Genomic DNA, 144,179 nt, shown 5'->3' on the forward strand with positions numbered 1-144,179 from the left:
GTCTGATTTTGGCTTTTGAATATTACCACTCTGATAATGAGATCAGTTCAGAAAAGAAACCAAAAAGAGATGACTCTTTAAGCCTAAGCAGAGCTGGCCTCAGTCACCCTGTCCACATTTTCCGTTTTTGAGATCTCTGCCTGTCTCCGCCAGCCCCAAACCTCTTAGGGCAGGAGACCTCCCATGTGAGCCACCACTCACGGCCTACCCTGGCTTCAATGATAAAGCTTGGACAGCTTTATTGATGGAGAGAGAAAAGGGAAGAGAATGATAAAACCATCTTACGACAAAAAGGATCTAAGAAAAAGTTCCTGGAGTGAGAAATCCACTTTCCCTAGGCTTGTTCAATGAAAGCATACTAGAATATTTTGAAGAAAAACACAATTTACCAGATAGAGAACATTCGTTTTTGTTACCTTTTAGAAAAACAACTCACAGAGTTCACTGCCTCCGAATGGCGAATAACAGCAATGGTGCTATAGAAATTGTATCGTATTGAAAGAAAATCAAATACTCCTCCCTGTGGGTCTCCGAGGTTATTGTCTCTTCAGTATCACTTTCCATATCATTTGGAACTCTCTGCTGTTTTTATTGAGAAACCAATGCCTCCACGCTCAGTATATCTGGTCGGGATGGCGCTGAGTTTGTGCCCCTCCCTGAGGCATGGCTGAAAAGATGAACACAACACACAGCATCGTTGTATTATCTTGGGCTCTTCGCTGGAACTGTTTCAAAGGAGGTTTTTTTAGTACATTGGGAACCTAAGGGCTAAAATCTTCTCAGGCATTTTGTAAAATACTGCTTGAGCAAACGGCCAACATGGAAAGAAGAAAGAACTAAGAGAAAGGAAGTGAGCCCCTAGGCTCTGCCATGACAAAAATAGTCTCAGATCTGGACTTCTCAACTGTGTGATCCAAAATGATTCTTTTCTTGAAAAGAATGTTTTGCCTGACAAGTAGGCTTTCTACTACTAAACTCAAAAGTCCTGACTAATATGATCACCTTGCATTTTCCCACTAGTTCCAATCAAATTCCGATTAAATATTTTTAATTTTATGAGGCCTAAGCACAAATTGGTTAATTACTCTTTGAAACCAATGACACATAATACATTTTATTCTCATGCTGAATTCAATAATGACATGTTTGTAATGTGAAATATATTTTTAAATTGCTTGGAAGATTCTGCTCTCTTTATATTTGAGACTAAGAAGCATAGTTTTCATGCTTTGGGTTCTTAATATTTTCCTGAGTTTTCCAACATGCTTCTGATTTTCAGAACATTATGTCCTTTCCTCAAGGTAATTACATTTGAAATAATCCATGGGGCTATCAAGGTAACAGTCTTATTCATTTGATAATTATTCTGTAGAAATCATTGTATAGTTTTCTTCTTTTTTTGAGTTTGTAAAATAATAACCTATGACTTTTCTTTAAAAAAAAAAAAAACACTCAAATTATTTTCAAATATTTTTAAATTGGCAAAATAAAAAAAGACTTTTGCCAAACAAGTGTTGTTTGTGTGTGTTTTTGATGGAAACCTAATCCATATGTTTCTCATTTCATTCACAATTAGCTGACAAAAATGTTGTTTTGCAAGAGTTTGATACCTATTATTTTAAAGAGTAGGCTCGAATAATTTCCTCTTATCTACAGAATGTTAAAAGAAAATTTCTTTCAGTATAATTTGATTTCTTGATTATTTAATTCTCTTTGTGGGTCCAAGTGGCACATTGTCAACAGAATAATCACAGTTTAAGAAATATTTCTAAAATGCTAACTCGTTAAAATTATGGTAACGATGGTAGAAAAGAAATAAAGGAAGACTGCATGATGTAGGTCAGAGAGAGGAAAATAATGAGCAAATGGATAATAGAAAGGTAACAGCCAAATGACTCAGCCCTGAGTCAATCTTCTAAACAACTACATGCTGTAAAACTTGGTGCAAATCAGTTTCAAATGTAAGACATGGAACACAAAGCCTTCCTAAGGGTATGGCATAGTGTGATAGACGGCAAGTCCTAGATCTCTAAAGAGATGCTCGATCCATCCATAGCCGGTCCCTGATCTGCTACTTTGCTTCCCTCCTTCCATCCACTCCGTCGTGTAACATTTTTGAGCCCTGCAACAGGATCCAAGTGAGTTGGAGCTGCCAACTTCTCCTAGCATGGGACAAAAATCACACTTTGTGTTCAAAATTATTGACCATGCATTCGATCTCTTCCTTTTATGCCACTTTCTTTTCTGCCATTTAGATGTGAAAATTCAAGAAAGACAGTTGTCAAATGACATAGTCACTCAGTGTCAGATATTCATGGCAATTGGACCTAATTTTCCACTTGATGAGCGAGAATGTGCACCATTTGAAAAAGAATATATTCTTCATGATTTGTCTCCACTCTGAAAATAAAATAGCATTATCACCAATACTTAACAGTTATCAACCATTCCCATATGTCAGTCTTTCTCATTGGAGTTTGGCACACATCATTGCTAGTCCTCCAAATAATGGGAAAATTACATCTTGTTAAGTACATTTTACAGAGAAAAAAAAAATTTCAACAGGATCACCCTCCCCACAAGTTCCTACTGGTTAGTATCTTAGAAGTATCGTCTCTAGGAATCTTTCACACTTTCCAAACATTTCTGAACTACTTGCTATAAGTAAGACTTCCTAATACAGAATTAATAAATGTGTTTATATTACAAAGGAGTGTATGTAAGTATATATAGAGATAGTGTCTTTCTATATAGATATATATGTATATGTATGTATATGTATATAGCAGGTTCAGATCACTGTAATAAAGCAAATATCACAAAAAGGAAGTCATATGACTGTTTTGGTTTCTCGGTGCATATAAAAGTTATGTTTACTCTATACTGTAGTCTGTTAAGAGTGAGATAAAGCATTGTGTCTAATTAAACAATGTGCACATCTTAATTACAAAATACCTTATTGCTAAAAAACGCTAATCATCATCTGGACCTTCAGCGAGTTGCAACCTTTTCAATAATGGAGAGTTTAAAATACTGCGAGAATGACCAAAATGTGACACAGAGACAGGAAGCAAATGCTATTGGAAAAAATGTGCCAATAGACATGCTCAATTATGGGGGATTTCCACAAACCTTCAATTTATTAAAAAAACAAAGTATCTGAGAATCACAGTAAAGTGAGGTGCTATAAAATAAGGCACATTTGCATACATATCTAAAATACATAATGTATACGTGTAATGAAGATTAAATATACACCGTATCTGCCAGTGTTCCAACCATCTTGTAGCTCTGTCACCTAGAACACAAATCTCCAAGCATGCTATCGGACTTCAGGCTCCTGTGAAATATTTTTAAGGTCTGGGCCTGGAATTAACCCACAGTTTGGTAGCCAGAATAATGAGCCATTGGAAAGACAATGTTAGAACCCCTCCAGGTCCCACAAGTCAGACTCAGGTATATGATGTGGTATCTGATATGATAACATTGTCTAATATGTGGTATATGATATGATAAAATGGTCTCTCCAACAGTTCATTATTTTGGTCACCAAACTATTGTATTCTCCCCATGGGATGAACACATTTGCCGGCTCCCAAAGGAGTCAGTTCTATATAGTCCTGCCTAGTCTATGTATGTTTCTAAAGACCAAGATCATCAGGATTGTGTTTGGTCTCTCATGGGTCTGGACAGGGCTCCTGGTGGTCCAATGCCTATCAATTAAATGACAAGTAATTTGTTCACACATACCTGATACAGGGAGAGGATGCTCACAATAAACAGAAGGGAAAATCAGAAAGGAGAAAAATGGAAGAGATAGTGTAGTCATTGGTTGATAGAAACACTGAAATCTCACAGGGTAGCGATTATGAAAGCACTTTACTCTGGGATTGGGGAGAGTCCTCCTTTCTCTGGGAGGCAACTCTTTTATCCATGTGCTCCTAGATGCCAGGTTCTGGGAAACGATTCCCTTCCCATAAATCTGCATCGGAAATGAGAGTTCTTTAGGAGATGCCTGCCTGTGGATTATGGAAACTCAAGTCTTATAGTAGATGTTAAAAAGTCAGGTCTCTTTGGCAACATATTCCATCAAAATCTTAGTAGGCTTCAGCTCTACTAAATTCTGGTCAGTTCCCTATGCCGAAAATCATACCATAGTTCGTTTCTTGATTTAAATCTCAGGAGTAATTTCTTTTTTTTTTAGGGCCGCTCTCGTGGCATATGGAAGTTCTGGGGCTAGAGGTCAAATTGGAGCTGTAGCTGCTGGCCTACACCACAGCTCATAGCTCAAGGAAATGCTGGATCCTTAACCCACTGACGGAGGCCAGGAATTGAACCTGCAACCTCATAGATATTTATTGGATTTGTTATCACTGAGCCACAATGGGAACTCCTGTCAAGAATAATTTCTTGGGATTTCTTTTTGTCATCACTATCTCTCAACTGGATGGTGTTTACTAAAGACTATTTGGTACAATATATAAAAAGGCAACACCCTTAAGTTTTCTTTTCCTCAGTTTCTTTATTCAGTTAAGAGTTTTATTCAGAACCACATCTTTAGTCTGTTCTTTTCTCCACAGGAATTTATCCAACAATGACTATAATGTGATAACATAAAACTTCTTATAAGCCTATTTCTTATTGTTAGAAACCTAATGCTTTAACGGGTAAAGTCTCTGCATTGCCCCTATTTTTTTAATCTTTATGTCCATAAACCCACCAATTCTGAACTTATCTTTGCCTTGTAATAGTTTATCAAATGTCATCAAATGTATTATTTTATTTACCCATCTTTCCTAATTTTATAAGCTTCCTCCCAAGCAACTGCATATCTTGATATCACTAATATTTTCTTACTGTAAAATAGTGATCACCAGCTTTCTAGCTTCTAATACCTGAGTCTTCACCACTTGCCCTTATCCTTTCACTATAGCCGCATATTTTCAGTTTTGTTTTATACTTTCTGTACTAGTCAGGACAGGTGCCAAGACCAGCTCAGTAGGTGAGGGCTGAAGAACGGGTGCTGTGAAACTTAAGGAAAAAAGTTAACATAAAACAAGACACAGAGACATTTATCTTAATTAAGGGTGGGAACCAGGGGACTCAAGGTCTCAGGGACTGGACGGAGAGTGCCGCCTCAAGAAACCACACTGCTTTTATTGTGCTCTTTAGGATTACATCAAGTGAGGAGGGGGCTATAGGTGCAGGACATAGGGGTTTTTTTTATTATTTTAAAAGTCACATAGCTGGTTAAGCTTTTATTCTGACATTTAGGCATTTAACAATCATTAGCATTGAGGAAGCTTGGCATCAGCTATCTATGCATAGCATCTAGAGAATCACCACTGTGCTTCTGCAGACTATGTGCCCATCTGCAGCAACCCCACACGTGCCTAGGTTTGCACCTTGGTTCTCCTTGCTAATGTATATCCTGCTAACAACCCCTCATAAGCCCCTTGGGGCCATGAGGCTCATCTTCCTCTTATTCTTAAGAGAATATATCATGCTGTGCAAATGGCGTGCCTATTTGCACAAGTTGGGTATGCCTAGACCAATGCATTATGTCCTCATTCAGCTGAACACATGAATAACTTATGCCTTTTGGTCTTTGTTCTTAAGCTTAAGTCATTTACCAGCACTGCGACTGTTTTTCAAGTGGGAAGATGGGGTAAAGTAAAGCAGGACAAGACGGAGTTTTCAGCATAGAAAATAGAAGCAAAGAGGCTAAGAAAATATCGTAGAACCATGTGTCCTGACAGACAGGATAGACTACATTGCAATGAAAAATATTTTTAAACAACTCACTGGTTTTTTGTAATAAAGGCTTATTTCTGATTCCTATCAAAGTCCAGTATGGTGTTGCGGATCTCTGAGCTCCTCTTCTTCAAGCAGTGACTCGGGAATCAGGTTGCTTCCACCGTCTAGCAATACAATTTGGTGCAAATATCCTCCAAAGTCACTATGGTATGGGAAAAAAGAATGAAAGCATCATCTGAATTTTTTTTTTAGTGCCATCTCCCACACACCATTGGTCAGAACTTGGTCCCAAGACACCAATATATATTCAAGGGATTCTTCCTGTGTCCAGGAAGAGGAAGTAGGATGATGAATATATAGTGCTCTTTGCCATGGGACTGAGACTGTCTAATGAAAAGCCATGTTACTTGATCTCTTTATTTGACACTCACTTCAGATTCTTTGAAGGTTAAAATAAGAAACACTGCGCCACATAAAATTCCCCTGTGCTATCTACTGCCATATTACATTCATTTATTTTCACTGTGAAACAACCACTACCAGAAAGTTCTAGAGAGGATTCTATTTTCTTTGAAAATGTTATACAAATTCACCTGGGTGTGGGAAATCTGGAGTTGGAGAAAAATGCATCAGCAGAATTCATTTTGCTATCTCTCACCTCTTTTATTCCACCTACCATCCCCAAGCTATGTCTCTTCTTTCTATCTCTTTCCATTTCTTAATGGTTAAAAACACAATGTTTCTGGTTTTAGGAATCACCATGTGGGAAGTATCCAGTGCGCTAAAAATATTTTTCATGACGTGGTACATACGAAAAAATTTAATATAATGTGATGCACTCAATCATATTACATTCATCCTGTACAGGTCATATCAGATTTACATTTCTTTAGACATGCTTTGGCATGCATTCTAAAGTGGTCCTGACCTATGATAGAATGGTAAGATGTGGAGAAGAGCAAAGAACATTGCCAAGTTTCCGCCTTAGATAATTGTTACTTGATTGAAACAAAGACAAAATTAAAAGTTATCATGAGAACAAGGTCTGAATGTTTATGAACTTTAAAATGAATGAACTCATCAGCCTTAATGAAATAGACCATTTGTGACAGTCTATATCTACCTATGAGTGCTTTATAAAAATGTGTATATCTATACCTAGGGGACAAACTATACTCTTTTGTATGTATTTAGTCATAACCAAATATTCTTAACCCAAGGTATTAATATAATAGTCTTCTCTCTTAATTGTAACCTTAAAGTTGAAAATGACATTGATCTCCACTAAACAGATATAAATGTACTGAATAATTTATATTAGAAACTGCATTGATTTCAATCCAAGTGAATGCAGAGCAGGTCATTAACAAAAATGTTTTTTAATATAGAGATAAATAAATAAAAACAATTATACAATCAATTTTATATAACAGAAAAGGTACATATTTCTTCAATTCAAACATAGCATATTTACTTGGAGGATAAGAATTTATATTAAAATGAAATGATACAGTCAAAAGAGTTAAATTAAACTGCTATGCGGAGGATTGAGTTTAGCTACTGCTATTTAATATTATTTTATCTTCATGTTCTAAGAAAAAAAGGAACAAAAAAAATTTGAATTAATTTGTTTTGGCTTTCTTTCCTATTCTTCCATTCTTGACCTTTCATTAGAGATAATTTCCATTATCAAAAATGAACTCTACCAACTGTTCTTTTCCATTTAACTTGAAATAAATTTGTTTCATATGACTTCAAGCCTCCAGAATGAACCCTCTCCATAAGTCCTACAATTATTCAATAAGCAGTAGTTTAAAAAAAAAACAAACTAGTCATTTAGATTTCCTGGGAAATGTTTTATCTCAAGGGCCATTTTAAACATTGGAAGAGACCATATACATTATAGGCAATACCTTACTTTTAATTGATGTGTGTATGTGTTTAAGGACGGAAATGGCAAAATGAGCATTTCACATGCCCTCCTGTGGCTGAACTCTGAAGACTACTGGATGTCAGAAACAAGTATTAAAATGTAAAGAAGGAATATTACTCAGCCATTAAAAGGAAAGAAATAATGGCATCTGCAGCAACATGGATGGACCTAGAAATTATCATACTAAGTGAAGTTGTCAGACAGTGAGACACAAACATCAAATGCTACCACTTACATGTGGAATTTAATAAAAGAATACAATGAACTTCTTTGCAGAACAGATACTAACTCACAGACTTTCCAAATGAGACAGGTTGGGGAGTGGGAGGATGCGCTGGGGTTTTGGGTTGGAAATGCTATAAAATTTGGTTGTGATGATTGTTGTACAACTATAAATGTAACTAAGTAATAAAAAATGCTATAAAAAAGAAAATATATGTGCTAGAATAAAACTCAATCCTATCAATAAATTCCCAAAAAGAAGTGAGGTAATACTTGTGAAAAGCAAAGAAAATCAAGGTAAATAAAGACACACACTCAGAAACACACACACACACATACACACACGAAAAGATGGCAAAGAGATCATAATACATGCATAAACATGATAAAAGTAAGTGAATTAAACACACTACTGAGTGACCAAGAGAAAGTCATAGAATCCAGTATATGATGTTGTACTCTTTTATGAAACTTTTTTTTTATGGCTTCACCCATGGCATATGAAAGTTTTCCAGCAAGGGATTGAATTTGAGCCACAGCTGTGACCTATGCTGCACATGTGGCAATGCCAGATCCTTAACCCACTGTGCCAGGAGGGCCTTGTACCTATGCCTCAGCAGGAAACTGATCTGCTGCAGTCAGATTCTTAACCCACTGCACCACAGAGGGAACTCCTATATGAAACTTTTTAATGGAGTGCAAATAATATGCTTTTGCTGGATAGGCATATTTGTAGGACATGTTCAAAAACACAAATGGGAAAGATACCCACCAATTCAAAAAAGACCAATTACATCCAAGCAAAGGAAGAAAGAGAAATTATTTACAGTATTTCGTTTTGCTTAATAATGTTAACTTTTAATAATATTAGCGATACATACATGAATATTTATTGTATTTTTCTCTATGCTTTTCTTTGTGTTTTTGAATTTTCTGCAATCAAAAAAAATTGACTGTGTAAGTGAGAAAATAGGCTAAACTTATCTAGCTCTTATAGCCTCTCAGTGTCTCTGCATCACCTAAAGGTCATAATTTCTTCATTTTGGTTCTGTCTCCCCCTTAGTAGGTGGTATTTGTCCTCATCTTCAAAGATGGCCTCCCACCAGTAGGAAAGAGCAAAGAAAAAATAGTGTAAGAAGCTATCTTTTAAAGACATGACACTTCAATTTCACACATCATTTCTGTTTATAAGCCCTCGGCCAGAATGTAGTCATATAATCACACCAACATGCAAAAAAGGGTGGTAAATATAGTCTTAGGATGATTGAACATGTGTCCTGTTTAATATTTTGGGGTTCTGTTACTAATAGGAAACAGGGAAGCATGACGACTGCCAAACCATAAGAACACATAAGCATATAGAATCATTAATAATGCACTGTTTTTGGAAGTGGGGACTATTAATCACTGATTATTCTTTTCTTTTTTTCTTGAAAGAAGTACAGTGTCACACTGCTAAGTCAGTATATTTTGGCAAAATAGCAATTTAATAAGAGGACTTTTTGCTTCACGCACACACACACACACAGTTTTAGGTTTAATAAGAAGAAAAAAAATAGCTTTTGAAGGGCTTGGGGGATAGGCATGAATACTTCTATCAAGATATTTCATGTTTTAAAACAGAGCAACATAGGTGTTCCTATTGTAGCTCAGCAAGTTAAGAACCCAACTAGTATCCATGAGGATGCAAGTTCAATCCCTGGCCTCTCTCAGTGTGTTAAGGATCTGGCGTTGCCCCAGCTGTGGTGTACGCTGCAGATGAAGCTCAGATCTGTCTTTGCTCTGACTATGGTGTAGGCCAGCAGCTTCAGCTAGGATTCAACCCCTAGCCTAGGAATTTCTGTATGCTGTAGATGTGGCCCTAAAAAAAAAGGAAAACAAAAAACAAAAAAAAACAAAAAAACCCAAAGCAACATATATTCCTGAGCACTATACTATACTGCATGACAAAGAGTGGGACTAGAGGTAGAGTAATTGGTTAAATTCTTCTCCTTAGTTTAAATAAAAGAAGTGCTCCATAGCATAAATAGGCATCTGGAAGGAACTGAAGTAGAAAGACAAGGGAGTTCCCTGGTGGCCTAGTGGCTAAGGATTTAGCATTGTCATAATTACGGCTCAAATCACTGCTGTGACACAGGTTTGATTCCCAGCCCAGGAACTTCCACATGCAGTGGACACAGCCAGGAGTGGGGTGAGGGGTATGGGAAAGTAGAAAGGCAAACTAGTATCATTAAGAGGAATGATATTGAAAGTGTCAAGATCAGACTATTTAAGCTACTTTATTAAACAGGTAAACTACCTTTCCAAATTATCTGAGCTGGGCAGAGTGTTATAGTTTGTTATATTATAGTCACTCTTTAAAAACCTGTCTCTAGATCTTATGCATATATAATGGTGCTCTGATTTCAAGCATCTAGACACAGGGAAAATTCTTATTTTCCTTCTCTAATAAATATCTATTACTCATAAGGAATAAGATACAATTACAAATTATTTTTCAGTCCTTGTATCCATAACTTGATGATAAAATATGACTACCTTGTGAAAGCTATGGGTACCATATTAAAAATTTGATAATATGTTTTAAAATTTTAATTACTTATAGACATTGTCCGTCCTCAAGAAACAATGTCAAAAGCAGAAAATCCACAAAAGACACCGGAGAGCCCTGAAGTTTTTCAAAGAAGCCAAGTTCTGCAATTTCTTGTTAAAGTTTTGTGAGGTGAAGTTGGCTGAACACAGATATTTTCCAGAGATGGGGAGTTGGCAGATATGATGCACATTGGCATTTGACTAATGAAAAAATAAACTGGTTCAAGTGATTGGAAAGTATGCAATGCGTTTGTGTATTACTATCTGCTAATGATGCAAAGTAGTATAATTGGAAGCTGCAAATAACTTGCTTCAATTGCACGTGTTACATTATCATAGCTGCTGAATTTAGAGAGCTTCCCCCTACTTTAAAATACGAACATTATAAGAAGATGGAATTTAAAAAATAAAGTGGAAAGGTCAATGGATATTAAAGACTCTAAATGTTAAACTCCACATAATTATAACACAACATTTCTTTCCAAGAATCCTGTGGAAAGAAATGAAAAAAATTATTTATCTTCTTTGTATCCAAAAAGTCATTTTAGGTACAGGCTAAATTTCTATGCATTTATTTTATAATTTTTATTTTGTTTTATTTTATTTTTTTATGGCCCTACTCACCGCTTGTGGAAGTTTCTGGGCCTGGGATTGGGAGCTGCAGCCGTGACTTATACCACCCCTGCAGCACTTTGGGATTGTTTAACCCACAGCAATGGGTGGGAATCAAATCCACACCCTCACAGCCACCCAAGCCACTGTAGTCAGATTCTTAACCCACTGTGCCACACAGAAGAGGAACTCCAAATCTTCTATGCTTTAGTCAATACTGTGGAGTCCTTTGTAGTCATTCAAACACAATTATGCAAAATTGTTATGATAGTAACTTTGAAAGTTATTTAGTGAGAATATAGAAAAAAAATTTAGTTGTTTTGGAAAAAAGGCGTATTGTATCTTGGAAAACTGATGACAACTTCAGGCACATTTTAAAATGTCCTGAAAATGCAAAGATATGTTTCTATTTGCCAACAGAGGCAGAATACATATAACAGATTTCTTTTATTTTGGAAAAAAAATTTTTTTTTGTCTTCTTAAGGCCGGACCTGTGGCATACGGAGTTTCCTAGTTTAGGGGCTGAAGCAGAGCTGTAGCCGCCGACCTAGGCCGCAGCCACAGTAATACAGGATCCAAGCCTCATCTGTGACCTACACCACAGCTCACGGCAATGCCAGATCCTTAACCCACTGAGCGAGGCCATGGGTCGAACCTATGTCCTCATGAGTACTAGTCAGATTTGTTTTTGCTGAACCAAGATGGGAACTCCTATTTTGAAAATTTTTAATGTCATATATATGTCATCTATATAATGATACATACATATATTTATGAATATGTATTATATATATACATTATTATTAATCAGGAAATGCATTCCCTAAAAAAATACAGTTGACGTTTGGTTCCCATCCATCCTCAGAATTAGCTAGGCCTGACTGTATAAACATTACTTTGTTTTTCGAAAGCTTTATTATTATAGTAATAAAGTCTGCCCTTTTCTCCAGTGGATTGATACTGGCTCTATGAAGCATGAGAATTACCCTTAAATAACATGCTTGTGAGTTCAAATAAATTACAGGATAATGAGACTTAGTTAACCATGGTTTTCCTCTCTAGAAAATACAAATCATGGAGGGTAAATGGCTTAGTATTACTCTACAAATACCTCCCAGCTTTAGGAGAAAAGAGATAAGCATACATTTATTAAATGTGAACCTCATTCCAGTCTTTTAGACAAGGGAGAAAATACGATCAAAGATTTAAGTGGACAGCACGACAAATCCACAGGATTGAAAATGTACTGTAACCAAGAAAGTTACAAAGCCACTATGTGTAAAAAGTCCAGTGGGTTCAATGACTCTTCAAGTATTTTCAGAGATTTTATCGCCTAAGCTCATTATACTGATATGAAAAATAGGAGAAGAACGCTTGGCCCTTCTTTCTGGAGCTCATACCAAAGTCTGGAGTAGAGGGGTCTACCACTGACCACAGATGGAAAAATTCAAGTTTCTTTGTCTCAAAGTTAGGTAGAACTACAAAGTTTAACTAATCTCACTGCATTTCAGAATTAATATTCTCTGAATGCAAGTGTTCTAGACATGACTACTTCTGCTAAGAACAGATGTAAAGGCAAATTTAAACATGTGAAAACATTAGGAAAATCTGGCTCTAGGCAATAAAAAAATTAACAAGTCTCATTTTAGGGAGTAAATTTTTGGAGAGTAAGGCTCTAAGGGAGCAAACATATTTCCTATTGTGATATGAACACATAAGAATGTTCTAATATAGTTTTTATTAATTTATTATATTTCTGTCCTTTATCTCCACCTGGCACCAGCTTTGTAAGTTTATGTGAAAAGAAAAGAAAGGAAAAGAAAAGAAAGGAAAAGAAAAGAAAAGAAAAGAAAAGAAAAGAAAAGAAAAGAAAAGAAAAGAAAAGAAAAGAAAAGGAAAAAGAAAAGAAATAGACCTGCCACAGCTTGCCCTGGCATAGTTACTATTTCCATGTGTTTTGATTTCCCAAATATGTAAATTCAAACCTAGTTTTCAAACTGATTCAACAGTGATGGGTGCTTGTGTTTCTGTAACTATTTAGTAAAAATATTGCGTTTCTTATATTTAAGTCTCATTTAAAATGAAACTCAAACTCTTAAATCTTTGACCTTATTTTTAGCAATAAGCACACACAAAAACCTTCATGAAGCCAATAATAATTTGGCAATTTTATTTCTGAGGAGCCACAGAAATATTAGTTTTGATAACAGGATTTAAATTTTACATTACCAAGTGTTTTTAGTGCCCATGCAAAAATATGTGACTTCCAAACTTTGCATTTAGGATTCTAAGATTAACTTCTTTATAACTGCTGTTGTAATATTAATCGAAGAAGAAAGGGAAGAAAATTTATGAATACAGCAACACCCAAGTTCAGGTCAGTTTGGATTGCAGACAAGTCTATTTACATTTGGCTTCATCACAAGAAATTTTTTTTTTTTTTCATTTTAGGTCCACACCTGTGGCATATGGAAGTTCCCAGGCTAGGGGGCAAATCAAAGCTGCAGCTGCCAACCTACCCCACAGCCACCACAATGCCAGATCTAAGCCTCATCTGTGACCTAAGTGCAGCTCGAGGCAATGCTGGATCCTTAACCCACTGAGTGAGGCCAGGGATCAAACCTGCATCCTCACAGATATTAATTGGGTTTTTTGTTTTGGTTTTTTTGTCTTTTGTCTTTTTAGGGCCGCACCCGCGGCATGTGCAGGTTCCCAGGCTAATCAGAGTTACAGCTGCCAGCCTACACCACAGTCACAGAAATGCCAGATCTGAGCTGCATCTGTGACCTACAGCACAGCTCACGGCAACACTGGATCCTTAACCCAATGAGCTAGGCCAGGGATCGAACCTACAACCTCATGGTTCCTAATCAAATTTGTTTCTGCTGCACCATAACAGGAACTCCACTAATTGGGTTCTTAACCCATTGAGCCACAAGGGGAATTCTATGATAAACATTTTACTCAAGATTTTCAAAGTTCTAATTGGTTAAAAAAAGAAAATGATTCTCAGTGACCTCATGGTGCTTATAAATATCAAACATATTAAAAATATACCACTAGATTCATATACCTCACATTACACTGGTCTGAATTATTATTACCAGTCTTCTTGTTGTGTCTAAATTAATGAACAGATGTTAATATAAGCTCTTATGAAAGATAAGTTTTTGCAATAATATTTTACTCTTTAAAATTTACCTCTAGGATAAAATATGGGTAGTAAAGACTTTCCTGTATACTTATCTATACTTTTGGTACCAGGCCAATAATGCAAGATATGCTTCCAAAAGGGTCTGTTGCTGCACAAACTCTTCACACTGAGAAATCTACATTTCCAAAGAATATTTGATAGTAAAATGAAAAGGCAAACATGACAAACACAATCATAAGAGCAATTCTAAGAGAGGAGGTAGTGATGCTTAATCAGGGAACATGATTTAGCTAGGGTCAGCAGTACCTTGGTGTGATGTGCATGTTCCAAGATGTAACACTCAGCTTCAACTCTGTGACTCTTTTCTTTTCTTTCTCCCTTTTTATAGCTGCACCTGAGGCATATAGATGTTCCTGAGCTATGGGTCCTATCAGACCTGCAGCTGAGGCCTACACTAGAGCCACGGAAACAGGAGCTCTGAGCCACATCCGTAACACACATAGTATGATCCAACAACACTGGATCCTCAATCCACTCAGCGAGGCCAGGGATCAAACCTGCATCCTCATGGACACTATGTCAAGTTGTTAACCCACTGAGCCACAATACGAACTTCATGAATGACTCTGTTTTTGGATGATACAAGATTTTATCCTGCTTTATCCTCTCTTGGATTCCTTTCTTTGTCTTCTTTAGGGATGGCTCTTTCTCAAAGTGTCATTTTGATGTTGGACTTCTTTATTTCTTTCCGGAGCCCAATTTGACATTTCAAATCTCCTGTCTGGTGTTCAGACCTATCTAGTCAGCTCCCTACTAGACAACTTCACTTTCTGAAAACAAAAAATCATTCATCATTCAAAATTGCAAAAATGAATACGTTCGTTATAGAGAAACAGAATGATGGGGGATGATGGGACTTCTTAAGATAGGGTGATAAAGAAATATATCTTTGAGTGGGCCACCAGATCCAGAAGTCAAAGCTGGTAAGTTACTCGTATGGCTCACACTCATGGGAAAATCAGATGCAGAGAAAAGAGCATGAGCAAAATCCTTATGGGAAGAGAGGACATGTTACATCTGAGCCTAGAGAACAAAGAGTGGTTTGAATTGAAAAGGTAGACAAGAGCCAAGATCAGGAAAGACTTTATATAACATAAGTCATTTGATTTTTATTCTAACAGCAGTAGAAAGACATTAAAGGAGTTAAAGAATAAAGTGTGACAATGCTGGGTTCATTCATTCATTCATTCATTCATTCAAAAGATATTTGTTACATGCCTACTGTGTGACTGGCACTGTGCCAAGTGCTGGAAATAAGATGTAAAGGAACAAACCATTCTTACTCTCCAGAAACTTATACTATTTAGTGAAGACTGGACTATTAATCAAATATGAGTATATGGACACAAACTGATGTTTGCGCTGAAGGAAAACCGTGTAACTAACTCATTAATGAAAGAACCAGTAATATGGTAATGATGGCTTAACAATCCTTTGAGGAACAGGAACTTAAATAGTTCATTAGCAAGGAAATATTGAGGCTTTTTTTAAATTTTTCTTTTAAATGAGACTTTTTTTAGTGTTCTCTAGGGCAATAAAATTTAGTGTTTGGGAATGGTCACATTTCTGTACTCAAGATGAGGTAAACTTAGTTAATATCTTCTATGTATCATTCATTATTTCAGAATTAGAAATGAACATATATTAACTTTGTAATTAGAGTATTTTATAAGAATTATAAACAAGTATTTCAAATAATTTGCAAAAAGGAATACGTAGTTACTAAATTGGCTAATTGTTTTGTTGGTATTGTGCCTAAGAAATACTGAGATTATAAAAGGAGGCCTAGGAAACCAAGAAGAATCAGAGAAAACCTGAAGAATATAAATATACAAGCAGTAATTCATCTGCCATTGGTGAAGAAGACTACTGAAGATAAAAAGTTAGGGCAGAATCTTAAGGTCTGATTTTTCTCTATAGGTTTTTGATTCTAAGGAAAAGAAAGATCATAAGGCATAATGTTCTGGGATATATCAGGCTCCACAACTGATATTGCATATTGTAAACTATAGGGGAAATAAAGTAATATAATAGGGATCAGATGGGTCCATTGCTAAGCAGCTTATATTTTGGGTACAGATTTTGTACTGCTTGTGTTTGGTTCTAAAGTCCCTATAGAAAGAATCTTGCAGAAAAGTAGCCCTCTTTAAATCCAGGTCAGTTGATGCTAAACCAGACCAATGCATAGATCCCTTAATAAAATTCCTGTGTCAAGTCATCCAATAAGAATATATGATTGACTCAACACCTTATAGAAAATATTTAAAGAAAAGAGTCTGGAGAATTCCTGTCGTGGTGTAGCGGAAACAAATCTAACTAGTATCCATGAGGATACAGGTTCAATCCCTAGCCTTGCTCAGTGGGTTAAAGACCCTGTGTTACTGTGAACTGTGGTGTAGCTCGCAGAAGTGACTTGGATTTGGCATTGCTGTGGCTGTGGTGTAGGCTGGAGGCTGTAGCTCTGATTCAACCCCTAGCCTGAGAATTTCCATATGCCTTGGGTGTGGCCCTAAAAAAGACAAAAAATCAAAAATCAAAATCAAAAATAAACAGGCTAATCTCTAACATCAGTTTGATGTGGTGAATTTTAATCACTCCAAAAATTCCATTATTATTAGATTCCCATACCCTTAGGGAATGCCAGGTCCTTACAAATTTCATACTAATCATTTAATATTGGTCCATATTTAAAATTTTTATCTACTACTTGGAGGGAGAAGGGACCTTAATTTCCTAGGAATTGTCCCTCTAACACATGGGAGAGAAAAAACCACTAACAATAAAATCCTTAGCAAACCTGTTTCCCTTTTGGGCTTTGGAATGAGATTGAGCATGACTTTTCAGTATTATAAATTTTATCCATATTGGATTCCTTAGTAGTCTAACTATACTCTACAAGAGCAAATAAACAGAAAAACAAACTAACAAGAATGTTCTATTGGAGGAGTCAGCATGCCCGAAGAAGTGGTATTTTAATTTACTTTACAGAGTTGTTTTCATTGTAATACTCCTAAACAGGATGGAATTGGAGTTGGTGTCACTTCAGAAAAATACATATCTGACATGTAGCTAAGCTTCTGGATATTTGGACAAAATAGATATTATAAGAACACACTCTTATTGCTGAAAATGGATGACTGCCATCCTTTTCTAATAACAAATTTAAATCTGGAAACTTCTGCCTTATATTGTACTCAGTAGCCATCACGGCAGTTTGTGTGTGCATACAATTATGAAGCATGTCTCAATCAGGGCATTACTCTGATTTGAATGTTGCTATCTGCTGACTGTCATTTTTTAAGAGAACTGTCCTGCATGTGCAATGTATAGTATACAAAGTTTGAATGTGTGCCAATTAAAAAAGCTTCACGGATTCCATTACTTAAGAAGCCTTCAAGATCTTCATGGCACATAGGAGAAAAGATGAAAGTTCACTTTCTTGGAAAAATAAACACTCCCTCAATAAATAAACACAGACCTTTATAGCAGTACAAATTGTTTGTGAAAATGGTTTTACTTGAAAAGAAATAAAGTTATTGTCAGATTAAATAGTTGCTACTGTGTGTGTATGTAAATATATATATATATACACATATTTTTTAAAATCTCTACCAAGAAACGCAGGCTCAAATATTTTGACTATTTAAAGATCACATAGTATTGGTTAAATATTTTAAATATTTCTTACGGAGGACAAAAAGCACAAACCATAAAAGAAGACCACAACAAAACAAAATAAATTAGACACAATCAAAACTGAAGATTAATGCCCTCTGTAATATGATGTTACAAAATGAAAAGTCAAACCATAGATGGAGATAAAATATTTTAATGTTTTTCAAATATATCTGACAAAGCACTTGTATCCGTAATGTAAAAATGCCTTAAAAGTCAAAGATAAGGAAACAAACACTGTCTTTAAAAAACAGACAAAAAATGTTAAAAGACAATTCAAGAAATAATATACAAGAGGCAAATAAGCACATGAAAATATACTCAACATTTGTTGTTAGAAAAGCAAATTGAAACTTAAATGAGATAACAATAAAACTGTATCAAGGGGACTAAAATTTAAAAGTGACAGTATCAGGTATTAGTAAGGATGCAAAACAACTGGATTTCTCGTACGTTGCTGATGACAAGGGCGAAATGATACAGCCACTTAGGAAAAATAATTTGGTAGTTTCTTAAAAAGTTAAAAATATAGATATACAAAACATCTAATACAATCTTAGCTAGCTTGAACCTCTTGGGGTTTTACATAAAAATTAAAATCTGACTTGTTCTTGCAACGAGGCAGTAGCAACGAAGTCAGACTAACAAGATAAACTGGGAATATCGCTTGGCAATAAATATTGTAGAACTGCCATTTGCTTAGAAAATTATATGGTTTAATAATTCTCTCAGTATACTTTTGCCAAAGACTAATGGGGTTTATTTTATTTATTGGAATAAACAATAGTAGTTTTATTCCAAAGTCTATAACTAACTTCTGTATGATCTTTGCTAGGTTGCTTAATTCTTTGGCTGCGACTCTAAGATTCTAATATCTTTCTCATCTCTCTCATAGAGTAGTTGTAAAGATAAAATGACATAATAGTGCTTTGGAAATTGCAAAACAATGGTTAAATATAAACTATCATACCCAAACAAATATTAATTTTATCAATTTGATTTATATCATTGTTATGGATATTAAAAGGTCTAAAATGACTAAACCAGATTTCTGCCATTTGATATCATCAATCATTAGGTAATAAAAATCAATGATGAAATAGTTCAATCTGTAGAAATAAAAGAGGAATAGATATTACTCACATGATTATTAAAAATATTTGCTTTGACTTTATTTCAATCTGACTGAAATTGCTGTGTAGGATGAAATTGCAAAATTATTGACAATTTGTTTAATGAAATGCTTTAGGCCCTTTTGTGGTTTTTTTTTTAACTCTAGCATTTTTATTATATAAAACCCTCCTTTGATTGCAAGGCATAGTCGTCCTAATACTGATTTAAAGTGATTTAAAGTTCTGTAATATATACCACATGAAAAAACAGGATGTGTCAAAAACAAAATTCTTCTCCAAAGGTGATTGTTAGATGACTCTTTTTTGAAATCATGCTTAAATATTTATCCATATGTTTCAGAGAAAAATTTGGCACATACACTAAATCAGTGAGAGAGGGTCCCTTAATTTTAGGTAATCTTGATCTAGACTTTGTAGTTAGCCAATTATATTAAATTTTAATTAGTAACAATAGCAAGATATCCGCTTCCACATTTTAGGAAATCCAGAGACCTCCAAATGTTGAAATAACAAAACTGGAGATTGAATATGAAAATGTTCTCAGATTATAACAATGAATTCTAAGTGTTCCACTTATACTCAAATGGAAATTCTTCAGCTGCTGTTGGAGACTGATTTTTGTAAATTTTTCAACTCGAGAGTTTGGCAAAAAACCGAGGGCAAATTTACCATCTGCCTGTAAATTCAACGCTAACACATTAATATTTGCAGTAATGGATAGATACAGCGTAAAAACCTTCTCTAATTCCCAGCACATATTATGTCCTATAAGTATCTCTTTGAGTTGCCATTTCTTCTGAGTACACTCAGCTATGAACTTCAAAGACAGGAATAGTGTTTGATTCATCCTTATATCACCATCTCTAGAAAAGATCAATAATTTTTTTCATATTTCCAAGTGCAAAACATGGCGTCTACATCATTCTAAGCTTGAAGGTTCATCTCTGAATACCTGAAAAATATTATGGAATGTATATAAACACTACAAAATATTTATTAGTTCTGTTAATTCACTTATGATGTCAGGTAATCATCACTATCACATATGCATTCCAAGTTAAATTTTAATAATAAATGTAATGTCTCCATATTTTTTTCTTTTTACAGCCACACCTGCAGCATATGGAAGTTCCTGGACTAGGGGTCAAATTGGATCTGCAGTTGCAGGCCTACACAAGAGTCACAGCAACACCAGATCCAAGACTTATCTGCAATCTATGCTGCAGCTTGCAGCAACACATTATTCTTAATCCATTGAGCAAGGCTAGGGATTGAACCCACATCCTCATGGTCACTATGTCATGTTCTAATGCAAACGCCCATATTTTAAAAGTCAGTAAAAGTGCCTAGTGGGCAATATCGTTAAATGATTCTGAGAATCAGTTTGAGGAATTATTGCAGAAAGTAGAGGGAAAACAGGACAAAGCTCAAGTAGAAGGTTATCCAAAAGGTAAGGGAACAGAGATAGATTTTGAGAAATGCGATACTGATTTAGAAATAAAAGCGTGAAAAAGAGGGAATAATCTGAAATAACTGAAGGAATAAAATTTATGGATTAAAGGAGTTCCTGTTGTGGCTCAGTGGATTAAGAATTTGACTAGTATCCACGAGGATGAAGGTTCAATCCCTGGCCTCATTCAGTTGGTTAAAGGATCCAGCATTGCCATGAGCTGTGGTGTAATTCACAGACGCGGCTTGGATCTGGAGTTGCTGTGGCTGTGGCACAGGCCAGCAGCTGCAGCTCCAACTCAACCCCTAGCCCAGGAATTTCCATATGCTGCAGATGTGGTCCTAAAAGAAAAAAAAAAAAATAATGGATTAGAAACTACAAATTGATATACAAACATGCATATCACAGCAATGGCAACACAACTCAATCTAAAGGGTTTACTGTGTTCTGTGGAATTCCCACTGTGGTTCAGTATTAAGGACCCAATGTAGTCTCCGTACTCTCTGTGAGGATGCGGTTTCGACCCCTGGCCTCTCTCAGTGGGTTAAGGATCAGGCATTGCTGCAAGCTGTGGTGTAGGTCACAGATGTGGCTCAGATCTGGCATTCCTGTGGTTATAGCTTAGACTGGCAGCTGCAGCTCTGATTTGACCCCTGGTCCGGGAACATCCATATACCAAAGGCACAGCTGTAAAAATAAAATATAAAGGATTTACGGTATTCTATGCAAATGCTTATAAAATATTCCCTTTCTGAAATAATTCTCTGGTAAAAAATTAAATATGAGATAAATAGAAAAAGAATCCTGTGAAAATCTAGAGAGGAAATAGAAATTTTGTCCAAAGAAACAATATTCTTACTGGTATCAGCCATTTCCCTTCCAATGTGACATTTGAGAAGATATGTAAAAACCATTAAAGGATTTTTAAGAAATAGTTTTATATATGACTCTGCTAGAAGAATTCTATGTATTCACAGAACAGTTCCCTCTTTCCGTGTGCCAACTATATTTCCCAGACTTTCTTACAGTTAGATTGAGGCCATATGACTGAATTCTGGCCAGTAAGGGGGAGGCAGGGATTGGGGCTGGTGGAAGAAACTTATATAAGGCAATCCTGGCTCCTGCAAGCCTTCTACGGAATTGGTCAGTGGTCTGTTTTCTGCAGCGAATCGGTTCATAACACTGAGCTACTGATTGAAAGAGACTCAGAAGGCCTGAATCATTGCCAGGAGAAAAACAATCAGAGCTGCAATTGTGATGTGCTGTTCATAAGAAGAAACTTGCTGTGTCAGTTTCCTATTGTTACTGTAACAAATTGCCATAAATTTCGTGGTTTAGAAAAAAAAAACAACACACACACACATTATCTAACAGTTCTAGAGGTCGAAAGTCTAAATGGTTCTCATAGAACTAAAGTCAAGATGTTGGCCCATCTGGATTCTTTCTGAAGCCTTTAGGGGAAAATCCATTTTTTCCTTGCCTTTCCCCCAATCCCGTTTTTTTGTTTGTTTGTTTTTCATTTTGGTTTTTTTTTTTTTTTTTTTTTTTTGGACTGTGCCCATGACATATAAAAACTCCCAGGCCAGGGATTAAACCTGTACCATAGCAGTGACCTGGGCCACAGCAGTGACAATGCCAGATCTTGACCCTGTGAGCCACCAGGTAATCTTCCTTGGCCTTTCATCTTTCAAAAGCTGCCCACATGCCTTAGCTTACTTCGGCAGTGTCACTCCAGCCTCTACTTCTATCCACATATCTCTCTGACTCTGACTCACCCGCCTCCCTCTTAAAAGGATTCTACTAATTATATTAGGTCAACTAAAATATTTCAGGATAATCTTCCCATCTTGAGCCTTAATTAATCACATCTGCAGATTTCCTTTTGCCATGGTAACATATTCAAGAGGTTGGGGATTAGGATATGAATATCTTGGGGGGCCACTATTCTGCCTACTAAACTTGGATTTGTAACTCCTAGGATATAGGGGCATATCTGCTACTGCAGTATAACCTAGCCTGTTAGGATTAATCAACAAAACAAGAATTTCTCTAGCACAATATCAATGTGAAAATCTCCAACATACAGGTAATGGCTCAAATATGTCACACATGTTCTCTCTCTTTAAACTGTTGGAAATAAACACTTTCATTTGAGAAATACAAAAAATTTCCAATTCAAGACTGCAACCATGGTTTAAATGGACTCTGTCAGTCATGGACTTTAAATTTAAGAACATGTGTGCAGTGCCTCCACCAATTTTTACTCTTTGGCTTCTGTTTCATTCCCCAAACCAGGAACACGTTTGCTAGGATATATCCTTCCATTCATAGTTTACACTCAAATTTTTGTTTTGACAAGTATTAAAACAAACAAAAAAGCTGATGCTTTCTTTGTACTCTTTATTGCTAAACCTGGTTCAGTCTTTTACAAGGTTGGGATATAATTCTTGAAGAATTTCTAATGTAGTATGAAGCGTCCTTAAAAAACCGAAACTTGTACCATATGATCCAGCAATCCCACACTTGGGCATATATCCAGAAGAGACAAAAACTTAAAGTTAAGAAGATACATGCACCCTTAAGTTTGCAACAGTGCTATTGTAGCTGTGACATGGAAGCTAAGATAAGGAAGCAGCCTAAATGTCCTTTGACAGATGAATGGATAAAGAATATGTGGTATATGTGTGCGCGCGCACACACACACACACACACACACACACACACACACACACACACACACACACACACTGGAATACCACCCATCCATAAAAATAATAAAATACTGCCATTTGCAGCAACATGGATGGACCTAGAGCTTATCATACTAAGTGAAATAAGTCAGTCAAAGACAAATATTAAACAATATCACTTTTATGTGGAATCTAGAACTAATATAAAAGAAGTTATTTACAAAACAGAAATAGACTCAGGCATACAAAACAAGCCTGTGGTTACCAAAGGGAAAAGGGGGAATGGGAAGAATAAATTAGGAATATAGGATTAGGAGATACATACTACCATATATAAAATAAACAAGAATTTACTGTATAGCACAGAGAACTATAATCAAATCTTATAGTAACCTATAAAGGAAAATAATCTGAAAAAAATATATAAATATATAAGTGAATCACTTTGCTATACACTTGAAACAACATAATATTATAAATCAACTATACTTCAATAAACATAAAATATAGTATTTTTTTCTCACAGAATTACATGAAGTAACATAAAGACTATCTCCTTTATCAAAGAACCTGAATGATAATATTCTCCATGTCTAAATCCTATGGTAAAACTCTTGCTTCCTTGGGTTCTTGGCAGCTACCAGCTGTCCTGTTCTTAGATCCTTTCCACATATTTTCTTCTGTTAACTTATTAGTCAGAGCAGGTTGACTGCTTTAGCAAACCATTCCATTTTTTACTGGCTTAAAAAACAATATAAATTTTTTTGGAGTTTCCGTCGTGGTGCAGTGGTTAACAAGTCCGACTAGGAACCATGAGGTTGCCGGTTTGGTCCCTGCCCTTGCTCAGTGGGTTAACAATCTGGCATTGCTGTGAGCTGTGGTGTAGGTCGCAGATGCAGCTCGGATTCCGTGTTGCTGTGGCTCTGGCGTAGGCCGGCAGCTACAGCTCCGATTAGACCCCTAGCCTGGGAACCTCCATATGCCGCGGGAGCAGCCCAAAGAAATAGCAAAAAAAAAGACAAAAAAAAAAAAAATACATATATATAAATTTTTTTTGCTTGTTCATGTCATGATCCAAAGTAGGCTGGCACCACAGAAGGAGGTATTAGTCAGCTAAGTTTGACATAACAAGTACCATAGAATGGGTGCCTTAAACAACAAAAATAGATTATCTCAAAATTCTTAAGCTTAAAAGTCCAAGGTCAAGGTTGTGACTGACTCAATTTCCAGTGACAGCTGTCTTGCTGCCTTCTTGTTGTATCCTCATGCAGCAGAAAATTGGAAATATCTCTTTTTCTCTTCTTATAAGACCACCAATCTTACTGGATTGGAACCCACCCTTATGACCTCACTTAATCCCATTACCTCTTAAAAGCCCTATCTCCAAATACAGTCCCATTGAGAATTAAGACTTCAACCTATGAGTCTTGGAGGACAAAAATCATGCCGTAGAATTCTATCCCTGCCCTCCAAAATTCACGTCTTTATCACGTGAAAAATAGATTCTTTCCAACATAACATCCCCCAAAGTCTTAACTGCTTCCAGCATCAGTTATAAAGTCTGAAATAAGAAGTCTCATCTAAACATGACTTAAGTCAGATTTAGGTGAAACACAAGGTACAATTCATCCAGAGGCAAAATTCATCTTCAGCTATGAACACATGAAACCATTAAAGGTATATGTTTTCAAGTTCAAAGGTGGGACAGGCACAAGATAGACAGTCTTACTGTAAAAAGGAGAAATAGGAAAAAAGGAAGAGAGGCTAGGTCTCAAGCAAGTCCAAAACCTTTCAAGGTGAGTAGAGTTTGTCTTAAGTCTTAAAAACAACCCTCTTCTCTCGATGCTCTGCTCTCCCAATCCACTGAAGCAGTGGGATCCTACATTCAGAAACCACTAGGGCAGCAACACCTTATCCCAGGGCTCTGACCTCAAATTCCGTTGGGAAGCTCCACCAGCAAAATTTTTCAGGGTGGTCTCACTGCCAAGGATTCACTTGGAGGCCATCTGGCCTGTTGACACTTAAGTGATGACTCACCCTTTGAAACCTAGGAGACACCCTTGAAGACCTCTGAATCACCTTTGGGGTCATTCTTTCCTTTGCTTGAGGAAGAGCACACATTCACAGCCAAATCACTCTTTATTCCAATCTTGTAAGACCTAAGAAGTCCAATGGTCTTCTTTTATTTTGTCTCATTTTTTCTGTCCATTTTAGCCCCAGCTGGCAGTGACCCTGCTGGCATAACCCCATCTCTGTTCCTGGCTTCCACCGACATGGCTGACTGGGTCCATGAGTCAGACCTGTAACCTCTTTATCAAATAGTTACTCAGTCACACCCTTAGTGTTCTCTTCAGAACAAGATTTCTCCTTTTTTGAACATGTATAAAGTGATGATTTTCTAAATCTTCAAGTTCTGATGCCTTTTGACTAGGAATTTCTTCCTCAATCCATCTCGCTCCACTCACATCTCATATCAATGAAGAAGATTCCCAGTGGTACCCTCAATACTTTGCTTAGAAATCTCCCCTGCTCTGCAACCAGTTTTATTGCTTACAAGTTCTACTTTCCACAAAACACTAGAACACAATTCAGCCATGTTCTTTACCAGTTGCATCAAGGATGGCCTTTCCTGGAATTTCCAGTAACCTGTTCCTCATTTTGTCTGAGACCACGCATGAATGGCCTTCAACATCCATATTTCTAATAACATGCTATTAACAGGGATCTTATGCACCTTCAACTCCAATCTACCCATGACCCAGTTCCAAAACACTCTTCTTTCTTTAGGCATTTTTTGTATTATTATTATTTTTTTAATAGTTATTTCCCCAATACAGTTTTTTTTTTTCTACTGTACAGCATGGTGACTCAGTTACACATACATGTACACATTCTATTTTCGCACATTATCATGCTCCATCATAAGTGACTAGACATAGTTTCCAGTGCTACACAGCGGGATCTCATTGCTAATCCATTCCAAGGGCAATAGTTTGTATCTATTAACCTCAAGTTCCCCAACCACCCCACTCCCTCCCCCTCCCCCTTGGCAACCACAGTCTATTCTCCAAATCCATGATTTTCTTTTCTGTGGAAAGGTTCATTTGTGCCATATATTAGATTCCAGATGTAAGTGATATCATATGGTATTTGCCTTTCTCTTTCTGACTTACTTCACTCAGTATGAGAGTCTCTATTTCCAAGCATGTTGCTGCAAATGACATTACGTCATTCTTTTTTATGGCTGAGTAGTGTTCCATTGTGTATATATACCACATCTTCCTAATCCAATCATCTGTTGATGGATATTTGGGTTGTTTCCATGTCTTGGCTATTGTGAATAGTGATGCAATGAACATGCGGGTGCATGTGTCTTTTTTTAAGGTAAGTTTTGTCCAGATATATGTCCAAAAGTGGGATTGCTGGGTCATATGGAAGTTCTATGTATAGATTTCTAAGGTATCTCCATACTGATCTCCATAGTGGTTGTACCAATTTACATTCCCACCAAAAGTGCAAGAGGGTTCCCTTTTCTCCACCCCCCCCAGCATTTTTATTTGTGGACTTATTAACGATGGCCATTCTGACTGGTGTGAAGTGGTATCTCATGGTAGTTTTGATTTGCATTTCTCTAATAATCAGGGATGTTGAGAATTGTTTCATGTGCTTGTTGGCCATCTGTACATCTTCCTTGGAAAAATGTCTATTCATGTCTTTTGCCCATTCTTCCATTGGTTGTTGGCTTTTTTGTGTTGAGTTGTATAAGTTGCTTGTATATTCTAGAGATTAAGCCCTTGTCAGTTGCGTCATTTGAAACTATTTTCTCCCATTCTGTGAATTGTCTTTTTGTTTTCTTTTTGGTTTCTGTTGCTGTGCAAAACTTGTCAGTTTGATTAGGTCCCATTGGTTTATTTTTGCTCTTATTTCTGTTGCTTTGGGAGACTGACCTGAGGAAATATTCACAAGGTTGATGTTAGAGAATGTTTTGCCTATGTTCTCTTCCAGAAGTTTGATGGTGTCTCATCTTATATTTAAGTCTCCTTAGGCATTTTTTAAATAGCGGCATCCCATTTCTTGTACCAAAACCAAGACTTGTCATCTTGGGCTGCCATAACAAGTACTATAGACTATGTAGTGGACTGGATGTTTGTGTTGTTTCAAAAGGCATATGTTGAAATTCCAACTTCCACTGTGTTGGTATAGGTGGTGGGGTGTTTGGGAAGTGATTAGACCTGAAGGATAAAGCCTTCATGAATTGGATTAGTGACTCTGTAAAAGGAATCCCAGAGAGTCTCTCACCCTCTTTCTGCCATGTCAGTATACAAGAAGTCTTCAACCCAGAGGAGGGTCCTCACCAGAACCCAACCATGCTGGCACCCTGATCTCAGATTCCCAGTCTCCAGAACCAGGAGATGTTAAGTTTCTGTTTTTTACAAGCCATCTGTTGTATAGCACTTTGTTATAGCACCCCAGACTATGTAAGATAGATTGAACAACAGAAATTTATTTTCTCATCATGCTGGAGGGTAGAAGTCCAAGACCAAGGTTCTAGCTGATTTGGGTTCTGATGGGAGATTGTTTTATAGTTTGCACATGGCCCCCTTCTCTCTGTGTCCTCTCCTAGACCAAAGCGAGAAAGAGATCTTCCTCCCTTCCTCTTCTAATAAAACCACAAATTCCATTGGATTAGAGTCCCATCTTCATTTAACCTTAATCGTTGCCTACAAGTTCTGTTTCCAAATACAATCACATTGAGGGTTAGGGCTTCAACATACAAATTTGAGGGGGTGCTACAATTCAGCCCATAGCAGGGTAGAAGGATTTACTTCATATGGTTAATCTAGATTCGGGCTCTTTTGCATCACTTTTTCAGACCTCAGATTTCTTTACCACATCTTAATTATTAGTTGCAGACAAGGGAAGGAAGGGCACTACAAGATGGCATGGAGTTCCATTGTGGCTCAGCGGTAATAAACCAGACTAGTATCCATGAGGAAGCAGGGTTGATCCCCAGCCTCTCTCAGTGGGTTAAGGATCCGGCATCACCATGAGCTGTGGTGTAGTTCACAGATACAGCTGGGATCTGGCATTGCTGTAGCTGTGGCGTAAACCAGCAGCTACAGCTCCAACTCGACCCACAGCCTGGGAACTTCCATATGCTTCAGGTGTAGCTCTAAAAAGAAACAAACAAACAAAAGAGACAAGATGGCTTGGAAAAATTTATATACTAACTGAAAATAGTCTATATCACTTATATCCACATTCCATTGGCCAGAGCCTTGTCTAATGGCCACACTTTGCCAGAAAATTCAGTTTAGACATTTACCCATGCAGAGAAAAGTAAATAGATATCGGCTAGCAGTTTCTGCCTCCATAACCCTTCTGAAAAATTTATGTTTAGGGATCTGCTTTTTAAAAAAGTACTAGGATTAAGAAATGAGTTCAGCAAGTTTTCAGAACTTAAATAAAATGTATCTCTTGGAGTTCGCATTGTGGCACAGCAGAAACGAATCTGACTAGGAACCATGAGGTTTTTCTGGGTTCAATCCCTGACCTCCCTCAGGGGGCTAAGGATCCGGTGTTGCTGTGGCTGTGGCGTAGGCCGGCAGCTATAGCTCCAATTCAACCCCTAACCTGGGAACCTCCATATACTGCAGGTGCGACCCTAAGACCAAAAAAAAAGACCCCCAAAAAATGTACCTCTCTATATATACGAGTAAGGGATAATAAAAAATGAAATTAAGAAAATTCTGCATAAAATGCCATAAAGTAAAAAATTTAGAAATGAATTTAACAAAAGATGCTCAAAATCAATATATAAAAATCAGTTGTATTTCTATACAGTAGGCATGAATGATCAAAATGAAATTGCAAAAATAATTTCAATTACAATAGCATCAAAAGAATAAAATAATTAAAAATAAATGTATCAAGGGAGTTGCCATCATGGCTCAGTGGAAACAAATCTGAGTAGCATTCATGAGGACACAAGATCGATTCCTGGCCTCACTCAGTGGGTTAAGGATTCCATGTTACCATGAGCTGTGGTGTAGGTCACAGATGTAGATTGGATATGGCATTGCTGTGGCTGTGGTGCAGGCCAGCAGCTATATCTCTGATTTGACCCTTAGCCTGGGAACATCCATATGCCGCTGGTTCAGCCCTAAAGGGACAAAAATAAAATAAATAAATAAATAAATAAAGGTAACAAAAGTGAAAATTGTACATTGTGAAAAGTAGTAAAGGGAAGGAAATTGAGAAAGATATAATTAAGTAGAAAGTCAACTTAATGTTCATTGATTGAAAATTATTTTTGAAAACTATGTTTTTAAATGGCCAGGAGTTCCCTTGTGGCACAGTGGGTTAAGAATCTGGCATTGTCATTTCAGCAGTTTGGGTCGATGCTGTGGTGTGGGTTCCATTCCTAGCCTAGGAACTTCCACATGCTGCAGGCATGGCCAAAAGATAAATAAATAACATAAAATACTTTCCAAATTGATCACCAGATTCAACACAATCTGTCAAAATTGGGCTTTACCATATGGACAAAGAATTTATACTCACCACTTAATTTAATTCTCTCAATCATCCTGTGAGGCAGTAATGGCATGTAATATTTTTATTTTCCACTTTAAAAAAAAGTTTCATAGTCATTTAATGATTTATTCAAAACCATCTGGTTAAATCTGGATGGCTTGAGAAAGAGGAAAGATTGCTTGCTGTATGGTCCTGTCCTTCTTCAGCTTTGCTGCGTTTTATGGGAAACACATCGGGACTTTTTTTTTTTTTTTTTTTTCTGGACCCCCTTGCCCTCCAGCATCCAGGTAGGATCTGCTCTAAAAAGCTGGAGCCAATGACTGGAGTGCAAGAGGAAGGAGGAGACAGGGTGTTTCCCCTTCTCTCTGTTCCTGCGCTGTCTCTGGTTGTAATTGGTTTCTCAGTGGCTCCCACGCCTGATCACAGCCTATCCATTAGGATTCCGGCAGCTGTGAGGCAGCCGTGCTTTCTGTACTCTGGGAAAGCCACCTGTTCTCATTGTCCTTCTAGTCCTACTGCAATAACTGCTTCCTGCTGTTGCAGGTTTCTGGGTGGCCTCACTCTAGGCTCTTCTAACAATTTCCTCATATCCATTAACCGATAGCGGGAGTTCCCGTAGTGGCGCGGTGGTTAACGAATGTGACTAGGAACTAGATTCATTAGAGACTGCAGGTTCGATCCCTGCCCTTGCTCAGTGGGTTAACGATCCGGCGTTGCCGTGAGCTATGGTGTAGGTTGCAGACTTGGCTCGGATCCCGCATTGCTGTGGCTCTGGCGTAGGCCGGTGGCTATGGCTCCAATTAGACCCCTAGCCTGGAAACCTCCATATGCCGCAGAAGGGGCCCTAGAAAAGGCAAATAGACCAAAAAAAAAAAAACCTCTAGTGGTTTACTTTTCCTGCCTAGATTCTACTTCTTTTTAAAGGACACCAACATTGCTTCTGTCTGTAAAAGTATTAATCCCAATCCAATTTTTCTGTCTCATGACATAACATGCTTCTCTTCTTTGCTTAAAGTTAGAAATAGCTATATTTTATTATTCATTATGTATTATTAACATAAACTATAGAGTTTATTATACCTATATTTGAGTTCCTAAAAGCATTTTCCATTGAATATCTTTGATGAAGATAAAGCAGTTAATGTAATTTTTTTAAATGGCCAGTGTAGTAATTAACTTCAAGGCGTTAATGTAATCCTCGTGTAGCTTTTCAAAATCTGTTTGACATTGAGCTACTTTTTCCCTGAACCTCGATTTAATGGGAATAATAATTACTAGGATTTAACATTCTTGTGAGGGACAAATGAGTTGATATGTGGGAAAGACGTAGTGTATTGTTTGGTTCATATGCACTAAATAAAGCAGTTATTTTAGGAGTTCTCCTGTGGAGCGGTGGGTTAAAGATCATTGCAGAAGCTCAGGTCACTGCTGTGGCATGGGTTCAATCCCTGGCCTGGGAATTTCTACATGCCACAGGAGCAGCCAAAAAAATAGTCACTTTAAGGTGTTATTTGAAAATTCAAATTAAGCAAAGATTATTGTGATTTACACAATAATAGATTTTAAACTATTTATTTTGAATTGTGAGGACTTCTAAATCATTTATAAATGTGTATATATTTTGTGTGTATATATATATATATATATAGCTGTGTAAATAGAAATATACACATATACCATTATGTAAATCAATTTAAATATATATATATATTTTTAAGATCTTCAGATTTTTTTTTTTTTTGGCTTTTTTAAGACCACACCCAAGGCATATGGAGGTTCCCAGGCTAGGGGTTAAATCAGAGCTGTAGCTGCCGGCCTACCCCACAGCCACAGCAATGCCAGATCTGATCCTCATCTGCAACCTATAATACCACTCACAGCAATGCCAGATCCTACTGAGTGAGGCCAGGGATCGAAACTGCATCCTCATGGATGCTAGTCAGTTTCATTTCCACTGAACCATGACAGGAACTCCAGATCTTTAGATTTTAAACTTTAGGAACTTAAGAAAAAAATAATATTTGAGAATTTTCTTTTTTAAAAAGAAATGCAAAATGTGTTCCTGAAAATATATATATATATTATACATACCAGTAAAAGATTTTATTACCTTGATTCTACATAAGAGAATGATGCTTAGGTCTTCAGCTATACGGAAAACTCTTTGGAAAATACAACATAAAATAGGTAACTTTCTTTTTATGTAAATCCTTTTGGAGATGAGCTCAACTATTGCATAAAAGTCCTGATTTGGTTATCTCTAAAATCCTTATTTATTTATCTGTTCCAGTATTGTGCCTTTAAGAATACTTTTAGGATCACCTGCAGAAATTTCTTATAAATAAGCAAATGCTGAAAACTGTCCCTTGAAGAAGGATATCTTTTTTCTAAGCTGAAGAGGAAGAAATGCCCCAAAACAAAAAGCAGAAACAAACAGAAGCTGGGGACAAATCTACAGGTAGAATTGGTCAGAAACAAATTTTCTTCTTCCTGACTCAAACACAAAAGAAAGTAAAAGTGATGAAGACAAGGATCTCAGTAATTATGAAAAATCATAGTAATTTCAGGAGCTATTACAAAAAGTAAGTTTCAAGTTCTGAATTATAAAAAAATTAACAGTCCATTGGGACCCTAAATTAATGAAAGATTGATTTATTCCAACTACAGCTGACTGCCATATTGCAAAAGCATACCCTTCTGACTCCATTCCAAGTATACACTAGTCTAAAATCAGATTTCAAAATTTAGCCAAAATGAACTCGAAAGAACATTATGTAAATATCACTTCTTATTTCAATTCCCTCAAATCTCTAGGCTCTGCAGCAGTAAAGGCTACATATGTGGGGTAAGCTTTTGAATATAAGTATATATAACACAAATATACACTGTAACAATAGCCATCCTTGATTTACCCTTTTATAATGTACCCACTCCATTTATGCAGAGCTATAATGGGGCTTTTTAAATCATCCAACAAGCTCCAAGGGTAGGAGTCTTTCTGTGGAATTCAAGATGTTAATATTTCCTTTCTAACCAAATTAACTCCACATGTTTTCTGCTGCAACTAATCTCTTTCCTGTGGAATTAGGCACGGTCTGACTCATTCTTTATTTTTTGAACATGACAATTTACTCCAGAGTATCCCGCATTTCACATAGCCTCGGGCTCCTGGTCATTGCTCTGTACCCAGCATTCTTGCTGATCTTTGTAGCAAAGGTGTGGAAATATGGGAGAAAATCCTTACACCACTAGTGTAAGGAGACTTGGCCAGTCATCTCATAAATGGCAAGCTTTAGATAGCATGTGAGGTGGGGGGAATAATTTCTTAGGTATTTGAAAAACTTTAGGATAGATAAAGTGCCCCAGACATCCATATTGGGGAATAATAGCAAGAATAAGAATTATATTACTTGATAATATTCTAAATGTCACACCTTGATCCCTACTCAGAATATTGCTAATCCTAATACAGTTAAGGTGGCTGATATAACCCCATATTGGACATGAGAAGACACAGCCACACAGCTAATAAGTAGTAGAGCAGAGATTCAAACCCAACTCTCATGGCTCTAAAGCCAATAGCTTTGAAATTCATCCTCTCCGTCATGTGCATTTCAGTGTCTTCATCAGAGGTGTGGTAGAGACCACCTTGACTATTTAGATCTGTGAGCCAAGCTCAGACTGATGAAGGGACAATTAAAGCCTCGAAGTCCACAGTCTGAACCACATTCTGGTTCTAAGGATGCCTGATACTGTGCTAATTTTCCTCCATCAGGCAATTCACTTAGAGAGTTTAGCTGAAGACCTATCTGACAGGGTCTCCTTATGTAGAGGGAAGGATAAACAGAAGGAAGAGAGAAAGGAGAGGGTGAGAGCTGAAGCATGAATACTTGAAGGGCAGAGTCCATATACTACTTCATGTTGCATTCATGACACCTAGCATTGTGTCTTGAACATAGTGGTAGTAGGTGTTTAATAATATGTAATAATTGAATAAATAGGTGAATAGATAGATGATAGATCAGATAGATAGATAGATAGATGATAGCCACTACCTAGCTAGAAATATAGATAGAAAGAAAGAAAAATAGAAATCATTTGTGGGGTTTTTTGGGGGTTCGTTTGCATAGTAAAATAATGCTCTATTATAATAAGTATTATTTGAATAGGTATAGGGAGAGTTTAGTTTAGTTCTGTCCCACCTCTCATTTCAGCTGTTATTTTAGGAAAGTTTCTTCACCTGTCTGGACTTGATTTCTCTCGTGTAGATAATAAAATGGTTAGGTTACTTAAGTTTTAAACTGTTTTCAGCAAACACCATCTGTAGATAAGCCGTTTTTCAGAAGACTTTTCATTGTAGGACCATGATCTGGTCATAGAATTTTCTGGTCATATGAAGATATCAATTACATTGTGTGTGTGACTGCAAATGTTTCAGTAGCCTGATGGAAGACAGCAGTAAAACATTCCAGGTCCTTAACATTTGTGAAGCAGCTATTGGTTTCTCGCTCCTTCTTGTTTCACTCCTTGATTAGCAAGGAGTCCAAAATAATAACTGATGTTCTAATATGTTACATATAAGGAGCCAGAGAGATTAAAAATATATATAAATATATATGCTTAATAGTATTTCTCGGTCAACTGGGAAAGTTAACGCTTGAAATTGAAGGGAGAACAGCTCACTGAGCAGCAAGGAGAAAGTGGTACCCCAGCCAAGGAAGCATCTTGACATAATGTCTCTGGGGGACATCACCCCTCTCATCACAGCTAATGAACGGAGGGTCAAGAAAGTAGAGGCAGATGAAGCTGAGTGTAGACCAGGCCCATGGCCAATCTAAGGTTTTATATTATCTTTTAGGTTATAAGCAATCACATGAAAACTTTTTGAGGGTTGACTATGTCCATGAGTCTGTCTCTGTTTTGTAGGTTCATTTGTGCCATATTTTGATTCCATATCATATATTTCTCTTTCTCTTTCTGACTTAGTATGAGATCCTCTAGTTGCATCCATGTTTCTGCAAATGACATCATGCTGTTCTTTTCACAGCTGAGCAGTATTCCATTGTGTACCACATCGTCTTGATCCATTCATCTCTCAGTGAACATTTAGATTGTTTCTAGCACAGGGAACTATATGCAGTCTCTTGGGATAGAACATGTAAGATAGTATGAGAAAAAGACTGTGTGTGTATATAAATAAATAAACATATATATATGTGTGTGTGTGACTGGGTCATTATGCTGTACAGCAGAAATTGACACGATGCTATAAATCAACTATATTCTAATAAAAAATAAAATAAAATTTAAAAAAGAATAAATGCAAAAAACAGCTTTTTTGAAGAAAAGAGACATGAGTATACAGGCATACCTAGGAGATACTGTAGATTCCAACCGTCACCATAAAGCAAATATCAAAATAAAGTGAATCACCTAGATTTTTTGATTTCCCAATATGTGTAGAAGTTATATTTACATGATACTATAGTCTGTTAAGCATGCAATGACATTAGGTATAGAAAGTTAACACACATACTTTAATTTAAAAACAATGCCATTGGAAAAACGGCACCCATGCTGGGTTGCCAAAAACTTTCAATTTGTAAAAAAAAAAACATTTTTGGCAAAGTGAAAAAATTAAAGCACAACAAAATTAGGCATGCTTGTATTTACATTTTGAAAAATCTATATGACAACCAGTGGTGGAGGGGGATGACTGTATGGAATTGAAAAAGAACTCAATTTTGGGACTGGATAAGGCAAGAGAGACTGAAGATGCAAACCGAGCCTGTGGTTTAGGGATATGGAAAATTAGTTTCACAAGACTGTGCCACATCCAACAGGATGCAAGTTTCTTGTCAGTTGCCCTCCACCAAATAATTTGGTATGTTTTATATTGATATAAATTTTGTGAAACAAAATCAAATGCCAGAAAAGCCAAAAATGTCAGCAAATAGTGACTAATGTGATTACACCAACGCTTTGAGAAAATATTTTTAAATAGCAGTCCCCCCTTTATCTGCGAGGATAACTTCCAAGATCCCTGGTGGATGTCTGAAACTACAGATCGTACCAAGCCTATATATCGTGTTGTTTTTGGTTTGTACATGCCTACAATCAAGTTTGAGTTATAAATTAGGCACAATAAGAGGTTAACAGGAGTTCCTGCTGTGGCACAGTGGGTTAAGGATCCAGTGTTATCTCTGGGCAGCACAGGTTCAATCTCCGGCCTGGTGCAATAGGTTAAGGATTGGGCCCAGGTCCCAGCTATGGTTCCCTGGCCTGGGAACCCCATATGCTATGAGTGTGCCCCCCAAAAAAGATATTAACAATATTAACAAATAATAAAATAATTATAATAAAAAATAAATGGTACAACTGTCAAGAGCCTAATCTCTAAAGTATACAAACAGCTTATACAACTCAACACAAAAAAGCCAACAACCCAATGGAAAGATGGGCAAAGGACCAGAAGAGACATTTCTCCAAGGAAGATATACAGATGGCCAACAAGCGCATGAAACAATGCTCAATATCCCTGATTATTAGAGAAATGCAAATCAAAACTACCATGAGATACCACTTCACACCAGTCAGAATGGCCATCATTAATAAGTCCACAAATAATAAGTACTGGAGGGCTCGTGGAGAAAAGGGAACCCTCTTGCACTTTTGGTGGGAATTTAAGCTGGTACAACCACCATGGAGATCAGTATGGAGATACCTTAGAAATCTATACATAGAACTACCATATGACCCAGTGATCCCACTCTTGGGCATATATCCAGACAAAACTTACCTTAAAAAAAACATACATGCACCTGCATGTTCATTGCATCACTATTCACAATAGCCAAGACATGGAAACAACCCAAATGTCCACTGATAGATGATTGGATCAGGAAGATCTGATATACATACACAATGGAATATTACCTGGCCATAAAAAAGAATGAAATAATGCCATTTGCAGCAACATGGATGGAACTAGAGACTCTCATACTGAGTGAAGTAAGTCAGAAAGAGAAAGACAAATATCATATATCACTTATATCTGGAATCTAATATATGACACAAATGAACCTTTCCACAGAAAAGAAAATCATGGACTTGGAGAAAAGACTTGCAGTTGCCAAGGGGGAATGGGAGGGAGTGGGAGGGACTGGGAGCTTGAGGTAAATAGATGCAGAATTTTGCCTGCGGAATGGATTAGCAATGGGATCCTGCTGTGTAGCACTGGGAATTCTGTCTAGTCAATTATGATGGAACACTTAATGTGCAAAGAAAAGAATGTGTACATGTATGTGTAACTGGGTCACCATGCTGTGCAGTAGAAAAAAATATGTATATAAAGAAATAAAAATAAAGGTAAAAAAATACATATACTGCAATAAAAATTATATGACTACCATCTCTCTCTCCCCCCCATATATATAATAAATTTAATGCCTTTTCCATCTTAAATAAGTACTTATTACACACCGTGGCCATAACTTTTGCAGTTTGAATTTCAATAACAAAACTAGCACAATTTTTTCCCTTCTTTACAATTTCATAGATAGATGATCCATTCTTACTACAGATCTTAGCAACCTTACCATATTAAATTGGGAACATTCAAATTTTCACTTAAAGGAAGTATTCTATGGCTTTTCATTTGCTTATCCAAATTGCAAACCTCCCTACTCTTGTGCTTTGAGGCAATTATTAAGTAAAATAAGCATTTCTTGAACATAAGTACTGTGAGATCAAGACAAGTGGATCTGATAACTAGGCAACTTTTCAGTGACCAAATAGCAGAATATACTGTACAAAGGGTTGATTCACATCTTGGGTGGAATGGAATAGGACAGTGCAAGAACTCATCACACTGCACAGAATGGCATGCAGTTTAAAACGTACAAATTGTTCATTTCTGGAATTTTGTATTTAATATTTTCAGGCCATGGTTGACCATGAGTAACTGAAACCAAGGAAGCAAAACTGCAGATAAGGGGACCTGCTGTATTGTTTTCTTGACGGCATGGAGTGTATGGTTGCAGATGTCTTTTGTTCTTTTTGTTTTTCTTTTTTCTTCTCTTTTTTTTTGCTTTTTAGGGCCACATTCGTAGCATATGGAAGTTAGCAGGTTAGGGGTCAAATCTGAGCTACAGCTGCTGTCCTACACCACAGCCACAGCAACTAGGAATTCCCAACCCACTAAGCGAGGCCAAGGATCCTCATGGATACTAGTTGTATTTGTTTCCACTAAGCCATGATGGGAACTCCACAGATGTCTTAGAATGAAATGGAATAGAACTCTGTATTGGCAAGATTCAGTGGAACTTATTAACAGACTCAGTGGAAAAATATTTTCTATATTGAATGACTAGAATTTTGTGTCATTCCTTATTTGTTGGCCCTTAATGTACCACAGCTGACCCTTGAGAAACATGGGGGTTAGGAGCAGTGACCCTCTGAACAGTCAAAAAGTTTGCCTATAACTCGATTCCCCCAAAACTTACATGCCAATAACCTGCTATTGATTAGAAGCCATACCAATAACATAAACAATTGATTAATACATGTCTCATGAATTATATACTGTATTTGTACAATAAAGGAAGCCAGAAGGGGGAAAATGCTATTAAGAAAATCATAAAGAAGAGAAAATAATTTACAGTACTCTACTGTAGTTATCAATAAGATAAATTTATGGTACCTGTTTACAAGATTAGGACTGAGAGTTTCCACTGTGGTACAGTGGGTTAAGAATCTGACTGCAGAGGAGTTCCCGTTGTGGCTCAGTGGAAATGAATCTGACCAGTACCCATGAGGACACAGGTTGGATACCTGTTCTCACTCAGTGGATTAAGGATCCCGAGTTGCTGTGAGCTGTGGTGCAGGTTGCAGATGTGGCTCAGATCTGGCATTGCTGTGGCTGTAATGTAAGCCAGTGGCTACAGCTCCGATTCGACCCCTGGCCTGGGAACCTCCATATGCTGCAAGTGTGACCCTTAAAAAAAAAAAAACTGATAACGGCTCAGCAGGTTAAGGATCTAACATTGTCTCTGTGAGGCCGCAGGTTCAATCCCTGGCCTTTCTCAACAGGTTAAAGATCTGACATTGCTGCAAGCCGTGGTCACAGATGCAGCTCAGATCCAGTGTTGCCATAGCTGTGGCATAGGCCACAACTGCAGCATCAGTTCAACCCCTAGCCCAGGAATTTCCATATGCTGCAGGTGTGGCCCTAAAAAGAAAAAAAAGAAAAAAAAAAAAAAGAATCTGACTGCAGTGGCTGGAGTTCTTGTAGAGGTGCGAGTTTGATCACTAGCCCAGTTCAGTGGTTTAAAGGCTCCAGTGTTGCCAGAGCTGCGGCAAAATTTGCAGCTATGGCTTGGATTCAATCCCCAGCCCAAGAAGTTTCATATGCAGTTGGTGCAGCCATAAAAGTTAAAAAAAAAAAAATGTAGGTCTGTCAGTACCAAAATCAATAGTGTTTTATATGCTACAAAATACTATAGATATTATACTAACACTAAACATTAAAAATGAAAAAAATAGGAGTTCCCTGGTGGCAGTGGGTTAAGGATCTGGAGTTGTCACTGTTGTGGCTCGAGTCACTGCTGTGGCTCAATTTCCATCTGTGGCTGGGAACTTCTATATGCCATAGGTGGGGCCAAAAAAAGGAAAAAACAATATAGAAAAGAAATTTGTATTTATTCACAGGTGTAACAATTCATTCATTGACAGCGAAGAAGTAGCAATACCATTTCTTCATGGTAGCGTAGCCCGTACACTAATGAATGAATCGCTATAACATTTTTATGGTATCCGGTATTATGGTCATATTCATCATATAATATTAGAAACATTGTTCTATTTTGTGAAAACCACTTACCTGTGATGACAGGCTGATAACATAGTGTCTCCAATCACCAGTGAGAAAGACATACTGTAATAGGCAAAATGCAATTCTTTAAAAGCCAAATCATAAAGCAGTATGAAAACTGGTACATTACTACTATTATATTAAATATTAATCACCTTTTGCCTGCATAAGGATAGGCCATCCACTTCAATACAAGCCTTGTGTACGATGTCCTACACAATGAATACTTAGGCAGTAATGTTTTGGACACAGCAATGTCTCAAACAGTCCTTGCTCTACAGTTAATTACCAGTTTTTCACATGAAGACACTCACCATGCACAACCAATAAGCTTATTAACCATATGGCATGGTGATTATTGACTCTTCATTAAATGGAAGTGGATCATCATAAAGGTCTTTATTCTCATTGTCTTCACATGGAGCAGGCTAAGGAGGAGGAAGAGAGGGTTGGTCCTGCTGTCTCATGGTGGGAAGGGGGGTGGGACAGAGGCAGAAGAAGTGGAGGAAGGGGGAGGGAAGGCAGGAGGGACAGGCACACTTGGCTTACATTTACAGAAATATATCACCATTTTGGTCTGACTTTTTTTCTAATTTCTCTTAAAGTATTTCTATATGGTAGCAATCCTTCTTCCAGTTTCAGTGACCATATCCTAGAAGGGTCCATGTCATAAATGAAGTCCAAAGCAGACTTGAATGCTCAGAACTCTTCTGCCAGGTAATTTGATGTCAACTTGTTTTCTTCACTCTTTCTTCTATTCTTCTACCTCATCATCTGGCACTGGTTCAGAAGCACTCGTCTCCCTCACGTGATCTGCTTATTCCTCTGATGTGGTGTCTATTAGCTCTTAAATTTCTCCAAGATACTTGAAACACTTCACCTCTCACTTTTTTTTTTTTTCCATATCCACAATCTCTCATGATTTCTTTGATTGCTTCTCTCCTAAATCCAGTGAAGTCATGCACAACATCTGGACATAGTATTTTCCCACAGGAATTTGTTGTTCCATGCTTAATGGGTTTCAAGTCTTTTTCTGTAACAACAATGGCATCCTCAATGGTGGAATTCTTCCAGACTTTCATGAGGTTCTATTGGCGTCCTTTCCTATAGCATTAACAATCCTTTCCATAGACTACCATGTGTAGTGAGTCATAAATCTCCCTATGACCCTCTGATCTAGAGGTTGAATTAGAGACCCCATGTTTGGGGGGCAAGTCGACCAGTTTGACGCCTCCGATGTTGAACTCATGGGGTTCTGGGTGGCCAAAGGCATTGCTCAATAGCAAAACACTTTAATAGGCAATCACTTACTGTCAAGATACTTCCTGACCTCAGAAACAAAGCATCAACAGAACCAATACAGAAAGGATGTTTTCATTGTCCAAGACTTCTTGTACAGCCAAAAGTCTGGTGGCAGCTGGTTATTTTTTCCTGTAAGGCTAAGGGCCTTGTAGCTTTATAGATAAGGGCAGTCCTGATCATAAATCCAATTGCATTTGCACAAAATTGTGGACTTTGTCTATATCTTAAACACTGATGCTCACTTCTCTTATTAATAAGTACCTTTTTTAGCATTTTTTTCCCAGAATATGGCACATTCATCTGCCTTAAAAATCTGTTCATGCAGGTATATTTATCCCTCAATGATTTTCGTAATGTCATGGGAACTCATTTGTTGCCTTTTCATCAATAGAAAAGATTCTTCTCCTATTAATCTTGATTTTTTTAAGCCAAATTACTTTCTAAAATTGTCAAATCATCCTTTGCTAGCATTGTATTCTCTAGTTTTAGATCCTTCGCCCTCCTTTTGCTCTAAGTTGTATTATAATGACTCTGCTTTTTCTCAAATCATATTAGCACCTATAGGTATGCCTTTCTCATAACAAACCTGCACCTACATAAGAGCTATATTTTGATACAACATAAAAAAATATTTGCAAAAGGTGCAAAATTTTTACACTGCTGGAGTAGCCAAAGCAACAGCTCCATGGATTTCTTTTTTTATATATAATGGTCCTTGTACTGGATTCATTTATCTTTAAATGGTGGACAACTCTAGCTGCAGATCTTAATCTATGACACATGCCAAAGAATTCAACTTTTTCTTTTAATGTCATGACTTTTCTTCTTGGGAGCACTTCCAGCATGGCTAGTGGTACTTCCTATGGGTCCCATGGTATTATTCAAGGTTTATGGTAGGTATTGCACTAAACATGATGAAAAATACACAAGAATCACAAGAGGTCAATTTTTACTGAGATGTGCAGTTTACTGGAGAGAGGAACTGTGCATGAAGCAATAGTTAGCATCACATGGTGTTTTGAACAGATACTGTGAACACCTGAGCTCATTGCAATTGCAACAGGAGTGGCTACAAAATTATTACAGTGATATAGTGTGTACTACAGTTAATTTTATGTATTTTTGATTTAATAGTGATATTAAATTTGTTTGCTTTTCTCTTGACTACAAATGATGTCATGCAGTTTGTAAGTTTGGAAAAATGTTTTATAATACATTTGTATATATTTTATGGTAGTATGTAAAATTAACTAATACCTGCACATATTTTATACATGTATGACATACCTTTTTCTTAACTCTTTTCAATATTTCAGGGCTATGTGGTTTATCTGTGAGTTTTTTCAAATTGTTGCAAATTTCTGAAAATTTTTCTAATGCATTCATTGAAAAAATCTGTATACAAGAGGATCCATACAATCCAAACTTATTGTTTCTCAGGGTCAACTGTACTTGTGCTTGACTTGGAAAGAAACAGATATTCAGCATATCATTACAGAAATTTGTGTTAATGTAAATATTCCAGTTAAATTTACCAAAGTATTGGATAAATTTTGTTCAAAATTATATGAAAGTATTTTTACTTCAAAATCAAAATTCTGTTACTTTCATGGAGTTCCTGCTGTGGTACAATGGGACATATATTTGACCCTTGACCCAGATGGGTTAAAGGATCCAGTGTTGCTGAAGCTGCAGCATAAGTGTAGTTGGAAAGTGTGGCTCAGATCTGATCCCTGGCCCAGGAATGCTATATGCCTCGGAGTGGCCAAAAACAGAAAAAAAATCTGTTGTTTTCCAATTTGTGCTTATGCATCATCCACTGGCACTCTCCCTCTCTCCTTCTCTCTTTCTTTATTAGGACCAAGATTTGCATTTCATCATCTTTCTGCCCATGGATCAGAATCTCCAAAACAGGCACCTAAATCATAATCTAGAGCCCACCTCCTAATACTCTTAGTGGTTATTCCAGCAGTTGCCATTAGGACTCCAAAGAACACAAGTAGCTTTTCTTTCATGAGCTACCTTATGATTATCTATATATCATCAGAGATATAAGAAAGAATAATACAAAATGAAAGAAAAGGCAGAAAAATAAAATATAAGAAAAGATCACAACTATCATGAAAAAAAAAATAGTAACTTGTGCCCCCCCCAAAAAAATTCCAATTCTCTATTTTATCTACAATGTGAACATTTTTGCAAATATGTGTTTTGATATATTTAATTGAACTGCACATAACGGTTTAGGAGGGACAATTCGGAATTTTTTTTTTTTTTGTCTTTTTGGGGCTGTACTCATGGCATGTGGAGGTTCCCAGGCTAAGAGTCGAATCAGAGCTACAGCTGCTGGCCTGTGCCACAGCCACAGCAACACCAGATCAGAGCCATGTCTGCAACCTACACCACAGCTCACAGCAACTCGGAATCCTTAACCCACTGAGTGAAGCCAGGAATACAACCTGCACTCCCATGGATGCTAGTCAGATTCATTTCCTCTGAGCCATGATGGAAACTCCAGCAGTTTGTTTTTGTTTTTGTTTTTTTTAATATAAAGTGGCAACCATGATTTCCCTAAATAGAGAATGCATTTGGAAAAAAAAAGTTCTAATACTAAAAAATGTGCTATGGTGTATAATTTATGTTACAAAATTTCTCATATTCTGAAATATTTCCAGTTTTGAGATGGAGCATGATTTAAAATATGTATAAATTTTAAAAGTATTTTATCAATAAATAATTTCCTATCTAGTTAATTTTCCTCCATTTTTTTGGCCACACTCGCAGCATGCAAAAGTTCCCAGGCCAGGGATCCAACCAAAGCTAAAGCTATGATGATGTGGAATCTTAACCATTAGGCCACCAGGGAACTCCTCCACTTTCTTCACAACCAAATCTTTTAATTTTATTCATGTAGCGCTTTGGGGTTAAATTTTCAGATGCTTTTGATGAACAATTTTCCCTCAAAGTACTCCTATTCGTCTACACATTTTTCAATCCTTATACCATTTTTTGAAATCTTCCATAAATTCCCTTTAGTCTGCTTTCCTCCTTTCACTAATGAAATTCACAGACTTTGAAAAGTCATTGCAGTTGGTATTAGAACAAACCGAAATAAAGTGATATCCCTTCCATTATTTCATCATATATTGACTCTAAAATTATGTCTTTATCTTTTACTATCATTTTACTGGAAAATGCTACAATGATTTGTTTTTTATTTCCTGTCACAGGTAGACCTCTGATGGCATAACCATATTTTAATGTCTTCCATCATTTAAAGTTGGTTATCTTCATCAGGTAGTATCAGGTTAATAGTTTTGAAGCCAAGATAATGGATGAGTTTGCTGAAAACACAACTTCTTTCTCTCATTCTGCTAGCCAAAATGTATTTCATGATCATAAACCTAGAACTCCAGACATCGACCTGATTCTGGGAAGGCAAAATGAATGAGACCTTGCGAGTCACTCAGAGGTGTGGTAAGTTACCTTATCCAAGCACGGGCCAAGTGGTACTATGTGATATCTCCTGGAGCATATAAGCCACATAAGCGAATGTGTCTCCCACAGGCTTGTCTCAATGGCTTGACTGTGGGCCCACTAAAGGGAAAAACAACATTCTCTCAAAACTGAACACTTATTTGCACTTCTGAAACGTTGTTTTATTTCCAGTAAGTGGTTATCAAAATTAACAAAAACCGGATGACTGTATTACTGACTGTTAAAGCTTGTATTTAATTTTTATTTACAATGACATAGACTATCATAATTTTGAATGTTACATATTACGTAGGCAACCTACTCATGATTAAATCTTTGGGTGAAATGTTGGGGATTTTTTCTTTGTGATCTGCCAATAATCACCCCACACTGAATAGACTTTTCACATAATGTAGCATGTTATTAAAGAACACAGAAAAGAATTATTGAAGCATCTCCTTATTTTGAGTTCATAAATAAAGTATACTATGGGTACCTCACTATCTGTATTAGATGATCTTAACCAGAGAGCTAGAAAAAGTTATTTATTAGACTTAATAACATCAAGTAAAATAAATATAAAAGATCATTAGATCAAGGAAAATAAATATAACACTATTTTTAAGTTTTTGTGCCTTTTTTTGAGAAAAAAATTTGTATTGTATTTTTTAGAAAAGTAACTTTTGACATAAGGTTAATAATATACCACACTTAAGGTTATATACTCTACCTTTTATTTTTTCCATTAATGTCGGCATCTGGTTAAAAATGAAAAATCAATATTATTTATAAGGACATCTAGAAAAGCTTAGAGATGGTCCAAAATTTCCAAATCTGTTTATAAGTCAGGGCTTACAAGAATGAATGAAATAATTTATAGGAGTTTTCATTATTCATACATCTGACATTCAATTAGGTATTAATATGACCCCTGGCTTAGTTGTCCTATAATTAAGGGTTTATCTCTTAGTAACAAACTGGATTCCAAAACCATCTTTTCTCAGGAGTTCCTGTCATGGCTCAGTGGAAATAAATCTGACTAGTATCCATGAGGATGCAGGTTCGATCCTCGGCCTTGCTCAGTGGGTTAAAGATCTGGTGTTGCTATGACCTGTGGTGTAGGTCACAGACGCAGATCAGATCCTGAGCAGCAGTGGTTGTGGCATAGGCCGGCAGTCAGAGCTCTGATTCAACCCCTAGCCTGGGAGCCTCCATATACAGCAGGTGCAGCTTTAAAAAGACAAAAAAAAAAAAAAAAAAAAAAAAAAAAAAAATCTTATCCCAACTTGTTCCCATCCAAAATATATTTAATGTGTCATTTGTACCTCATTATACCCAAGATGTTTTCTGAGCCAATTCTCTGGCTTGGAGAGGAATCTTTAACATATTCACACTAAGGTGTTAGTGATTGGAACACCGATAAGACATCAATTGAATGAAAAGAACCCTCAGCCACTGAGAAGTACTTTAGAATCGAAAGAATTTAAGGGGGAGGTGGTTTCCTGATGCCCTGGAGTTCCTATAATTAACTACCCCTCTGTAAATAAGAATATCTTTCTCTGGAGGCAAGGAAAATACAGTTTTGCTTTGGCATGTGTTTTTCTGTTCTCTTCCTGCTCCACTAGGAAAATGTATTCTATTCTAAGACCAGCTTATTTCTTTTTGCTATGTTTTCCAGCTCTAGAGAGATTTCAAATAGGAAATAGCTCCTCAGAGGAACAGAAATACCATCAATTCATGGAGTCATGCGTTTGAAAATGAAATTAATAGGCAAGCCTTCATCACATTGTAACTCTAGCAGAATGGGGCAAGATTATAGCTTTAATTACTTTGAATTCCAGGAGAAAAGGAACAGAAACAGAAGGAAGGAATGAAGGCAAAGAACAATCTTGGTTCAGTTATCCCTGGGTAAACAGTTTCTGTGGAATGGAACATGATCTCGCACGGGACACGGTGACCTGGACTCATTTGTGCTGTGTTCCATGGTGCCCAGAGGTGTGAACATTTGGTCCAAGGCAATTTGCAAAGAAGAGAGAAACAAAGGCTTGGGGCGAAGGGAGCAAACATCAGTAGGACTGATTGCAGATTGCACGTCATAAGCATTCAGTGAGCAAACTTTCAGTATATGCACAAACAATAGGTCTTAGGCATGGGTTGTCATGCTAACAACAGCTAAATGAATGTTCTTCCTGAACAACACAAAATTTCTTCTTTAGTGGCCAGAAACTTCAGAGCTAAATCTGTAGACCTAATTTCAGTAACTCTCTAGGAAATGATGACATGCTTACCCTTACACAGAGTTTTCCTGATATGTTCTTTTTACTTTTAACTCTATTTTCCATGGTCCTGAATTATTGTTTTCTTTTTTATTGTATTGCTGGTACTCTAATAAATTGCTTTAATCTCTTGTAGACTTGAAACAAAAATATTCACACATCCCAATCATTAACCAAATAAAAACATAGTAAAAACCATGTTTTTTTTCTGCTTCTTTATAATGACCCAGAATGGTTAAACTAAGACTTGGTTAAATTAACGATATTTTTGTAACATTAAAAAACAATCTTCTACATCCTATAGTTACTGCTCTCTGTGTTATTTCTTTCAGTTCTTGCTCACATGCAGCAAGGATTTGGAGCTGTGGGCCATCCAGCAGGGGCCTTTCCAGCTAGGAAATGCCACAGCAGTGCCTGGATAGAGGCAATGGTCTCTCTGGGTCAGAAGGAACCCAGTTTTAGGGACGTAGGCAGGCAGGCTCTCTGGGCAGAAGAGTGCAGTTCCAAGCTGAAGGAAATTCCCCTTAAAGCGACAGCATCATAAGTTGAATGTTACAGCTCTCCTAGAGTGCTCTAAGGGGCTGTTCCTGGTCTGTGTCTGTCAGAATGAAGACACTGCCACACAGTTGTCACCACCACGGGTTGCCTTGGAGGTCTTAATTGAGTTCGCCACTAGAAGGTGTACAGCAGATTGATTCATGCCTTCAGACAGCAGGCTGCCCTGGGAATAGGGCCTGGCCCTCTCACAATTGGCTTTCCCCTATATCCTCATGCTGCAGACCTGACTGGGGACCCGAGTTCTTGCAGACCAGGCCTACTAATTTCTCCTGCCCAGGTCCCCTGCATCGCACAGAAGGGCCTAGTGTTGTTTGATCTCTGTATGGGGGTGTGTTTTGATCTTCTAATTAGTTTCAGGAGGATGCCTTATTTGCATGGGGAACAGGTTGTGTAGAGAGGCCAGGTGAGGAATGGGCCACCTTCCTTCGCTTACTAGGGAGTAAGCAGGCCAGGTTGCTCAAGGGGCATTACAGTGAGACTGGCCAGAAGTTTTGGGGTTTAATCTCCTTGAAGGGGACTTGAAGCCTATAGTACTATTAGTTTGCCTTATGAGAGAAATAGAAATATCCTAAAGTTGCTAAGTCCAATTGTGATTAAGACTACAGGATAGAAAGTGTAAGTTATAGCTACCATTTACTCTCTTCTTGAATATTCCAATCCGCCTTGCATAATAATTACTTCTAAAGACACTTAGTCTTTGACCTCTCCTGTTCAGAAATGGCCAGCCCAAGGGGATACAGATTTTTATGATGTAAATAATATAATATTTTTATTACATCTTATCATATTATAGTGTATATATTTGATATCATTTATTTAATACAAATGTGTTTAGTATAGTATAATTAATATGTACTTGATAGAATATATATTTTAAAATATACTCTTAATAGAAACTGGGAATTCAATTTCTTCCTCATAAACCATCCTGCCTTAACTCTTTTAGGCTTCTTGACTTCCTGATACCTCTCTTCTTCCCTCTCATCTTGTTAGGTAGGATAGGATAGGGCCTCAGACTGGGTGATTCCAAACAGGTCATTTATAGTTACCAAAACAGCAGACCTGTGATCAAACAATGAAGACACATGCAGGTACCAGAGGCGTGCTCTTCAGAACATCTCCCTAGAACCTTTTTTCTATGCAAATAAGGTGCTCTCACACAGAACCAATCAGAGTACCCAAACACTGCCTCAATTTCATTCTTTTACATGTGACTGTCCAGTTTTCCCAGCACCACTTATTGAACAGGCTGTCTTTTCTCCATGGTACATTCTTGCCTCCTTTGTTATAGATTAGTTGACTGTAGGTGCTTGGGTTGTTCACTGCAGCACTATTTGCAATAGCCAAAACATGCAAACAACCTAAATGTCCATCAACAGAGGAGTGGATAAAGATGTGGTACGTATACACAATGGAACATTACTTAGCCATTAAAAGGAAAGAAATAATAGCATTTGTAGCAACATGGATGGACCTAGAAATTATCATCCTAAGTGAAGTCAGTCAGACAATGAGACACCAACATCAAATGCTATCACCAATATGTGGAATCTAAAAAAAAGGACAAAATGAACTTCTTTGCAGAACAGATACTGACTCACAGACTTTGCAAAACTTATAATTTCCAAATGAGACCGGTTGGAGGGTGGGGGGATGCACTGAAGGTTTGGGATGGTCAGGCTATAAAATTTGGTTGTGATGATTATAGTACACCTCTAAATGTAATAAAATTCATTAAGTATTTTCTTTTTTTTTTTTTTTTTGTCTTTTTGTCTTTTGTTGTTGTTGTTGTTGCTATTTCTTGGGCCGCTCCCCCGGCATATGGAGGTTCCCAGGCTAGGGGTCCAATCGGAGCTGTAGCCACTGGCCTAAGCCAGAGCCACAGCAACACGGAATCCGAGCCGCATCTGCAACCTACACCACAGCTCACGGCAACGCCGGATCGTTAACCCACTGAGCAAGGCCAGGGACGGAACCCGCAACCTCATGGTTCCTAGTTGGATTCGTTAACCACTGCGCCACGACGGGAACTCCAAATTCATTAAGTATTAAAACAAACAAACAAACTCTGCCCCAATACAGAGATCCAAACAACATTCAGCCCTTGTTCAGGTAGGGCACAGGGGGGTTGGAACAGGAAATTAGTGGTCCTGGGAGTACCAAACAGGTCCTCAATATAGAGATATAAGGAAAGATCCACTTGGAGCTGGGGCCAATCCCTACTCCAGGGCAGCCCATTCTCTCTGAGGGTGTAAATAAAACTTGCTGTGCATTTCTACCTGACCCTTGATTGCAACCTCTGAGGTAACTGGCAGGAATGTTTTTGGCTGGGGCAACGGACTGGAATGGCTCATTAAAAGAGCCTAGGTCAGAGCTGTTACACTGCTATGTAGGTTCCAGGGGAAATTCTCTTCGACCCAGAACTAGTCCCATCCTTGAGTGCCTGGAGAGAACGCCTGCCTCCATCCCTGCACAGCAAGACCTCTGGGACTATCCACTGCTGCTGCAGCGCCTCCTGGTCAGAACAACCTCCCATCAGGCTGCCAGCCTCCATTCTTGCAGGACGAAGCCCTCTGGATCTATCCTGGTACTGCCACATGTTTCTCAGCCTGCACCTCCAAATCCTTGTTTTGTGTAGTCAAGCCTGAGGGAGAGATAGTGCAGAGCTAAGGAATCTGACATTCTTACCAGAAATATTTTTTGTAAATAAACACCACAATGAAAGAGACAATTATTATTCATAAGGCTATTTTTTTTTTTTTATTAACTTCATGACAGTCAACCGGCCCAAACAATCTCAAGTTTAGCCAAGTTTACCCAAGAATAGCCAAGTTTCTGCCTAGATCCAGGGAAACTGATATTGAGTCACATGAGATAAGGTTGTCTGACCAAAGGTGAGGCCTAGAACTCACTTCTACCTCTTAACCTGGCTCAGAGGCAGCAGTGCAAGCCAGGAGCTTGCTCTGGGGTTGCACATGTCTCTGTTTGAAGCTGAACTCAGCCACTTGCTCAGCATGGACAGTTAGACAAACTCCTTAATCTCTCAGGACCTCAATTTCTTCATCTCTAAATGAATATAATTCCTTTGAGGGTATATAGTACATGCTCAATTAATGCTTCCCTTTAAAAATCTCCAAATATCTGAAAATACATTTTGGAAATTACACACTTAGAATTATGTCACCATTCATTGAAAAAAATAACTTCTGTGTGCAAACAATTTTACCAGCTGCCTGAGATATAGAAATGGAATGCAAATCTTTTTCCTCATATAGCCAAAGTTAACATAGACTTAGACCTGTAAATAGCTCATTACAGCACTTGTCACTAAGTGTTCTAAGGCATCTTAAAGGTGAGGGATAGATTTTGATGGTATTATAATCATTTGGGGGTCAGGAATTACACTGGTTAATTTTATGTTTCAACTTGACTGACCATGGAGTATCCAGATTAAACATTGTTTCAGGGTGTGTCTTGAGAAGGTAGTTCCAAAAAAGATTAGCAAAGAATGAACTCGGTAAAGTGGATTACCTTCACCAATGTGAGTGGACATCATTAAATCCATTGGGAATTAAATAGAACAAACATGGGAGGGAGGAGGAAATCTGTGTCCATTTTTTCTTGCTCAGTTGACTGAAATGGGGCATCTCACTTCATATTCTCCTGCCCTCAGACTTGGATTTATACTATTCAGCTCCTTTGGTTCTCAGGTCTTCAAACTCATTAAATTACACCACCAGATTTCTTGGGTCTTCAGCTTACAGACAGATGATCATGGGAGTTTTCAGCTTCCATAATGCATCAACCAATTCCTCATAATAAATCTCCTGTTGTTCCTGTTTCTTTGGAGAACCCTGACAAATACAAGAGGCTAGGAATGCTTATCCTATGTCACAGGGTAGTGTTGACTTCAAAAAACAAAATGTGCAACCTGATAGTTGAGAGTTAAGTTTTATTTGGGGTGAAATTAGTACTTAAGCCCAGGAGACAACATCTTATGTAGCCCTGGGAAAACCACTCAGAAGAGGAGAGGGGAGGAGGTAGGATATATGAGTTTTTGCAGCAAAGGAAAGTAGTAGGAACTCATTTATAGATAAGCAGAGTTACAGAAAAATATTTACAGAAAACCAGTTTCTGTGGAAAGATGTTAAGTTCTGGGCTTACAGGAATCACTCCTTTGATCTGCACCTCAGCTGTGGGCCAGTCATCTTTGTTTCTTTCCTGAGTTCCCTGAGGGCTCACTAGCCTATCCTTGGGAGTGGCTGTTCCCGCAGATGACTGTGACATCTTTTGTTTTGTTCACTTAACTACAGCCCATGATAGCTCTGAAATACTGTCCCAAAGAGGAAAGGGGGAATATCAAGATATAAGTCATAAAGATGAAGGGGGAGGTACGTGCAGCTGTGCACGCATTTTACAGAAGTTTGCTTCTGGTCTCATGAAGGTTCGTATTTGTCACAAACATGAGTCATCATTGAAGGACTTTAGTGTTTTTCTGGATAGGAGGAGATGTAAGAGTTGGGCTCATAAAATCTTCTCCTAAAAATATCTGACCATCTGAAAACCTGTTCTTCCAGTTTTCCCAGAGCACAGAGGGCCTCACTCCTGGTCTACAGGCTGAGCTCTGCTCAGGGGGCGGTGTGGGTCAGCCGTTGCAGTGGCTCATGTTTTACTCCAGCTAGAGGCTGATGGCAAGTGCTAAACTTCAGTTTACAGTAGAATCCCTCCCACAGAGTTATTATGCAGGAAATAATTAATAAGTGTCAAAACAGAACGGGAATAAAGGTATCATTTTCTGGTTGCTGTGATCTTAATACAACTAATAGCCTTGGTTGTGAAACTGATAGCACTAACAGCCTGAACCTATCCAAAGCCCAGACTGGGACTTGAACCCATGTACTGGGACTCGAACCCAGCCTAAACCCAGATTAGGACTTAAACACACGGTTTTAAATTAGAACCACTCACCCTGCGTCTAGACTCACCGAGGTTCAGGTTCTTCGTGCCTCTGCACAGAAGGAATTCAGGGAGAGACAAAGTGATAGGCAAGAAATAGATTTATTAAGATAGGATGCTTGCGAAAGATGCAAGAATGGAAACTCTGCCCCAAGGATCCCTGTGGGCTACGGTTTTATCCTCCAAAGGGAGTGGGGGTCAGAAAAGTCCACCTCTTTCTTTCTGGGAGTAGTAACTCCTTCTTAGTATCTGGTAAAATATATATTCAAATCAGCAGAAGGGTGGTCCTCAAACTCCTGCCCTTGGTCTGAATCTGAATGCAGGCCTCATCCCATCCCCCACCCAATGACCGGAGGAACTTCTCATGCCTCCACTAGTCAGGCAAGCCTGCCTTTTCTGGTGGACCTCTTAAGCAGTTATTAACTTACAGTGATCTCCCAATGTCCCCTAAGTTCCCCTCTTTAACTGTGGTCCTTTTTTGGGACTTCTATAACTACCTGTGCCTACTCCATCCCTATCAGTTGTAAGATAAATGCAAGCTCCTAGCTTAGGCCTTAGGTCTGAAAGCATCCCCCTAAACTCTTCCCTCACCCTAAGACCTCCATGGTTTAGATACTGAGAACAGAGAGAGAAAGATACTGAAGAAGTCTGTTTACCCAGCCAGACACAGCATGAGAGTCAGAGATAGGCCACCAGAATTAAAAAGGAATCATTGACTTCGCTTATCATTTCTTCAACATGATACAAAAAAAAAGAAAGGACAATGAGAAATCCTGAAGGCTGAATGACTCACTTTGAAGTTATATCTAGTGATTGCATACCAAGTGGCAACACCCATTAATAACTGCATGCAATCAGAATCCCTAAGTTGGTATAATCACATTAATCTCCTTCCTTGGGTGGGAGGTGGGAGGGAAGGGAAGAGAGCTGCTAAGAAATAGGGGAGCATAGATGGAGTATACATGGGGAAAAGGGGCTAAATTTTTTCCTCCAACAGGATACAATCCTGGCATAATTAATTATCATCCTGCATGATTGCATGGAATTATAAAATGTTAGCAGGAAGATGTATACAAGAACTCAAAACATTCTATTTGAGGTCCATTACATGATAGTATTTCCTTCTTAAAATGAATAACTTCTCAAACTAGACTAAACATATATTACAGTTCAGTGCAGACTTTAGGAAAAGTTCTAGATGGTATCAGGAACAGTGGGAGAACTGATGAAAGCAATCTTGACTCTCACAATGATTAAAGTCATTCCAATATACCTGGAAAATATGTCCACAAGAAACTATAAAACACACTAAGTTCTAACACTGCAGACGGAAAAATATCAGAAGGGATCTCATTCAGGGCTTTGCTGAAATGAAGGCACACTTAGTCTGTGGTTAATACTATGAGAATAAGAAAGAATATTGGGTCAATTTTATTTCGGAGGCAAAGCTGTTGAGAAGGAACAGTGTCCAGCTGCAGAGAAATAGCAGGTGACTAGATAACTATGAATTCAGGGGCTGGGGGAAGATCAGAAACCTGAAAAAAAAAAAAAAAAAAAAACCAACAACCCATGAATATACTTGAATAAACTTTGACGAGTAGATTCTTTCCTTCAGCAGGAAGGACCACCTTTCCCCATCCATGAGGTCTGAAAACTGCTTTAGCGCTTGCACACAGTGTGCCCCCTAAGGACCCAGTTGACATGTTTCCCTGTCATCAGATCCCTTTGGCCTTTCCTGACCCCTAGGCCTGTTCTGCTTTTCAGCCTCAGAGAACTCACTCCTGCCAAGTGCTTGTTATGTTCTTATAAATCCCTTGCCTCCACCTCTATCAGCTTATCTGTTCACAACCCCAGAAGCCCCTCTCCCTGACAGCTGCCTTTAGGTCACATCTTGATTGTGCCTTGAGTTATAAGGGTCTTATCGATCTTAGATATCAATTCCTTATCAGATATATGATTTGAAAATATTTTCTCCCATTCCATAAGTTGTCTTTTCATTTTTTTTTTTTTTTGGTTGTTTCATTTTTTGTGTGTAGAGACTGTGGTTGGATGTGTTTCCATTCATTTACTTTTGTATTTTGTTGCTGTACTTTGTTGTCAAATCCAAAAAAAAAAAAAAAAAATCATTACCACGACCAATATCAAAGAGATTGTTATTTTTTTGAGAATCTTTTTATTAGATTATTTGTGGCCAACACTGCTAGAGATATTGTACAACCCAGACTGGGACTTGAATGCAATGTCTTTTAATTAAAATTGTTGCTGACATTTGGCCTCAGTCTGCTGGTGCCAAAGTGAAATGCAGAGACAGAGTTTTGGGCAAAGGAGAAAAAGATAGCTTTATTACTTTGCCAGGCAAAGGGGGCCACAGCAAGCTAATGCCTTAAAGATGGTGCCTCCTTTGGAAGGGGCTAGGGGATGGTTTTATAGTTTGGAGAGTGGAATAAGGATCAGGGCCGTAGATAAGGAACAGGTAGAGGCAAGCTTGCATTGTTTCTCAAAGCTGGTGTTTAGTGGCCCCAGAACTGGTCCTGGTGGTCCTCCTTCTTCCTGGAATGAATAATGCTTCATCAAGTAGTTCTTTCATTTGTCAGGGGTTTTGGTTCTACAGAAAGGCTCAGAGATATTTTTATGCATATTTCTTGAGGAACCAGGACACTGCCCCAAGGCTGCAACTGCTCCTCCCTTGTCTCTGGATCCTCTCCCTTCCCTGATTAGCAACTGCCCTTTGGAATTCAGGGAAGGTCATGGAGCCTGAGGTTTATTTCCTCTAAACAAGAAATGGAGAACACAGAAAGGCTTGTGTATCTAAGAGCCCCACAGGGCACTAGCTCTGTTACAAAACCACACACCTGGTCTCAGGACTTACTGAAGTCTGGGTTCTCTATGTCTCAGCACAGAAGGTGGGTTCTCTATATCTCCATGAGAGGCAAAGCGTTAGGTAAGAAGTAGATTTATTGATGAAGATAGACAGAGTGTGGGTCATCTTAGAAGGTGAGAGGCCCTGAACTATGGGGTGCCATTTTCATGGGCTGGGTAATTTCATAGGCTAATAAATGGGAGGATTATTCCAACTATTTCAGGGAAGGGGTGGGGGTTTCCAGGAATTGGGCCACCACCCACTTTTTGCCCGTTTATGGTCAGCCTTGGGACTGTTGTGGTGCTTGTAGATGTGTCATTTAGCTAATATATTACAATGAGCTTATAATGAGGCTGAAGATCCATGGGAAGTCAAATCTTTTGTTACAGCCCACAGTTAGGTTTGAGCAGAGAAGTGGGGCATAGGGCCAGATGGCAGGAAACCACACATCATGCAAACAGCAGTTGTCCATGGGCAGAAAAAGAAAAGCAAGACTTCCAAACTGACAGGAAACCACACCTTTTGGGGTGATAAGTGCTGAGGAGGCAGACAAAGAAAAGTAGGAATATCCAATTTCCAGCCTCTGAATGTAACCTGTTACTCTTTATCCTCTCACTATAATAAAATTACCTATGCAGATAAGAAGTACCCATCATGCACCAACACCACGACGTTTCTGATCAAGGTTAAGTAAGGACAAAAATACCTCCTGCTGTCAGGAAGGTGGAGCTCCAAAAATTAAGGAATAAAACCCCCAAACCCCACCTTCCCAGGGAATATCCCACCCATGCAAGTGGATGCCCCTTTTAACCAGTGTGCCAGAGAAAAGCAGGGCAGCTGCTTGCCTCTCTGCCTGCCTCTCCTTAAGAGGTGTATTTCTCACTTAAATAAATCCTCATTTTTCTCTCTCAATTTCCTTCTTGTTTCTGAATTCCTTTTGCAACAAGACAAGAATTTAACCTTCAGAAATACTTCCGCCGTCTTGGACATAGTTGGGTCTAGGCAGTTTTGGTCATATCCTCAAGGGTTATGTCCTGATCTGCCCCCTCCCCTCCTGTTTCACTTGCCTAATATCCATTCCCTATTTCTTTTCTCACTCACAGAGTTTTGTTTTTCTGTGAGATGGCAAAATACCCAGTTTAAAATACTTAGGTTTAGAGTTCTCTTGTGGCACAGCAGGTTAAAGATACAGAATTGTCACTGCAGCAGCTCTAGATCAGTACTGTGGCACAGGTTCTGTCCTTGTCCTGGGAACTTCCACACACCACGGACCCAGTAAACAAACAAACAAACAAAAAACCTCAGCTTTGCAGGATTCAATGCCCCTAGGGTAGCCATGTTCCATGCAACTGGCCAACAAAATTTAGCTGGAGCTCTTTAAATGGGATTTCCTATAAAGCTGGTAAGAACAGCAGTCAGTTGGCAGTCACCGATTGGCCTTCACCCATTTGCCCTTTGCTCTTCCCTTGGGACATAGTCACGATATGCTGAGGTAAAGAAGCTTGTTTTTATAGGATATATGCTTAGCAGGGCTGATCATGAAACCGAGCAGGGCCCTGTGGGGCTCCTGGGCATAAAAGCCTTTCCATGTCCCCTATTTCTTGTTTTTAATGAATATGCTTCATTCCATAACCTTCCCTGAGTTCTGAAGGGCAGATTCAAACAGTTGCTACTCAGGGAAGCGCAGGGATGCAGAGACAAGGGAGGAGCAGTCAAGAAATAACAGTGCAGCCTTGGAGAGGGGTCCTGGTTCCTCCTCAAGGAATACACATAACAATATCTTTGAGCTCTTCTGCAAAATGAAAAGCTCCACCAAATGGAAGATGTTAACTCTTTGATGACACATTCTTCATTTCCAAGAGAAGGTCACAGTTTGATAACCTTGAGAACCCCAGAAGCCCATCCTGAGACCACTTGACGCCAGACAATCTTTAGACTGAAGGAATGCAGGCCCTGCACATATTCTAATCCTTACTAGCACCCCCACCCCTTGTACCATTGCTGTAAGATTCCTCAGAAACCTTCCAAGTGGGGACACAGTTTTCAGGGTATTAGCCCACTGTGGTCCCCTGTGTCTGGTAAAGCAATAAAGCGATTCTTTTCTACTTCACCCAAAACTCCTCCGAAATCCAATTTGGTACTGATGTGCATAGGTTGAGTTTTGGCATCAACCAGGAAACTGGGCAGAGCAGAGGTATCTGACGGCATCGGACAGTTTCCAGACTAATACAGGGTGTCCCACTTCTGGGTTTTTATTATCTGTGAAAAGTTCTTTCCAGTTCAATGTCTGCTTATCAAGTTTCCCTAACCACATGTCGCATGCAATCTTGACAGAAAATTTTATCTTGGTTTGTTTAGAATAATTTTCTCATTTAGATTTATGAGTAGCATTTATATTAACTTTGAAACCAAGGCTTCTTACTTTCTTCAGTTCCAATTTTTCAACACTTACATTTTGCAGATATTGTGTTATAATAGTCCCAATAGAATTAATTCAAGCTGAAACAAATTATCTTCTTTTAAAAGTTCATTTTGAAAGGAAAGATTGTGTGCTGTGCCATTTGCAATGATAACTACAAATCGTACAAAGAACTTTTGCTTTTCTAACTCAACTTATTAACACTGGCATTAGAATCTGAGCATACTTCATTCTGGAGGCTGGAGGAGATGGGAGGAGGTGGCATAAAACTTACTCATTTATCCAGTCACGATGGCAACGTGGCGAAGAGGCTGAGCAATGGGCAAAGAACTCGGTGAAGCACCGTGGAGATATGAAAACTATCGTTTCTTAATCGTAAAACTTTCTCATCCTAAGAGATGATCTTTGTGACTCAAAGGATTAAAAACATAACTTGTTTCATGCCAGAATGAAGCTTGAGAAATGCTAGTGATCCACCAAAAATAGTGACTTGGATGTTCTCACTGTCTTAAAGGCTTTCTGGAGAAAAATACTGCCCTGTCCTTCTATCGTTACCCATGAAATTATCCACAGTAGTAGAGGCAATAATAAGGATCAAAATATGCAAAATTGTGCCCTCCTTATACAGATTGTTAAAGAAATAGCAGCGAAATCTGCATCTTGCTAACCTAGTAAAAGTCTGCTTGTTTGTGGGGTTTTTTTTTGTCTTTTTGCCATTTCTTGAGCCACTGCCATGGCATCTGGAGGTTCCCAGGGTAGGAGTCTAATCGGAGCTGTAGCCACGGGCCTACGCCACAGCCACAGCAATGCAGGATCCAAGCCGCATCTGCGACCCACACCACAGATCCTTAACCCACTGAGCAAGGCCAGGGATGGAACCCACAACCTCATGGTTCCTAGTCGGACTCATTAACCACTGCGCCATGATGGGAACTCTGTAAAAGTCTTAAACGCATGACAAGGAGCAGCGTGATGGAGGCAACATGCCTCCATCAGGGCGAAATGTATTTTTGGCCTGGTCTTAAGTGAAGAATATTCTTTCTGTAGGCAGATTGTAGCAGAAAGCCAGTGCCAAACAGCACAGGGTATTGTGGGTCTGAAGATCTTCCAGATTAACAAGAAATATATTTTCTTGGGACAACTCCAGCAAAGAGAGGCTTTAATTCTTTCTTTCTTTCTTTCTTTCTTTTTTTTGTCTTTTTGCCTTTTCTAGGGCCGCTCCTGGGGCACATGGAGATTCCCAGGCCAGGGCTCTAATTGGAGCCGTAGCCACCAGCGTATACCAGAGCCACAGCAACGCGAGATCTGAGCCACATCTGCAACCTACACCACAGCTCATGGCAATGCCAGATCCTCAACCCACTAAGCAAGGCCAGGGACGGAACCCGCAACCTCATGGTTCCTAGTCGGATTCATTAACTACTGCGCCACGATGGGAACTCCTAATCTTTCTTTACTAGACAAATAATAACTACTGTTGAAGTTCCTGTATGGCTCAATGGTTAACAAACCCAACTAGTATCCATGAGGATGTGGGTTCGATCCCTGACCTTGCTCAGTGGGTTAAGGATTTGGTGTTGCCATGAGCTGTGGTGTAGGTCGCAGACATGGCTCAGATCTGGTGTTTCTATGGCGGTGATGTAGGCCTGCACTGCAGCTTCGATTCAACACCTAGCCCAGGAATTTTTAGGGCCACACTTCCCTTCCATTTTTGGACAGGTGAAGCCCTAAAAGAGAAAAACAAAAACAAAAACAAAAAAAAAGCAAAAAACTAGTGTCAGTGTAGGAGAGGAGTGAATTTCCCCTATGCAACATAATTAATACAAACTTTGTTACATTAAAATCAAACTGACCAATTGCTGATAGATAATGAGAAATAGTACTATAATTTCTAATAGCTCTGATGGGAGAATACAACAGCTCAGGGTAGACCTGCGCCACCCTTGAAGAAGACAGTGTAGACCAGTCAGTACAACCTTTGAGGAAGACAAGATAGTCTGGGAAGCACCAAGCTGATCCAGCTGAACCAGAATAGAGACCAAGCATTCTCTTAACTATTCCATGTTTAGGGGGTTCCCAAGAGGGGAAAGAAGAAATTCAAAGAAACACAAAGCCCCATCTTATATCATTCTTATCTTCTTTTGTGCTATCATCAGACATTAATTACTTTGAATTTGGTAAAAGAAAATGTGGTTCTCATTCTGTGAAGCATGTGCTGTCATAACCAAAAAAAAAAAAATCCATCTATTGTTTTCTTAGAATTTTATAAAAAAATAATCTTTCCGATATTGGATGCATCCTGACAGTGTGTGTGTGTGTGTGTGTGTGTGTGCGCATGGGCGTGTGTGCGCACGTGCTTTTTAGGGCTGCACTTACAGCATATGGAAGTTCCCAGGCTAGGGGTCAAATCGGAGCTGCAGACTACACCACAGCCACAGCAAGTCAAGATCTGGGCCACATCTCTGACCTATGCCACAGGTTGCAGCAACACTGGATCATTAACCCTCTGAACGAGGCCAGGGATCAAACTCACATCCTCATGGATACTACGTCGTGTTCATAACTGGCTGAGTCACAACAGGAACTCCGCCGACTGACTCTTAAAATCAAAATTTTGATGTGCTCAATGGGAGAAACTAAGTAAGTGACAGAACTTTCAGGGATTTCCTTCAAGTAACCTTAGTCATCTAAGTGTGCCACTTCTTACCAAAGCTCTTTCCATTCATATGCTTTATTCTCACGGTCCACATAAGAAATCTGTGAAATAAGTACTCTCAATATGTTTCATTCTATAATGAAGACCTCAAGGCATAGGAACCCAATAGCCTAAGGCATATAGAACCTTCTATTACAGGAATTAGAAAAGGAATAAATGTCTGTATTTCCAGACACATTTAGCAAATTAAGATGAGAGGAAAATTTGGCCATCAGTTTTGATAAGAAAACCAAGGTTTCTAAATCCTTGAACTGTAGCCTGATTTTCCTTTCCCTTAGCCAATCTCAAGGACTTTTTCCAGAAAGCAACTTTAGAAGTCATATCTTGAAAAATCACAGATTTAACTCACTCGGTTCCACCCCAAGTAGCTCCAGGGAAAGACTAGTAAAGACATTGATAGATGACCTGCCCTGAGAAAGATAGATTGCCAAATACACTCATCACAAGTGCATTTCACTTGACTACCTAAGGCAGTGAAGCATACTATTATAGTTGGAAATATGCCAAAGAAAAACTGAAAGAGAAGGGAATTTCCATCTTACTCTTGGTTAGTCACTAAGTCCAATGAACCAAAACACCATGTCTCATGCTTTCCAGTTAATATAATTTTGCCAAACTTTATTTTGAAAGGACTTTATTTTGAAGACCTTCTTTTTTAGATCATTTAAAGGTTCACAGCAAAATAGAGGGGAAGAGACAAAGATTTCTCACATACCCCCTGCTGCCACACACGCATAGTCTCCCCCATCATCAATACCCCATCAGAGTGGTACCTTTGTGGAACTTGCATTATAGGTTCAACTGATAAACCTACATTGACACATCATAATTACCCAAAGTCCATTGTATACATTAGGCTTCATTTTCTGTTTTTATAGTCTATGGATTTGAAAAATGTATAATATCGTATATCCATCATTATGATATAATACAGGTACAGTATTTTCACTTCCCTGAAAATCTTCTGCTCCACCTCTCCAAGATGACACAATAATACAATAATCACAACGATCAACATGTTAGTATCTATGTAATACAAAATATAACTTTCTAAAAATTTTGAAAGTCACAAAACTACCGAAAACTTACAAGTACAGTAGACCGCTTTTTCCTGAAACATTTGAAATATATTGCCAATCAGACGTTTCATTACCTTCAAATATGTAAATTATATTTGTGTGTTTTCTATAAAAACAAAAGAAAGAAAGAAAAAAGGAGAAAAGGAAGAATGAGGAGGAGAAAGTGAGGAAGAAAGGAAAGAAGGAAGGAAGTTCATTTTTTATATACTCCTAATCTAACCATCAAAATCAGAACATTAATGTACATACATTGATATCATCTCATTCTTATAACCCATCAGAATTTTACTAATTATCTCAACAACATCCTATATAGTAGTAAGTCCAATTCAGATCTACACATTGCATTTTGTTAACTTCTTTTTTGGCCATGCCTTTGGCATGTGGAAGTCCTGGGCCAGGGATCAAACCTGGGCCACAGCAGCAACCCAAGATGCTGCAGTGACACCAGATCCTTAACCAACTGTGCCACAAGGGAACTCCTACACACTGCATTTTGTTGTCCCAATTTTCATTCCCTTTAGACTGATACAGTTCCTCAATCTTTCATGCACTGTCATGATCTTTAATATATGGATATTATAAGCATGTGTTGATGTAGAATTTCTCTCAATGTGGGTTTATCTTTTGTTCTCTTGTGATTAGATTCAAGTTAAGCGTTTCTAGCAGGTGTAACACCCAAGTGATGGTGTTACTATCATTTTATTCTGTAATACTGGGCAGAACGTTGGTTTGTCCCATTTCTGATGTTCCATTATTTGTATCATTTGATTAAAGTGGTATCCACTATCTCTCTCCACCACATTATTCTTTCTTTCTTTCTTTTTTTTTTTTTCTTTTTTAGGGCTGCACCCATGGCATATGGAGCTTCCAAGGCTAGGGCTTGAATTGGAGCTGTAGCCACTGGCTTACACCACAACCACAGCAAAGCTGGATCTGAGCCACATCTGTGACTCAAGCAATGCTGCTCCTTAACCCACTGAGCTAGGCCAGGGATTGAAACTGTGTCCTCATGGATACTAGTCAGATTCATTAACCACTGAGACATGATGGGAAAATCCTCCACAATATCCTTTTCCCTCTATAATTAGTAAGTGGGAAGTGAATGCCCTGCTGCTCCACAACTTTTGCATTGGTTTATACCTATAGTTCTTCATGGTTTCCAATTTATTCAATGGGTTATATTTTTTTTTCTTTTTTTTTTTTTATTTTGATCACATTGTTTACTTTTGGGTCAATGGTTTCTTCTGACTCAAGTTTACAAACTCCTTTTCTTTTTTTTTTTTTACTGTATTCTCAACATTCCTGGTCCAACCAAATATTCCAAGCTCATCTAGTATTTTCCCTGCCCCAGTCCTGGAGTCAGTCATTTCTCCCAGGATCCTTTGTTCCTTTGAGTGGGGAATCTGAGACCAGAGTGCAAAGGGAGCTCATTGTTGTTGCAGTGTTTTTACTCTAGTTTCTCTAAGTGGACAGGGTTAGAGAACAAATGTACACACAACACATGCATTTACATACATATTTGTTTCTATATTCAGCTGTAAATCTTGAAAACTAATTTAATCCAAACTTACTGGATTTATTCTAGTTTTCTTTCCATAGGTGCAGTTCCCCTTATCCATAATGAAAAACTGTCTCTCATTATGCTTAAGAATTTATTAGGAGTTCCCATTGTGGCTCAATAGTCATGAGCCTGAGTATTCATGAGGATGCAGGTTCAATCCCTGGCTTTGCTCAATGGGTCGGGGATCCTGAGTTGCTGTGGCTGTGGTGTAGGCCTGCTGCTGTAGTTCCGATTCGACTCCTAGCCTGGGAACTTCCATATGCCACCCAGTGCTGCCCTAAAAAGAAAAAAAAAAGAATTTATTAATTTATAAAATATCCTGTATTTAACTATTTCTTGCCTCTGCCATGGTCCCAATGAGAACTGAGATCAGCTTCTCATTCAACTCTGGAAGACTCGACTGTCTACCACATGGAAATAAATCCCTTAGCTCCTTGTAAAATAGTCAGATAAAATATGGAATGCTCAGTTAAATTTGAATTTCCAGTAAACAATTATTTTTTCTTATAAATATGCTCCCAAACACACCCAGTACCATGTATACATCTAAATACATATACTAAAAAATGTTTCATTGTTTATCTGAAGTTCAAATTTAATAGAGCACCTTGTGTTCTGGCATTAAAGGCCAGGCTGTCAAAAGACTGGTCAGACTTTGCATCCACACCCTGGCCACTCACTCTGCATGGCCCTGCACTCCCACTTAGGACTCTGACTCCTCCAGCCAAGCCGGATCTGTGGACAGTGCTTCTCACTTGGTTGCAACCCTGCCCCTGAACTGGACTGTGACACACACACTAAGCCTGTGGTTCAGGACATCCGACCCATCAGACCCCCCTACTGCTCAACAGTGACACCCTGGTCTAGGCCACTTTATCTTTCCCCAGATCCCACCATGATGCCCACATTCTTCTGCTCCACCAAATAGTCTTTAGGATCAAGTGTTCAGAGAGGGAAACATGGGGAAAAGAGAGTGGAAAAGGGAAGAAAAGAGCCCCTGAGCATTTATGAGATCAGATTGCAGAATTTAACACCAAGCATCTATTTCATGAGAGCAATATATCACCAAGAAATATATGAGAAAAAAGGAAGAAAGTTCTGATGACAGCAAGGATGCTTTATAATTGTCATTTTCTCACAGAGAATAAAAAATAGGAGGCCAAAAAAAGTCATTTTGGATATTTCCTAAAAGTCAAAAGTAATAAGCCTACTTGGGTGAGAGAGAGAAAGGCATAAGGGGGCGGGGGGAGAGACTAGATGAAACAAGAGAGTTAAGGAGGGAGGGGGGGAGTGAGGAAGGAAGGCAGGAAAGCAAGCAAGCAAACAAGAAAGAAAGAAAGAAAGAAAAAAAGAAAAGAAAGGAAGGAAGAAAAGAATGAAAAGTATGTAAAGAAAGGGAGGGGAGAGAGGGAGGAAGGGAGTGGGGAAGGGAAGGGAAAAGGAAGGAAAGAGGAAGAAAAAGAAAAGAAAAAAGGGGGAAAGGAAGGAAAGAAAGGAAGAGAGATGAAGGGAGGAGGCTAATTATACTAAGTAGGAAAATTATGTGAAATGTCATAAAATGCTATGATTTCAAATTTTATATCTTGAACTAGAAATATACAAAATCTGGTGACTATGGTTGATGTAGCAGATAATTTTCTGGAGCATCATCATTACCAATAAATGTATATAATTATATAAACAGAAAGTTATATGACAAATGTAATGTATAAAATAAAATAGAGCATTCATACAGTAATGTAGAATAAATGAAAACTGAAAATATTTGCATGTGTTTTCTCTCTTTTTGAAATAATACTGCAACTTGCAAGAAAATATGTCATTTGGAAAGTCAATACTTCCTCTCTGCCAAAAAGTTTGTTGATTTACAGAGATTGGACAACTAATGTTCTATTGAACCAAGAACATTGAGATGGTTTTATTGTAGTTTTTCCTCATTTAGAGGAATCATAGTAATATAGTATTTCTTTTCTTTTCTTTTCTTTTTTTTTTTCTTTTGTTTTGGTTCCTTGGGCAAGGGGTCATAAAATCAGAGCTGCAGCTGAGGCCTAGTCCATAGTCAGCGGAACATAGAATCTGAGTCGCATCTGTGACCTATGCTGTAGTTTGCAGCAGTGCTGGATACTTAACCCACTGAACAAGGCCAGGGATTGAACCTGCATCCTCATGGATACTAGTTAGGTTCTTAACCTGATGAGCCACAGGGGGAATTCCAGGAAATATAGCATTTTTTCCTGTGATAGCACCTGTAATAGTCTACTCAGGCAGCCATAACAGAGATACGGGGTGACTTAAACAACAGGAATTTATTTTCACAGTTATGGAGGCTGGAAGTCCAAGACACAAGTGTCAGCAAAGTTGACGTCTGGTGAGGACTCCTCTTTTGGGTTCTGAGAGCGTTCATGTGGCTGCTTCTTTGCAATGTTCACAGAAAGTGAACATCTTTGGTGATCCCCGGTGGGCTTCTTATGACATTAATCCCATCAAATCAAGGTCCCACCCTTATGGCTTCACTTAACCTTATGAACTTCCTTATATCTACAAATACAGCCACATTGGAAGTCAGAGCTTTAACATATGAATGGGGGGGGCACAGTCCAATCCTTAGTGGCACCAACCATCCTAAAAGCCATGAAGTTCACAATAAAATTAATTGTCTAGATACCAAATTAGTACATTTATTTGACTCAAGGGACAGTAAAATGTACTTAGCAAAATTTTCATCACTGAACAGATATAATTTGGGTAATTACCTAATTCATGTCTTGAACTTTCTAAATAGTGCCATGTAGCCATTTTTTTTTTCTCAAATGGAAAATATTGACTTGCTTGGAAAAAAAAGCATGAAAGTAATAAGCTAAATGGTTCAAAAATTTACCGATTATCTAGAGCTAGATCCAGATGCAGAAAAGAAAATGACAATTTTAATATCTCCGCCTAGGTTCTCAGTTTAGTACACGAGTGATTGTTACTTCAGTAGTGTCCTCCCAACTTCCTAGGAGGGAGCTATCTTCCAACTCTAAATACAAATAAGTCCAGTCACTTAAAACTTGTGAAAAATTGTTTGGAGGATAGTAGATGAAAAAAAAAAAAAAAAAAGATTTTAAAATGTTCAAAAAGCCAATATCATAATTAAATAGTATTCATTGCCAGAATTTATATTTTGTTAATGGTAGGAAATCTATTAGTAGATTTTATTAAATTATAACAATTTTAAATTGTCCCAATAACTGTAAAACGTATCAAATTTTATTTTCTTCTAATGAAAATTCACTCATGTGTTCTTTCATGTCCATAAACAGGCTTATTTGAAAACAAAATATGACCCCTTTGTCTGATAAAAAAGGCACATCTCAAAGCAACTGCAAAACACTAGAGACGTTTTCATTAAAATTGTAAAAATACAGTAATTATTACTTTTAGAATGGCCTCTTTTATGGAAGTTTAGACCTGAAACATATAAAGTATATAACAATTGAAAGGGAAAAAAAGACCAAATTGTCTACTTTTGATGATAACTGTATACAATAATTGTAGTATATAACAATTGCATACAATAAGGTTATCTAATAAAATTTGTGACATTCCATTGAAAATTATTTGCATAATATAATTCAGAGGAATATCTAGATGCATATAAACATGCAAGTGTCAAGAAGAATATTCATGAAGTGTACAGCTCTAGCTCTGCTACATGCATATTCTAGAGCTGGCTCTACCACAGGCTCTCTTGACCCTTTCTAGGTGGAGCGATCCCAGGCATGAGAGCAGGGGCCTAGCAGGAACTGCATTTTCCTATACTCTCTTTGATGTAGACAGGGCCAAAAACCTAGATCCTGCTGGTGGAGAGTGGTAGAGCACTATACTCCAGTTCACTTCCACCTGATACCTAAAAATACAATGCCAAAATAGATTCATTCATAACAGTAACCAAAAACTGCAAAACAATCTTTAGATGTGAACCATTTGAAAAAAGGAAAAGACATTTACTGGGATTAATAAAAGGCTACTTAAGTAAATAAAAAGGCAGACCATCTAACTAGTTATAAACACTATTGTAAAGATACTTTTTTTCTAAAATTAAGTAAGTTAATAAAATCTTTGGAAGGAAAAACAAGCAAAGGAATATTAAAAAAAAAACTAATAAAGAATTATCCAACTAGTTAGTAAAATAAGCATGGCTCAATTAGCCTAGAGCAGTGAAACCAAATAGATAATTTGGAAACTAAATTTGTTACGTATGAGAATTTTATTCAGAATAAGAGGAGTATTGGAAAACATGGAGAAAGGAAAGATTTTTGAATAAGTATCACTGGCTGAACTGGTTGTTCAACAAAATAAAAATAATTTAGATCACTCCTTACATAAAAATAAATTCCAGATTGATTAACAAATTGCTAAAATTTCATAAAAAATAATGTGAAAAATGATCATTTCTGTGAATCAGAGAAGATGTTCTGAGTCAAAGACAAAAGGAAAATACTATGATTAAAAACTATTCTAGGAGTTTCTATGGTGGCTCAGCAGGTTAAGAACCCAACTAGTATCTATGAGGATGTAGGTTGGATCCCTGGCCTCACTTAGTGGGTTAAGGATACAGCATTACCACAAGCTATGATGTAGGTCACAGACACAGCTCAGATCCTGCATTGCTCTGTCTATGGCTGTGGTATAGGCTGAAAGCTGCAGCTCCTATTAGACCCCTAGCCTGGGAATGTCCATATGCTATGGGTGCAGACCTAAAAAGACAAAAAAAAAAAAAAAAAAAAAAAAAAATCTAAAAGAATCCTCAGTAAATTAACCACAAAGAAACTAGGGGATATTTTTATAACTGCACTTAACATATAAAATGTTTACTATCCTGTGATAAATTACAGGGAAAAGAACATGATCAATCAATTTATATAATAGAAAATTATTGATAAGCATTTGAAAAAATCTTATCTTGCTAAAAAGATGAACATTTTAAAAATGATATACCATTTTCACCTAAAACTAGGAAAAAATTAATACGCAATGTTTCTATAAAGATATGTTGAAACAGCTCTCATGTATAATCCTGATGAGAGAGAAATTTAATGCAATGCTTTAGGAAATACTTTTGGAAATTCATCTCAGGAACTTTAAAATGAGTTGACAAGTTCATGTCTGTTTGTCAACTAGACTCTAAGATCAGTGAGTACAGATATTGTGTCGTCTTTGTCCATTTAGCGCTAAACTCCAAGCCTAATGCCTGGGATATAAGAGAGAATCAACGAGGGCTTGTTGAATTGAATTCAATTGATCCTAATTGTGCTCTCTAGAGACAGAGAGGGAAAATAACAAAAGGTACTTGGTAATTCCTCTTCCACAAAATGAGTCTTCCAGCACAGAAAAACAGCTCTCATGATTCCCTAGGAATCTTCTTTTCCTGGCAGGTCACTGGCTCCATGTTTCCAGACTCCATGCCATGGGGACCTTGTCTCCAGATGTGGTGCCGTCTGCCAGGGCCATGCATGGGACAAGACTCAAGACTCTGCTATGATTTTCCTTGCCTTCAGCATTAAACTAAAATTAATGAAGTTTCAGATCCTACTAGCTTCATGATATGATATTAGGTAGAAAAGCAACATTTAAATAATGATGTGTGTACTTTGATTAAGCTATTTGAATTATGTGTGCATGCATATGCTCAATGCCTGGAAGAGAATACAAAACAATTAAACTTGGATAATGCTGACGGCATTACGATAGTTTTTATACTTACTTTTGCTGTTGCTGAAACATTATAATTAAAGTAAAAACAATTTCTTCATTTTTGGCAACTACTTCACATCATTGATTCATATGCAGCTTGCAATCAACTAAGAGCCATCTGCCTTTTGCAAGTAAACTGTCCTCTGTCTGGCTCTTTCCACATTCTGGATTTATATAATGGATGTTTTAAACTTAGAATGAGATTTTACATTTGAAGTTTAATTGTGATATATTCAATCGTATTTCAGCCTGTGGATATCCTTTTGAGTTTTGATTCTTAAAAATTAGCTCTCCTTCCCACTTTGGGGTCACATGAAATATTACAGTATTTATTTTTTAAAAAATCACACCAAAGCAGAACCTCCTTACCTGCCCGCTTGCATCTCTCGCAAGTGTCCTATCTTAATAAATCTATTTCTTGCCTATCAAAAAAAAAAAAAATCACACCAAAAGAAAAAAATTAAGTTAGATAGAGCCAAGTACATACTATTCAAGCATGCATTTCAGGGTGATAATGTTTAAATTATCACCTCTCTGTCCTTGTGGACTTTACTAAATCATTGTATACAGTACCAACTATCTTAGTTTGTTCATTGTAACAAATGAGCACAGACCTGGGTAACTTATAAGTGATGGAAATTTAGGTCTCACAGTCCTAGAGGCTGGAAGTCTGAGATCAGGATGCCCAAATGGTTGGGAGAGGGATCCTCTTGTAAGTCACAGACTTCTCACCCTACCTCACTTGAGGAAGGGCCAGTGGAGCTCTCTGGAGCCTCTTTTATAAGGGCACTAATCCCCTTTTATGAGGGTTCTGCCCTCATGACCTTCTCACCTCCCCCAGAGCCCTGCCTCCTAGCACCATCACCTTGGGCTACAGAATTTCAACACATGAATAGTGTGGGAATACAACTATACAGACTATAGCACCTGTTTATCTATCAATACCTCATGGTTACTTTTCAGATTGATTTAGTAGAAACTGAGATACTCATTTTAAATTTTTATTTATTTATTCATTTTTTTAGGGCTTTGTCCACAGCATATGGAAGTTCCCTGGCTAGAGGTCTAATGGGAGCTGTAGCTGCCTGCCTAAGCCACAGCAGGAGCAACTTGTGATCCGAGCCGAGTCCGCTACCTAGACCAGAGCTCACAGCAACGCTGGATGCTTAACCCACTGCGCGAGGCTGGGGATCGAACCTGCATCCACATGGATGCTAGTCAGATTTGTTTCTGCTGAGCCACAATGGGAACTCCAAAACTGATACACTCTTATCATGGATATTGTTTTACTAGTCAAGTAATACTTATAGAAATGGCAACACTGAGATAGTCCAGTTCCATTCATTTTACAACAGAAATAATTTTACACACATTCTAAAGTGATTTTCTACCTTGAATTAACATAAGAATCTCCTAGACACTTTTGTTGTTGTTGTTGCTGAGTTTTTTGTTTGTTTGTTTTGATTTGTTTTTAATGAAGGTCTAAGAACCTATAACGTTTTGATTTAGTAAATCTGGGATAAGGCTCAGGAATCTTTATTTATTTTATTTTTTTTATTTTTTGCTTTTTTTTAGGGCCACACTTGTGGCATATGGAAGTTCCCAGGCTGGGGGTCAAATCGGAGCTGTAGCTGCCATCCTAAGCCACAGCCACAGCTACATGGGATCCAAGCCACGTCTGCAACCCATACCATAGTCCAAAGCAACGCTGGATCCTTAACCCACTGAGCAAGGCCAGGGATGGAACCTGCATCCTCATGGATACTGGTCAGTTTTGTTACCACTGAGCCACAACGGCAACTCCCTAGGCTCAGGAATCTTGATTTGTAATAAAGACTTCTCTCTCTCTAGGTTTTTCCTTTGCAATTGGTCCTCTGAGTATACTTTTGAAAAATATTGGCAGTTATTTTCTATAAAAGGGGGGAAAGGTACTAATTTTTAACCTATAGAAATATGATGTGGGCAGATAAGAAATGCAATCTTAGCAATGTTTATTGGGTACATATTCTACACGATAAAATAAAAAAAGAACAAATAATCCAACCAGGAACATACAATTTTATATTGCATAGTACCATTGATACATGAATAGAATCAATAAGATGTGACAGTACATATAAAAATAAAATGATTTCCACATACATGTTGGTTTAAGAAACGCTTATTAAAGGCAATCACAGAGTATAATAAGTAACAGGCAAGAACAATCAAAGTACATAAAAATCACAAATAATACCAGTTAAGTATAATCAAAATTTCTGACCATCTTCTAGGCATGTGATTTTTATTAATCTGCACATGTGGATATGTCAACAATTGTAATGTTCATATGTTTTTCTAAGAATTATGAACAAGTTAGGTAATAGTTTGGTGGTCCAGAGACATCTTCTGTGTATAGGTGGGTCTCTAAAAAATCTTATTTGGCTGCCAGGACATTTCTATGTATATAAAAAAAATAAATAAAGTATACATTTCTGAAAAATATTGGGTTTTGTTGCTGCCAGTGTCCACATATTTGTTTTTATTTAATCTTATCTTCAAAATACCTTACAAAATTACATATTTTTCATTTTTATAGTACTACATGACTGCATCCCAACATTGAATTTTTCCAAAATGCAAATCTGATAGTATAACTTTCTGTGTTAAAGCCCTCCAGAATCTTCCCATCATCCTCCAAATTCTAGGTCACAAGAGCAGCATGGGCTGAATTCTCCAGCCTTTTCAGAGATCTTCCTGTCCACTGTCTTCAGCCTAGCCACAGTGAAGTTGAGAGCACTCATCAAGAACTTATTATAGGAGTTCCCTGGTGGCACAATGGGTTAAGGATTTGGAGTGACTGCTGTGGCTAGGTCACTACTGTCATTCGGGTTCAATCCCTGGCCAGGAACTTCCATATACCGTGGGTGAGGCCAAAAAAATAGCAAAACAAAACAAAAACATGTTGGTACATAAATCTTGTTGCTTTAGACCCCAAATTCACTTTTAAACCTCCCTAAGATCTTCAGGATAGGTCTAAGTTCCTTTCTTTTCAAGAGATGGGTATTTGAAAAGTGAAGTAAACTTTTCCATATCACATAATGTCTTATTCGTTAGAAAATGATTTTTTTGTTTGATCTCAGAAAAGTCTAAATCCAAAGCCTTAATTTTCCACATTGCACTGTGGATCTCGCCTCCCTAGTGTCTTCTGATTTTCAAATATACCTTGAATCTCTATTCTTCAGGACTTTACCATTTCTGCCTGGGATATGGCCCCTGTTCCAAGAGTCCCCTTTAGAAGCTAGGCCTATCCATCCTTCTTCTTATTCAGCCTAGGCTCTGCATGCACAATACATCACCCAGCAGGAAAAATCATAGTTTAATTGTATCATTAGTAGTTTCCATCCATCAAAAGAACATGGATATCATGAAAGCAGGGAACTTGGTGATCCTATTCACTAGCAATGATTAATCTTACTCTCAAAACCAAAATTTGAATCAAGATTTGGTTGACAACTGGAGTGGAATTTGAAAGAATGCACATGGATAGACAAGGAAATTCTCAACACCCGAGGCTATGTTTGAACAGCTTTTAAAGTTAAAAATAAATTCACTTAACTAACTACACTGGTATGTGATTAGGAATTAGGTGATCTGGGTTATAAATTAATCAATAAGTGAAAAACACATCATTTGTCTTCTGTCTTTTATAACATCATCAGCCACTTTTGTCAAATACTGAGTGGTTAATATTGTAAAATACGTTTTGCATTCTAAATTTATTTTCCTATATATTGATGATACCTGGATAAAGTTGCCTGCATATGTGGAATATCACAATAGATCTTGGGTTGCATATCTTTTTTTAAGCATAGCTATTAAATTATTCAAAGGTCAGACTTGAACAAGACTATATAGATATGTTTTGTTTGTTTTGTTTTACTAAACACGTGCACTGAATTTTCCGTTTTATGTTAGCTTTTATTCTGCAGTAAAACATTGCAGAAGTCATTGAGAACATAAATTCTGACAAGACAATTTGGTTTAGAACTTCATTTCTGCAGCTCATTTGTTGTTCAACTTGGGAAATTTATGAATTTATATACATAAACTACTCATTGATAAACCATAGATAATAGTCATGCCTACCTCATATCATTGTTGTGAAGATTGAATAAATTAATATATGTGTTAAATCACTTTGGAAAAAACTCATACATAGTAAGTTCTATATAGTGTTAATTCTTATTATTCTTATCTGGACATTTAGAATCATATTTATGCATATAAAAACATTAAACAAGTTACTCATTATCAAAAATGTTTTAATTTAAAAAAATGTTTATTTGCCTAGATTATAACTAAAGATATTTGGGATAGAGCCAGGTAAAGACACTTAGATTGATTTCTCCAGAAATAGTAAAAGAAAATAGTTTGGCTAGTCTCTTAATTAAAAATACATTATGTGAAAGATGTAAAATGTACAAAAATAGTGTACATGATCATCAAATCACACTTTGGTGGCAATACTGACTTTTCTTTTTTCTTTTTATGGCCACGCCTTTAAGCATGTGGAAGTTCCTAGGCCAGGGGTCGAATTGGAGCTGCAGCTGGCAGCCTATGCCACAACCACAGCACCAGTTCAAAGCCGCATCTGTGCCCTATGCTGCAGCTCGCAGCAATGCTGGATCCTTAAACCCCTGAGCCAGGCAAGGGATCGAATCTGCATCCTCACAGAGATAGTGTAAGGTCCTTAACCAGCTGAGCTACGAAGGGAACTCTCGATACCACCTTTTCAGGGAGCATAAACCTTCACTTCTATTTAATTTCTGTGGTTGATTCAAAAGTTAGCCCTTTAAAATAAATGCTCACATGATCTCTCTGAGGGAGCTAGGCTCCAGTACATATCAGAATAAACAAATGTTTATTAGTTTATCCTAGATATTGTGTTAGGGGCATTCTTATTCCCCTGGCCCGCCCAAGTGACAACACTTCTTAGGTCTGGAGACTGAAAGTGAATGAACACCAACCACTCAATGCACTAGGATGTGGTTTCATACAATCCACAGGGCCAAGTGAGCAGCCAAGAGGTGTGCGACGGCTGAAGTTTGCACAAACAATAAATAATTGACATAAACTCAATTTAAAAACGTTTGCTTGGAAGAGAAAAAAAAAAGTATTTTATTACGTAAGTTTTTCAAAGAACTGCCAGATGTCCCTCAAAGTCCTTGCTTCACTCTTGGAAGCTGAGAGCACTGAGACTGGGGTTCCTGAAGTCACTGGAGAGCGTCCAGATTCTACTCACTGCTGCCTCACTGCTATTTCAGAAGGCAGCAGTGTGGGAATGGCAAATCACAGCTCTCCTTTCACTATGGTCTTTTTCTCTAAAGTGGACTGTACACAAAGACGTGGTACAAAACACACACACAAATGTACACACACTTTCACACACCCACCTAGTCTAGTTCCTCCTTTTCAAGTGTCTATGAAACAGATTGAATTCACACATTCCACACTGGCAGCGAACCGACATATCTGAGAGGCAGAAGATCTTCAAAGCGTTCCCGCAGGAATGTGGGAAGGTCATGTCTCAGGTCTCTTTTTTTCAACAAGCATTGCTATTATTACATTTGGTTACTATTAATAATATTGAAACTACTTGTACTCTTATTATTACATTACAGACTGTTAAAGATATTGAAACAGATTCAGTTTCTGGGGGTGTGTGAGGAGGGTATTTTTGTTTTGTTTTTCAACCTTACCCACAGTATGTAGAAGTTCCCAGGCCAGGAATCGCACCTGCGCCACAGCAATGACAACACCGGATGCTTAGCCCACTGTGCTACAAGGGAACTGGAAAAAGGTTTTAATTGGACATTGTCATAGTATCCAGCATGTCAAAAGAATTTTAAATGTAATGTCTTATTTTGATTTTAACTGTAACTCTCTCAGATACATTTCTGAAAATTCATCAGCTAATGTATATGATTATTTAAGTAATGCTGAACATTTGTAGTTTTGTTATTAAGAAGATATATAGTGGAATATTAGCCATAAGAAAGAATGAACTAATGCCATTTGCAGCAACATGGATGGAACTAAAATTATCATGCTAAGTGAAGTTAGTGAAAGACAAACATCATATGATATCAATTTTATATGGAATTTTAAAAAAGGATACAAATAAATTTATTTGCAGAACAGAAATGGACTCTCAGACTTTAAAAAACTTTTGGTTACCAAAGGGAATAAGTTGGGGGGTAGACTGGGGGTTTGGGATTGGCATATACACACTGAGGTCTATGGAATGATTGGTCAACAGGGAATTGCTGTATATTACAGGGAATTCTACCCAATACTCTCATAATTTATATGGGAAAAGAATTTGAAAAATAATGAATGTGTATGTATGTATAGATGAACCACTTTGTTGTACAGCTGAAATTATGACAACATTGAAAATTAACTATCCTTCAATAAAACTTTTTAAAAAATGAAAAAAACCCTGATGCATTTCATAATAATTTCTAATTAGAAAACAAGTAGTCAAGGACTTGAAATTTTAACTAAAAGAGAATATAATCCATGAATTTTATTTAAAATTATTTAATAGTATAAAGTCCAGGGGTGCCTAATTTGCATTCTAATAGAATAGCAGATGCTAATAGCCAAAACTTACCAATAGAGAATTAATACTTCTTCTAACATTAATATTATGTTGCTATATATTAGATGAGGATATTGTAAATATTTATCTAATAATTTTTCCCAAGGTAAAAATTATTATCATCTATCGTCTGAAGAAAACTTCTTTCTACATTTTTCTCTTTTTTAAATAAATATTTCAACTCATCCTAGAAAGATTCCAGATTGGTATAGAGTAAAAAGGAGAAAAGAAATTGTTAAAGAGAAGCATTAATAATGAACTAATGCTATATTGGCTTCCTTGTTAATTTCGCTAAAGCAAACAACTCTCACACACTTGGTAAAAAAATAGAACAGACATTGTTTATATGAATTATCTATCCAGATTCTGAAGGTACTGAATAGACAACTAGTTGTGAAAAACATCTCTGTTTCTTGAGAATTATTCCTACTGCTTATAATTTCATAGTTAAGATTTTTCCTCTCCCTTTGCTTTTGCTCAGCCATTGAAAATGAAGTTAATAACAATATGCAAAAATGAGTGTGTCTGTGTGTGTGTGAAAATATGCACACAAGTGCAGGCTATTAAAATGTTGCTGACTCTGTTTGTTCAGGCACTAGTGTGCCAGACAGAGAATAGAAAGTTCAATCCGTAGCTCTGAGTCCAGGGTCATGTTTCTTTCTTTCTTTGATAGAATAAAGCCTGCTTTGTCTGTACAAAATATACTTTCACACACAAGAAATGAAAACAGGCAAAAAAGCAGAGTTATATAGGCATATTTTGCAAACAGTGGTGCTAGGAAAAAATAAAAATGCATTAACATGCCAGTGGCTAAAGACATTTCTGCAACCTTGCCAAGAAAAGGTTATGAACATGTCATGTATGTACTTGAACTGTTTGTTCTTGAGCTGGCTTTAAGAATGTAAGCATGGCTAAATGTCCTAGCTTCAGGCCCCAGAGACTTTTCACTCTCTTTTGTAATGAAAACATGAAAAAACTATGGACAATCTTCACATGTCCCTCCAAAACTGACACGTTTTATTTTTGCCTACAGAGATCATGTTTGTGACAGAAGATAGCTAAAAGCGGGTGGAAATCTTGAAATAATCTGATGGAAGTTTTTAAAATAATAAATTAGAATGTCTTGTGTAAATTGTCAAGTATTCATCTTTGCCATATCACAGGATTTTATATGCAGACGCCAGAAAGGATCACTAAACTAAATGATGTATTAATTATAACTAACACATAGAATAGGTTAATTATAAAATGAACAATACATGGCTGACCATAAACATAAAGACTATTGTAAGAGTTATGATTGCAATGCTTACTAGAACAGGTAATGAGGGAGAAAATCTCTTTGTGGCTTATCTTATTCTCAAGAATATAAAGTCTAAGAAAATTCAGATACCAGTCATTTGTACCTAATAATGAAAGAGGGAAAGATAAGCAATTTACATCAGCTTCCTCCCCAGCTTTATCACCTACTTCTTTCTTTCTCACATAATCCATGAGGGCCATATTGATCTATGGATCCAAATATTTCATACTTCCCTATAATTTCACTTGTGTCTGTTTCTGCTTGTACTCTCTTGACTGTTTATTAAGATACTACCTTCCCCCTCTACACACACGAGTCAAATAATTTATGAAACTTTCTCTGAATCACCCTGACACTTTTCCCCTGCCATCCTGGCACCTCGCGCCAACTTCTTTCCGCTTGGTCATTCCACAAATGGTACATAGTAATTATTACTTTGGATAATATATGTTGGTTTGCATGTCTGTTTACCTATGAAACTATTGGCTTCTTGAAGTCACTGGCTTTTTGTTCCTGTATAACTGGTGCTATGACAGGCAGTAGGTACTCAGTTGAAGGAATGGCATGTTCTTCCACTAGCCGAGGAAAACTGCTTGGACTACTTTCTTTGATTACAACCATCTAACAGAACTACTTTGAATGAGAAGAGTGTGTTGCTCTTATATTAGATGAGATTGGGCACGTTCAGTGTGGTATGTCCATAGACTGTCGCTCTTATATTAGATACGGGTTACCATAATGTTCCAGAAGTTCAGAAGAGCTCATCCTTTATTATTTTTTCTTCATTAAGATTTGCTTGTTAACTGGAACCCCTATTGTCCTTTTTTTTTTCTGATAATTTTAAGAGGAAAAAAAAGTCAAATGGAAGACTTTGTCTTTCTGATGAGCTAACCACATTTCCCCCAGTAAATTGTATTTTTGAAACATACTTTAATCCAGTATTTTCTCCTCAACCTTCACTTGTCCCCCTCTCTCTCCTCCTTCTTCTTCTCTTTCTTCTTTTTTTTCTCCTTTTTTTCTTTTTCTTCTTCTCCTTCTTTTCCAACAGTTGTTTCTTTGTGTGCTAGAATTACTTGACATTTGTCTCTGCAGATTCACTCTCCACCTTTCTCTGTTCTATCCCTCAAATTATCTCCATTGTTAACTTCCAACATCCCGATATCTCAATCAATATCATCTCTGAAAAGGAGACCCTTTCTAAAGTGAAGGAAATAGGACAAAGTGCTCATAGTCACAGATTTTACTGGTTTTATCATATGCCCATAATCTGGGAGCTGCTGGCTTGATGTAACAATGTCATGGCCAACTAAGGACTCAATTAACTCCCCAAATGGAAAATAAAAATCTGAAAGGCTGGAGTTCTCTCCTACAGAATATTTTAGTTGACTTAAGCCAAGGCTTAATATATGAAGTCATCACACCCACAGCCAAAATATATGTGAAAAAAATAAAATATAGTAAACTAAAATATAGTAGAATATAGTAAAACAGAATAAACTCTTTTACTATTTCCAAAATAATGCACTTTAAATATGTTCATTTCTCATCCCCATAATCTGAGTTTAAGTGGGTTTGGTGTTGTATTACTTAGTGAAGAAATGGTTTCATCAAGGAACAGAGTTATGGTCCATTTCATTGGAAGCCAAAACTTCCATTCAGGGCTCTTCATACAGCTGAGCCTATAAAAAAAGAGAAGGAGGTTACGCATCAACCAAAGTGATTTTTTTTTTTTTTTTTTGTCTTTTTAGGGCCATACCCATGGCATATGGAAGTTCCCAGGCTAGGAGCTGAATCAGAGCTATAGCTGCTGGCCTATGCCACAGCCACAGCAACACTGGATCTGAGCCATGTCTGCAACCTACACCAAAGCTCACAGCAATGCTGGATCCTTAACCCACCAAGCAAGGCCAGGGATCAAACTAGCATCCTCATGGATACTATTTGGGTTCATTTCTGCTGACTGAGTGCCCACAATTGGCACTCCCTGACTTATCTTAACTACCAAGGTGACATTGAATTCCTGCTGCACAATTGAATTAAGGAGGACTATGTGTGGAACCCAGAGATGCTTCTTTTGATGCATTCATTCCCAAGCACCCTGGGGATGCTTCTTTTGATGTATTCATTCCCCAGCACCCTGGTCAATGGAAATTATAGCAACACAATAAAGACTGGACCACCATAGGCCCAACTTTTCAGGATCTTCTCACCATGTAAAAACTTCCATATAGCCAAGGTCCTTGCAGATGATAAGAAGCATGTGTGCAGATGTATAACTGAATCATTTTGTTGTACAGAAGAAATTTTCACAACACCGTAAATCAACTATATTTCAATAAAACTTTTAAAAAGTAAAAAAAAAAAAATTAAAAATTGGACCAAATAGTAAATAAAGGAAGCTAGAATTACCTGGGATAAGACATCATGACTAGCATCAGAACTGAGGACTACAGCAGTAAAATGTTGGGTATTTATTTGTTACCTTCCCTTCCCCCTCATTTTCCTATTCTATATATGGGCACACTGGTGATATCTTCTAAGGTTCAGGTGGGCAGATCACAGAGGTGCCATCAACATCATCATAGCTAACAGAAGTGTGGGTGATTCCTGTGTTGGGTTCATAACATTTCATCTAGACAAAAGTAAGAGTGGATGCAAAAGGGTGAGCCCTGCTGGATATTCCCCACTTGTTTGTCCAGACATACCCATTATCTTTTTTTACCCTCTCTGCCCTTGGAGGATGACCTTATAAACACATCAAGGAGCTTTGTCACCTGCTAGCTACCAACTGGGTTTAGTTCATGGGAGTTATGCAGAACAGAGGAAGAGGGAAGAGGAGTGAGATGAGGAATTTGCTTTCCTATATCTTTCCGTGGGCTGATTCTACCCCTCTCTCCAAGGACACAGCTCCTATAAGACAAAGTTTTCAGTGGTTTTTCTTCTGAGTTCTAATAACCACTCTTTCCTCTTGCCACTTTAGTGTCCCCTATAACTTGGGGTGTACACCCACCCCCTCCATTGTGTTTCCTTTTTTTTTTTTTTTTACTAATACCAGGGCATTGTTACACCTTAAATTGATTTCCTTGAACTTTGTCCAAACTGGTGGAAATAACATCCCCTCTATTAAATTTTCTTCACCACCATCTCTTGTCAACATTCGGAAATTGTGTCTGTAGCCATATTATATTTATAAAATAATCAATTTTCTTTTATAATACAGTATAATACTGAACAATCTTTTTTCCAATGTACTATTGAAATGAGAGTGAATGTACATTATAAAAAAAGTAAATAAACCCATAAGAGTGCTAAAAGTGGAAAAGGGGTCTACCATGAGCAGAAGAGTAATGTGAATAAGATTTTAGAAGATAGTAAGGAAATTAGGATTATACAGAAGTGTAATCTATCTCAAAGAAGTCACCAATTAATATATGAATGGGTGCAGGTTTCATGTGATAGGACCTATTACAGAGTGGTGAGAAAAATAGAATTAAGTGGCCCTAACTCTGGAGTTCTGAGTTACAGAAGGTAGGAGAGAGGTCTAGGTGGCCCAGACAGAATTTAAAAAAAATTCCATTTACAGGGCTGTTTTATCATCATCTGGTCACCCCCTCCTCAGTATATGAAGAGCAGCTGACTTATAGTCTTGCTTTTTCCCAGCTGAAGATCACACCTTCAATGTGAGCAGAAGATTCTCCTAGATGTTTCCACAAAGGTCTGGCAGTGGTTGAAAGGAGAGACAGAAAGCAACAGCAGATGGCTCTAGATCTGTTAAATGAAGCTGGATACTGGGGAGAGGAAAAGAGAAGTTATACCCAGGACAAAATAAATCAAAGTATTCCACACTCAAAGTACTCCCAAAGTCAAGTCCTTCACCCTATGATCGTTGCCACCATGGCTGCTCTAAAGAGCAACATTAATCTAAAGAGAGCCTTGCCTGGCAACAGGATTGGCTCACAGTCAACCTTCTGTCTACACAAGAGGGGCCCTATATGGCAACAGACCTATTAATCTGCAAAGCAAACCCTGCTGGCAAAGAGATTCATCAGCTTAGCAGCCACCTCGTAAGAATTAGTGATACGCGGAGATTCACCAGTTGTAGAATCTCAGCAGAGAAAACCTGTGATCACAGGAGAAATGAAGAAATTTTTAAAAATAGAATTAATTTTAAAAAATTCATGTTAGTAACCCCAAAGAAATTGTGAGGATGTTTTATGCCAAAAATAAGAAGCCGCCATAAAAAAGAATAAACAAGAAAGAATTTTTGGAAATTAAAATATGATTTCCAAAATTAATTTGAAAAGAATCAATAACAATATTTAATAAAAAGGCAATCCTGGATTAGTAATCTGGAAGATAAAGACAAGGAATCTTGGAGCTCCCACTGTGCGCAATGGTATCTGTGGTGTCTTGGACATGCTGGGACCCGGATTCAATCCCAGCCCAGCCAGAGCAGTGTGTTTAGGATCTGGTGTAGCAACAGCTGTGGCTTAGGGCTTGGATCTGATCGCTGACCAGGGAGTTCCATATGCTGCAGGTGGCCAAAAAAAACAATAAAAATAATTTTTAAAAAAAGGACAGCGATGTCTTTCAGAATATCAAATTTAAAACACTTAGAAATGGGAACTATTAAAAAAAAATAAACGCCAATCAGTTATATCCAGAATGTCAAAGACCATTGGAGGACAGGAAAAAAAAAAAAAAGAGAGAGAGAGAGAGAGACAACTGATGGGTATAAATAGCCAAAGAGATAACATAAAACAAACTTCTAAGAAAAAACTCTAATGGAAGGACTCCACAATTACACGAAAAATGAAAAAGTTACAAACCCAAAGAGGCAATTCATTGCAGCACTATTTTCAATAGCCAAGACATGGAAACAACCTAAATGTCCATCGACAGAGGAGTGGATCAAGAAGATGTGGTACATATATACAAAGGAATATTAGCCATTACAAAGAATGAAATACCGGCATTTTTAGCAACATGGACGGACCTAGAAATTATCATGCCAAGTGAAGTCAGCCATACAATGAGACACCAGCATCAAATGCTTTCACTGACATATGGAATCTGAAAAAAGGACAGACTGAACTTCTCTGCAGAACAGATACTGCCTCATAGACTTTGAAAAACTTATGAGCTCCAAAGGAGACAGTTTGGGGGGTGGGGGGGTGCGCTGGGGTTGTGGGATGGAAATCCTATAACATTGGATTGTGGTGATCATTGTACAACTACAAATGTAATAAATTCATTGAGTAATAAAAAATAAAAAATACATAAATAAAATATGAAAAAAATGAAATTTCAGAATCCCAAGCCCAAAATAAAATCATACAACTTCTTCTAAAGGAAAAAATGATGATCTGCAGAGGAAAGAGGATTAGATGGACATCAGACTTCCTATTACAACATTATATGCCAGAAAAAAAACGCTAAATACCTTATAAAAATATTTAATTAGCATTCTATATATAGGAACATTTTAAATTAAATACAAAAGGAATTTCCAAAGGAAGCATCTTAGGTTGCAAGTGTCTTGGTGTCCATGAATCTCTCCTGAAAACAAAACAAAACAAAATTCTAATTTAAATGTATAATCTAGAAAACCAAAAAAAGGAAGCAAGAAAGAAGGCATGGATCTCAGAGAATGGTGTAAACAGGAGACTGATGTCAAAGGGAATTACAGAGTGATCTGAATAGGAAGTAATATGCAAAATTTTACTTTACCAAATATTCCCTCAGGAAGAAAATGACTCATGACCAAATTGTATGATTAAGAGTCACCTGTTGGCTTTTAAAAGTTAAAGACATAAATCCCTTTTATTCAATAACAACAAAGTCAAATGAAAGATCTAGGAAGAAAAAATAAGTTGTGCAAGAATGGCATGGTCCAGTTGTTTCAGGCAACTGAATGAAAGAAACAAATCCATTTGATGTAGAATTACAATATACCGAATACAAACAATGACCCCAAATCTACACTAGAAATTTTCCTATATGTTAAATAATGTAATTCTTTTAACAGCCTTGAAGCAAGTAATACAATTATATAATAAATGTACATTTAATGAAAATACCTCTTGGAGCATTTAACTCTTTGCTAAAGATGTCCCAGAAAATAGTGAAGAAAGAAAAGTCTGCCCCGAGGCAGAATGAACAAATGGAATGGTAAGATTCATGTCTCTAAATCTAAATATAACCGGATACTAATTTGTCAAAATATTACAAGGATTCCTCATTCCATTGGAAAGTTGGATTGGAAAATGAATTTATTTTCTCATGCACACAACCAACAAATATTTACCAAGTAATATTATGGGTTAGGCAACATATTTAGAATTTGAAGAAAAATAAAATGTCTCAGCTTTCAAGAGATACAGTTTAGAAGATGATTAATCAAATACTGAGGCATGCTGAAAATCAACAGCTTTATCACTGAGATCCCTTCTCTGTTCATCACTACTTTTTGAAATTTTTGATTTTTGAACTTTTGACCATAGTCATCCCACATAAGCCTTCCAAACTAAAAAATTTTGTAAACAAATATTGTTTGGATCTTGAACATTAATCAACATCGTTGAGAGTATTAAAATTTCCAATACTTTCTTTTTTTTTTTTTTTTTTTTTTTTTTTTGTATTTTTAGGGCTGCACCTGAAGCAAATGGAAATTCTCAGGCTAGGCGTCCAACTGGAGCTTCAGCTGCCAGGCCCAGCCACAGACACAGTGACACCAGATCCAAGCCATGTCTGTGACCTACACCCCAGCTCATGCAACGCTGAATCCTTAACCCACTGAGTGAGGCCAGTGATCAAACCTGCATCCTCACCGTTACTAGTCAGGTTCATTACCACTAAGCCACAATGGGAACAACGTTTCCAATACTTTGTAATAGTGCTTCTAGATTTTTCTTACTTCATAAAATATTTGAGAAAAGGGACACTTGAAAAAAGTAACAACCCCCAGCACTAAAGAAATTCAGAAGTATAACAAGCTGGAGGAAGATAGTATGAGAAAAAGAATGTATACATACATATATATATATGTGTGTGTATATATATATATATATATGACTGGGTCACAAAGCTGTACAGCAGAAATTAATATAACACTGTAAATCAACTGTATTCTAATAAAAAATAAGCTGGAAAGGGAAAGATGTCTTTGCTGATCACATGCTCAATTATGATCTTACAAAGGGAGAAGAAATTGAAAACCATCATTTCTCATAATACTCACAGACTCAATGTGTAACCCGCCCATAGGATTTCAAGGGGTGATCTTTGAGAAAAACAGAATTTCCTGGTTCTATAATACATTATTGAGACATTGAAAAAATCAATGGATGTTGTATGACTCATCCTTGTCCAGTAATACTAGTCGGGGTAAAAAAGTGACACAGATTTTATTGTAAACACTTTAATTCCCAGAAGTGACATGCTTGCAACTAGGAACTCTTTCGGTTAATTAATTTCTTTGAATCGTGGGATTTAAGGGACTCAAAAAGCGTGAACAGGAAAAACATGTAACTCAGTAAAATATTAACCACTGTGTTAGACCAGGAATGACAATCTTAAACAGTATTTTATGCCCCATTAATCTGTTTCATTTTCTATCAACGCAGGCTTAGTAACCAATTGAAAACCTCGATCCATTTTGGAAATTCAGATTATAAGTATTCAAAATGTAATCTCCTTTGTCCCAATGGGCAATGTATTTTCTTTAAAAAGAATAAATGTAACATGGCATAAAGTCCATTTAAATGGAGGATTTATAATTCATTTTTTTTGTAAACCATTTTTTATTTTAGTTGGTAATGACTTCCATTTTTTCTTTACTGTGAATTTTCTCTTTTTCATAACTGAATTGCCTTATGTAGGTGACTATAACAAAAGTTGAATAAGCATGATCTTTAAATTAAAATTAGTGTAGCGACATGTATATATTCCCCCAACTTATAAAGGAATTTTCTCTGAAATACCAGAGTTTGTTTAACTAAAATATGCAAAAATGATGGCTCACTAACAAATAAGAAAAATTTAATATTTTCTGAACCAAATACTTCATAGGGATCACTTCTGTTTAAATCCATCACCCAGACTTTACTATTATTCTATTACTGTCATGTTGGCAATGAGGAGTCCAAGGCTTAGGAGACCCTTTGGCTTGCCAGGGCCACACAGCAAGCAAGCGCTAGAACCAGGACTTCAGCCATCAGGCAGTCAGATTCCAGAAGTCTGAGCTTTTAAACACCACACAGTACCGAAATAGAGTCTCACTCCACATTACACAATGGTAACTTTGATGTAACAAAATTGTCTGCATAGGGCAATCATATTTTGCTAACACACACGCGCGCACACACACACACACACACACACACACACAAACACACACACAGAAATGACTAAAAGACTATGCACCAAAATTGTAATCATTATTATAACTAGATGATAAAATTATAAGTAACCCTTTTGATTTTCTTCTTTATGCTTTTCTATGCATAAGAAAATTTTCACTTTCTACAATACTTACTTTTTCTTTTTTTCTTTTTTTTTTTTGTCTTTTTGCCATTTCTTGGGCCGCTCCTGCGGCATATGGGAGGTTCCCAGGCTAGGGGTCTAATCGGAGCTGTAGCCACCAGCCTACACCAGAGCCACAGCAACGCGGGATCCGAGCCGCGTCTGCGACCTACGCCACAGCTCATGGCAACGCCGGATCGTTAACCCACTGAGCAAGGGCAGGGACCGAACCCGCAACCTCATGGTTCCTGGTCGGATTCGTTAACCACTGCGCCATGACGGGAACTCCCCAATACTTACTTTTTCTAACAAGAATTCAGACATATTGAAATCATTGTCAGTCTTTCCTTATATTAATGATTTGATATAATCTTATGATGATGGCAATCTATTATTATAGTAATAAACAAAATGACTTTTTATCTGATCTGGTAGGTCTAGATTTAATGACCTTTTTTTGAGATATCAAGGATACTCATCAATAGTCCAGTCTGAAAACATTTTCCCTTGCTTTAGGAAGCAAGTATTATTCAACTACAACTTTCACTACTACTTGATTAGGTTCCAAACTGACATTCCTAAACAGTATCTAGTTGTCTTGATATTTTAGTAAGATAAATTATTTAGCCTACTGCATGGCAGAATATTAGCTAAGTCTAGCTGTATACATATGAAAAGAAATATCAAAAATTCTTAGAAAATGTTTTTATTTTTTTCATATTTTTTCAATTCAACAGAAGCTCTTTTAATGGAACTCTTCTTAACCAATTTGCTTATCTCTCTTTACTCCTTCTGTAAAACATCTAATAATTGCTTGCTTACACACTGCTACCCTCCCCATTTGAGTTTTAGCTCCCAAGTCAATTTTGTTTTCCTTAAACCTGCTTATCCTACTCATGACTATCATTTTAATTATATACATTAATTAATTTATACATGAACAGATTAAATATAATTATTGAAAAGTCATTTTACTGAAAACAATTGAATAATTAGAGAAAACTAGGTTTAAATGAGTTTCTAAAAGAATTGCTGTTGATTTTAGGCAGAGATAAGTATAAAACCTAGGAGGATTCTACACTTAAATCACATGGCAAAAATCTTATGTTCTTATTCTATTTTTTAAAATATCAAACAATTGCTTCTATGAACATGAATATCTGGTGAAGAAAACATATTTTAAATATGTATTATCATGTGACCTAAAATAATGATGTTATACTAAAATACTTTGTAGTCTAAATTTCATCTACAAAAATATTTTAAAATATGTGTGGAATCAGTTCCCTTTAGCCTATTTTTGCAAGCAACATACTCATTTTAAAGCACTCATTTTGTATTATATTACAAAAATAGATATTAACAGTGAAAAGAATTATGATGTGATGAAATATCAACTCAATTAAAGGAACAGAACTAAAGATTATCAAATATAAGGCTAATTTATTTATGAAATATTAATTATATTTGTAACTTCCATAAGTTCGATTTCATGTTTTACTCACTTCCAAAATGTCATGAATTTTTCAACTCAATAAAAAATAACTTCTAATGCATTTATCATCATAAATATAACTTTGAGAAATCATAAAATATCATAAAATCATAAAAACTGCATAAAGTATCATTCAAGGAGTTCTTGTGAATCCACTCATCAAAGAAATTTTTTCAAATTGTCTTGTCTTGTGTATGTCGTGTTAAATGTAAATGAATGCTGACCATCTGAATTTAAAAGAAATATCCGGGGAGTTCCCATCATGGCTCAGTGGTTAATGAATCCAACTAGGAAACATGAGGTTGTGGGTTCGATCCCTGGCCTCACTCAGTGGGTTAAGGATCCGGTGTTGCCATGAGCTGTGGTGTAGGCCAGCAGCTATGGCTCCGATTCGACCACTGCCTGGGAACTTCCATATGCCACAGGAGCGGCCCAAGAACTGGCAAAAAAAGACAAATAAATAAATAAATAAAAGAGATATCCAATCTATTCCATGAGTTCAATGTATTAGGGATAATTTTAAGGAAAATTACTTTCAATTCAATATGATTTTAATCACCTTAAAAAATAAAAACCTTCCCAAAAAAACCATTAAGCTGCATCCATATCAAAGTGGCTTTCTTCCACTAATGACATTTTTAATACCTAAGATTCTCAATAGAAATTGGCATATACTAAGATTGGTTGCCACATCAAATTCTAAACAGAGAGTTCAGAAATAGTGTATAGGTTTTGACTCATTTTTGAGATCCCCTTTTAGTGGAAATCATTATCACAGATCTTTGTGATTCTCCAAAGCTATTCATTATAGATTCAATCATCACTCTTTGTTAAGCAGTACATTCCTTAGTGAAAATTACTTCACAGTAAATATTACCCAGAACAACAAAAAAGAAACAAAGCTGTTTTACCCATATTCCCAATCCATCCTCTCCCAAAAAGAGTTATATTTAGTATTACAGGAGAAAATACCACAGGTAGTTTAGTTATATAGAAGAACCCTTGTTCTGAGTAATGAGGTAGGCAGAAAAGCCTTCCTCTGCTCTATTGCACGTGGAGTTAGGAAGATGAGAATGAGAAGAAAACCAATGAAGAAGTTTGGGAAGAAAAAAAAATACGTAGTCCACAAATAGTTAAGAAAGGGATGATCAAAACAGAAGAGTATGTCTGTACAAATGCTGAAGGAAAGTGCTAAGTAAGAAAGATCTGTGGCACATATGGTAGCCTGCCTTCACACCATAAATCTCAAAGCCCTTCATATAGAGTATGTGTGCTCCAAGAGGCCAAAGAGTGCATTAAGATATCTTGGCTCTAATTGGGGCCTCTGTAAATGTCAGCACATTTATCATGTTGCTCAGGCGCCACACTGCTCAAAACCACAGCAAAGGATTTATTTTTTGTGTTTGGATTCGAAGCTTCCCCAAAAATGTTTCCCCAAGTTTCCAGTTGCTCTCTGTTTTAATTGTCTTAATCAACACAGGGGGCTTTTTGGTCCCTTTCACAGAAATTAATTTAGATGAAATTAATAAAAGAGTCATGAACTATGAAGTCAGTTTATTGATAAGCCTATTGTTAAAGAGTTATTTGGGTAAATGGACAATGGAAGGAGTGAAATTTATCCTCAAGAAAACATTAAAAAATGGGCTGCTTGTTAAAGAACATACAATGTTTTATTAGAAGCAGGACAAAAATTAAGTGAGGATATGGTGATCAGGGCCAAATGGAAAAAAGAATACATGTGTATTTGCCAATTTTATAGGAATATCATCAAAGCTTATGATGAGGGATCTGCACAAAAAAACCTTCTATACCACTTATGCCAATTGTAGGTGGTTATTGCTATGGTTATAAGATAATTCTTCATGGTGTCAAAACTGTTTCCTTTGGGTGTTTAAATCATTGCTGAGGTCATTAAAATTGAAAATGATCAACATGAATCATCATTACATGTTAACTCATTTAATAGATCCAAAACAATTCTTCATCTACTTACTGGGTTCCAGAATGCTCTAAGACACCAACTTATAAAGAATGTCTGTGGTTCCTTTTGAATACAAGAGTAAAGGTGAATAACAAAAGGAAAATCTTTCTTGGTTATCTATGATTACTTTTTTGTACTTCTTATAGGAAAAATTAGAAGTAAGTATAAACTAATTTATCAATTACCTTGACAATTTCTGAGTGAAGCAAATTTTTAAGCAAAATTAAAATATTTCTCAGGGTCTACTCTTCATTTGGTAAAGTAAATACCACAAGCTATTAAAGGAAAGTGAAGTAATTTTCACAATTTTATTTTATTTGTGAGGAAGCTCATATGTATGCAACAATCAGAACAAAATCATCTAGGATAGAGTGTAAGAAAGGAATAATGCATCCTCTATAAGAGTTCTAGAAAGTCAAGGAATAAAAGGAATGCTGGAGAAATACAGAAGCTTTATCATGTCCCACATATCCAAGCAGATGGGCAGTTAAATTATATAGTGGCTTGTATGAATCAAATTCAGTACTGAAGTTCTATTTTTAGTTTTTAGAGGAACCTCCATACTGTTTTCCATAGTTAACTTATGTGCAGAACAGAAACAGACTCATAGACTTTGAAAACAAACTTATGGTTACCCAAGTGGATAGGTGGGGGTTGAGGGGGTGGGATGGACTGGGGATCAGGGACTGGCATATGCACACTGAGGTATATGGAATGATTGGCCATTGGGAACCTGCTGTATAGAACAGAGAACCCTATCAATATTCTGTAATAGTCTATATGGAAAAGAATCTACAAGGAATGGAATGTATGTATATAAATAACCAAATCAGTTTGTCTTACAGCAGAAATCATTACAACATTGTAAATTCAACTATACTTTAATAAAACCTTTTATTTTTTTAAAAAATAAAATAATCAGTAATGAAGAAACAGGAAAGAAGATAATGTGTTCACTTATGAACTGGCATGTACTGAATACTGAATACCATCACATTGTCAGTTTATGTGGGCCATGCATGCATCTCAGTTCTGATTTTTGTCATAAGAAAGACCATATAATAAGCAGTTTTTACAGTGTTTGACAAAGGGTAGACAATAAGTTTTTGTTGAATAAAATGACTTTTTTTGAAAGACGGTCTTTTTTTCTTTTGCTTGCTTTTTTTTTAGGGCAACACCCAAGGCATATGGAGGTTCCCAGGCTAAGGTTCTAATAAGAGCTACACCTGTCAGTCTGGACCATAGCCACAGCAATGCCAGATCCAGGCCACATCTGCGACCTACACCACAGCTCACCTCAACGCCAGATCCTTAACCCACTAAGCAAGGCCAGGGATCAAACCTGCAACCTCATGATTCCTAGTCGGATTCATTTCTGCTGCGCCATGATGAGAACTCATAAAATGACTTTTTATAATCAAACAATATACACTCACTGCAGTACACTGTATGCAGACTTTTATTGGAATCAACTGAGCTCTATAGTCTCTCCATAGAGAAACTCGGCTTTGTTTCAATTAATCCACCATAGTACTGGCCTAATCATACTACGCATCCTCTTACGTGTGGTATCTCCTTCCTCTTGCAAAGGAACAATGTGATCGATATTATTGAGAATAGCCTTTTCCACTGTGTGTTTCTATTCTGGCTTATCAGACAAAGCTCGGGGCACATAGTCAACCTGGGAGTTCATATAAACAATTCTTCAGGATAGGTATATCTCATGCAATACTTGGAACACTATGAAATACTTGAGACATACTTATACTAAAGAATATCCTTTGTTTATCTGAAATTCCAATTTAACCGGGCATCCTATATTTTTGTGGGTTAAATCTGGTAACCCTATCCAGATTGCTATTAAGTCCATGTCCCTGAACTTCACTGACACTGACAAAAACAGTGAGACATTGACTGGCTTTGTGTCTGATAAAGCAAGCCTGACAGGTGGGATACTGAATTGGGTCCACTCTTTTAACTCACTGTAAATGTGCTTTAGGTAACTTATTTTTTTTCCAATATAAATATTAAGCTATTTTTTAGAAAAAAAGATCAAATTTTCCATGATGTTGTCTTATCTTTTGCTGCCAGATCATCTTGATATGTATTAGAAATGGCAAATGAATAGTATCTTAAATTTCTTATAGATTCACCACCCGTATTTTTAATCTGATGATCAAACTGAGAAGAAGGAAGAAAGATGTGGAAACTCCATGTGTGAGAATGAAGAGAGATGGGGGGTGGGGTGGAGCTTAATTAAATAAGCTTGTCAGAGGATTAATTAAATATACTCAGTACATATAGAGTGATTGTTTTTCAAAACTTTGGGAACATTCTGGAGTGTCGCTAACTGAGACACAATTCACTGATGAGAAGTTTTTCTGGCCCACTGCATGAGTTATTCTTAAAAGTGTATACCCATAAAATGACTATTCACATTCCATCAGCAGAATTTTATCTCCTATAACAGTAATTAACAGAGTCTTTTTTACCTCTCAATCTACGAGCATTTCTAAAGCATCTCTGAAGTTTTTATGCAAGGTAAAATCCATTGTTATCTAGCACATGCACGTGTGTGTGTGTGTGTGTGTGTGTGTGTGTGTAATTTTTCTATTTTGAAATTAAGTTTTGAACTTTCCTAGCACATACTGTTCTAAATCTACTGCCTCTACTCCTTAAATATAATGCAAATAATCGAAACAATATTCCACACTTACTATGCATTCTTGCATACTTGTGCTCTACCATGAGTCACTATTATGATTTTGACTTTGCTCACAATGTGCTATGCTTTTGCATTTTCCCAGAAGAGAAGAGAGTGGGGAAAAAAAAAGGAGAGAGTGGGGAAAAAAAAGCTTTAAGTTACTCCCTTTGCCTCTTATGCTTGTTCCCTTCTTATTATGAACATGGCACAGTGTAATCATTTTTCTGGAATGTTTTCGTTTAGCAGAGTATTGGGCTGTGGACACCCTGACATATTCCAGGGCGTGTTTTTTGTCTCTTTTGACTCTTCCCTTTAGCACGCTATGCAGATGTGCTGCTGGTTGTTATTGCATGACTAATTTTCAAGTCTACATTTGGTCTTAAACTGTGAAAAATAGGAGCCTAGTTTTAACCTGCTTGACCTTAAAGATCAATAACAAGGTTAAAATTTCATTTATCTATTAAGGTATATTATGCCCAAAGTATCTCATCTCTTCGAAGTGCTAACTAAAAAAGGCATGTCAAAATGTTTTAAAGCCCCAGACAAGCCAAATAAATGCTAAGCTCTTCCCTTAAAGGAGCTAAACTGGTGACTGGGATGTGCCTTCCTCAGCATTCATCCTCTTGGCTCCCAGGAATAAACTCAATGATATCTGCAGTATAATAAATCCTAGGGTTATAATACTAGCATAGAGTATATATGTCCTTTCACTCAATAAATATTTACTGTCTAGCAGGCCCATTTGCAGATGCTCAGATTAGTGAATGAAACAGAAAACAATTTCTTCTTTCAGGAAGTTTAAGTTCTATTAGCCATATATGCATATAAACCCAGGAGAGCTGATCAATTTGCTTACTAAACTATCAACTTCCAGAGGCTGAATCTTTTCCTCTCCACTGCCAAGAAGAAGCCCCGAAACAAAAGAATATATACCTGTTGAACACACCTGAATACCAAGAAATAATACCATAATGCAAATACAAATCTTAGTCTATGTTTACCTTCTTACCGTATGTATCTTATTGCCTTTATTATGGAAATGCGTGGTTTCAAGATACCAGCAATATTCTCTTGGTCCATAAAAAGTTAATCACAAAGATGCCTTCTATCAAAGGCTTTGAATATTATTGTTGGTATTCCTGAGGACTCATCTAACCCCTGAATCCAATATTTTCATTCTCTAGGAATATTAGACAACAAAATACACATGTGTCAGAGGAAGACAAATAGGGACAAGGTGCCAGGGCTATTACACTCAACGCAATTAAAGTATTTCTTCTGTGTAAGACAAAATTTGCCTTTCATGTAGTGAGATAACAGCAGAACAAACTTGGCAGCAAACACCATTTCTGGAAACACAACTCAGAACAAATACAGAAAAAAAAAATTTATCATCTATTATGAGAGAATAAAACATGCTTCTAGACATAGGATAAATATGAGAAATGACAAGCGAAATGATAAAATAAGTGTGGTAACTGTGTGCAGAACCTATTCATATGGGGAGAAAGTGAATATTTTTGTGAGTCTAACCGTGTTTTTGGCCCCAGAAGCAGAATTCATCTAAATGAAAACCATTGTAATGGCTGGTTCCATATAACAAGTGTAATATGTCCTGGCAGGTAGCCTAGAGTAACAGTGGTTGCCTGATCCAGTTACCGTGAATTTAAACATACACTTAACCCAGCCTTGCTACGTAGGAGCAAGTCTCTGAAACAAAGACATTGTTGTTCTAGTATTATCTTTTTTGAATTATTGTATCTGAATATGATATGATCTGGTCTTATAATAGGCTTTTACAAAATATTGAATTGAGATTTGGGGAGTTTTGAAGAGGATGAAGGTCCAAGGAGTTCATAATGGTAGAGAAAATCTTTAGGGACTGAAGAGCTAACATTTACAACAAAGAAGGCATTTGTTAGTAAAATCAGAATAAAGAAAATAGAGTAGAATAAATAACTGAAACTGTGCATTTTAACAAACATAAACAGATTTATAATATGTTTATTGAAAATGACCTCTTTTGAAGAATAGGTCTTCTTTTTTTTTTTTTTTTTTTTTTTTGCTTTTCATGCACCTGTAGCATATGGAAGTTTCCAGGCTAGGAGCTGAATCAGAGCTGCAGCTGCCAGGTACAGCCACAGCCAGAGAAATGCCAGATCCTCCTAGCCGTGTCTGCGACCTACACCGCAGCTCATGGCAACATCCAATCCTTGACCCACTGAGGGAGGCCTGGAATCAAACTGGCATCCTCAAGGATACTAGTCGGGGTCATAAGCACTGAGCTGCAATGGGAACTCCAAGAGCAGGTCTTCATTAAATTTATATTTATTTGTAGGAAAGTGATTTTGATTCATTCATTAAATTGCGATGCTGCCTGAATATACAGAGCTTTTATTAGCAATGCAAGCAATGTGAAGATATAAAAAGAAATATGCACTTTCAATCATACAGGAAGAGAAGTAGCAGTTCTGTCAATAACTAGTATGAGGAAGGAAGCTAATACAAACTTCAGAGGCTTTGAAACTGCATAGGAATTAGTTTTCTTAGTAAGGTGGTAGTTTCATTGTTCATTTACTAGACAGGCTTGAGAGCATAATAATTAACCACAAAGTCTATTTATAGAATTTTAAAAACATGCTTATTTCTGAGAACTCTGGGCCCTTTCTCCTACGGCTCTGAGAGTTGACAAGGTCATGCAGAATTCCCAAATGAAGAAAGACTAACCTTAAGGTCCAAATTCCCCATGTTGAAGTGAAGCTAGGCTGGCATGAGAAAATGATAAAAAAGCAGCCTGTGCTTTTTATCTTGCCCAGATCCTCCAAAACCTCCCTTTGAAGGTTTTTTTACCTAGATGCAATTCCGACTCCCTTCCATTAACACTATTGCTGAATTATCTCAACAGCTTCTTAATACGGTTAAGTGAATTTACCTCAGTGTGCTAAAAGGAAACCAGACTCTTAAAGTTGCTAATATCCACTTACTAACCCATGACCAGGTCACACATCAACTGCCTTATAAATTTTACTGGGATTCTTTGCTTTACGCACAGCCCCTCTGTTCCACTTTAAGCTTCTACTACACTACGAAAGGGGTTTTCATGTTGTAATAATGAACATCTGTGACAGCGTCTTTGCCAAAATAAATAAAATTAAGCAGATGATTCTGTGGGGTTATGCTAAACAATTTTTTAAACAGGTTCAGATTTCTTTCTAAGGGAGTACAAAATGTCTCCATATGCCAGTTCTTGTTTTTCTGTTGTGTGTATGAAACAGAGAGAGAAATGCAAAGCTAAGAGAAACAGGAAGACAGGCTGTAATTTCAGAGTCGTCAAAAACTAGTTAGCACAGTTTTCTAAATTATTTTTTTGATTAAGAATGTTTTCAATACAAACCAGGGGGCCTGCTTTCTCGTTAAAAGGATTTCAATATATATTGTCTAAAATGTTTTTACTTCTGTCACTAAGATGAAAGCCAGCCTGTTCTGGCGTAAAACCTCCTGGAAGTGTTTTGCTCTTCATTGTTATCAGTTTTGCGCCTGGCCATAGTCAAATCCTGTTATTCTCCGGCAATGCTTCTTTGCTGGATTTACATTTGCAAAACAAACTGAACAAACATACCAAGAAAGGGTAACAAAAGGCTGACTCCTTCCATTGCATCACAGATGTGAAACAATCAAGGTAGACATGCCGACTAACTCATGATGGCTAAGAACTGTTGTCTTATAATAGCTACACAAGTTTCCTTGGTTCCTTTACTCAAAACATACCTTTTCTTTCCCTCTTCACTTCCAAATTGTCCGTGTCCTTTGGCTTTAGATGTGTTACTCATTAGCAGCATGTAGTTAGAATTTTACTACCTTATCTGGTCTGTAATCATTGCCTTTAATGGGATTTTTCATTCAATTTAACTTTAGTGTAATTACTGATGTATTTATGCTTAAGTCTCCCAGCTTAAATGGTATTTTCTCTGTCTCCTGAAGGTACTATGTTGGCTTTTCCTCCCTTCTCTTCCTTTCCTTTGTGTTATTCTTGTTATTTTTATTTTTTTCCTCTTCTATCAGATCCCTTCTCCATTCCTAATGTATATAGTACCCTTGTTTGTTTTAACTCAAATTGTTTAATACCGCAAAACATTATTTATTTTTGTTTTATGAATGAATATTTATTTGGATCAGTTGTTCTCAAGAGAGGCTATTTATCCCCACTCCCTCCTACCCCACCCCCAGACCATTTGGCAGTATCTAGTGATGGTTATTGACTATCATAGCTGAGGCTTTGGGAGAGGTAAGAAGTACTGTGGACATCTAATGGGTAGAGGCCAAGGATACTGCTAATCATCTTATAAAGAACAGGGCAGTTCCTCCCAATGAAGAGTGTCCAGCTCAAAATGACATATGGCTGGTATTGTGAAACCTTGATGCACAGGGATCCACATTTACCATTTTCTTTGCATTTTTCTTACTTCCATCTGAGCCCACTGTCCTTCACCTGGAGTAAGTCCATCCTACCTGCAGTAAGGGTCTACTCTTAACAAACTCCCAGTTTTTGTTCTCTTTTTCTCTTTCTCTCTTTGTTTTTATTTACTCATTTATTTTATTTTATTTGTATAGTGATTTTTATTTTTTTCCATTATAGCTGTTTTACACTGCTCTGTCAATTTTCTACTGTACAGCATGGTGACCCAGTTACACCTACATGTATACATTCTTTTTTCTCACATCATTATGCTCCATCATAAGTGACCAGACATAGTTCCCAGTGCTACACAGCAAGATCTCCATTATTTGAAGTAAGTTAATTTACAATGTTATATTAATTTCAGGTGTACAGAAAAGCGATTCAGTTTTATATACGTAATGTTTTTCAGATTCTTTTCCATCATAGGTTACAAGACATTAAATAGAGTTCCCTGTGTTATACAGTAGGTCCTTGTTGTTTTATTTTAAATAAAGTTGTGTGTCTGTGTTAGTCCCAAACTCCTGATTTATCTTCTGCCCCATAACTATCCCATCTGTTATCCATTTGTTTCCTATGTCTGCATATCTATTTCTGTTTTATAAATAAGTTCATTTGTATTTTTTTAGATTCCACATATAAGTGATATCATATGATATGTCTTTGATTTACTTCACTTAATATGATAATCTCTAGATCCACCCATGTTTATTTACTTCTTATTCCTGAAATTTATTTTGCAAAGTTTCGAATTCTAGAATGAAAGTTTTCTTTCAGTTATACTGTACCTGTTGAAAAAATAAGCTGACTATCGAGCAGGCACTCATTTTTCAAGAAACCTGTGCTTTAATTTCTGGCTGTTCTGGTCTGAAGATCCTCCTTCTGATGTTTAATGTTCTGCTGTGCCGCTATGATTTATCTCAGTGTGGATTTCTTATTATTTATCCTGCTGGGAGTTCACTAGGATTTTGAATCCATGGATGGTATATGTCATCACTTCTGGAAAACTCTCAACTATAACATCATCAAATTTTGCACCTCTTTCATTTTGTTTTCTGCTCTTATTCTTGAACTACAATTAACTGTATGTTGGACTGTATTGACAACTGCTGTAGCTCTTAAACTCTTTTCCATATTTTCCATCTCTGGCTCCACGTGCCCCATTTTGGGTGATTTTATTTTTTCTTTTCATTTTCTATTTACATTTTTAGATTATTAATCATCTCTTCAATTGTGCTATTTGTCTATAGTCACTGTATTTGAAACCTGTGGATCTTTATCTGCTTTTTCTTTTCCTTTTTTGTTACTGCTCACGATGTTTTATTTTCTTGTATATTTGGTTATTTTAGAAGGATACAATCATTTAAAAAATTGCAAGACTCTTTAAGGATTAGATGAAGTTGGTTTTCTCAAGAGGATTTGGCTCTGCTTCTGTGGACACCGTCAATCTGAAAATTCTTCAAGTTTATAGTTTGAGGATATTGGAAATATTCAGTCCCAGAGTGGGATAAAATTCACACTGTTTTTCACCTTTATATATCCTCTATGCCTAATTTAGAAGCAAGAGAGACTTCCCTGAAGTCTACCAGAAATGTAGATTTGGTAGGAACTTACTTCAAGATCACTATAACTCTGAGTGTGTTACCCTTTAAAGACCCAGCTTAATTAGGGGAAGGTTTTTAATACGTTTCCTACTTTGGTGGGCCTAAGGCCTTGGCTTAGTCCCCCTGTCTGTTCAAGGCCACCAAATATGTAACCCAAATCTGCTTAGGTGGTCTACACCCTTGGGGCAAAAATTTATTTATTCTCATGTGAATTTGAATTCCTCCCTTCCCTGTAATTTTGGCACAGCAGTTCCTCACTGACTCATCAGCTATCAATACTTTTTTTTTTTTTTTTTCCTTTTTACAGTTGCTCCTGTGACATATGGACATTCCCAGGCTAGGGGTCAAATCAGAGCTGCAGCTGCCAGCATACACCAGCCACAGCAACACCAGATCTGGGCTGCATCTGAGACCTTCACCACAATTTGCAGCAATGCCAGATCCTTAACCTACTGATTGAGGCCAGGGGTCAAACCTGCATCCTCATGGACACTATGTCAGGTTCTTAACCAACTGAGCCACAACGGGAATGCCAGCTATCAATGCTTTCAAAAACATCTTTTTCTCTGTATTATTAATGGGCTTTTGCCAAATAATGTACCCAAATAACTAACCAATATTAAAGTAACTTTTAGAAAAATGATATCTATGTATAATGTGCAGCTAATATCTATAGTTTACTGTGAATATTAATTTCTAGTATTCTTGAAATAAGTCATTGTTTGATGTACTAAGCTATTAAGAATGTCATGGATGGCTTTTTATAACTTAGAGTTATTATGACAGTTAAATGACAAAATAAGGAAATTGCTAAGCACATGAATATATTATTAGTACGTCGTCATAGCTAAAAATTGAATTTCTCACTTAATAAGAAATATTAATTTCAGTTAGTGATAAGTAACTTTCCCAAGGTCAGAGAGCCAGTAAGTGATAAAGATAGGTTTAGCCCCCAAGATTCTGACTTTTAACCCCATGCTCTTAAGTTTATGAGATGATTGTATTTCCATATGTTGGTTTCTATAAAAGAAATTATATTAACTTATGGGAAACTGATAGACCATGCAGCCATATGACAATAATTTTTAATAGCTCTGAAAAGCCCAAAAATTATAAATTCAGTTTTTCATTTTGTCCTGGAAGAGTACTTTGGGACAGAAAAAGATTTAATTATAAGTCACCAATGATTTTAGCTTTATATCCATAATCAGAAAAGTGTGTAGTAAGATCGCTAAAGTAGCATAAAATTAAATGTTACAGTTTTAATAACAAAAATTATTGCTTATCTAGATTTGTGTTTTATGAGAAAGCAGCAAATTTTTTCTTTTTTTTTTAGATTCTGATTTATATGAAAGTATTTATGACTTCAAAACCATTGGGAATTCCTGTTGTGACTCAACAGGTTAAGAATCTGACTAGTATCCATGAGGATTTGGGTTTGATCCCTGGCCTTGCTCAGTAGGTTAAGGATTCATCATTGCCTGTGAGCCGCGGTATAGGTTGCAGATGTGCCTAGGATCTGGTGTTGCTGTGGCTGTGAATAGGCTGGCAGCTGCAGATGCTATCTGACCCCTAGCCTGGGAACTTCCATATGCTACAGGTGCGGCCTTAAAAAAAAAAAAAGGCAGAAAAAGACAAAGTATTGCTTTTCAAAGGAACTCTTATCAATAAGAGTTAAATCTCTCCACATAAAGAGAAATTTTTGAGCCATCAGTTTAGTAAATGACAGCTACATAAGGAAAGAATGGATGAACTGCTATTAATCCTAGCCAGAAAAAACAAAAAGCTTGTAGTTGAAATAATGGTTTTCTTGTTCATATAAATATGAATCCTATTATCCATGAGAACGTTGGTTCAATTCTGGCCCCGCTCAGTGGGTTAAGGATTCAGCGTTACCGTGAGCTGTGGTGTAGGTCACTGTGGCTGTGGTGTAGGCTGGGGGCACTGCTCTGATTCTACCCCTAGCCTGGGAACCTCCACATGGTGTAGATGTGGCCCTAAAAGGACCAAAAAAAAAAAGAATTCTCAGTCTATCGAACCATTTACTTCTTTTAATGATAAAAGTAAATTATTTTCTCCCATTGTAATAAATGTTTCTGAAACTTTCTTTAAAAAGGGAGGAGTTAGCTTAAATATTGAATATAAATATCCAAATGCATCTAGGACAAATAGTGCATACCATATATTCTTTAAGCAACAATATACTGAAAAATAGACTGAAGGAAATTTAAGAATTTTGGAGGTACTGTGTTAACAATGATACTGTGGCCATCCTTAAAGGGTTCAAAATGATTAGAAATCATGTACACGTGTAATAAAAAAAAGATTGAAAAAATCTTTAGTGATTTAAGGGACAAGAAAAGAGTGGAGGAAATAGAAAAGTTCAATCAAATTTTCCAAACCTTTTCCCAAATCCTCAAATACCAAGGTATTTGAATTAGTTCCTGCTATTTGGCTGGTGAGTGATTTGGCACTGTTTTGAAATCAACTGCTGTCAACAGACTCATTAATTTCTTAAGAATTGGTCAATAGTTTACTTTCCTTTTTTTAAAACACATTAATAAAAGCTGACTAAAAGAAGTTGGATTGAAATCATGTTGATTGAATTAATTGTTATTTGTTTTCCTTGAAACTTTCAGGGTGTAAATAATCCAGAAAGAGGCAGCCAGTCACTCTTCCCAGTTGAAATAAATTTAAATATGAATTTTAGACTTAATTCTTTGAAAATACTCTACTGAAGTAACATCAAAATATCTAATGGATATATTTATTTTGCCTTTAGTTATGGGAATTTCTCTTTTGACTCCATCAGCTTATAGATGGTACATTTATTTTAAAACCAAAATAAACACTGAAGCAAGCAAGACTAGGAATATGCAATCCAATTTTGTTAAATACTGCAACATAGAGTCATGTTTCATTCTGGAAAATGAAATTCCCAATATTATTGCTTTTCTAGTGGAAAAAAAAAAGCCTCAAGGCTGATACAATTACTTTGAAAGACACAAAACATTGGCTGATAATTCAAATAATCGCAAAAGATGGTTTGATTGTGTTGAAAGCTTTGTAATAGTAAGAATATCTAAGTTGCTGATATTTTTGTTTGTTTGTTTTTTCTTAAATGAAGAAGTTACCAGAAAATTTAGGTCCATTTCTAAGGAAGAGTTCATTATTTTGTGGCGATTGGAAAATGGATTACTATTGAGTTTCTGTGAGATCCCTTGAAATACTATTTCTGTAGTTTTCTGGAGACAAGAGATTATATATAATATCTATGATATTAAATTTAAAATTAAGAAGAGGGCTTTTGTTCTAAGACCCCCATTGAACAGGAGGACTGCACCACATCTTCACCTCCAAGACTCTGTTCTATAGCATCAGATTTGGCTTATAAACATCTTTGGCTTTTTCCCCTATATCCACTTCATATTTATCTAATATGATAGGAAGGGATAAGATACAGAAATATAAATCTTAGGAAAGTCACCCACAGAAAGAAATTTTTTTTTTATCATTCCATGGCTAGAGCAGCTGATTCAAACTATAGCCTTTTCTCAACCAGTCGCTCCCTGTTCATGATAAGAATCATTTGAGGAGTTCCCGTCGTGGCGCAGTGGTTAACGAATCCGACTAGGAACCATGAGGTTGCGGGTTCGGTCCCTGGCCTTGCTCAGTGGGTTAACGATCCGGCGTTGCCGTGAGCTGTGGTGTAGGTTGCAGACGCGGCTCGGATCCCACGTTGCTGTGGCTCTGGCGTAGCCCGGTGGCTACAGCTCCGATTTGACCCCTAGCCTGGGAACCTCCATATGCCACGGGAGCGGCCCAAGAAATAGCAACAACAACAACAAAAAGACAAAAGAAGAAAAAAAAAAAAAATCATTTGAGATTTTCTGTCATTCTCACACTGACTAATAACCTCAATATCTTTCACAGCCATCGCTGATAGCCTTCTCTTAACTTTAAATTCAGTCTCTGTCTTTTTAAGCCATCACATCTGTTGATCAGAAAGATTTCTATAATACTGCATAATGAAAAAAATAAATGAGGAATATTAAAATATTAAAATTTGTATTAATATAGTCATATAATAAATTTATATTAATTATAAATAAGCATAAGTGCATATTAATTTATATTAATAAATATATATTAATGCAGTGATAAATACAAATACATTTATATTAAAGAATATAATAAAATTATATTAAAATATTAAAAATTAATGAGGAATGAGAATATTAAATCTCCTTGTTTGAAAAAAGATAAATAAAGTCAAGAGAAGTTGCTTTAAGGCAGAAAGAGACACAGGTAACAGTTCTCTTTTAAAATTTCCAGGTGTAATATGCTAGAAGGATAAATAGGAAACCACTAGACATTCAAAATGTAATCCAAGAAATGGTTAAGGAATAAAAAATATGAATTTTTTAATTTATAAAACATACTCAATTATCCTCATTTAGGGACACAGGATGCTGATAATTCCAGTCATAGCATAAAGGGCAAATCTCAAAAACCTACCAAAGAGTTACTTACTGAATGTTTAAGCATCACTTCCTTTATCCAGTACTTTAAGCACTCTAAGCTCTTCTTGATAACAGAGACATACCTACACTTGAAAAATCTCCCTCACTGATTGCTTTTTTCTCACCTTTATTAAAAGGCTCTCTAGGGTTAGTGTATTCAAGTGTCAACAGCTCACTACTTTATCGAGGATTTCTGTGTAAAGCCAAGAATGGGAAATTATATTTTATTTTATTTTATTGATTTTATTTTATTTGGCTGCACCTGGGCCATGAGGAATTCCCGGCCAGGTGTTGAACCCACAACATAGCAATAACCAGAGCCACAGCAGTGACCATGCCAAATTCTTAACCCACTGAGCCACCAGGGAACTCCAGGAAATTGATTTTAGACTGTAGGGCTTTTTCAGAAACATGTCCCTTATAGAACTAGACATAATGCCTCTTCATCAGGCATTCTATAGCCAAGTTTGAACTTGCCTTTATCTAGAAAGATGATGACTAATAAAAGGAGACAGGATTTAGGAGGGAACTTTGTAGAACTTCCCCAAAGTAGTTTCAATGAAATTAGAGAGGTAAGAGAGAGTTTGCTCAAGGAAAGAGCAAATATAGAATACACCTTGAGAAAGTTCATGCTAGAACTTTCTCAAGATGTGTTAAGAAAAACCAGGGAAAAAAAAAAATGAAAGAAGATAGCAGGATCGATAATGAACTAGCACAGACTTACACCTGTAGAGGAAACAAAAGAGGAAGTCAATGGAAAGTTACACATTGAAAATTCAAGAAAAGGATGTTGGAACTCTGGGAAGAGTTAACAAGTAATATCTCTTTCCCCATTTGCATTCAGAATCAACTATGGTAATGACATTGAAATCACAGAGATGGAAGTCAAAATGCAACATTGCCGTTATTAGTGTTAATCCTTCGTGAAAACCATAGGTTTAGATCTGGGGAGTGTAGCTTTGATGAACAGCTGTTTCACCCACAAGTCTTAGCCCCAAAGACAAATCCCAAAGGGGAAAGAAGAGAGCAGAGCATCTGTTGAACAAGCTGAAACCCACAGTGAAAGGGGCTGAGTCTAGCACCCCAGTTCATTTTCCCATTTCCCTAGCTGAATATCTCATGCCTCTTGAAAGAATGAGGAAGATGAGAGATGTGATAAAAAATATATATATATGGAAACAGAAGGACTGCTGACTAAATGACCCCTGTATCAAGAAAGAATAGAGAAAAAGAATAAGCATGAGGGAGACAGTCTCTTAATTGTGTATACAATTCTCCAATAAACTGGTCCTAGGGATAAAATTATTGGGTATTGTTACTAATTTGTTTTTCTACTTCTTAAAAAAAAATTTCCACTTTTTCTATGTCTATAATTTGCTTCCTATAATAAATAATTGACTCAAATTATTAGATATGATCACAAATGTATATAATGAGCAAAAGTGGTGAATTTGAGTCTTGTATTATGTAGATAGAATGACTGAGCTCTTCATGAAGAGTTGATGTCAATATGCCTTATTTGCTATTAACTAACAGTTTGGCTATATACTCAGTGTGAAAATTTAGAAGCTGATATCCCAGAAGATGTCAAGAGGAATAAAGAACATGTTTGCATGACTATGACTTCAAATAAATAAAGTTATATATGTAAGTTCTAACAAATTTGGAAACGTAGAAAAATGCCATTCTCTCAAAGCACCAAACTAGGGAATTGGTGATAAAACTAATCACGCATGCAAATACAAGCTTTCAAAGCAGACAATGAGAGCTATTTATGTATGTCATGGAAGTGTGATAAAATCTAAAGCATACTCTTCTCCTTCTGTATGGATCTTTACAAAGCACAAACATGAGGTCTGCCAAAGAAAAACCATCTAGAAATACAATACATCTGTCTTTCTGCATGATCATGGGGCTGACATTTTAGGCACTTAAAACTGATGATATTTTCATTGCATAATAAATCAACAACAAGGAGAAGCAGAATTTTTTCCAATAGTTCAAAGACAGATTGTCTTTTAATTTTTTTTAATTTAGGCTTTATATTGAATTAATCAAGAAAGAGCAGATTCTTGGAGGAAAGAGAGGTTCCTGGTTTCAGACCAGAAATGCAAGGTGTTGCTAGTGCTATAATTATCAATTTCTCAGGTTGTTTTACTTATACTTTCTAAAACTGAAGTTCACTTTTATAATGATGTGTCAATCACGTATATAATACAAAACAGACAAGTAATGGACAATGTGTCTATTTCAGTACAGTAGATAGACCACTTAAGGTGCCTCTAATATAAATAATAAATGAACAAAAAATGAATGTAGTGATCATTATAACCTCAATACTTGAACAGTATATATTATTTATATACATAGCTCAATCATTTAAGAATTTAAAAAAAGGATTGGGAGCTTGAGGTTAATAGATGTAAACTATTGCTTTTGGAATGGGAGCTTGAGGTTAATAGATGCAAACTATTGCTTTTGGAATGGATTAGCAATGAGATTCTGCTGTGTAGCAATGGGAACTATATCTGGTCACTTATGATGGAGCATGATAATATGAGAAAAAAGAATGTATACATGTATGTGTAACTGGATCACAATGCTGTACAGTTAAAAAAATTGTATTGGGGAAATAACAATAAAAAAATTAAAAATAAAAATAAAGAAAGAATTGTTTAAATGCCAGAACTTTCACCACCCTCTCTCTTATTCCACTGTCACATCACAAAACTTATTAAAAAAAAACTTTTAATAAAATTAGTATTTCTTCATAAACATCTTCTTAGAAATAAATTAATAAATTTTATAAATCAGAATAGCTTCACTTCTTTTAGACATGCAGTCTGACTTTCATTAGTTCACTAGTCTGATTTCCTTTAGAAACCTGGGCTTTTTTTTTTTTTTTTTTAACCAGAGATAAAAAAATTTCAATATTATATTCCTATGTTTAGGTCAAGAGTTCTTTTAGTATCTCTGGACTTTTCCTGTAGATCTATAATGTATCAACATAACAGTGTGAATGTTCAATTGTTACTCCAGTTGAATACTTCTGTAACAGTTGAAAGTATGTGCTTTGGGGGCAGGTATATCTGAGTGCAGTCCATTACTAACTACCACCAATGGGTCACATGACCTTTGGCAGGTAACATCTATCAAATGTTTTTTGAAAGAATGAAAGACATATTTTTTCGAGAGATGAGTATGTAGTAGTTGGCACATTTATGAGTCAAGTAACTGAACAAAAAATTTTGTTACCATTAGAGAATTCTGAGGATATCATCTTTTCTCATGATGATGTATGAACTACTCCTCTTCAGTTATCCTTTTCTAACCCCAATACTTGTTCCTATCACCTGAATACCCTCAATTTAGTAATACAGATTAGAAAATTTACATCCCCAAATTAATTAACATATCACTTTTATTGAGTCCAAGCTTGTACTGTTCATCCTAAGACAGGCCAATAAATGGAGAGATGAATCGTTGAGGCAAGGAATTGAGACTTTATTTGGAAAGCCAGCAGATGGAGAAGATGGTGAACTAGTGTCCCAAAGCACCATCTAACTCATTTCTGAGTTAGAATTCAGGCTTTTTTAATAGTAAAAACAGGGGAGGAGTGGCTAGTTGTTGCAAACTTCTTGGAGCTAGATTCTTTTGTCTTTGCAACTGCCCACAGTAGGTCTGATCAAAATGTTCCTGTAAACCTCCAACAAGACAAATGTTATTTTCTTTTATGCAACTTTTTTTATCTCTATACAAATGAAAAAGTGTTATACTTTTAAATATCAGAGCCTTAAGAATGGCCTACCCTGTATATTTCAGGCGATGGGTAACATTCTTTTTCAAAAGGTTTAGAGCTAGCATGATTAACCACAGGCAACAGAGTACAAAGGTTAGAGCTAAATAGATGGAATGTGGAATCAGATTTGTTCTTTTTTGTTACATCACCAGTTATAGAGAGTTTTTTCATGTCCTTCATGATGAAAGACACAAAGACACCCATACACTAACAAAAACTTTGAAATCAGTCTGAAGAGAATCATATTAAGATGCGTATATAAGTCAGGATTCTCCCAGAGAAATAAAATTTAACAGGTTTTAGGAGTTCCCATCATGGCTCAGTGGAAAAGAATCTGACTAGTACCCATGAGGATGTAGGTTAGATCCCTGGCCTCTCTCAGTGGGTTAAGGATCCAGCATTGCCATGAGCTATGGTGTAGGTTGCTGATATGGCTCAGATCCTGCATTTTGCTGTGGCTGTGGCATAGGCTAGTGGCTACAGCTCTGGTTCGACCCTTAGTCTGGCAATCTCCATAGGCCATGGGTGTCGCCCTAAAAAGACAAAAAAAAAAAGAATATATATCTGTGTGTGTGTGTGTGGCATGTGTGTGTGTGTATGTGTGAGAGAGAGAGAAACAGAAACGGATAAACAGTGAGACAAAGAGACAGAGACAGAGCATAGTAGAATCAATAAGTATATCGTGGTGTATGTTGATAGAATAAGAATTTAAGCAGCAAACTAAAAAGAATGAACTGTTGATGCATACAACACGATGGATTAATCTGACAGACACAATACTGAGTCGAGTTAGAAGACATGAAGAGTTAATCTATGAAATTTGAAAACAGGCAAAACTAATCTGTCACGATAGAAATCAGTAGTAGCTACTATGATAACTACTCTGAGAGGAGTACTGACTAGGAGCAGACATGTGGGAGCCTCCTGGGGTGCTTGAACATTTCTATATATTGATATAGGTGGTGATTACATGAATGTACACATACATAAAAATTAACCAAGCAGTTCATTATAGATTTTTGTCTGTAAATATGTGCAAGCCACACCTCAATTAATAAAATCTGCTGGAAGATGCTGTAGAACACATCACCTGGAAAGGCATTCTAAGAAAAAACACAATCATTGAGTCTAGATATAAGGTCAAGTTCATAATGTGAATTCACTAATATCTTCATTTAAAGACAATGGATATTAATGATGTCTCCTATTGTCAGATTTAATTATATATCAGTTCTTATAATAGGTCAAATTTTAAATATGAAATTGTAAAATTTACTCACACCTCATAAGAAATGTGTTCAAGAAAGCTCATGCTAACAAGTTATTGTAGTTTAAAATAAAACTATAAACAATAAAATCTCTTGAATTGTTTTCTAAACATCCAACAAATTGTTAACACAAATGAATCTATAGTTGTGTTTGATATAACTGTAAGATAAGAAATGATTTCAGGTTTATTTTAGAATTAAGGTATGAAAAAACAAAGTAAAGATTATAATGAAAAAAAAACTAGGATAAATATATGTTATTAAATATACTCTCATTCCAGATCCTTTGAGATATAAAAAATATACTGTATGAGTTCCCACTGTGGCTCAGCAGAAACAAACCCAGCTAGTATCCATGAAGATGAAGGTTCAATCCTTGGCCCTGCTCAGTGGGTTAAGGATCCAACATTGTTGCTAGCTATGGTGTAGTTTGCAGGCATGGCTTGGATCTGCTGTTGCTGTGCCTGTGGCATAGACCAGCAGCTGTCACTTCGATTCAACCCCTAGCCTGGGAACTTCCATATGCTGCAGTTGCAGCCCTAAAAAGAAAAAAATATATATACATACATATGTATATATATTATTATTTATTTGTTTAGTATGTAGATATGTATTTTTCTTTCTGGCCATGCCTGCAGCATGTGAAAGTTTCTGGGCCAGGGATCGAACTTGTGCCACAGCAGTGACCCAAGCCACTAAATTGATGCCAGATCCTTAAGCCATTGCGCCACAAGGGAACTCCTAGATATGTATTTATAATGGATAGATATGTAAAACTTCTCTGTCTTATTGAATAATTTTATTGAAGACTTAGTAATGTGCCAAGACATGCAACAGAGGGCCTGAATACAACATTAAGATGGAAAATGACACCCTCAAGAATTCCCAGTGGGAAGACAGAGAAACAAATTATAATACAATAATGTAACACTAAAATTCTTTTTAAAGTTATGTACTTAAGGAGAACATTGTATTAAAGTCTATACAACACAGTTTCAGTTCAAGGAACTCAACTATGGTTATAGCTACAGAAGTGAAATTCACATCAACCTCAATAACAAAATTCAATGTTAATTACTATAAAATTTGTAAATCATAGTACCTAAAGTTTAACTGTTTTATATTTTAAATTGCATCTAATCATTCACCACAGACCCTCCAGGTTTTTGTTGACGTGTATGTGTATCTATTTGCATGATGCAGAATGATCCAAAGGAAGGACAAAAGAAAGTTCACGTGTTTTTGTCAAATGTTTCTGACTCTCAACGTTCCCAAGTGATCGCCTTGATAATGACTTCGGGCTCAAAGGGCCTCTTTGCAGAAGGCCAGTGGGCATGATGATGACCCACAGTTATGTGAGGACATTACAGCATTTGGACACTTGCTCTCAGACACAAACCAGATACTTTGCCATCTGTTTTGCTTCATGTTGTTCACTCACTTTTTAGGTTAGATAAATCCACAGAAACAAGAAACAGATCATATATTACATGATAATTATCCTTCCCTGGTGAAAACAAAAAAGAAATCCATTATTTCACTTATTCCAGAAGGTTTGAAATTAGAAAGATAAGCAATATTTGTCCAACTAAGAAATAAAACAAATTTTGAACATTCTCTTAGGAAATCTAGGAAATGTTTGCATACAACAATTTTCCTGTAACAGTCCTTGCAACACATTATTAAACAAGGCTAAGGTCAGCAGAGATAAACAATACACTTTTTGAAAATGTATTAGACTATCCCACAGACATGCTGTGGAAAAAAATCAGAATACACACTGGAAGTGCTTCTATTGTGCCAGAATATTGATTCCAGTGATTCCAATATGATATTTTTCTCAAAATGTGATTTTTTAAATAATGAAAACATTAAAAAAACACATATTAATAGTCTATTTGCCAAAATAGTATTGTAAGAATAAAGATGTCCTGAATCATACAACTCTAATCACAAGATTTGAGGTTTCACAATCTGTCCATTTGTATTATTTTGAGATAATCACACTGTTTGGCACCTTTTTTTATGTTGTTCCCCCCCCCCCTTTTTTTTTTCTTTTTTTTAGGGCTGCACCCTCAGTATATGGAAGTTCCGAGGCTAGGGGTTGAATTGGAGCTACAGCTGCTTACCTACACCAGAGCCACAGCAACACGGGATCCAAGCCAAGTCTGCGATCTATACCACAGCTCATGGCAACCCCGGATCCTTAACCCACTGAGCAAGGCCAGGAATCGAACCTGCATCCTCATGGATCTTAGTCGGATTCGTTACTGAGGAGCCACGATGGGAACTCCCATTATGTTGTTTTCCTATTCATTCTCTCTAACTACAAAGGCATTTGGATCTTGTTCATAAATCACTCAAAGAAGGGCAATGCTTGTAAAACTACATTGTTTTTTGTTTTTTGTTTTTTTTTTAATGTCTTCAATTTTATCTCCCTTAGGCCTTTTTAGGAGCTTGTATACCCACGATCATTCAAGTCAAGTGACAAAATTCTGCAACAAAAATTACTAGATAGCAAGCTCACTTAAGTGTGACCATTTTCAGGGCACCAAATACGATGTATCCAATTTCTAGTCTCCCAGTCTAATAGCGAACTCAGATCTTAATAGGTTTCTTGACTATAATTAATACACTAATTAAGAGGACGTGATAAAAGGACATAATTGGTTTTATGACCATACCAATAATTAGAAACCATGTTCTTGCACATTGAAAGCATAAAGAAAAACAGTCCTTACATACTCCCTTTATTCTTCTCCAGTTTCGACTCCATGGTTCTAACTCCCTCTTTACAGTCAAATAATATGGAAATGTTTGTGCATCATTTCTAAATGGAGTATGGTATCCTGGTTTTGCTCCTCTTTTTATCAGTCTCTTTTGAAAGCATCCTATCTTCATGATTATCTGGGTCACGATCATGACCCAGAAATAAATCTTCTTCCCTTTTCACTCTATATGCTTCCTCTTGTCAAATGTCCAAATCTTCAATAACAACTTTGAGAGATGAACTTTTTTTTTTTTTTGCTTTTTAGGGCTGCACCCGGGCATATGGACGTTCATAGGCTAGAGGTCGAATTGGAGCTGCATCTGCCAGCCTATGCCACAGTCACAGCAATGTCATATCCAAGCCACACCCGACACCGACACCATAGCTCACAGCAACAAGAGATCCTTAGCCCACTGAGCAAGGCCAGGGATTGGAACCCGCGTCCTCATGGATACTCTTTTGGTTCTTAACCCATGGAGCCAAAACAGGAACTCCCAGATTAATTTATGAAACGATAACTCCATTTCTATCCATTCAACCGCCTACCTACAAACTACTCACAAACATGTAAACACACTTGATCTTATCATTCTTTCTCTCTCTCTTTTTTTTTTTTTTTTTTTTTTTTTTTTGTCTTTTTGGCTTTTCTAGGGCCTACGCCAGAGCCACAGCAACAAGGATCCGAGTTGCATCTGAGACCTACACCATAGCTCACGGCAACGGCAGATCTTTAACCCAGTGAAGGCCAGGAATCGAACCCGCAACCTCATGGTTCCTAGTTGGATTCGTTAACCACTGAGCCACCACGGGAACTCCTTGATCTTATTATTCTGATTATCTTCCATTGTTCCAGTATTAACACTGTCACCATCACTCATCTGGCAATCAAAACCAAAAACTAGGATTTCCAGTGGTGGCAGAGCGGAAACGAATCCGATTAGCAACCATGAGGTTGCAGTTCAATCCCTGGCCTTGCTCAGTGGGTTAAGGATCCAGCGTTGCCATGAGCTGTGGTGTAAGTCACAGACACAGCTCAGATCTAGCATTGCTGTGGCTGTGGTGTAGGCCAGAGGCTACAGCTCCAATTGGGAACCTAGCCTGGGAACCTCCACATGCTGCGAGTGCAGCCCTAGAAAGACAAAAACACACACACACAAAAAAAAAAAAAAAGAAAAGAAAGAAAAGAAAACTAAAAATTATCCTGTTTAATATATGAAAGGGCAAAGTGATAGCATGTCATTCCTGTGCAGGTAGTGGTGAATAGGATTGAGAGTGGAGGGTAAAATAAGCCTGAAGTAGGAGTTACAGGAAATTACTTTATTATAGCAAGAGTCATGTTTAATATCAGAAAAATGAGAAAGTGTCCTCCTGTTTGCTTTTATTTCCATTGGAAATTACAACATGGAGTCAACTGCTAAAAATGAAGAGAAAAAGGTGGTTTTTTTTTTTTTTTTGCTTTTTTAGGGCCTTACCCACAGCATATGGAGGTTCCCAGACTAGGGGGTCTAATCAGAGCTGTTGCTGCCAGCCTACACCACGGCCACAGCCAAAGCAATGCCAGCTCTGAGCCGCATCTGAGACGTTCACCACAGCTCACCTCAACACCAGATCCTTAACCCATTGAGCGAGGCCAGGGCTCAAACTCGCAACCCCATGGTTCCTAGTTGGATTCATTTCTGCTGTGCCACGACGGGAACTCCAAGAGAAAAACAATTTGTTTGAAATATTTGCAAGACCAGAGACACTTGGTGGAATTTCCAAGCACTTTCAAGGGTCCCTTTGCATATGCTGAGGGTGAGTTCATAATGAAACTAACTTGTCCTATGTATGCAACTTTCTCCACTAGGGCTTAGTTCCTTAGTTATGGTGGTGGGGGTGCGGAGAGGGGACAGGTTTACAGCCACAATTTCTTATCATGATTCCAAAATCCAAAATGTCCTAAAAACCAAAACCTTTTCTTCGAATTCTTTTGGCTGAATATCAATGAAATTATATGAACTAATTTGTAGTCTATATTTATCCCAACTACAGTGAATATAATACACTTTACTACTTTATTATGTTAGATTAGGAGGTACTATCTTAGATCCTGTTAGAGGTGTTACACATTTTTTAACTGAATTCTGAATCATATTTAGAATCAGTGGATTTGGTAAGAGAGTATAGATTTAGCATATATATATATATACATTTAAATTGGGATTTCCCCCCAAAACTTAATTCTTTTTACACGTTTTGGCAACCCAAACTCAAGAATGATGTTGTGTGTGCTGAATATTAAAAATTAGGTTGTGCATGCAAGTTCCATCTACTATTAATTTTATGAGGAAATAAAGCAACTTTCTGATACACCCAAGATGAAATGTGATTAGAACTTTGATGAGAAAAGCTTTTCAAGTGCCAATTTGGCTCCGTAAAATTAAATTATTTGATTTGGCTGTGAAATTCTCTTTCATGCTCTTATTGGAAATGGATTCATGCAATGGGAGCATATGGTCTTTCATCACTTAACTGTTTTATCTCATGTTCTAATTACTATTCCTGTATGAATTAACAGTGGCTTAAAATAGAAATATATTTTATTTTCTTTCCAGCTCTTCCTAGACAGGAGAAAGGGTTCAGCTGCATGGCTCTGGAATGGAGTTTCTCATGATATTCAGTTGGCTGGAATATGGCTGTGAGCTTCTTTTTCTTTATGCAGTTGCAAGCCTTCTACTTCTCCATACAGTCTCTGTGTGTGGAAGGCTTGGGCTTTCTCACAGCATGGCATCTTGAGGCTCTTACAGAAGGGCTACAACGAGCAAAGTGAGAGTAGTCTTTTACGAACTACCTTTACAAGTGGCAAAGCATCACATTTCATTTGTTATAAATAATTCATAAGCCTGAGTAGTTTATAAGGGGAGGGCAATAATACTCTGTTATTAATATCTGTAAAGATACTCCAAAAAACTTAATTCCTATTGCACATTCTATTTTATATTTATTGTATTTTTTCTTTTTAGGATTGTACCTTCAGCGTATGGAAGTTCTTGGGCTAGGGGTCGAATAACAGCTGCAGCTTCAGGCCAGTGCCACAGCCATAGCAACACCAGATCCAAGCCACATCTGCAATTTGCACCACAGCTTGCAGCAACACTGGAAACTTAACCCACTGAGTGAGGCCAGGGATTGAACCCGAATCCTCATGGACACTACATTGGTTTCTTAACATGCTGAGGCATAATGGGAACTGCATGTTTTATATTTATATGAGTCCTAATATCTTCCAGATAGCTAATCCCAGGATCACTATTTAGAGCCATGTTACCTCATAATTTAGCAACTTTTGATAGTTGGCAGAAGCATTTTATCCCTTGGATTTCATGATACTATACTTCTCTATCTCTGTTCATTTCTTCCTTCTTTGTCAACTCTTCCTTCTCTAGAAGACTTTACATGTTAAAGTTTCTCATTCAAACCCAGCCCTGCTTCTCTTCTCACCCTAAAATCTCATCTTAGGCAATAAGTTTCCTGTGGCCACCATAACAGATTGCTACTGAGTTCCTGTTGTGGCTCATTGGGTTAAGAACCCAACACAGTGTCCCTGAGGATGCAGGTTCAATCCCTGGTCTCACTCAGAGGGTCAAGTATCTGGCATTGCCACAAGCTGTAGTGTAGGTCTCAGACACACCTCGAATATGGAGTTGCTGTGGCTGTGGCATAGGCCAGCTGCAGCTCCAATTCAACCTCTAGCCTGGGTACTTCCATATGCCTCAGGTGCAGCACTGAAAAGAAAAGTAAATTTATTCTCTCACAGTTCTGGAGGCCAGAAGTTGGCAATCAAGGTCTCTGCAGGGCTATACTCTCTCCAGAGGCTCCAGAGGACATTCTGACCCTGGTCCATTCCAGTCTCTGGTGACTTGGCATTCCTTGGCTTAGAGCTGCATCACTTCAATATCTGCTTTCATCTCACATGAACTTCTCTTCTTTCTGTGCCTCTTATAATAAAACCAATTATTGGATTTAGAGCCCACCTAGATAATCCAGATGATAACCTTATTTCAAGATCTTAAACTCATTATGATTATCTTTATTTTTAGGGCTGCACCTGAAGCATATGGAAGTTCCCAGGCTAGGGGTCAAATCAAAGCTGCAGCTGCTGGCCTATGCTACAGCCACAGCAATGTGGGATCCTTAACCCACTAAGAGAGGCCAGGGATTGAACCCACATCCTCATGGATACTGGTCAGGTTCATAACCCACTGAGCCACAATGGTAACTCCCATGATCTTAAATTTAATTATATCTACAGGTTCTGGAGAGTAGAAAATAGAACTTTTGGGGGGAGGAAGGGAAGAACCAGCCAGCCCACTAAACATTCTTAACCTATTCTGTGGATTTAATTGCCATCTATTTAGAAATTCCCATCTCTAGCTTCCTTCTGAATTCTGAAAAAAAAAATTATATGTATATAATTGTCTGTTGTACGTCTCTTTGGGATATCAGAAAGATTCCTAACACTCAAATTGTCAAAAGTAAACTCACTCTAGGTGCCCCGAAATTTTCTCCTCCAATATTTTCCACCTCAAAAATGGCATCTCGATTTATCCATTTGGTCATATGTTCATGGATGTTAATTGTTTCATTCATAGGTTGCATAAATAAAAGACGTCTTACTTCTAGTACTCTTTAAATATCCCACCAATATCCCCAATTCTAACCATTCCCACTGCTATCACTTTACGAGAATGTGAAGTCATCCACTAAGAGTAAAGGAGGACATGGCAACTTCAGGGATAAACTCATCTTTGACAGAAGCCTTTTTGTCATCACTATCATCCACTCCACATCCTACTGAAAGGTAAGTCTGATCTCCTCTATCTTGTAATATTTCTCAGGTCTTTTTACTTCCATTGGTTTCCACTGCTCTAGTGCAAGACACTATTATCTTTCACCTGGACACCTGCTGACCTCTAACTGACCTCCCAGAATTCCCTGTCATTCTGCTCCAAGCCATTCTCCATTTTGCAAATAGATCAAGCTTATAAAACACAGATCTGGTCTGGTCATACTACTTCATAAAACCTGCCAGTAATACTCTCAAGATAAAGTCCCAAACCCTTAATTTAACCTTTCAGGAAGTGGCCACTGTCTACCGCTCCAGGCTCATTTCCCAAGACGCTGCTACTTGCTCTCTGCATTCAACCATGATTGCTTTTTTCTTCATGTGGGCCTCTGCACCCAATGTTTTCTTTTGCATGGAATAATCTCTCCCTGAATTTATTCACTAAGTGAATGCCTACTAATTTGCAAATTTTGTCCTTTATGTCACTTCCTCAGGATAATCCTTCCTAAATTAGAGGAATTACATATATATATGAATTACAAGTTTATTATCTCTCCATTTTAGACTTTGCATTCTATACCTCTTAACATCACAGATGCAATTGTGATCATTATCACTGTACTTCTCATATTGAGATCTATTTATTTTAACATACGTTATTTAGAAAAAATCATTGCCAATTAAACTATGGCTCCTCCATTTTTATCTCTTGAAATTTTGATTTTTATACACTTTAAAAGAACTCTTTAGCCCTACGTATATCTATATTTTTATAATATCCACTCTTCTGCAAAAATAAAAAAGATCAAAGACATAGATTAAAGTATGTGTAAAACATCTTTATATTCACTCAGAGCCCAAATGATCTCAAGTACTTTTCAACTCAGAATGGCGGGTATATATATTTGTTTACACAACAGCATTTTCTGTGTCATCAGAAATGTTGATTGTGTAGTATTTCCTAAAAGGAGGGTTTTATTCTTGTCTCTTCCAAAATAGTGTTATCCATTCTGGAATTTTTTAACATCTATGCATAGGTAATTAACTATAACTACTACATCACAACTACTGGCCATCAGTGATTGTAAGATGCCCTGCCATTTTAAAGATGTTAAAATAGAAGAAAGAATAATATACATCTTAGAGTCAAGAAGTTTGGTAAATACTTCAAAATTGTATGTTTAAGGCCTATTCCAAGTGGTAGATTTTCACATCCATAAAAGCAGGTCTAATATGCTTGCTAATATGCTTGGAGTCTCCATTCTATTCTAATAGTTAGGGTTTGGGGTCACTCTTTCTCTTCAGAAATATGACGTTACTCTATATCTGATACCCCCCTCCTTTTTTTTCCGAAAGCAGTCTCCTGCTGTAGCGTTTCAGATTATATACCTGCTTGGCCCCCAGGTACAAGAAACAAGCTAACACCTCCAAGGACTTACTGTGAGGTGGAGACAATCAAAGGGAAACTTCTTTCAACAGATCATGGAGCTGCCTGACTGTGTCATCGCACACTGCTGCCCACTGCAGCGGGGCAGGGGATGGAGGCTGAGAAGTATGCTTTGTTTGGTGGACTTTCTGAAAACTTAAGCCTGGGTGACAGCCTTTCAGATAGTCCTGAGAGACTGCTGCAAAGAGGTGAGGGAAGAGCCAAGATATATAAGAGTGTGTGTGTGTGTGTGCGTGCACACGTGTGCATGCATGCACACATACAAACAAGTACTCAAAAAATCAAAAGATCACTGTTATTTGAAGAAAATAAGACATCTCAAGTTCAGGAATTTAGCACTTTTCTCTATATAGGAAGATGCAAGAACACTTCTCTGGGTTCATTGAAATCATCCTTCAATATGCCCATTAACTAAGTGGGGCCAGTATCCTGCTTGTCACCATCCTGAGTCCATTCAGGGTGCCCAGGAGTGGCAGCCATGGCTGACGGCTCGATGGCAGAAAAACCCTTTGTTTACTGCCATGGCAAGCAGCCTTCCTCTCCACACAGCATGTAAAGGTCATGAAAGTGCATAAGCCTGCGGTTTTTACCTCATTTACTGCCATGGCACCAAAAGCAGTGTCTTTATCTCTGAGTGGGGATTTTATCTCTACTTTATCTCTCAGTGTCCCCCTCTCTGAGTCCCCATGTTTGCTGTTGCCTGTGCTGAGAAATCCTGCCTCCCTAATCTTTCTTCCAGGTGTTTTCCCTCTCAGACTCCCTTGCTAAATCTCCAGTATGTTTTATTGTTTGCACCTCTCTTTATATGTGGTCAGGTCAGGAATCCAGCCCGAGAGGTTAAGCTAGGACCTAGGAATGATGGCTGAGCCTATGCTGAAAGAAGAGTTCTCCAACATCCTGTTATGAAAACTAAGCCTGGGGCCCTACTTAGTCAAGGAACCCGTGTGAGATGTGGAACAGATTCACATTCCTCCAGGCAACAGCAGGGTTCAGATTGAGACAGCAAGAGCCAAAATCTGGAAAGGAAAGCAGTCAAAGCAGGAGGGCAAGGAAGGGCATGAAAAAATCAAAACAAACGGAGTAATCTGAGGCAACTTCGCTTTGGAAAAATTAAGAAACTTTGGGAGCACAGGGCCTCTAGCTGCTACACACTGTGGTACTCAGTGGACATTATTAGTGTGCTCAGATGCTTCAACAAAATACCATAAGCTGAGTGCCTTGTAAGCAATGGAAGTTTATTGCTTACAGCCTCATTGGGTTCTGATGAGAACCGTCTTCCAGGTTCCTTGCACGGTGGAAAGAAAGCTAGTTAGCTCCCTGGCCTCTTCTTACGAGGTCACTCATCCCATTTATGAAAGTTCCACCCTCATGACCTCATTACCACTAAATAGCCCCAACTTCAAATATTGTTACCTTGGGAATTAGGTGTCAACAAATAAATGTTATACAGCATAATCATTGTGTCTGTTTCACTAGGCAATCATTATATGTTGACTGAATAAAATTGGAAGTACTATGATTCAATATAAGAAGATTTAGATAATAAAAGGAAAATAATAAATAAAAGTGTTTGTATTAAACAGAGTTAAAGTATTGCGGTGGGATACATAGTGCCACCTCCCCCATATTCACATCCTCCTGGAATCCCAAAATGCGAGCTTAGTTGGAAATAGCACCTTTACAGATGTAATCAGTTAAGGACTTCAAGAAGAGATCATCTTAGATTTAGAATGTGTCCTAAATTCAATAACTGGTGTCTGTATAAGAAGAGAGGACACAGGAGACTACAGAGAGAAGAAGATGGAAGCAGAGATTGGTTACGCTGCCCCAAGCCAAGGAACACCAGAAACCACCAGAATCTGGAAGAACGATTCTCCTCTAAAATGACCCTGCCAGCATCTTGATTTCAGACTTCTGGTCTCCAGAACTGCGATAGAATAAATTTCTGTTTATAAATCTCCAAGTTTGTGGTAATTTGTTACAGCAGCCTTAGGAAATGAATAAAGTTTTGTTTTGTTTTGCTTTTCTCCCTAATTCAATCCTCCAAGCCACCCTAAGGGGTAAATGTTTAAATCTCTATCTTTCAAGCATGAAGCAAACTCAAAGGACTTGAGTGAGTAGTAGCTAAGGGCCACCCAGCTGCTAAGTGACAAAACTGAGGTTAGAACTCCTGTTTACTTGATTCTAAAGTCCTATCCTCTCTTGACAGTGTTATACACTATTTAAGAGAAATAGTAATATCACCTAGATTATCTTTTCTTTTTCTTTTTAGGACCACAACTGCAACATATGGAAGTTCCTGGCCTAGGGGTCACATCAGAGCTGCAGCTGCAGGTCTACACCACAGCCACGGCAACGACCAATCCGAGCCACATCTGCAACCTATGCTGCACCTTGTGGCAACATCAGATCCTTAACCCAATGAGCAAGGCCAGGGATTGAACTGGCATCCTCCCAGACACTACGTTGGGTTCTTAACCCAGTGAGCCACAATGGGAACTCCTAGATTCCCTTTTAAAAAATCATCACAATAAACAAACAAAATTAATAGCTTAGAATATTAAACAGCTATTAAATAGAAAATGTTTATCTGTAGGATACTTACTCTGAGACAATGCAGGATACATTAAGCAACACTGCACATAGTCTTACACAACAATTCTGTGGAGCTGAGTGTCCTTCATCTGCCAAGTTGTATATTAAGAGTTCATTTCAACCCCACATGTGAGGGGATGTTTGTGGAACCCATTTATACATGATTAAAAGAAGAATTAGGAGCTCTAGTATATGGAATCTTGCCCTCCCAAAGGTAGCCACATAATCACCAGAACTTGTGAAGATGTTACTTTACGGCAAAGTGTATGTGATTTAAATTAAGGGTCTTGAGATGGGGAGATTATCCTGGATGACCTGGGTGGGCCTGATGTTTGAGGCCTGATATATAAGGACAAAAGTCCTTATAAAGGAAAGAGGGAGAAAGAGGTGATGGAAGCAGAGAGGTGATGACAGTGCAGAGGCAAAGAGAGAGAAATTGGAGATGTGCTGCTGGCCTTGAAGATGGATGATGGGGCCATGAGCCAAGGAAGGCAAGTGGTCTCCAGAGACAGGAAAAGCCCAGGGACTAGAGTCTCCCCCCACGGTCTCCAGAACGAATGTGGCCCTGCCAACACTTTGAGTTTAGAATTTCTGACTTCCAGAATTGGAAAAGAATAAATTTGTTCTAAATCACTAAACTGATAGTCTCTCGTAACAGCAACTATAGAACACTAACACAGAGGAGCTTGGAGTTACTCACTGATCTTCATGCAGAAGATACAGCTGGAACCCTGTCCTCTTTGATGCCCAGTTTCATGGTGCTTCTTATCTTCGTGGTCCAGAAAAAAGACCAATCTACATTAAGAAAAAAGAAATGCCTCAGTCTACTCAACTAGAATTGTACTTTTTCTACATGCACAATGAGGGTGAAAAAATGAGCCTAATAAATTTTATGAATGATAATGTACCACCTGTTCCTAAATGCAGAGAAAAAAAATTCATCAAATTTTATTAAGTTTAAATTCTGGCCAGATGTACATCCACCCTTTTGTTATGGACTCAGATTTGATCACTGTCCAAGTCTTTTTCAACGTCTTCTCTTATAGTCGGCTTATTTCCAAAAGCAGATGAAAATTACAATTGTCCAACTCTGACTTGTTATGAAACATATCTTTTTCTATTTACATAAAAAGGAGAAAAATTACTCAAACTCTCTTAGCTCATGGATAGCCTCAAACGACATACACTTAATACACACAATTTTTTTCTGCTATATTTTGTTTAAAAGCATTGCTTCCTGTTTATTATTCAATAATAATAAAAAAAGTGTTAGATTAATTATTTATTTCTTGATCAAATACTACATTTTCAAGGAGCTATTACAAACTTTGACAAAAAGTCATCTGTATATGTAAGCATTTTTTGGTCAAAAAGACATTCACCTTATTTTGACTTTCTAACATATACAAAACCAAAGTATGTATTACTTTTTAAAAGCAATGTTTTCCTATAATGTGTGATGACACACTATGTCTAAATAAAGGGAACACTAATATTTCAAGTGTCTTGATTTTTGCAGTGATTGCAAGAATCATGTTAAACAAGACAATCCTGGTAGAGTGTATTTGCATGTGTTATGACTGTAATGGTTACATTATAAGGGAATGACTTTTAAAGTTATTGAATGCTTCAGGAGAGATCTAGTAACTGGAAAAAAAAAAAAAAAGCTGACTGCTGAACTAGTGCAGAAGTGTTGCTAGTCACCTCTTTAATGGGCTGTGTTCATCAAGAGTTACATCCTTGAGATACATCAGATAAATTGAGCTTTCGCCTCACACCAGTCAGGATGGCCATCATACAAAAGTCTACAAATAACAAATGCTAGAGAAGGTGCCGAGAAAAGGGAAACCTCCTACACTGTTGGTGGGAATGTACATTGGTGCAGCCACCACGGAAAACACTATGGAGATTCCTCAAAAACTAGGGTTACTGTAGGACCCAGCAATCCCATTCCTGCACATACGCACAAAATTCCAACTCAAAAAGATAAATTCACCTCCCTGTTTGTAACAGCATGATTTACAATAGCCAAGACACAGAAGCAACCTAAGTGTCCATCAACAGATGAATGGATAAAGAAGATGTGGTATATATACACAATGGATATAAAAAAAGAATGAAATAATGCTATTTGCAGCAACATGAATGGACCTAGAGATTATCATACTGTGAAGTAAGTCAGACAGAGAAAGACAAATATTATATGATATCTCTTACATGTGGAATCTAGAAAATAGTACAAATGAACTTATTTACAAAACAGACAGATGCACAGAGAAAACAAACATATGGTTACAAAAGGGGAGGTGTGGGAGGAAGGATAAATTGGGAGCAGGGGATTAACAGATTCACACTACCACATATGCAATAAACTGGGGTTTACTGTATAGGAGAGGAACTAAATGCAACGTCTTGTAATAAACTATAATGAAAAGATATATGTATAACCCAATCGCTTTGCTGTATACCTGAAATTAACACAATATTGTAAATCAATGACACTTCAATAAAAAAAAAATAAGATACATCTGTAGCATATAGTCTACCTACAGTCTATTGTCTGACATTTAATTTGCCTGAAGCAGAAATCCAGACACTGTCTCATTTGGTCAAAAAAATCTATGCATCTGTGCCCGTTGTGGCACAGTGGAAGTGAATCCGACTTGGCACCAAGAGGGGGCGGGTTAGATTCCTGGCATGGCTCAGTGGGTTAAGGATCTGGCACTGCCGTGAGCTGTGGTATAGGTTACAGACACGGCTCGGATCCTGCGTTGCTGTGGCTGTGGCATAGCCCAGCAGCTACAGCTCTAATTGGACCCTTAGCCTGGGAACCTCCATATGCTGCAGGCACGGCCCTGAAAAGACAAAAAAAAGCCCCCCCCCCCCCCGAATCTATACATCTAGAAAACAATGGAAAGTTTATTGCTAATACTTATGGGTTAAATATGACTGGGAGCTAGTTCTTAAACATTAACTTATGGATCATATGAGTATAAATAATATGCAGTGATACCTCTGAAGCTGATACCCACAGGCCAGGAGATATTTCCCAAAGAGGATGCAAATATACAATAGAAGCTGATCTTCTGGTCAGTCCCAGATATTTTTTTCCAAGACATTTCTCAAATCTTTCTCTTGGTTCTGCTTCTACTACCACTTCTCTGTTTAGAGCTTTAGCCCTCTTCTGATCTAGTTCAGTCACTTATTATAAGTTGGCAAAATATCTTCAAGACCTAGCAACACTGGCAGAAAGAACTGGCAGCCGCAGAGTCAGTAATAGCCAGGTCTCCCTTAGACAAAGACAGACTGCAAGGACAGTCCTATGCTGTAACTTTGTGCTCAGAGAAGGAAGTTTTTGACAGTTAAGGCTGTTCAGAGACAACTTTATTAAACTAGAGATGTTTTAAAAAAATTAATAATCGATATGTGAACTTGGCCAAGAGATGTAACCTCCTTGAGCCTGAGTTTTCTTATCTGTGGTATGAATAGAATAGTATGGACACAGCCTGCTCTCTGTGTTAGTTTCTTATATTTCTTTTTTATAAAAAAAGAAAATGTCATTTTAAATTAATTAATTAATTAATTAATCTTGCTTTTTAGGGCCACACCTGAAGCATATGGAAGTTCCCAGGCTAGGAGTTGATCAGAGCTACAGCTCTTGGCCTGTGCCATAGCTGCAGCAAAGCAGGATCTGAGTCAAGCCATGTCTGTGACCTTCACCACAGCTCGCGGTAACACCAGATCCTTAACACACTGAGTGAGGCCAGGGATTGAACCCGCATCCTCCTGGACACTAGTCAGGCTCGTTACCCCTGAGCCACAACAGGAGCTTCCAAGAAAAGGTAATTTTAAAAATCAAATTAATCAACTGAGACACGGTGTGAGATTACTTGTAGGATTTACATCTGCTTTCCAGTCAGTGCTCTGGGATATTAATTTTAGCCATTCAGACACTTTTAGGAACTGTTTAGTCCTCATTTCCAATTCCTGGCAATGCTCAAGACAGGAAAGGTTGTTAAATCTCTGAGCCCCAGATATGCGTGATGTTACTAAATTATACTGTAGTTTATGTAGAAAAACAGGTACACTTGAGTGGGCAACATTTAAGGCCCTCACTTGATCCTGGCCCTCTAGGATCAATTAGAATTAGAGCAAAAATACTTCATGTTTAACTTCTATATCAGGGGTGTATTTATTTACCATTTTTCAAATAGCACCATAACTGTTAAAGCTTCTTAGCAAATTCCTTTGGTTTTTATTCTTCCAAAAACACATCATTTTAAGCTTGATTGACATTAGACCAGTTTCCCAAAAACAAAAGCTTCTTTTCGGTTTAATATTGAAAGCGAGGGCATCTTCTAATCCGTTATTCCAATCCAACTTTCTGCTCCTCTCCCCACTTAGCTTTCCTACCCTCTACTGTCCTCTTCAAAGCAGGAAATTTCCTGAACAAAGGCAGGAACTACTTAGAAAATAGACTGACCTAGCAGCGGAGGAATTGAAACATAAATCCTCATTTGCATTCGTTTGGGGACTGGATTTTTCATCCTTGTCTAGAAAGAGTGTGTGCCTCTTACGTGCTTCCATATCTGTCTTTCTGAGGAGATAAACTGTATTCAGGACTCAGAGGAGAGAACAGGTCTGGTTGTGTACAGAAGACCAGAGACTCTGGCAGATCTGCTGCACAGTCCTTCAATAAATCCAAAGGATTACCTGGAGCTCATTGTGATAGGCATGAAAGTGCAGTAGGCAGAGGGAAACAACTGCCACGCTAGCCTCTGCTAGGTACCAGGTATCGTGACCCTTTGACCTTACTACACAGGGGTAGTCTGGGAGATAGAAGAAAAGCTCCTGGCAGATTACCTATGGTAATTTACTTAGGGGTATGTCTAATTTGGGATCTGTGTTTTGCTATATTTCTTTACTCGGCAAGTCTTTGAATTCCATCCATGCAGAAGTCACCCAGTCGACCAGTACCATGGATTTGATGGATCGTCTGTCTACTGTACAACACCCCGAGCATCAGCATTTTTTGGTGAGGTTAGGCAGAAGATAAAAAGATCTAGATTTAGCAGTCATTGTTGCATTGTTACATGAACAAGTGGTGCCCAGCCTCTAAAGATATAAATAGCAAAGGAATTGCAGCCAGAGAGCCAGGGGTGAAGGGTTGTCTAAGCTGAAGCTATATATGTGCTGGAATAAATCACTTGGAAACAGGTCAGGGTGAAGTCAGAGTGCTTGAAACAATGGTTTGTACCTTATCAAAAAGAGGTTTTCCTTTTCCATCTATCAGTCAACTTCCACATGAAAACCATTAGATATAAGAAAAATCTCACCCCTGCCAATAGCTTCTGTTCAGTCTGAGGTTTTCCTAATAGCCTATAATTCTAGAATATCAAATATAAAACAGTGATGCTTGGCTAATGGTATTTTGGCACAGTATGATTTGGATTTGGATTTGTTTGGATTTTTCAAGTATTCCTCTTTCTTTGTTCTGTACCTATTTTGACTTTGCAGGAGATTTTTATGGAAAATGACCTATTTTTGTTAATACTGTTATAATCCTTTTTTTTTTTAAACCTGTAGTTGTAATCAGGTCTCCGATTAAAGAGAATTCATACTATAAGTAGAGAAAAATAACTTGGATTCTTACATAACATTACAGGCAAGTGTGGTCTCTAGATCCATTAAAGACCTAAATGAAAGTGACAAAACAGAAAAGTTTATTGAGAAACTATCACAGACTCTCTTTGTGGTAGGACTTTGAAAATATATCTTTAAAACAAATACCAAAAACACACATAGAAAGCAAAAATTGATAATTTTATGACATCAAAATAAAGATTCCTAGTCAATGAATCACTGCATAGACAAAAATAAGAAGCAGATGGAAAAAAGGCAGAAGAGATTTGCAATTTCCAAAATATTATAGAATAGATTTCTATAAATCAACAAGGAAATAAATAAAGATGTGCCTGGTGGGGGGAGAAAAATTCATAAGCAGATTTTTTTTAGAAGAAACCAGAGAAGTACATGAAGATATTTTTAAATTCATTAGATCATTAATGATGATAAGTGTCATAATAATGAGACAACGTAAGTGAAAGTAAGATTTTACTTTGCACCTTCTAGACAGGCTACCTAATGCCATGTATTGGTGAGAATTCAGGGATGTAGGAACCCTGGTGAATGGTGCCATTTTGGAGAGTGAATTTCTCAATAGATACTCAGAATGGAAACGTTATAGCCTGTATAACCCACAACTTGCTTCTGGGTGTGTGGCTGCAAGATATTCCCACCCAAGTCCTTAGGCAGGAAAGTCAACTATGTTTAATATCACCTACTTAAAAAATAAAGATATACACAAAACATCCTATAACAAATAGATGCTGTCTAAAATTACCAATAGTAACATTTTGCCACATTTTCCATCATTTCTTTAGGAATTAAAATCCTGGAATTCCCGTTGTGGCTCAACAGTTAGCATACATGACTAGCATCCATGAGGATGTGGGTTCCACCCCTGGCCTTGTTCAGTGGGTTAAGGATCCAGCTTTGCAGTGAGCTGTGGTGTAGGTCACAAATGGGGCTCAGTCCTGCATTGCTGAGGCTCTGGAGTAGGCCGTTGACTATGGCTCCATTGGACCCCTAGCCTGGGAACCTCCATCTGTCACAGGTGTGGCCCTAAAAAGATAAAAAAAAAAAAAAAAGAATTAAAATCCTATGGATAACACCAACCTTCTCTTTAATCACCATAACTTTCGCATCTGTGGTCCTCCTTCTACATATACATCCAAGACACGGGCCACGATTTTGTTCCACATCCGTGCAGTTCATTTTGTGTGCTTAGACCTACTACACACATTCAATACATGTCATTATCAGCAAGAAAGGAAAATATGCATAAATATCATTAAAACATTGTAGGATTCTAAGCTCTCCTTCCTTCACTCAACTTTTAATCTCTATTAACAACTTATACAGATATTAGATTATATAAAATTGAAAATGTATAAAATGGTATATACTAAAATATACATCTTCCCCCTATTTCTGAACCCACTCAATTTTTCTTTGAAGCCCTGATTTAACTACTATTATGTTTTGTAGTTTCTCTCCATAGAAAAATGTATACATCCATGACCTCCTGTTTATGCCAAATATATGTTAAAATTAATTTTATTTTATTACTGATTTTTATTTTTACATTAAAATTTAAAACCAGATCATTGAGGGAGTTCCCGTCATGGCTCAGTGGTTAACAAAACCGACTAGGAGGTTGTGGGTTCAATCCCTGGCCTTGCTCAGTGGGTTAAGGATCCAGCGTTGCCGTGAGCTGTGGTGTACCGTGAGCTGTGGTGTACGTTGCAGATGCGGCTCGGATCCCGCCTTGCTGTGGCTCTGGCGCAGGCCAGCAGCTACAGCTCCAATTCGACCCCTAGCCTGGGAACCTCCATATGCCATGGGAGCGGTCCTAGAAAAGGCAAAAAGACAAAAACAAAACAAAACAAAACAAAAAAACCCAGATCTTTGACCATTAATAGTTATTTCTCACCCAAACTTTCTTTTTGATTTATTTATTTAATCACCTTTTCAAGCTAACTTGTTAATATAAAATAGCAATAGCATTGAATTTATTTTCTGTTTTATGATTTGTTTTGACCTTTCTCAGGCTCAGAAGTGTTTTATAAATAATTAATATTGTGAGTTCCCGCTGTGGTGCAGTGGGTTAATGATCCAGCTAGTCTCCATGGAGGCACCAGTTTGATCGCTGGCCCAGGGCAGTGGGTTAAGGATCTGTATTGCTGGAGTTGTGACATAGGTCACAGCTCTGGCTCAGGTTCCAAAACTGGTCTGGATGTCATGGGGGCAGCTGAAAAAGAAAAAAAAAAAAATGATTCTACCAATATCTCCTTAGGTAAAATGTTGAGACATGTTGAGAGAGCTCAAATAAGACCCGGTCTACCCTTTGTTCTTCCGTTAAAATATCACTTTTTAAAATTATATTTGAAATTAATATTGCAAATTCCTTTTCCTTGACAGAGCTTCATTTTACATTCATATTTCCTCAATAATTTTCTTTTTTAAACAACAAGCTATAGCTTGTATTTTTTTCTGTTTAATTTCCTTTTTTAAAAATTTTATTGACATATAGTTGATCTACCATGTTGCGGTAACTTCTGCTGTATGGCAAGGTGATTCAGTTCTACATGCCTACATTCAGTGTTTTTCAGATTCTTTCCCCACATATCACAGAATATTGGGTAGAGAGTCCTGCACTGTACAGAGTGACATGTTGGGATTGGCATGTGTGCACTGTGGTATACAGAATGGGTGCTCAATAATTTCCTTACGTTCCGTTATTCAAAGGAGGCAGACCATGGCATTTTTTTTACTTCATGAATTAAATCCAGACATCTAGGCATTCCCAACCTTTAAGCCGTCTTGTCCGAAGAGCTTTCCTCATGCTTTATATGCTGTGCGTTGGGACCATGTCCAGGCAGATGATAAAACCAGTGGGGTGTCACAGAGTCCTGGGAAGCTGCCAGCTGGAGGTTGTAATACTGGGTGGGGACCTCTTTGGGGTTCACTCTATTCTCCTGTGATCTTAAGCCTGTAAACAAGAAGAGGGAGGGCCACTGTCACATCCTGCACCAAAAATTAGGCTACTAATTTTAGTGCAGTTTTGCCTAGTGAGAATATGTTCCTTTTCTTGATCTGGGGAAAGAAACTGTTTCTACTCTGAGAATCCTCATAGATTCATTCAAACTAGATTCCCCTATTTGAGCCTGAGGATGAAAAGTCAATCAGATTGCTCCAAATGAAACTTATCACAGTGTGGGTTCCATGTCTTCATCCTCTTTCTTGTCTCCACCTCCAGCAAGCCCTCCAATACCTTTAGACTGGCCTCATCTTTCTAACAGATGAACACGCTGGCTTGCCTCTCATTTGCAGGTTTCAGGATGAAATTGGTGTCTGCCTTTGTAGCTTCTTGCTTGAGACTGTAGTAGGTTTTTAGTCTCTGTGGTTCCCTCTTGCTCATCTTTTGGCTCTTTCTAGACTGATAGCTACATTCTTTTCTCATACATCTCCTTCCTTAGTGACAGGATATCTTGTCTAAATTCTTTGTCTTTCACTTCTGTTCTTGTCAGTCTTTTGACCTGGCATTTGTTGTTTGTTGTTGTTGTTGTTGTTTTGCTTTTTAGAGCCACATGTGTGGCATATGGAAGTTCCCAGGCTAGGGGGCGAATCAGAGTTGCAGTTGCTGGCCTACACCACAGCCACAGAAATGCAGGATCTGAGTCGCATCTGAGACCTACACCACAGCTCACGGCAATGGCGGATACTCAACCCGTTGAGCAAGGCCAGGGATCAAACCCGCAACCTCATGATTACTAGCTGGGTTAGTTATTGCTGAGCCACAACGGGAACTGCTTATCCTGGCTTTTTAATTTTGGGGGCCTATGGGTAGGATTTATGTGCCTGCCTGTTTTAATATCCAAGTTTTTCTAAGTTCCAATTTTATTTGCTAGCATGGTTTCACACAATAATGTCTTCAATTAGCTGCAAGAGCAGTTACTCTTTGTTTGGTTCTCACCCTCCAGATTCTGCATTTACAAAGAGTATTCTTTCAGGCCTGGTTCATTATCATGAGGCCCTTGTACTTTCATCTGAAACCAGCATCCTCCTTCCATGCTCCACTCTGACTCTCCATACTGGCCTCTGATTAACACAGACAGTGCTATTTCCCAAGAAATCTCAGTTGGACTCACTTCCGTTCCTTCTAAGGCTTATTCACACCATGCTATTTCCCAACTCTGTTTACTCTGATACCCATATCTGGGAGGACATATCTTGGAGTGGGTAGTAAATAAACTCTGCTTCCTACTTTTCCTTAAGAAGCCAAATTCTATAACGTAGTCTTCTAGAGGAATAAAATACCATCCATTTTTTTCTCCATTATATAAAGAAACAAAGATAGAAACTAAGAAGCAAGAAAATAAAGTAGGAGTTCCCACTGTGGCTCAATGGGTTAAGAACCCAGCACTGTCTCCCTGAGGATGTGGGTTTGAACCCTGGCTTTACTCATTGGGTTAAGGATCTGGTGTTGCTGCAAGTTGCAGTGTAGGTCCCAGATGTGATTCAGATTTGGTGTCTCTGCGGCTGTGGTGTAGGCCGGAAACTGCAGCTCTGATTTTGCCCCTGGTCTGGGTGCTTCCACATGCTGCAGGTGAGGCCTAAAAAGAAAAATAAATAATGTAAAATTACAGTTTGGTTCCCACCTATTGCGGGTTGATTCACTGCCCACCCCCCACCCCCACTCAAAAAGATACATTAGTACCTAAATCCTCAGTGCCTCAGAATGTACCCTTGTTTGGAATTAAGTTTTTGAAGATTTAATTAGTTGTTCAAATGAAGTTATCTGTGAGTCGTATGGGTTCCTAATCCAGCATCACTGCTGTCTTTACACTGGTGATCATGTGAAGACAACACATGGAGAACAGAGAACAGCATGTAAAGATGAGGGCACAGGTTGGAGTAGAGAAGCTGAGGAAGGACAGATATTACTGGCTTTCACCAGATAATGGAAATAAAGCGTTTAAATTAAATACAGAATGTAAACCAACTTGAGAGCTCCCCTGAACAGATGAAACCACTTTAGCCATGTAAGCAAAGCTAAATACAGTTTTTCTCATGAACATAAGTGAAACTTAGGTTACTTTTTGTAAGTGCCTCTGACAATCATAAAAGAAACTTAAGTCATCTTTCTAAAATTGGTATAAGATAATCACTTTTTTATTTTATTTTATTTTATTTTATTTTATTTTTTGTCTTTTAAGGGCTGCACCTGAAGCGCATGGAAGTTCCCAGGCTAGGGATCAAATCAGAGCTGCAGCTGCCAGCTATGCCACAACCACAACACCACCAGATGGAAGCCACATCTGTGACCTACACCACAACTCACAGCAACCCAGATCCTTAACCCACTGAGTGAGGCCTGAAACACTTGAACTACAAATTGAAGTTAAATCAAATCCGTATCCTTATGGATCCCTAGTTGGGTTCCTTACCACTGAGCCACAATGGGAACTCTGAGAGAATCACTTTTAACCAATCCTCTGCCATCTGGAAACCCCACTATAATAGGTTAATAACGTCCTCATTTTCCCTTGCAAGCCATCTGGTAACTTCATGCCCCTAAATTTCAATTTGGAAGCTCTCATTCATGAGCTGTTCTTACATACACAATAAACTCTTACGAAATAGTCTTTATTAATTTGGTGGTTTTAAATTTGCTATTTCTGAATTTTTGACAGAAGTATGGAACAAATTTGCCCTCATAGTCCTCAGAAACAACCAACCTTGCTGACACATCGATATTGAACATCCAGTCTTCAGAATTATGCAACAACAAATTTCTGCTAAGTTACCCAGTCTGAGGTATGTTATTATGGTGGCTATAGGAAACCAATACACCAGGGGAAGGAAGAAACAAATAAGTAGCAGAATTTCTACTTGATTAATAGATTATCCAGTTATTTACATAGAGAATATGGCTGTTAAAAACATGAAGGTTAAGTTCCAATTTGCATAGAAATATATATATTTTTCCTTGCAGTCCTACTCCAATAGAAGGCAATCATTTAGGAATATTAATTTTTTTCTTTTCTGGAAAACATATTTTTTCTACATCAGAAAATATAGGTCCTTAAAGAATAAACTTTCCCAGTAATCCATTTAGTTTCATTTAACAATAAAATATGCAATACAAAAAAAAATATGCAATACAGGAAAGAACCTATTTTGCCATGGCTACATGATCAACTTTTTTGAATTGAATTTGTACTATAACTAGTTTGTCCATTGCAAAAAAAAAATATTGAATCAATTTGTAATTCAAGTGTTTCCGTCTTTTAAATGTACTAAATGAGATGATAGATAGGTAGAATACATACACACACATATATATTATATTTTATATACACATTTCTCACTGTAACATATGTAAGATAGTATATAGATATAGAAATGTAAATAATATTGATTCTTTACTTAGTCTGGAATTGATCCTCATAACATTTTTTACTATGAACTTAACTCAGGATTAAAAAACAGTGACTTCTCTTGTGTATAGAATTGTGTGCTAATTATTTACTTCTCTCCTCTTGTGTGCCAGTCTGAGGCTGGGCCCTTAGTGAAAATAGTGCAATAGCTGACATTCCTTGAAGACTTACTATGCACCAGTCACATGTGTGAAGGCTTTAATCGTCGTCACCTTAAACAGCAAACTCAAAAAGTTTGATTGGCACTGGTATCAATTGTTCTAGAGATTTACACATAGTTACCAGATAGCCATTTCCATTCAATATTGAATTGGAGGCCGCTTCAAACAGCATGATCGATACCAGATTAAACTTTTTTAATATTCCAATGTACTTTTAAGATGGTGAATACCAGACAGTTTGTTAATCCAAGGTAGTGTTTGTCTTGCTTTACAGACATAGCCTGAATAGAGTACTCCAACTGTGAGGCTTGGAATCCTCCTTCTGCCCACTAAACTCATTTTGCAATGAGCAATTGCCAATAGCTGGCAGTCAGTCGTATAGTTTTGAATTGATATTCAAAAACATTCGTCAGCTGGGGCCAAAAATCATTCAATATAAGAAACATGTTTACTCATTTTCCCTTTTTTTCAGAATTTGAAGAATTCTTCATATGATGACAACAGGAATTAAATAAAGTCCAAGTCACATTTTTGTTTTCTATTTTTTTTTAATATTTGGCAGTGCTTACTTACATTATTCTTCAGATTCATTTCCCTGTTCTGAAATTGACACAAACGCTAAGGAACACAATATCCTACAGTTCACTTCACAAGTACATACCAAAAAATAATCACCTATACTAATTTGACCATAGGTGATTTATATCTACTGGATCTAGGCATGTATCGATGGCCAGATCTGGGTCTAGGCAGCTTAAGTTACATCAGTTGTAAAACATGTTCTAGTAATTTCTTTATTACTAGAGCAGCATTTTCTGAGTTTAGTTTCCTCCTCTTACCTATTTGTTTCATCTGTATTAATGTTGTCTTTCCAGGTCGCCAAGATGGCAACACAGAAGGCTCCTAAATCCCTCTCTTCCAACTGCTCACAGAGTATACAGCTACGCATGGAGGAATTCCCTCCGAGAGAAATCCATTACTAGCTGAGCAACTCTGACGCAGTGGGTGACTGAGAAAACAGCTACATTGAGGTGGGTAGGAAATATGGAGACACTCTCACCATAAACCCCATTCTAGGCAGAGTGCCATACCATCAGGAGGGAATGATAATAATAAGGAAGCAGTGACAATAAATAAGGAAGCAGTTGTTTATGGACCCATGAACACTCATCATTGCAATGCCCCCAAGGCCCATCTCCCAGTCTTTCTCTGAAAAATGTCTGACTGCATACTTTATTTTTTTATTATTTTCTAACAACCTATTTGTAGATTATTTTAGGTTTTCTTCATAGAGAAAATAATTCCTTTTCCACTCTTATTCCTTTTTTTTTTTTTTTAATTTTTTTGGGGGGAGCCACATCTGCAACATATAGAAGTTTCCAGGCTAGGGCTTGAACCAGAGCGCAGCTGAGGCCTATGCCACAGCCACAGCAATGATGGATCTGAGATGCATCTGTGACCTATGCCACAGCTTGAGGCTACACTGCCTCCTTAATCCCTGAGCAGGGTCGGGGATCAAACCCCCATCCTTACGGGCACTATATTGGGTTCTTAACCCACTGATCTGAAATGGGAATTCTTTGACTGCATACTTTATAAGCTGAACCTTGAGTGGCCAGATTCTTCCTAGCATGCCTCTAAGTGCTGATTGGGATCCTCTCTGGAGCCCAAAAATGTCAGTAGGCATTTTCCCCTACTTCTGCCTGTGGTTCACACCAATAAAACCAGTTCACCAGCATATCTCTGAAAGGAGTTTGCCCACACATCGGCACATCAACTGCTATGGCAGCCACCCAAGGAACCGGCTCTCAAACACATAGGTCTAGGGGTCAATGGAGGTTAACACTCATGTGTCCCCCAGGGACCACACAAAACAAAGAGGATCTATTTGGGTACACAAGCACTCCCTGTGACTGTTCTCTCTGATTCAGCACAGAGTGAGGAAGCAAAAACATCCAGCCTCAGTTTCTCCCTGACAGGGGCTAATCTGTATATCTAATATCCTGATGTTCTCAGGTGCTGCTTTAAAGAGACTTTACAATCATCACTTTCTTCTAGCAGGTAAAATACTCTTCTACACTTTACAAAGATGACAACAAAGGCTTACTGAAATTGCTGTTTTTCTTAAACTGGTATGCCATGGAATGTGAACCCTGTAAAAGCTTTCCATCTTTTGGGATGTTGTGCACTCTCATTGCTTGAATCAGAATCTCTTCCTGTTTTAGGATCATCAGTTACAGAAAAGATGCTTGTCTATCTTCAGAAAAATAAAAATTTCACCAGATAAGGATTTGTTTCAAAAGTAAAAATTATACATGGCACTTCAAGCTCTTTTCAGTGGCAGGCAATATATAGGAAAGTATTAAAACCAAGAGCCAAAATGAAGTGTCAAGCTCTTGTTATCAAGACAACAAAAACATATGGAAACAAATTCTTGATTCTGAAATCTTTATAAGGTGAACTCTCATGATTATAAATCAAAACTTTTAAGAGAATACTAATTTGACCCCCAAAGTCAAATAAAATTGCTTTGTGAAGACTCTTTAAACATTGATCATCCTAAAAATGCATTATAAATATTTAGCTAAAAAGTAGAAACTCAAATTGACATTAATTTTAAATATTGCATGACAGTTGTCATTCTGTTTTCCTGTTTTTCCTTCTGTCTGCTTTTCTTATCCTTGGAATTAAAAAAAAAAAAAAAGGAACTTTCAGAATGACGGAAGAAATTTGGAAAAAAAGTCAGTAAGAATCACCAGATTTAGGGAACTGAGTCATCCTAAACGGCTATGAACACCACCTGTGTTTCAGCTGCAAATGTGGATTAGTCACAGAAAAGGAACAAGATTTCTGGCTTTAGGTTCAGCTAAAAAGGAGTAAGAGTAAACAATTTATGTGCTTATTATTCTCTATCTCTCTAGTTCTGTGTTTCAAAGTGTAAAGTGATCTGAAATATTACTCAGTGTAATGAGAGCTTAAGTGGTGTGGTTGAAATGGAGTGGCATGAAGGTCCTCTAGTGATGAAGAGAAAACCCAGAAGTAATGATGCTACTTGGTGTGAGGTAATCACTTTTTGAAATCCCTGAAGATTTTGGAAGAAGTGGAAGTGGAGAGCAAGTTCGTAAGAGACCAGTTGCCAAAACACCCATGAATATGGGGAGGAGTGACTGGACAATTAGCAGATGACAGTAATGAGGAAGGGTAGAAGTTGGTCAAAGAACTCCATGTGAAAGAGGATATTCGGGAAGAAGCAGCAGGGAGCCAGGACCATCTCACCTGACTCCTCAGCTTGTCAGGTATGTAGGAATTATCAGCCTCCCAGAACAGGATATTTCCAGGGTACTTGGAGACCTGTCAGGTTTCCTCTAGCAGAAGCAAGTAGGAGAGCATTCGCAGAAAAGCTAAGGATTTTAGAGAGTAATCACACTCAGATTTACCTTTATAAAGGTATGGGAGATAGCATAAAGGTTGGGAAAGAATGTCAGAGTTAAAGAATTACAGATCAAGTACAGGTGAAATAAGAGTGTATAGGTGAGGGGAGAGCATCCCTTTTGTTTGATGAACAGGAAGAACATTAATTACACAAGGTTGGTGATTGTCTGTCAGTTTCCCAGGTCATTGATTGAGTGTACAAGACAGTGCCTGGTCTCGAAACAGAACTTTGAGGGCTGCTATGAGGTTTGAAGAAAGGCAAGAAGGGCAGGGTTGGTTTATGTTACTCAAAGGTAGAGGGAGGACCCTAGGAGGGAAAGAGTTTGTACTAGAGAGATTATCTTTTAGTGTATAGAACAGGAGAATGGATAATGTGGGATCTTTCATAGTTCTGGAGGAGCAGCTGTTTCACTCTTTTGGGTGAAAGAGTTGTGACTGATTCCTGCACCAGTTCAGCAAGCACTGTGACAGACTCAAAAAGAACACGAGGAGCTCTGGATGAATGGCATGTCAAACAGAGCCAGAGATTCAGTCACACTTTGTAGAAGAGGCACTATCTGAAAAGAAAGAATGAGCAAAGATAGATGTTTAATGACACAGGGAACATACAAATAAAGGAAATAAAAGCTGGACTCTCCAAGAATAATTCATTTCCAAATGTGATGGTAAGTAATCCCATAACTTTACAGCACTGCATTTATTGCAATAGAATTCAAAGTAACAAACCAGGTAAAAAAATACGAAAGATTTACCTAATAAAATATATAGTATTTTACCTATAAAATATATATGTAGTATGTAGACAAAGAGATAAATATAGATGTATGTACTCTTAGGAGCTCCTTTACATGAGTGAGAAAATTTGTTGTTAAGTGGGTATAAAACAAATTGGCGAAAGTTATAGAAAACTAATTTAACTCAATATGTAGACACAACCTCCAAATATAAGATATTTTAAACAGTGCAATAAATTAACTTGTAAGAAAATAGGCTTCCTACTATTGAAATAATTGCACCAAAGGTTTTACTTACAAAAATATTGGAAAGGGAATTCTCATATTGGTGGGAGGCTAAATCAGGTTAAAGATGAAGAAGGAAGAAGATTAAAAAAAAAAAAAAGAATTCAAGTTATGTGGTGCTTACTTTGTGGCAGGCACTTTGCATGTCCCAATTTTATCAATATTAACTAGTCTCAAAAAATGGAAGTCAATTGCCACAGTCATTGATGCAGAGACTGCTAGTCATCTAAAAATTATTTCTCTCCTTTCTTAGATTAAAAAAATCTCATTTTTTAGCTGATTGCTTGGCAACCTATAATAAACATGGCACTTTTCAGCCTTTCTTGCAGCCAGGTGTAACCATTGCCTGAGACTCTAGCCAATGAAATAGAAGCAGTAAAATAGGTAGATGTCCAAGATAATCCTCATGGATCTCTGTCTCCTGATAGTCACGCCCTTGCATAATTCCCTCCCCTTGATCATGAACTAAACCTAGTTACTTGCTTCTAATATATAGAGTACAGAAAACATGATGTGGTATCACATCTGTGAACAGATTACAAAGGATTCAATGCTATCATAGTCTTGCTTTCTTTCTGGATTTAATGAACCAATTGCTATGTTGGAGAGGTCCACATGACAAGTAAATGAGACTTTCAGTTGAGCAGTCCATAAGAAATTAAATCTTGACAATAACAATGTGAATGAGTTTTAATTATTTTTTTCTTTTTATGGCCTCACCCATGGCATAAGGAAGTTCCTGGGCCAGGGGTCACATCAGAACTGCATCTGCAGCTGCATGCCTATGCCACAGCCACAGCAATGTCAGATCTGAGCCACATCTGTGACCTACACCACAGCTTGTGACAATGCCATATCATTAACCCACTCAGTGAGGCCAGGTATTAAACCTGCAACCTCAGAGAGATAGTTTCAGGCTCTTAACCCTCTGACACAAAATGGGAACACCTGAATGAGTTTTAAAAGTGATTCTTTCTCCAACTGAGCCAAGACCATAGCCCTAGGTGATACCTTGATTGAACCCTGTGAGAAATTCTGAAGAAGACATAGCTAAGCCATATTTAAAATCCTGACTCTGAGAAAACAAACATGTGTTGTCTTAAGCCAGTGAATTTTAGAGGAATCTGTTACACAGCAATAAATAAATAACACAAGCAATAATTCTTCTGACAAAGCCATGATTGAAGTTTGTTTTCCAAAACAAGAATATTTCTTCAAATGGTTTCTAGGAATCCAATATAAATTAAGCACAGGGGACAATAAGAAAAATATTGAAATCTTTAGGTTTAAAAACTATGCCAGAAGGAGAACTTTAGCTCTGTATGCCCAAATATTGATTTGGCTTGAAGTAAAAGATAAAAGGACAAATGATTTTTTTTGAAAATTTTATAACTAAAGTAACTCTAAATCTGGTTAGTACCAGCTATTGAACCCCTGGAGCAATCCCAAGGCTGCAAGCTCCCAAGAAAAAAAGTGGGTTTTGAGAGCTGTGCAACTCCAAAGAGATCACCAGCGAAGGCAGTGGACCAGGAAGACAATAGTTAAGGGACTTTCTCCCAGAGCGTGGAATCTGTAGCTTATATGTGGGCTAACTGCCCTCTTTCCGCAGAGATTTCCCTCTGCTACTATCTTATTTGTTTGTTTGTTTATTGGCTTAAGAGTATATGAAAATGACTATGGACCCCTGACTGGTCTCCTTCTAATTATTGTATTTTCTAGAAGGAATTTTTTATTGAAGTTATCCTTTTCCTACTCCACCCTCCTAATGGTTGGGTTGGGAGCACACACCTTTTAAGTCTAGAGGCTACTGGATCACAGGGCTTCACACTAAACCTGACAGTGATGATGGCACATCATCTTGAGATTGTGGATTTTGGGTTGGAAGCATTAACTAAGCAAGACTCTGGGCTTAGGTCAGTTGATAAGGAGTGTGTGTATTTTGAGTGGGAGAAACTCATACAAGAATAACTGCTAGCCAAATGAGCTGTATTGCATCTGCCCTTCTACTCTGGTAAAAGAGCTACAGAGTAAATAGAACTACCATGAAAAATAAGTCTGCATTAGTAGTAGAATTACCACATTAAAAACTTTCCATATCCTATCAAATAAATACAAATGCTTTTAACTGTACTTCAAAGAGTTAGGTTATCACAAGTTAAGAAAACTGCATGATCTGATGAACCTCTCTACAGAACAGAAACAGACTCGCAGACAAGAAGAACACGTGTTGTTGCCAAAGAGGAGGCTGGGGATGAGTGGGGAGCTTGGGGTTAGTAGATGTAAACAATGAGGTGCTGCTGTATAACACATAGAACTATATCCATTCACTTGTGATAGAATGTGATAGAAGACAATATGAGAAAAAGATTGTGTGTGTGTGTGTGTGTATAAGATTGAGTCACGTTGCTGAATAGCAGAAATTGACAAAACATTATAAATCAACTAAAATTAAAATAACAAAAAACCCTGCCTGATCTGAGGGCACAGTCCTCACATGACATCTCACATTTCAAGCACCAGCTACAAGTGCGAGGCTCCCCAACACCACCCTCATTCAGACTGGCTTGCTACAAATTCCAGGGTTTCCACAATCACCCTTGGGTTCAATAATTCACTAGAAAGGCTCACAGAACTCATTGAATACAATTATAATTAGAACCAGGCATAAGAAAACACACATGGCACAGAGTCTAGAAGGAGTCCAAATGAAAACCTCCCACCATTATCAGCATTTGTTAACTTCTTAGCATCAATGTGTGATAATATGCAATACAGGCATATCTTGTTTCATTGTGCTTCAAAGTATTGTGCTTGGCAGATATTGAGTTTTTTACAAATTGAAGGTTTGTGGAAACCCTATGTCGAGCAAGTCTATCAGCACCTTTTTTTTCCAACAGCATTTGTTTCCCTCATGTCTCTGTATCACATTTTGGTAATACTCACAATATTTTAAAATTTTCACTATTATTATTTTGTTATGATGATCTGTGATCTCATCTTCGATGTTATTGTTACAAAAAGGTTACAACTCACTGAAGGCTCAGATGATGGTTAGCATTTTTTAGCAATAAAGGTTTTTTTTAATTAAGATATGTAGAGTCTTTAGGCAGAATGCTAGTGCACACTCAGTAGATGATAGTACAGTGTAAACAAATTTTATATACACTGGGACACCAGAAATTTTTGTGACTCACTTTACTGAGATATCCATTTGACTGCTGTGGTCTGGAATTTAACCCACAATATCTCCAAGGTGTGCCTGTACTGTATTCAAATATACACGTACATGTGCATACTCCATTTAATAAAAGGGTATTAGTTAAGCAACTTCTATGTGCTCAACGTCTATGGGTCCACATCTTAGGAGAAAATTCTTTTTTGATCTCCTGAGAAGAAACATTGACAGATTTTTTTCTACCAGACTATCTTTTCCAGGTTGTTTATACAGACAACAACCACAATCTTGAAGGAGAGATATAGTGTCTTTTTCCAGAGCAGAAGGTAGATTTACTTGATGCCCAGGAATTTAAAGATAATATTTCCTCTGGGGCAGAGATGTGGGAGAACTGCCTGAAGCCCCAATATAAGATTGGGGTTACCAAGCTCAGAGTTCCTTAGATGTGATCAAACATTCTGAGTACAGGATCTGTCTGGGCCCACCCTCCTCCTCACCCCCATGGAATTTGAAGGATGAGGAGCAAGAGAAACCAAGATAAATATGAAGCACATTGCCTACTTTGCCATGAATGGTAAAGTCCTTTGTCTCTGATCCAAGAGCCTCATGGCTTTTGCCAACATCTATCCAATTGTGGGAAAGCTAACTTGCCAAACTGGGAAGGCTAACTTGCCAAACTGTGATCAGTTAAAATCTCAGACTCCTCATAGATCTTGACACTGGGGACTGAAAGTATTGTGCAAACAAAACAGACAATAACCGCTGAGGTCCCAAACTTATATCCTAGCTGTAGATAGTTTATGCATGCATTTGTTTGTGTATATATAGACTACACACTACTATTTCCTCACTTCTAATTTTTTCTGCATCAGACTTCTGCTCACTGCTGCTTAATGAAATCACTCTTCCAAAGGTCCTCAATGGCTTCTAAATAGCCAAACCTAACAATCTATGTTAAATCTAATTCTTTTTGATCTCACCCAGAGTTTTTGGTGTGTTTTCCATTACGATATCTTGAAATCTCAGCTGATCCTGGAAATGCTCTTATGAGACCCACTGAAATTCGTACTATAGTTTCCTCTTTCAATAACATGTAATCTACAACATACGGCCTTAATAAAAATGCAGGTATGTACTGGATTTGTTGTGCTAATTTATCTGAGATTGGGAACCATGGACCTTAGAAGCCCCTTCTCAGAAATATGGTTCTGGATTTGAGTTGAATAAAAGAGGAGCTTGCTTTGAGAGAAGAAACCATTAATTTTGGAATGTTGTGACTGTGGAGAACAAAGTGATAGAAAGTCCACAGGGCATTGATCAGGCTCCAATTTTAGCCCAGCGTTTAACTTTCCATCAACCAACAGCAGCTCCAAGCCAGATATCAATCTATACCAAGGTGAGAGCTTCCACAGAACACCTCTCCCTTATATAAAGTCCAATTCAGTAGACAGATATGCACATTTTCTGGATCTTTTATGCCATTTCTGACCTGTACATCCAAAATAGGCTCTCTTGGTTAGTGACTTTTGCTTAATTTCATTCCCCTGTTCCAGACCTACATATGCCCAGGTCCTTCTACATGTTTGTTAGCTTTAATTGCTATAATAAATCCCTTCTACCCATAATACTTATAGCATTCCTCTTTATAGACTGAATTCTAAAGCACACGTGTTAGATTAAAAATTAAGTGATTATTCTTAGAAAATTAACCACATTTCATATTCTATGGGTAAAACCTGGGTATTCCTCTTAATAGTTCCCAGAAAGAAAGGCCAGGGACTTACTCAAGGATATTTAGAAACCTCTAAAAATAGGGTATGTCATTAGGCTATGACAGGGTTTTATACATAATAAGTGAAAATAGACTGAAGAGTTGTCTATTTCAGACACATGGTTAGTCCTCTGCCATGGGCTGAATTCTGTCACTCTGTCAAATTCATGTTGTAGCCTTAGCCCCCAATGTGACTATATTTGGAGATAGTGTCTTTAGGAGGTAATTAAGGTTTAAGTGAGGTCGTAAGGGTAGGGCCCTCTTCTGAACAGAATTTAGCCTTATAAGGATGACATATAAAGAAGAGGAAAACAGAGATCTCTTTCTCTCTCTTTCTCTGCCTTGTGAAGACAGAATGAGAAGGTGGCTATCTGCTAACGAGAAAGAGAGTCTTATAATAATACTTGCACCATAATTTTGGACTTCTGGGCTCCAGAACTGTGAGAAAATTAATTTCTGATATTTAAGCTATGACTTTCATTATGGCAGCCTGAGCTAAGACACTTTCAACATGACCTCAGGTTCAATTTGCCTGCAGAATCAACTTCAGAAGTCTTGCCTACCCATTCTTGGGTAGGAATGTGTGGGATAGGAAATGATAGGGGGAACTAAAACATTCAATCTACACAGGTTTTCATTCCAATCTCCTATAACCAACCCTCCATTTGACCCTGGCCTGCTAAGGATATGATGCCTCCATGTCCTAGCCTCTGTGGTGTAATTGTCTCACCTCCTTTTGATCTCATCTGTGTGGGCATTATAGGATTATTGATATCTCCCTTGTAGTGATGGCACCTTTCCTATTCTCTCTCACCACGTGAGCTTTATCCTTTTAAATGTTTTCCATGGAAATCAGAAGGGAAAGAGAAATGTGATAATGTCTTTCTCAAGAAGCAGTCCTAATTTGATAGGCAAAAGTTATTTTAAGATTATTCTTTGGTTAAATAATAAGAATTGGCAGAGTTCCCATCGTGGCTCAGTGGAAACGAATCTGACTAGCATCCATGAGGACTCAGGCTCGATCCCTGGCCTTGCTCAGTGGGTTAAGGATCTGTCATTGCCATGAGCTGTGGTGTAGGTCACAGATATGGCTTGGATCTGGTGTTGCTGCAGCTGTGGCATAGACCAGCGGCTGTAGCTCCAATTCAACCCCTAGCATGTGAAGCTCCATATGCCACAGGTGTGGCTCTAAAAAGACAAAAATAAATAAATAATAAGAATTGGCATATTTTGGAGTTCCTGCCATGGCAAAACAGGATTGGCGGAGTTTCTATAGTTGCAGGATGCAGGTTTGACCCCTGGCCCGTCACTGTGGGTTAAAGGATCTGGCACTGACACATCTGAGGTATAGGTCACAACTGTGGCTCAGATGTGATCCCCAGCCTGAGAACTCCATATGCTACAGGGCAGCCAAAAAAGAAAACAAAAAAGAATTGACATATTTTATCAAAACATTAGGTATAAAAATATACTGCTTGAGGGAGTTCCCATTGTGGCTTAGCAAGTTAAGAGTCTGACTAGTATCCATAAGGATGTGGGTTTGATCCCTGGCCTTGCTCAGTGGGTTAAGGGTCCAACACTGCTGTGCACTGCAGCGTAGATCACAGGAGAAGCTCAGATCTGGTGTTGCTGTGACTGTGGCAGCTGCAGCTCCAATTCAACCCCTAGCCTGGGAAGTTCCATATGCTGTGGGTGAGTCCATAAAGAGAAAAAAGAAATATACTCCTTCAGATGTTACATGACTTTGATTGGTTTTTTTTTTTGTTTGTTTTTTTTTTTGTCTTTTGTCTTTTGTTGTTGTTGTTGTTGTTGCTATTTCTTGGGCCGCTCCCGCGGCATATGGAGGTTCCCAGGCTAGGGGTCCAATCGGAGCTGTAGCCACTGGCCTACGCCAGAGCCACAGCAACGTGGGATCCGAGCCGCGTCTGCAACCTACACCACAGCTCACGGCAACGCCGGATCGTTAACCCACTGAGCAAGGGCAGGGACTGAACCCGCAACCCCATGGTTCCTAGTCGGATTCGTTAACCACTGCGCCACGACGGGAATTCCTGATTGGTTTTTAATGTAAATTATTTGGGGGAGAAAATTATGTAATTTTGGAAGCCATATCTTTCTTTTTTTAATTTAATTTTATTTATTTTTTTATCACATCTTTAGTTGTATAATGATCATCACATATCTTTCAATATATGACCATTTTATTATCTTTGTGACGTGTAAGGACGAACATGATTACCAAGATGGCCAAGCTAGCTTCTAGGATATGACCAACGCATTGGAGGAATCTGACTCACTGTGTACTGGGCTTTTCACTCTGGTGTTTAACAACAGGAAAGAAGCATACCCAGTCCAGTGTTCAGTGTTCTGGGCAAGGCTTCAAGGTCTTCTGGGTTGTATCCAAGCAGCACACACTCATAGCTAGATCATGTAATCAGAACACCAGAATTCTACTCCTAGGTCCAACACTTTAGTACAATCAAATGGAATGCAACTTTGAAATATGAAATGTAATGTTTCAGCTAAATCCGTGTTCAAGTTGGCAACTTATAGTCAGCCTGTTCAGAATTGAGGAATTTGCTATTGTCTAGACCATACTTTAGAGAGCGAGCCACAAATCCCAATGTAGAGTCTATTCTCTTCTTATATAACGTGAATAAATGTTCTCTCCCAAAGTTGCTGAAGAATAATGTCTTTAATAAAGTGGGAATGAATGTCACATAAAAGTCATGTATGATCAAATATGGTGACAGATGACCAAATTCAGAGCATGCTTGCTATTTAAAATCTAAAATTAATCCTACTGTGCAGAAGAAACTGTCAGGCTAATAAAGATACTATCACATGACATTTGTTCATTAACTGTTTGCCTAATACCGTGTGTTCAATTAGAAAAACCCACCATATCTAAGTAAAGCTATATTAGTCTACAAAAATTGTAGTTCCTCACTACAGAATTCTAATTTTTACAAATAGCAAATTTTAGGCTAAAAACTGGTCATTTATAATAGTAATTGCAAATGCCATTTTGTCAATAAAATTGTGGAGAGTGCTAAGTTTTTCATTTTCCTTTCTTTTTTAGTAATCATTGAGACAATGTAATACCACCAAAAACAATGTCCTTGTGCAGCTCATTAAATGCGTTTGCTCATAAATTAGAAATATCTCACTTCTACATGGTTAAAGGCCATCTCAGACCATTTGCAATAATAGAAACTAAGAAAAGTCACAGAATTTATAAAACTTTTCCCACAAAATACAGAGCCAGTTGTAATAACCTCGTCTAACAGAGGGGCAGACCATCAGAGCTTTCCTTGCTTCATCAAGAAATTTAGAAAGTGGAGTTCCCCAGTTATACAGATGGTTAAGGACCAGGCAGTTGTCACTGCTGTGATGCGGGTTTAATTCCTGGCCCTGTCTGCAGGTGCGGGCAAAAAAAAAAAAAAAAAAAAAAAAAAAAAAGTTAGAAAAGTATCATTAAAAATAATTTGGCCAAGCTAAGAAACTCAAATTGCATGTTCTATGAAAGAAAAATATCTATATGCTATTAGTTAACTTCTTTAAACTATATTAAGACGATTGTAACTATATTTGGTTCTATGGAAGTTGAATGAGATTGGAATAGGTGATCTCTAATCTCTTTTCTAATTTTACATTTTATGCTTCTACAAATGTCCAGTAGATTTGAAGTAGATAATACATAAAGCAGAAAGAAAACAAATAAAGTTGCCTTCATGAAGCTGATTGCATTTATTTGATTTTTGAAAAGCACAAAGAAAGAGGGAAATTTATCTTCACCAAACTTTTTTAATGTCTTTTCAATATTGGAACAGTTAGTACAGAGCCTCTTTCCAAGCAGTTATTTCTTGATGACTTTAAAAAAATGAATAAATGACTATCTAATAAGCAACAGTTTCCTAACACACACTGCAAATTAGGAAAATTGGTTTTGAAGTCCTAAATAAACCACTAAATACATCTATTATTC

This window comes from Sus scrofa, chromosome 13, assembly GCF_054392235.1.
Source record: "Sus scrofa isolate SSC_HxYL_T2T_F1_AM1 chromosome 13, Sscrofa_HxYL_maternal_Yorkshire_Landrace_v2.0, whole genome shotgun sequence".
NCBI classification, from domain to species: Eukaryota; Metazoa; Chordata; class Mammalia; order Artiodactyla; family Suidae; genus Sus; species Sus scrofa.